Raw genomic sequence first — 132,365 nt, forward strand, 5'->3', positions numbered from 1 at the left:
AAGTCAAATTGGAGGATTCGTCGGTGTGAACTAAGTGCTTGCAAAGACTTGTGACCAATTTAAATCGTGAGCAAAGGCGGCTGCGTGTCTACATGTGCACTCACAGGACACTTCAAAAGCTGTGTCAAATATGCTGCCTGCCTTTACAAGAGGATATTGCCCAGACGTAAGAAAACACCTTCATGTAACGTAATCGGTTTATCATTGTAGCTATCATTTGCAATTTTATACAACAACACTACTTTATAGTGCGTCTAATAAAATGATTATGATGTCAATAAGCAAGCAGGACTTTGATAGTGATGCATTCGTTGTGAGCCAAATCAAGTCAATGTGGCGGCTTCTGGGATTTTAATGCCGATTCCAAATAATTGGTAAAAAAAAGAAGGAACATGAGGTTCTGTTATCGTACCTTGTTTGGAGACGTCGCGTCACGATTTCCGAGTGAAGGTCTCGGTCACAGATCTTGGCGTCTGCTTCTTTGAAGGCTTCTCCAAAAACGTGATCAGCATCAGTGTGGGACCCCTCTGGCCTCTGCGTGTTGTCTTTATGAAGCAGATGGACTTCCAAGGCACGCATTCCTCCCTTACCTTGTATGGTCAGTGGAGGGCGGGTCCCGCTCCAGAGAATGGCCCCTCCGCACATGACTGATGGCGGCCATGTCAGAAGACCCAAGAGCCTTCAACCGCTGACCTGTGGAGGCAGTCTGGGAAAAGACCCGGGACGACTGGGAGAAAAGCAAAGACGAAGAGGTTAATGGGAAACGGTGAGGGGGGGCTTAGGAGGAGGACTGGGAAGAGTCTGGAGTTGAAAAACAGAGGATATGAGAAGAAATGTGAGCAGGGAAAATATAAGGAAAGAAGGAGGAGTGAGCGCAGACTGGATGTATTTCATTCAGTCAGTGGGAAAAAAGCGTTTGACATTTTTCATATTTCTTCTAAATTTGGGCTTTTTCTGCTCGGGCAGCTGAGTGGACAGCACACTCGAATAGCATGTGGAACTGATTACACCGAGAGAAGGAAGAGGGTCATTATTTAGAGTATCAAAGCGCACGCACGCACACACATACTGCGTGCGCACTTTGCACATTCAACAAGCATTTTAGTCTTTAAAAGTTCCCATCAGGATGCCATTAAAGTCATTGAACTTCAGATTTGTTGAGACTTGTGTGCGTTTGAAGTTCACAAGCATGTCAAATGAAATCGTAGGAAGAATATTCCTTTGAAACTTTTCTGACAGACCTGATCCATTTACTTCATTTGCATGAATACATATGTGATTTGGAATGGGAAACCCCCACCCCCAAAGTCTATTTTTTTTTGCTGCGCAGCATTTGGCTCCTCATCGTCAGTTAGCATGTAGCCGCGGCTACATAACTACATTACAGCAGTTGTATCAAAAACGTGTGAATACAGGAATTTGTTGACACTGTCTGACTGACGATGGCATTGATGAAACAGTCCACCGTCCCCCCCATAATCCTAATGGTGTCTCGTGTCTGTTTGTCAATTCCACGAACTAGCAAACCGTAGCGACTAGTCGGCTAACGGACAAACAGTTGATCAAATAAGCACAAATACAACACCCAATTTTCTTTTCCACTTTTGTTAACACATTGCCTTTGCTGGAGGTTTACACTCTACTATGTTATATTATAGTTATATTATAAAAACCTGATAGTGGTTTTAATTATCAATTGTAATAGTTACTGTACATTAATTTATTTGGTGGATGTCCCTGATCATTTACTTGTTAAGTCTTAACATCATCTCATCTTAAACGCATTGACTGTAAACCACGCAAAACGTTCGACTAGACTAGGATCGATTTTTATGGCCAGAGTAAATCTGGAGCAGTGCATGGTGTTTCTCAGACTCATGTTGGGAATTTCGCAAACGAGTGAAGGCCGGCGGATCTGACCGTGGGAAGACTGCGTTACTGTGGGAGTGGTTACAGCCAACTTCAATCATGGCCAATCAAAGCAGCTCCAACAGACCATTTGAGTGTGGACCCCATAGCTGTATCGCCCAATGGGGTGGTAAAAAAATAATACAATGATTCAGAGGGTTTGGTGCCCGCTGTTCACATATTTTATGAATTAAATACATCTGACATCCAGCACACATGGCCACGAGCTCCAAATGTGTTTTGTCTGCACTTTGACCAAATTTGCCAAAACGATGTTAAACCATCTGTGCCAGTACATAGATGTGGTCTGAGCATGCAGGCATAAGTTTAGACGACACGCTAGCAGCAAATTGTCACTCCGTCGGGTGCATCTCCAACGACGCATCCTCCTTGCGCCAGATCGCCCAGCTTGGGGGAGGCCGGTCCGCCCGGCATTTGAGCCACGGCACAGGTGCGCTATCTGTGGAAAGATAGCCCTCTGTCTTCTTTAAAGTCCCTGTAAAGTGGAAATAATTGTCTTGTAAATGTAGCCCGCTGCATAGAAGAGTGCTGTTAAAAACCCAGAAAAATTTGAATGATTAAATAAAATTGTAAAGTTTGTACAAACCCCAATTCCAATAAAGTTTGCAAATACTGTTTGACCTGCATTCAACTGAATACTACAGAGACAATATATCTAATGTTCACACTGATGAAAATTTGTTTTGTTTTGATTTTATTTTTTGCTAATATTCTCTCAATTTGAATTTTATGCTGGGCATATGTCCCCAAAAAGCTGACATATGGGCTACAAAAGACTGCCAAATTGAGGAATGGTCAAAAAACACCTGTTTGGAACACTCCACAAGTGAACAGATAAAGTGAAAGGAGGTGAGTATCATGATTGGTTATAAAAGGAGTTTCCCCGAAAGGCTGTTAACTTGTTCACAAGCAAGGCTGGGCCGAGTTTCACCACTTTGTGAACAACTGCATGATCAAATAGCGTTTAGTTCGTTTAATTTTGCATGTAGCAGCAAGGCCGAAAATCAACATTGAATGCCCGTGACCTTCGATTCCTTCAGTGCACTGCATTAAAACATAGCGTGATTGTCATTGTGGCCCGAGGACCTCTCCAGAAAACCGAGGTCGGTTAACACAATTCGTCGCGACATCTCCAAGGTTAAAACTCTACCATGCAAGGTTTAGGCCCAAGCTCATCTGAGATGGACTGATAGAAAGTGTAAACAAGTGCTGTGGTCTGACGAGTCAACATTTCCAAAAGGACCACCCGAATTGTTATGGCGCAAAGTTCAAAAGTCAGCATGTGTGATGATGTAAGGGGCTGTGTTAGTGCCGGTGACATGGGTAATTTACACATCTGTGAAATCACCATCGATGCTGAAAGTTACTGAAATACATACAGGTTTTGAGGAAACATATCGTCGCTGTCCTGTGAAAACCACAAATGTCCGATTTTGGAATTTCTAAAAATGGTCACGTTAATGCAATGGCTGTAACCCGGAAAAAACATTCACCTAAAAATAAGACAAATGAAAAAAAATGGACAGAAGCGCTTTTCACGAGACAGCGACGATATGCTGGCAGCCAAGCAACGTCTTTTTCATTGACGCCGCCGCTTATTTCAGCAAGAAAATGCCAAAGCAAATTCTGCACGCGTTACAGCAGCGTGGCTTTGTAGTAAAAGAGTGCGGGTACGAGAAGGGCCTGACTGCAATCCAGACCTGTCTCCCATTGAAAATGTGTGGCACATTATCAAGCGTAAATATGACAACGGAGACCCCGGGCTACTGAATAGCTGAAGCTGTACATCAAGCAAGAATGGGAAAGAATTCCACCTACAAAGCTTCAACATTTAGTGTCCTCAGTCAGTTCTCAAGCACTTATTGAGTGCTGTTGAAAGGAAAGGTGTCGCAGGCATCAAATCCAAAATGAGAAAGATGAAAATCTTGTCTTATAGTGTGTTCAATTAAAGAAAGGTTAAAAAGGATTTGTCAATCAGTGTATTTTGCTTTTAGTCACATTTTACACATTTTCTCCCAACTTCCTTGGAATTGCTGCTTGTAAAATGAGGCTTCAAAATCATGAAAAATATAGATATTCTTTTGATATAGATATTATTTTGTCTAGCATCTTTCTTATGCCTACACATTACTCCAACCGTGAATATCCATCCATCCATTATCTACACCGCTTATCCTCACAAGGGTCGCGGGGGGTGCTGGAGCCTATCCCAGCTGTCTTCGGGCAGTAGGCGAGGGACACCCCGAATTGGTTGCCAGCCAATCACAGGGCACACTGAGACAATCAAACGCCCGCACTCACACCTAGGGGCAATTTAGAGTGTCCAATTAACCTACCAAGCATGTTTTTGGAACATATTTTTTTCAAGAATATGTTCTCTGCAAGCCCACTAGTAGAAACAGGGCATTCTGATAAATATTGCGTTTATGGAATAGGCCAAAGTGTTAATCCACTCGTTTTTTTGTCTTCTGTCGACTGAAAATGACATCCCAACTGCTCACGGCGACCAATCACGGCTCAGATTCAGAAAACAGGTCAGCCGTGATTGCTCGTTGTGCGCGGTTGTGATGTCATTTTCAGTCGACAGAAGACAAAATGGCCGCCCCCAGAGATGGCTAAAAACGAGTGCATTTTGCTGATTAACGCGTATCCCACAAACGAAAAAATGATCAAATTTCAACTAGTGGGCCTGCTGGGACCATATTCTTGAAAAAAATATGTTTGGGTTGACTTCCACTTTAAACCTGTAGTGGCTAGAACAGGGGTTACCAAGTCCGGTCCTCAAGAGCACCTATCCTGCATGTTTTCCATCTCTCACTGCTGCAACACACCTGTTTCAAATGATCTGTATCGTTATTTTTTTGCCCCTGCTCTTTCGTCTTTTATGCGCTGCTCGCTCACACAACTGACAACAAGGCGCTCGAACGCAGCCACGCCAGCACGCGATCTGAAGGGAAGATTAATTTTGCAGGTGTCGGTATAGATAATTAACTGAGCGCATGTCGCAGTTGCGCCGGCTAACCGCTGATACGGATGAAGGCCTTCAAGTAGAGGCCCACCGACGACCCCATTTTAACTACGTCCCCTCAAAAAACTGAAATGGTGAAACAACGTCATGCTATAGCTCCATAAGTGTGTACAGTAGTGCCTTGAGATACAAATGACCTGACTTTTTTTTTTAATTCCTCGAACAAGCTGTCACATGACTCATTTTTTTTTGTAGCTCAATAAGAGTTGATGATCTGAGATACGAACGTGGTCATGGACGAGTCACTGATGTTGTTGTGGTACACACGCCTGTGTTGTGTGCGGGCGACGTGGGATCGATTCCCGCTCAGTGTGTGTGTCCCCTGCGACTGGCTGGCGACCAGTTCGGGGTGTAATCTGCCTTTCGCCCATTGTCAGCTAGGATAGGCTCCAGCACCTACCCTGTACTGGATAAGCGGTGTGGAAGATGACACAGATGACACGTGGTCATGGAACAAATTAAATTTGTATCTCAGGGCACCACAAGGGTCTTTGCAAAAATGTTCAGCAGTTATCTTGAAAAATGTACCGTGTATTTTGAAGTAATTTTCTGAATTCGCTTCTCAGGATATTTGCTAAAGGAACAGTGGTTGGCCTCAAAGGTCTGTTAATATTATCGTGTTTGTTTCCTTCGCTGTTCCCAGCTGTTTGTGTAAACAAGCAATCATTCACACTCAGATTCCAACCTATGGAAAATTCGTGAATTCATCTACCATCCATGTTTTTGGAGGAAGCCGAGCTGAGATTTAAACTCAGAACCTCTTGACTTGAGGCCAACCACACGGGCAAACCGACGATGATGTCATCTTGGCCAACGCAAAATGTGTTAGCGCTGGAATCTTTGACCATTCATTTCAAATGCATCTTGCGTTTCACAGTTAGTTATTCGAAACACTTCCGATGTCCATGGACTGAGTTGAGCCCGGAGGTGAGAACAATATAGTCCACGCAGAAACATTGCCTTGTAATTTACCTGCTCCTTAAACATAAAGACTACAAGGAGTTTGTTTTGTGGAAGTGGAAGCAAGAGTGAGAGATGATCATGATGAAGGTGAAAGGAGAACAATGTTTGATGAGGACCCGGGAGACAAGTGGAGATGAAGTGCGAAAGGAAGTGTGGTGGGGATGGAGGTCGGGGTGGGGGGGGGGGGGCGTTTGCGGGGGCAGGGGACCAAGAAGGAGGATGTGAAAACATACAGAGAGGAAGGTAAGAGATGTCAAATGTAGCAAGAAAGTGGGTAAAGCTGTTCATGAAATCCACATTTTACAATTCGGATAATGTGTGACAACTCTAAAATCCGCTGTCTCGGGTCACGGTTGATTTTCATTCATCCCATCTCAGGGCGACGCGTGGAAATCAAAGCGGGCCGACATGGATGCATGGATGAGTGAGAGCTGAACAAGCTCTTCTCTCCGTCTGCTGTCTTTTGTGTCTTAATAAGGTAATGTTTGGACATGGTTCACTGTTTACAGCTGCTTACCAGACTGGGCCATTACACATGGCAACCGACCACGGACACACACACACACACACACGAACACACAAGTCGGTCTTATCCCTCATATGGACAGGAGTCGCACAGGCAGAAATTTAAGAACAAGGTAAACAACACGTTCTTTCTATTCATCTGTCACAGGATGAGTAAAAAGCTTCTGCAACGGACTACTCCAAATGCTTTTAGTAAAACAAGATTAGGTTTTGTGATTCTCTCAACCGACCTCCATAAATGACATGGGCGACTTTTCGTAAGGAGAGCCAAGGTTCAAGGATCCGACTGACACTTCCATCCATCCATTATCCATACCGCTTATCCTCACAAGGGTCGCGGGGCGTGCTGGAGCCTATCCCAGCAGTCTTCGGGCAGTAGGCGGGGGACACCCTGAATTGGTTGCCAGCCAATCGCAGGGCACACAGAGACAAACATCTGCACTCACAATCACACCTAGGCGCAATTTAGAGAGTCCAATCAACTTACCATGCATGTTTTTTGGAATGTGGGAAGGTTTCTGCGGGTACTGCGGTTTCGCACTACCCGGAGAAAACCCACACAGGCACAGGGAGAACATGCAAACTCCATGGATAGTTTGGCAACATTCTCACTTTTATTTCAGAATTCTGACTTTAAAGTGTGACTTTAATATTTGCAGAATTCTCACTTTAAATGGAGAATTCTGAGAATAAAGTCAGAATTCTGACTTTATTCTCAGAATATCCCGCACCGCCCCACCCCCGCCCCTGCTGGCGCTAATCTTCGTCCGAAAAAAAGTGAGAATTCCTGAGAACTCTGAGAACAAAGTCCGGATTCTGACAGTCAGAATTGTCACTTTAAAGTCAGAATTATGAGAATATAGTCTTTAAACTTTAAAGTCAGAATTCCGACTTTAATTGAGAATTCTGAGAATAAAGTCAGGATTCTGAGATAAAAGTGAAACTCTTGCCAAACTTTTTTCCCCACTGGCCCTAATCTTCATTTTCTGTATTTTTATCTCAGAATACTAAACTATACTAAGAATTCTCACTTTGAAGTAAAAAATTGTGAGAATAAAGTCAGAATTCTGACTTTAAAGTGAGAATCGCGAATTATTCTATTTTTCTTCTTCACTGGACCTAATCCTCTTCCGTCCAAAAGCAATACAACACGACGGGCTGTTTTTTTTTACTGTGGTTTTCAAGGCGCGTTGCATCGTGATTTGTAAAAATTGATTGTGAAACTCTTTGATGGGCTCCCAAAAGTCATTCAACCATTTTTGATAGCTTTGTGCACTGGTGATGCTTGAATCGCAAACAATACTCCTATTTAGCCCCTATTTTTATCGTGTTGTGTCTTTTGAGAATTTTCGAGGTGGCGTCGACTTGTGGTTGGAAAAATGATTCTGCGGGAGATTTTGCAGATCAGATTAGGTGACGTTCCAACTGTGCAGAAACAAGGTAGCTGTTTTGTGTCAAAGGAAGTTCAATGACAAGTGAGCGCTGTGTGCAGCTTCACTCTGTTTACACTGAGTGACAGCAGCAGAGCAGTCTGCTACTCTCGACTATGCGTATGTCTTGTCTGTCCTCCCAAATTGTCAAAGCAGGAAGCACGGCGATTAGTGGCGTGGAAATTAGAACAAGGTGTACAGGTGTCCCATCTCCGGCTGCCAGAGGCCTCACTGCTCTGCTCTGTAACTCGTCTGTCATTTTTGCTATTATTGGAGCAGAGTAGCCAAAATTCCTTGGTCATGTGCATGTTGTCTCCCACTCAGGTTTTTTAAACTACTGTAATAGAATGACAGTAACCACTTTTTTTTTTTTGCGCTAATGTATGTTGTTTTGCTAAAAGTAACTCCAAATTTATAAAAGCAAAAGAACACCTAAGGCGAATTCAGTGTCCTAACCTAAAATTTGTCTTGAGCGCCGATTTTCCAAATGATGCAACAGCATTGAGAGTAGGATGTGACAAAAACAGTAAAATCATTTCCTGCTGAGTTTTATTTTTACATAATGTGAAATAGCCTTTTCTTATAAACATATAAACAGCATGGAGGAACATGACTATCTACAATGTCTGTACAATTGTTTGATCAACAAAAACACAACCCCTCTGTCGTTTGTTGTTTCATTTGTTTAGGTTTATCAACCCACCAAAAAAGCTAACCATATTCGACAAATCCCACAAGGGTAGAAGCGATGGGGAACTCAAGGCCTTCAAAAAAAAAAAAAAAAAAAATCAAATTAAAATGTGATCAATGCTTTTTTCCCAAACACCTCCTTCAGCCATGTGCAGATTTGTTTCTGAGCAACACTGAGGCAGCAGTCCTGAAGTGACTACATTCCAACTTTTAGTTGACTGTATGGATGCAATAAGCTTACATGCAGGAGTCCAAAACGTTTTCCTTTCTAGTGCACCTTTTAAACGATCATTGTCAAGCCATTTTAAAAAATGGCAATTTGGGTAGTGATATTTCCAGAGTGGAAATGTGTCACTAGAGAGACCAGTGGGAATCATCTACGCAAAAGAAACTTCCATTTTTTTTCTGATGAATGTTGACCCTCTAAATTAAAAAAACAACACTACAGTGCGTAACATATCCACACACATGAGGCCATGACTATAACACTTTAATGTATTTGTAAACGTCATTTCTAGGTGTAAAGGAATACTGCGGCTTGAATGAGAAAGGGGGATCAGATGCAGCTGGAATATGATCTACAATACTCCAAATTGCGTCATGAATGCAAAAGGAAAGAAATTGGTAAGACAAAAGCTCTCATGATTTGGAGTCACCTTTACAAAGTGCCTGTTTCGCAGTGTATTTATCTTTGGCCCCGCCCCACAGTTGCTTTCAATCGACGACACGCCGTCATTTCCCGAATGAAAAACGAGTCGAATGTCCTAAATGTAGTCGTCGTCCACAGGTTCGCCCGGCGTATCGCAGTGATGAAGGAAGAGGACCACGACTCTCTGAAACACTCCTCTTTTGCTCTGCCGCCGCTCCGAGATCTCCTCCCCGATGGTCTCCATGCAGATGTCGGCCGACAGCTGACCCTTCCGCCTCGGGGCGTAGATGGTGGCTAATGGTGGCACGACACAAGAGAGTAAAAGGCAGGAATTGGGCATCCCGCTTTAAACAGGAGCGATGGCACTCACTGCTCTCGTCGTCCTCGAAGTCATAGCGGGCGTAGTTGTTGGGGTCGGCCGCTCTCAGAGTCCTGAGCCAGGGGAAGTCTGTTATCATGCTGTAGGGGGCGCCGTCCAACAGACCTGAGCATGGCATGGAGCTTAGTTAATGTACATTGACATACATGTCAATGTAGCAGGCGCAATTATCGCAGTTTCGTGACAATCCTATGCACCCAGACGACCGGCACGCTACATTGTGTCGGCATCGTCATCCTCCCATCCATTGTCTACGCTGCTCGTCGTCATTATAGTTGCGGGTCAGGCCCGAGCCAAAATAATTGACGTTGGATAATTTCCCGCAGCACAGCTGATGAGCTCTCACTGGTGGTCTTTTACAGAACAAAATCTTTCACTTTGTTTTCAACATCTATTGCTTGAAAATCAGCTTGTGGAACAAAAAAAAAAACAACAACGTGTACATTCCTATTGTTATCCTATTAAAAGGCACGCGCACAGGTGTTGTGTGTGTTAATTGAAAAGCACTCATTTGCATTGGCATGTTTGAAGACAAAGTCAAACAATATATTGAGACTATTAGACACTCCACAGATGCGAAAGATCCAGGTGCTCTGTCTTATGTATGTTTGCAATACGATATTCTGTCGTTTTGCCACCGATTGTACGTTTCCTCCCAATGGTGATTATTGTCTGTTTGCTGAATAAATATTCATGAAAAAAGCCTCTAGATTGCTTTTTCTGTCTTTTTGCTCTCGCTAGAAATGATATCCTTTGCACATGCTCCTGTATTTCAGATTTTGTGTTGAGGCCCATTTTTATGCATGTTACCATTCACTAAGACTGTATAACTCAATTGTATTTGTTTATATATACTGTTCTGTGACTTCCATAAAATCCTAATATTTGTTATTTCTTTTCTTTAGCTCAGCACAAGAAATGAACGCTTTCTGACACATCAGTTAAGGAGTCCGACCATCATTCAGCCGGGGACGTTCCAGGCAGTGCTGTCCTAGACTTTCTTTCAAACTTTATCGGGTTTGGTGGCTCGCCCCCAAAACACTTCTCAGTATTTAAGTTTGCCGACCCCCCGCACTAGACCAAAGTGTACTGAAGTTGTGTCCGCGTGCGTTTTACCCTCCAGCGTATAAATGTCTCGGCCCCAGGGGTAATTCGGATACTTCTTCACATCCTCTTCTGTCCTGGTGGCCTCTGGGAAGAACTCGTACTTGATTAACTCCCTGCAAAACAGATGCGCAAACGCAGTGAATATTCCGGCTAGTAGGAAGCAATGAATGAAATTCAGGAGACGCATTTGTGAGTGGACGTACAGTACAGTTGTGGGCAGACCTTTACAAACATTCACCAGTTCTTTTTTACTATGGAATGTGTTGCGTACATTTGAAGCTACTTTGTAACATGAACACAGCTTCAAAAATACATTCCTCAAAATTCCGTTTCTCATGGAAGGACTTGTCCAACCTGGAGGCCGCAACTTGGAGCTCTGCTCACGCGATCACAAAGACTTGACAATTGGGGGTTTCCATTATGACAATATTGCGTGACAAGAGGCAGTTCACATTTTTATAGGTGGCTATAGTTAATGTCAGACAACTGCAGCCGCGGCAACATCAAAGCCCGTGACACTTTCGAAACTTTTGGCTGGATTTAGACTGCAGGTCCAAGTTCACAATTCATATTCACATGTGATCATGTTGATTGTTTTTTTTCTACATTTGTTAGAGGTTCCATGTGACCTGTTAACCGTGCGTTTTTTAAATGTCATGCCATGATACATATCTGAAATTGTGCCACTTGAGAGGCAAAAAAAAGAGCACCGTTTGACCTGATGCAGTTGAAATCCAGAATTGCTTTCAGAATAAATCAGGGAAACTACTCACTGGCTGATGTTGGCTATGGTGTCCATCCAACTGCGAATGCGGACCTTGTTGCGTATGTTTGGAGGATTGCTGAACTCGTGAACTATAGCAATGTGGTAGGGATAGGGGCCCTGGAACAGCTGACGTTCCAATGCCACAGAGTCAATCTGAAGACAAGTTAGCAAAACAAACTTCAGTTAAGTAACTGACCATAACTGCATAAAAATGGAAGTCAAGTCAAAAATGGGATGTGCCGCACAAGTCAAAGCATGGTATTCTCAGGAATACTGCATTGTTTAGAATAATCTACTCTAGTCATCCATGTTAGGGTGCAGCCATTTTGGCTTTCTACCGCCATCTGCCGTTGACAGAAACTGACGTCAAAGTGCCCCACCGCGGCACCCATTGCAAACGTTACGTGACTAAAGCCACGAAACAGATGAGCCGTGACGTTCGCAAATCAAGTCTTATACTTGTATCTTCTCGTACTTGTCCCTGAAGGAGAAATTGAGGTCCTGAGTGGGGAAATACCTGATGACATTGGCAAGGCACTTTGACGTCAACTTCACTCAACAGCAGATGGCAGTAGAATGTCAAAATGGATGCACTTTTCCATGGATATAAACGGTGGATTCAGTCTTAATCAGAATTCCATGTTTAGACTAGCGGGCCACATAATATGGCAAATACATTTTTGACTGGACTCATACTTTAACAGGTTGAATACACACAGATGTATAAAGTACACAAACGAAGGTAGATAGATGCCCTGACACAAATTTGCGAGTAGCTAAGTAACAATCCCTCCTACCTCCCAAAAAGCTTTCTAATTGCCTATAGTAGGGCTCTTTCCTCCTTATGTTGTGGCTCAGCGTGGCTTGGGAAAATAAATGATGTGATTGAAGTGTATGTTATTTGCCTCTAAAACGTATGTCATGTCTTCTTATTAAATCAAAATTTTTGGCCACTTTCATATGTGGTCTTATATTGGATACCTATGGGATTTTTTTTTGCAATGCGACCGCGGTCTGAACCTCCAGGTCGCATACATCCGACGTCAGGAGCCGAAAATGCGTTCCGCGCGGGCGTAGCGATCAGTGCTGACAGCGACTCTGCGGTTGTTTTGAGTAACAGTATTGACTTTGTATTTGACTTTAATTGAATCCCTCTTGAAACATGAAGCATAAAGTGGACATTTATGGCGATAGTAGTTATTCAGCCACGGCTCAGATCAGCTCATGTTTTACGCGCGGTTATGACGTGACGTCGTCTTCAATGAATACCGTATTTCGTCGACCTCCTACCGAATCACTGCACTGTCCAAATACTCTGACACGCTGTACCACATTTACTTCCTTAAACACCAAGTCAAGAGTGACGTCGTCTCTTCTTCTGCGTATGCGGGTCACTTTCGGGATGCATTATGTTCACACATGGAAGATGTCATAGTAGATTTATGTAAATTTAGGATGTAATATGAACGCTTACATAAAAGAAAATCTGATTTTTTTCCCAAAAGTTTACAATCCTGCGTATAGATAAAAGTGTCTTCCTACAGCCCTGATTTGCAGACGCTGTGCGCAGAGGTTTAGGAGCAGAAGTCCCATTTACATCTTCATTTCAGATGTCAAAAAGTGTTTGCGGCTCCCAGTGTTTTCTTTTCCGTGAAATACAAGTCATATTTCGTTTTGGAAAGATTGCAAATGTTCATGCTAACATTCAATGTAAAATCACATTGAGGGGCTAATAGAAAATTAGCATTGAGTTCCGGGAGTGGTATTCCTTCAGATATTGAATATTCACACACAAACGCTGTATTAACAGCAATACTCAAAGCTATATACTCTTCCCAATATGTGAAAAAAACCCTCCTTCCTCTGGAAGAAGATGTTGCCAAAGCAAAACTTTTTTCACACTAGACAGAGCTTTGGCCCGATCGCCAAAAACATCAAATACAGTAGATGATTTTTTTTCAGTGGCTAATAAAACCAAAACCCCAAAACAACAACAAATAAATCAGCTCATTAGTGACTCCAAAGAATCTATTCTGTGGTAAGACTGTGCACCCAAGGCACAGTGCATAACGACTTTGGCCTTTGAGAGAGCGCAGCATACCGACCTGGTGCATGGGCCGCATGTAGATGATGCGGTTGCGCTCGGGAGGCATTCTCAGAATCTGATCCAGGACCTGTTCCATGTTCAGCTTCTTACATTGTGCATAGTCGAACCTGTTCACGATGGGAGCGCTCTCCACTTGCAGCTGCTTCAACACTCGACATCGGGTAGCTTTACTCATGGGAAAGGGCGGTGGGGACAAGAGGCCAAAGGAAACTTGGGTTAGTGAACGCCAAAAGCAGACAAATATAACAGATGCAGTCAGAGGGGCACAATAATGGAGAGAAGTATTCATGACATGCAAAATGAAGCGCGTTGTTTCGCAGTATTGGAGCAAGTCAAACCCTCGCAAGAGTTGTTGTTGTTGTCGAATAAACATCACATCCGTGCGTGTGCAGTACCATGAATGAACATCATCTTGGGGCAATCTTTAAGGGCCAGGTCGGTGATGCCGCAGTTGGTCAGAGTAATGCCCACCAGGTTCTTACTCTTAAGGGTCAACACCTGAAAGAGTTGAGAGAACACTTTGTTTTGGTCATTTGCTTGCCAACATTATGCTGACAGAGCAATTACCACCTGACTTGTCGGGAAACCTTTTGGCGGAAGAGGAAACTAATGATTAAGGCCATACATATATGGACATGGAAAGCCTTTAAGTTGGATAAAGATAACTGAATAGATTTGTATTTGGAATTTCACTTATGTTGAACTTTTCAGAACCGCAAAAGATGTTGTGCGCATGGCCGGGGCCATTTGCAAATAATCTTTTAAGTCAGCTGAAAAGAACCTAAACATACTGCTTTGAGCACACTTCAACCAAAGTCAAGGAGGTTTGACTAAAACTTCAAGTCAAGACCAGATTCTGTGTCAAATGTGACACCTAGTGGTGCAATATGGGATCATTTTGGCCAGTACCTTCACTGTTCAAACAAGAGTGTTTTCTTTCTTTTTTTTTTTTTACATTTCATTAATATATCATTACTCTGTATCTGGCCCTTTTTGTTTACATGGCAACGCACGGTGAACTGATGAAAAATGTCTGTTGCTACTACAGATTGATTTATATAAATGACAATATTGTGGAACACAAACAGAGAACATTTATTTCAGCAGTGAAATAGTATTTGCCCTCTTCATAAATTCTTATCTTTTTCTGCAGTTTCCCCACTTTCAAGGTTAAGATCATTAAACTAAATACTTATTAGACACACATGACTCAAGTAAACATAAAATGCATTTTTTTAAATGGTGATTTTATTCATTAAGAGAAAAATATTCAAAGCTACCTGGCCCTGTGTGAAATAGTCCTGACACCCCTAAAACCGATTAGCTGGTCGAGTCACCCTCAGTGACAACAACCGAAATGAAGCGTTTTGAGTCGTTCACATCTCTGCGGAGATATTCTGGCCCACTTTTCCTTGCAAAATTTCTTTTAATTTAGCAACACTGGAGGGTTTTTGAGCATGGACAACCTTTTTACGGTCACAACAAAACATTTCAATCGGATTCGAGCCCATTGACTAAGGCCAATCCAAAACCTTCTTTGTTTGGGGGGCATTCAGAAATGGGTTGTCTTCCATCGTTGCCGTGATGCAGAACCCAAATTAGCTTCAGCTTGTGGGCACACACTAATGGCCTGCCTATTCCCTGAGGATTTGCTGGTAAAGTGCAGAATTCGTGGTTCCAGCAATCACAGCAAGACGTCCAGGTCCTGAATTGGGGAAGTAGTCCCACATTATCACATGACCGCCACTGTTTGACGTTTGTTGGTAGGATTTTTTTTCTGAAATACTCTTACACTTCCGCAAGATGCAAGAAGACACACACTTTTCAAGAAAGTCAACTTGTCTCATCAATCCGTAGGATAATCTCTGAAAAATCTTGCAAATCAATCAGATGTTTTTTGGTTAGTTTTTTTTGTAAAAGACGAGCCTTTATGTTCTTTTTGGTCAGCAGTGGTTTTTGCCTTGGAACTCTGCCACAAAGGTCACATCCAGTCTCTTCGTCAGTGTTGAGTCATGAACACTGTGACCTTCACTGAGGTGAGGGAGGCCTGCAGTTCTTTGGATGGTTTCCTGGGTTCCTCTGTGACCTCCTGGATGAGTGGTCGCTGTGTTCTTGAATGGGTAATTTATGCAGGCCAGCCGTTCACCGCTGTTGCATGTTTTCCTCATTTGAGGCTAATGCTTCTCAGCGTGATTCGTTAAAGACGTCAATTATTTCATTTCTCATCTATTTTTGAATTTCTGTGGATCATGGCATTTGTGGATCAGCCGTGATTGGTCGTCGTGAGCAGTTGTGATGTCATTTTCAGTCGACAGAAGTGACAAAATGGCCGCCCCCAGAGATGGCTATAATTTATATTCTTAAAAAAATATAACTTTTGTTTATAACGTTCGCTGTCACACTGCTTTTCCAACACAGTGTATGGCTCTTCTTCGCTTTTAGAATATGAGCCTCTTACTCGGAGCCTCTGTTGCGGATGCTGCGCTCTGCTGGACACTATTACTCTATGACAGTGTTCCCTAAACACAAGTTAGGGCAGATAGATTTAAATAACTAAATAAATAAACATTTTGAAGCATATCCTGCCCGATTGGGAATATATGTCAGAAAGTGCAGCAACCACCAAGGAGGTTGATATTTTATGCAGCGCTGCCACCTGCTGTTGACTGAAATTGAAGTCCAAGTGCCCACAGGCTTGTCTTGCAAATGTCATGTGACCAAAACGGGAAAAACAGCTGAGCCATAACATCGCAAGGCGAGCCCGCGGGCACTTTGGTGTCAATTTCAATCACCAGCAGGTGGCAGTGCTGCATAAAATGTCAGCTCCCTGGATGGCTGAAAATGGGTGGCTTAGTCCATATTCTTCTTTCACCAATGCAATATTAATCAGAATACCGTGTTTAGACTAGTGGGGTCACATAGAACATATTATTGCAAGGAAAATGTTTGACTTGATGTCCACTCTAATATCTTTCTGTGCTGATTTTAGTCACTTCTTTTATTTAGTTCTTCAAATTTTCATAAAATGTTGACATACTCTCTCGGTCACAGGTGTCAAATTCAAGGCCTGGGGCCAGAGCTGGCCTGCCATATCATTTTATGTGGCCCGCACAGGCAAATTATGTGCGGCCCCTTCATGTTTTCTTGCTAAAATACTGCAATTGCAAATTGTCTTTGCTCTTGGTAATATTGAGATACTGCAAGAATTTCGCTATCAATCCCCATTTTAAAACAAATTGAAAAATAGTTGAACAATATCTTTTACTTAATAAAGGCGATCATACAATTACAGTGTACATGCGTTCACAGTCTGTATGGCCCTCGTAGAGAAACCGTAACTACAATGTGGCCTGCGACAAAAATGTAACCTCCGCTCTAGGTTCTTTGACAATACTTTACTAAAACCTTCTCCACATACAGTGGCTTGCAAAAGTACACTTGTACCAGTAGCACCCCTTGAACTTTCAAATTACAACCACAATGTAATGTAATACAATGTATTTCATTGGCATTTCATTTGATAGACTAAACCAAGGTTGCGCATAATTGTGAAGTGTAAAGAAAAAGATAAAAAATAAAATAAAATAAAAACTAATTACTGTATGACTGTTTGTGGAAGGCTTCAAGAGGGAACATACTTTTCCACTGGACGGTATACATTCTTTTCTTCTTATCACTGAGAAAGCTGTGAAAAATCCGCTTTCCTTGTTGTCCTCACAAATTGCAAGTATGATGATGGCAATGTCTCATCCGAGCAGACACTAGGGACAGCTCACCTCTGGTGCCAATCAAGCCATGGGGCATTGGAACAGAAACTAACAAAGGTTGTGATAGTATGCCTTTATGACAGAGTTCCTTTCCTAAGGCAACGACTTAATCTGGATTTGTGAGCAAGCATGAATATGCTGTCATCCATCACTAACCTACACTAGGTCATAAAAAGATTCATGTGAAAATCGCCCCATAAATGTACAAACTGCGGACCATTCGTAACTCCGAATATCGGTACTGCCATAAACTGAGGAATCTCCCGCACTGTCATTGTGAACACACGCAAGCAAAAGTGGAGTGTGTACTGTCTGTGTGTTTACCTGTACGTGGTCGTCCTCAGTCACCGGGTCTGAAGTACTTGTTGATTTGTCAGCCATTCTTCTTCTTCTCGGTGCTACCCGAGGCCTGCTTCTTGGAAGATCTACTCGTGCATAAAAACAGGGTGTTAAGAAAAGGAACATTCACCTAAGCAACATGACCCCAAATCCTATCAGCCATCTTAAGTCACTTAAGACTGTTGGCTTTTGACATAGTGTTTGAAAAATCTCGGTGGAAAATGTATTCCCTTCAGAAGTGACCTCAGATTATCTTGATCGAGCTTTTTCAATTATTCGTATCATTACCTGTCTCGGGCATCAGGGATACAGAGGACATACGAGTGCAGGACCGGGTCAAAGGTCGTCTGGGGACGGAGGAGTTCTCATCATTGGCCAGAGTTCGCTTACAACTTGAACGCTGAGCGACAGCCGTCCGTCTGTGTCTCTGACCAGCTGGTTGTTCCGAAGTCATGTTTTCAGCAGAACCTCTGGATTCCAGATGTGCTACACTAGCAGTCCCAGAGGTTTGCCGTAATCCAACTTCCCTGGTGCTACTGTCAACAGTATGTGTTCGAGAGTGGTTTTCTGTGCTCCCATTAGTCCTGCCGCTCCCAGTATCTACCCTCTGGCGTCTCGGGGCCGCCCCGGGATCGATCATGCCCACGCATTCGGTCGCCGGCCTTTCTGCTGCCCCGCTCCCGCCGACCCCGGTGCCTTGCACTGTGCCCTGCTGCCCCGATTCCGTGTTAACTCCTTTACTGCTAGTCCTCCGGCTGTTCTCGGATGCAGCCTTCATGTCAGCTTTGATCTGTTCACTGGTCACCTGACAGCTCTTTTCACAGCGGCCCTCTGACGCAGGAGGCTTCGCCTGATCCCCAGAGGTCGACACTGATGCAGGCACGTTATTGGTCCGCCGCAGAGGAGTCTTTCCTTTACCTGGAAACGCACAGATACATTAAGATTTTGGTAGACTAACTGACACAATTTCATGATCAAAGCAATTACCTGATTCTGCAAACTCTAAGTTGCTCCAGAGAATCACAAGCCACATTATTTTCATTTTACAAAACTGAGCCCAAGAACAGAAGAGCTCGGTCCCGTTCCCTAACCTAGTTGATGGTAGTGAACAAGTTACGGTTGAATTGAAAGCTCCGCTTCTAACTATGGAAAAATTGTTCTTTTTAGTTTAAAATGTCTTTTCTAAACTAGAATCCCACATCGCATTTAGGCCAAAGGTAGAATCCTGGTCAGTTAGTGCGTCTTTTGCTGCTGTTAATAGTAAATCCTTGTTGTGGCAACCGCCGCACGCTAAAGAAGATGGTGGTAATGCATCATTTGCCAACCAGCGAAAGAAAGTAGAAAAAAATGGAAAAAGTAACAAATAGGAAGAAATAGTAGAAGAAAAAATAGTAAAAGAAAAAAGTAGTCATGGCAACTAATGGGTGACTTATGGCGTGAGTTTGCTGTTGCTGCCACCGATAGTTTAGCATGCTACATTAGCCACACCAAGGATCACATATTTACAGGATTATGTACTGTAATATACAGGATGGGGACAGCGCTTACTAAAGTACTAAATGATATAAGATTGAACACTGACATATCTAGTCTTTGATACAGTATCATAATATACAGTTGGACAGGTTGGAAACTTGGGTAGGACTAAACGGAGCATTCCTAAAATGGTTCAGGTTCTACTTGGACGAAAGATGTTATTTTGTGACCGGTGACAGTATTAAATCTGATTAAATGGCCATGAAACGTGAGGTCGCTCAAGGGTCAGTCCTTGGATCCTCTTTGTTCAGCCGGTCGATGATACTCTTGGGTCAAATTCTTCAGAACGCCAATGTTGGCTATCATGACTATGCGACATGACTAAGTGACAAGAGTTCAATTAAGGTGCTGTGTTACTGTCTAAAACAAATTAAGATCTGGATGAACCAAAACTAAATCAAAAAAAAAAACCGAGTATTTGTTTTTGGCAATAAAGAAAGGAGAATTGCTGTTAGTAAACAGTTAAAGGCCTAGATCAGGGGTGTCCAGCTCCGGTCCTCATGGGCCGCTTTCCTGCCCATTTTCCAATTCTCCTTGCCGCAACACACCTGATTTAAATGATCAACTCATCAAGCAAGCTCTGAAGAAGCTTGATAACGAAGCTTGATCATGATCTCTTGAAACAGGAGCGTTGCAGCTGGGATAGATGGAAAACAGGCAGGACATCGGCCCTTGAGGACCAAGTTTGGACACCCCTGGCCTAGACACACCAATCCGACGTCGGACATCGGTACGCGTCGGGGCATCTGATTGATGTAGCGAACACCGTCGTAACATTGGATCTCGTCAGGTGGGCGTTTCAGCATGTTGAATCGGCGTCGTGAGTCGTGACATTTGGTCACTCTGATTGTTAGCTAGCGAGTCAGCGCACGGGGCAAGAACGGGAAGTGACAGATGCGGATAAACAGTGAGCACGCCTTTGCTGCCTTAATCGTCTTACAAGTACAAGAGCGAGGGTTGACACTGTATTTCACAATACTGTGTCAAGAACATGAGGATTTACTTGGCGTGGGAGTTGATCGTGAGCGAAAAATATACCTGAATGCGTTGCGTTGTTTTCCCGTTGGCTTTTTTTTTAACCATGAGGAATAGTGACTACCGCCGTTGATGATATGGAGGGGTATTACATCTCATGCATGTGAAGAAGATACTTTAATGGTCACCGTCGCTGTCTGTCGTTGCGGTGTATTTTTCCAATGCGACGTGCCGTCAGTCTGCACGACGCCGCAGGGGGCGCGCGTCGCTCACAGTTAGCCAACGTTGGATTGGTCCATCTAGGCCTTAAGAGTCACTGTCTTTAAAGACTGAAGACCAAGTCAGAAACCTTGGTGTGCTGATTGATTTGATGTGACTTTCAGCAATCACCAAACAGCCTTTTACCAGCTGGGAAACATATCCAGAATGAAGGGTTGCATGCTCCAAGGAGACCAGGAGAAACCTATCCATGTAGACTTGATTATTGTGATGGTCTTCTGACTGGACTCCCTCAGAAGAACATCATACAGCTGAGGCTCAGTCAGAACACTGCAGCTCAGGTTCTGATCAGAACATCAGAGATCAGAACGTATTACTTCAGTCCTAAAGTCCTTGTCTAGTTATGATCCAGTGAGTATACGCTAATCTTATTTTATTTGATTGTGTTACTATTCCCATCCTAGTGCTCTCTTTCATTCGAATAAAACGATTTAATTGGTGGACGGTGAAATAAAAAGAATACCCAAAAATTCAAATGAAAATAAAAACATGGGCAAGAAAATAATCATCTGACCAGAAAATGATACTCATCTGTCCTCTGCAAAAATGAATTATACAATCTACTGTAGGATAAAATATTCCGTATTATGTATGTACTGCTCTTATTATTCAATGTGGCAAAAGTAACCAAAACCATTAATTTGCATTGGTGAGCCGCACAGAACACAACATTATTCTTTGGTTGACAAACTTGACACCAATCTTACTTTGTTTGACTTTGCTATTTTTGTCATCCTGCTCTTGTTAGTTCCAGCGCGGCAATCCAAATATTTGAATTGGCACCAGGCATTGGCCAGGCGTGTTTCTTTGCTTTTTTTCCATTTCGCTATTACGTATTTCATTTTGCATCTATATATTTTAGCCTTGAGGTTGTTTGCCTTGGGCCCTTGAACGAAATTTCAACTGCCTGAGGAACAAAATTTCAACTGCTAGGTGTCTTTATAGGTGCTAGTAAAAGTTCAGTCGGACTCGCTGACTGACGTCTGTTTAACTCATTCACTGCCATTGACGAATTTACTTGTCTTTTCACAGTCCAGCCATTCAATCAATTGTTCACATTTTTTCACATTTTTCCAAACGTTAGCGTAAAAGAGGGTTTGAATTAGAGGCGGGCCAGCCTATAGACGGATACTATGTTTTTCCTCCTGGAAAAAAGGGGAATGTCGGACGACGGAAGGGTACGCACGCTGCAGACAGATGACGAAGAGCGGACGCTCAATTTTTAGTAAAATGCCCAGCTCTGCTTCTGACTGTGAAGAAAGTAATACAAATGTATCTCTCATTATCCCGGCATTTAGAAATCATGTTGGTAATCTTAATTGACCTAAAAATAGTAGTATAGTCTGATTTCATGTCAGATTATGGGGAAAAAAAAAGTGCATGTCTTTTTTATATATTGTATGTGAACTTGTGGTTTTTACTGCATAATCTAGGCCATTAATGCCACAAACAATGTGAGTTGCACAAACACTGCAACGATTTATAAGTAATCTGTATTGTGCAAACACCTTCTGTGCAAGATATAGGTTGCTGCGAACAGGAAGCTGCTGGACTTAGCCTTGAAACTAAGCCTTCCTCCTCCTCCTCCTCACTATCTGAGTCAGAAAGGACCAGTGTGGGCTTGGGAATGGCAACACCAGGTGGTCGACACTGCTGCACCAATCCACTGGGACCTAGGAAGGACATAAGTTACATTTGGCAATACAAATGAATGCTTAATGAATAAACACAATTATTCATTCAATGAACAATACAGTACTTCAATGTAATGAGAATAATTTAATTCACTGCAATTCAAATTTAGTTTATGCCAAATGGCTAAACACACAGTGCATTCAAACCTGCTTGCTCTTCATCACCCTGAGGAGGTTGTGGTGAATCAGCAGGGTGACTGGGCCCAGCAACCTCATCACAGTCTGCTGCGACTGCTATGTCAGCTCCTTTCACCTCAATTTCTGGCTCCGCCCGCATGTTCTCCTCCTCATCCTCTAGCCCATTGACTTCCACAGGTGCTGGGAGAACAAATTACAAGTCATGTTTTCCATTCAGTTTCACTCTCATTGGTGCCTTTGTAAGTTACTCAGGCCTATATTCTAACTAGGGGTGTCAAATTAGTGCATTAATTGGGAAAAATTAATTACAGTAAGAGTTAAAGCATTTTTTTAAATCGCATTAATCTAATTTTTAAGATCAAACTTGACTGTTTCTGTATGATAATGAGATCCATTTTGATATGTGGGGCCAAAATGCAAATGCGCATGACTACTCTTGTCCACTTCAAACTGTGAAAGTATAAAAGTGTTCTGCACAGTAGTTTGGATTCATTGAAATAAAACGTGATCTCATCATGATCACCTCCACAAAATCAAAAATACCGTGGCGATCGCTTCTCCACTTACACAGGCTGAAGCCGACAAGAGCATGAATGCGCACATGAACCCCGACTGCTTATATTCCGGACATTTAGCTATGCTAAACTCGTGTCAACTCCCAGGAGGGAGACGGCGGTTTGTAGTGAGCATCATGGCAGGCAGATTGGATCTTTATACCCTCACCCCCTTCCCTCCCCGGCTAAAGGTAGGATAACGGGACGGCTAATAGCAACAACTAGCTTCAGGCCGTTAAAACAAAAGGCGTTAGCACAACAACATTAGCTCCTTACTGTCCGCGCATCGTGTGGGGGTGATCATGAGCCTGCGTCTTCATGTCGCTGGGTTGCCTCCCAAGCAGTCGCGTGCAGTGTCTGACACCGCTTGCAGCTACGAGAATGGAGCGGCGTCAGAGTGAGGTAAGACCTCATCGAACACCGGGGGTGTCTTGAACGTGCGCACCCGACTCCTCAGCCGAGTGTGGCCGCATTGGGATGTACCATTTTGGCTGTTACGTTCCAAATTGGAGGGCGTGTTGTAGGTTGAAAAACTGTGGCCATTCCTCATCCAAATAAATGTGCACGTCTCATTTCCACTTCAGTCTCTGTAAATATCCTGACTGGTGTTTAATGCCTCGCTTGTCCTAACTGTGATCAGCAAAGAAGCAGTGGGTTTTTTTGTTGTTTTTTAGCAAAGAAGCAGTGTGCGCTTGTCCCAGCATGTCCCAGCACACTTCCACATTTCCTCATTCTCATATAAATCAGTCATGGAGAGGTTAATGCTTTTGATATGTTGAGGTGGTCATTAGTAGGGATGTCCATGTAATTTTGGTGCCAATTGATGACTGTTTTTGGACGTTATAAGCAATGAAAGTACAATGATTTCCAATGGAGAGTTTGTAATCAGTTCCTCCAGTGACTCCGACCGAACAAGGTTGGAACGGTAGGGGGCACGGCCATTCTCCTCATTAACAAGAGGCGTTATTCATGGACTCACTTACTTCCTAATTTCTCCCAAATTTATTGATAAAATAGAAAATGACAACTCTTTTCATTTTCCTGATCAAAAAATATATAAAATGAACTTATTTGTGAAAACATGGCCATCCCGACCCAACCATCCCTTTAAGTTTCTCCTAATTCGTCCTAAAGCTTCAAGAAAAATGTGGTGCAAAACTTGAAAAGCAATGCTGAACTGTATACTGCAATACATAGAAGTCTATGACATTGTTAAATTGGTATATTATAACTGGTGCTCAACTTACTGGGAATGCTGATGGAACTCACCATTGTGCTGCTGCTGTTGTCTTTGGATGTTGTAAACAGGTGGAGGCAGTGGCGGTGGTGGGGGAGGGGGAGGAGGAGGAGGAGGAGGAGGGGGCGGGTGTGGAGGGGGAGGAGGAGGCAGATTGGCCTCGTTGTTGTTGTGGTGGTTGTTGTTATTGTTGTTGTCATTGTTCGAGTTCTGGTTGCTGACCAGAGCCGAGGACACACCAATACCAGTTCCTGCACTCAGGCCCACTCTGGCACAGCCCTGACAAACACCACAATGAACATATGCAACGCAATTGTATTTCATCAAGCAGCCCAAAATGATCATACACATGAAATGTTTTTATTTACATACCAATTAAAGTTATCGGTAGTGTTTTTAACACCAAAGTATTGCTGCATTTCTAATTACTTGCCAAAATCTACAGTACAATCAGAAAAGACACATTTTTGCTCATTATGCAAAGTCATTATGTCAAGTCCCAAGTCTTTGACTCCCAACTCCAAGTCGAGTCCTTAAGTTTTTGTCAAGACTTGTCACAAGTCATGAAAACAGTAACTAAAGTATTCGACTACTACGGTAAGGTGCATTGACTGTAGTCCTCATCTCTGCTCTACTGTACAGTTATATAATTTTTTATATTAGCTCATGAAACCACAAGTTCTATCCTTGTACTTCTATGTTCTCTTAAAATACTTATACATTTGCTTACTATGTAATGCCATATATTCTGTTGTACAGTATACACAGAGATGGGCATTCCGCCCCAGGGACGGAACAATCCGTCCGTCTGGGGACACAGGACGAGAAGTTTTTTAAAAACGACGGACTAAGCAGGGACGGAAGTGGGTTTTCGTCCATCTCCGCAATCGTCCCTAACCGGGTCAAGTACCAACTGGACTGACGGAATGTAAGGACAGAAGCGCTTTAAAAAGACAAGGACGGATAGGGTTGGAGGAGGATTATTTTATGAACAAGGACGGGGGGATAAGGTTGGAAAAGTGCCCAGGTCACGGACGAAGGACGCACCGGCAAAATAGGGTCAAGTGCCCATCTCTGAGTATACGTATGCTGACTATTGAAAGCCCAAATTTGCACCATGAAAAGTTAAAACTCTAAGATTAGGTGAGTGTACATCTGTATTTCTGAACAAACTGTACCTTTGGTGGTTCTCGAAACATCTGGTCCAGACATATGAACTCTAAACTGGGCAGTGCTTCTATGAACTGGGAGAAGGACTCCAGTTTGATAGCATGACAGCGTACCAGTGTGAGGTCAACAAGTCGGATCCATCTGGACTGATCTGAGGATACAAAACGTAGCAAAGAGTGTTTTACAGGACTAATGAATTCATAGGCCATGTGTATCCAAGTTTCTCAGAAAACTGTATATTTACCTGTAATCCAATGGTGAGGGTTATGAAGGTGAGGACAATTGTAGATGAGCAGGTATTTTATATTACTGAACACCTCATTCACCACTTTAATGCCAATATCAGTGATGATGCCTGGGTTCTCTACCACATCAGCCAGACCATACTTCACCAGCTCTGAATGACTCATCTTACCTAGGTTTGAAGACAGAAATTCATTTCAATTACCCCCAAAAAAATGAACAAAAAATAAACACGCAACAAAATTGTTGGGAACCCTCTGGTAATGAAGCAAAAAACCCACAGTGGTCACAGAAATAACTTGAATATGATAAAAGTCATGAATAATAAATACATGTTTTATGAAAATTAACCAATGAAAATCAGACATCTTTTGAATTATGGATCAACAGAATTATATATATATATAAAAAAAAACAAGCTCTTAAAACAGACCTGGACAAAATGATGGTAGCCCTAGAAAAGATATATTGACCATACAGGGTCAACCAAGGTGAGTCCTGTAATTAATCACGTGTCATTCAAATTGTAATCAGTCAGTCGGACAATTTAAAGGGTTTACAAGTAAAAAAAAAAAGTTAAAGGTAAAGGCTACAAGACCATCTCCAAGCACCTTAATGTTACCGTGACGACAGTTGCACACATTCTTCAGAAATTTTAAATCTACAGGACTGTAGTCAACCTCCCTGGATGTGACTGCAGGAGAAAAACGTATTACAAATTGAAGAAACGGATGATATGAATGGGAACAATAGGGGGTACAAAAACCTTCAAAGAAACTAAAGGTGAACTTCAAGGTCAAGGTACATCAATTTCAGACTGCACCATCCGTCGTTGTTTGAGTTGTTGGCAAACAACCAAGGAGGACATCACTGTTTAAAATGCATAATAAAAAATCAAGACTAGAATTTGCCAAACTGCATGTTGACAAACCACAAACCTCTGGGAGAATATCCTATGAATAGACGAGACAAAACAAACCTTTTGGCAAGGCACATCAGCTCTATGTTTCTCTGTTGCATAAATGAAGCATAGGAAATGGGGCTACCCTAACCCTAAAGTAACCCTGGCACACGGATCTTTAACCTGTACTGGGTACCATGAAATCTCAAGACTATCAAGGTATTCGAGAGAGAAATGTGCTGCCCAGTGTCAGAAAGTTTGGTCTCAGTCACAGGTTGTCTTGCAACAAGACAATGACCCAAAACACATCCAAGAATGGTGAAGAGTGGCTTTCTATGAGCCCTGATCGAAATCCTATTCAACATCTGTGGAAGGAGCTGAAACATGCTTGGAGAAAGAACCCTTCAAACCTGATAGAGATGGAACAGTTTGCTCATGAAGAATGGAACAAAATACAAGCTAAAGAGGCGCAGAAGACTCACTGAAAGTTACAACTTTGAAAAAAAAGTAATTTGATTGAAATGATTGGCTCAAAAGGCTGTGCAACAAAATAGTAAGTTAAGGTTAAGATCATTTACGTCCAGGCCTGTTTCATGAGTTTGTTTTTTAAAATAATTCTGTTAAACCATAATTCAAACGCTATGTCTGATTTGGACATTTTCATTCATTATTTTTCATAGTTCCGACGTTTGAGCCTCCTGCTCAACCCGTTTTCGAGTTATGCCCCTTCGATGTTTGAGTGCCACGCCCACTTTGGTAACCCGGGAATTGCAAACAAAATTTTGGACCATGTTTGGAGGCCTTCATCTTTTGTTTTAGGCTAGGTACAGAGTAGACGTGTAAATGGCTATAATATGTGTATTTTGACTCACACTCACAGTTGCAACCATGGAAACAATTTCGAGTCTTCAATGAACCTAACATACTATTATTGGTGTGTGGGAGGAAACCAGGCAGAGAAAACCCACGCAAGTAACATGCAAGATCCACAGAGGAACACATGCTAAGCACTACACCACCATGTTGCCTTTGGCATACAAGGAAATAAAATCAATAATCACATCTAATATCTCAGAATGGAGGGTTCCAGAGGTGGGCATTCCGTCTGACCGACAGACTGTCCGACACTAACGGAAAGTCAGAAGAAGAACAAGAAGAAGAACAACAACAACAACAAGAAGAAGAACAACAACAACAAGACGAACAAGAAGAAGGTAAGCAATACTTGACCATTTTAATTAAATCGGTTCAGATAATGGATGGATGGACGGATGCATGGATTTTTCCTCTGTTGGGCCTTTTTTTTCCCAGCTTGACAATAGACGGACTGGCGGACCTTTACTGACGGAAGCACTGTTAAAATAACATGATGGACTGACCGACAAATGATTAATTTGGTTCGGCTTGAAAAAATTACAGCTTGACGGATGACAGATGGGTACCCAAGCTGCTGACAGATGACGAATGACTGACCGGCAAACTTTCGTAAAATGCCCACCTCTGGAGATTACATTAGAAAGCATGAACTAACATTGGAGCAGGAATTCATCCACATATCCAAGATGAAGGGTATCAAACTGTGGAAATTCTAGTTCAGCCATCTTGAGAGCTGAGAACACTCCATCTTTAGTCAGTGATGGCTGGATACGAAGCTCATGAAGTCTGTTAAAACACAGTGTGGGAAATGCTGTATTTAGGGTTAAATTGCAGATTTTTCAGACTAGAAATGTCCTTAGATGTTTCACAGACGGCTGTATTTGCAAACCAGACAAATAAATCTCTGACTGTTCTCGAGTTGGAGCTGAAAATGTGTACAGTATTGACAAGTATGTATTCTGTTAGGTGTGTGACTAAGGACCTGCGAGCAGCAGTGATGACAAGGTAACCCAAGTCCACTTCCAGGGCATTTTTACAGGCTCCAAACACAATGGTGTGGAGGTTCCGAAATCCTCCTGCAATGACACATCAGAATCAGCTTTGCTGTCCAAGTACTGCATGACAAAACACAAAGAGAATCAGTTTTCCTTCTGTTGGTGTTACTGCTTTACCCGAAAAACAGTGTATAATGGGGTGAAAAGGGGTAGCGTAACACAAGCGTTAAGGGAGACTATAACCCTGTCAGAAATCTGTGTAGTTGCTATTAGCAGAGAGGTTGAACCCCCAAATAGGCCTTTGAGTTCAAGTCATGATGCAAAGGTCCCCTTTTTGACTTACTTGAACCTCATGACTTGACAAGTCATCCTCTTTATAGTTTTAAATCTACATTTGAACACAATTTTCCTTATTTGAAAGGAAAGAAAGAAAAGGAGGGATTTTGTTTCATTTTCGCCAATCTGGCAACCCAGTTGCATCACTTGTTTGTGTGAAGTGGCAACGTAAACACCAACAGGATCTCCGAGGATCATTTAAATTAATGGATTATTTTGTCCATGACATTAACAAAATGGATGGGAAAAACGCATGGTTTGCACCTACTGTCTACGGAATGAAGACACAACCACGACAAGGTCTAACTTCATTTGTCATTCAAAAACCCACAGATATGTAAGACAACCTTTCAGTTTAGCTAGCGACACAAACAATGGTTTGGGACCAGTAACATTGCGTAACGTAATTAGGTGTGGGATGGTTTGTGAAAACTGTCCGACCCGCTCGTTTCGACTGTGGTGTTTCTATTCGCAGTCACGCAGAAGTAACGGTTTGAAAAAAATATATGATCTCCAATACAACATAATAATGAGAGCTGCTCTCAATACTTTTGACTGTCTCATATAACTAACTGAGGTAATAAAAAAATTCGACATACAACTCCCATTGCGATGCAGTACAGTTCTAACACCACTGCAAGCTACAACCACAATAATGGCTGTTAATTGTTAAATGAATAACTCCTCTAAAAGAGTGAACTAAATTGTGACCTGGACATTATTATACTGCAGTTTGTAGAAAGATAAGTAGTTTCCCTACCTGATCTCCAGCTGTCCTCCACCACATGTTGGATGAGCCCTCCAAGAAAGGGAACTCTGACCAACTCCAGCTGCTCGAGATTTCGTGCTGAAGCTAAACCAGTTACCAGGGGAACATATTTGAGGGAGTTGGTTGGACCTGCACAGTTCCGCATGACAAAGGATCTCAGGCTCACACAGAGGAACTCTTTAAATGGCTGAGGTTTGGTGAGACGGACCCACTTTAGGTAAAGGTGGCGCAGCATGGACACACAAGGGATCTCTGGGACATTTACACCTATAACAACCACAGAAAATATTCAAATAAATACACCAATGCAGCAACGGGATTTTTTTTTTTTTTTTAACATTACAGATGTAGAAATTTCTTTATGGTTGCTGCATCCGGAACATGCAGACTTAAAAGAAGCAATAACACTACCATTCGCCAAGCAGGTTACTTATTTAGGTCTGTCTCTGTCTGCAATGTGCATGCATGCAGCGTGCTTAACGGTACCCATCCCTACTAAAGATGTTCCCAAAAAATCCACACTATTCATGTCATTAACTCAACCAAATTGCACGATGAGCACTACAAATGCCTTGGTCTAAGCCCTTCTGCCAAAGCCTGGATGATAAACAGAAACAGCTGTGTGTTTTTATTGTTGCTGTTTTCCTTGTTTACCGGTACTTTTGATTGCATTTCTCTTCTCTGACGCACTAAAGTTAATGGGACCATTAATGTATAGACCCATACCTCTTGTGATGTCACATTTGTATGCTGTTTGCAAAGGCTTCCATGCCTGCGGGCAGGCGGTCAAGTGAAATCAAGGTCGAGAGGCAAAATAGTCGCTAAGTCCGTTGTGTGTTCATAACAATGGTGAATACTTGTGCTGTTTACGGTTGCTCTCATCACTCAAATAGACATAAGAAATCATTCTTTCTGATATTGGCAGTGATTGTAAACCAGGGGGGAAAAAACGAAGCAGTTGTGTGTAAGACGACGAGCACGATGGGCATCAAATCTTCGACGTGGCTACTTTACACCATCACAACATATTAAAATATGCTCTGATCACTTTATATCAGGTATATTTTTCTTTTTGGTGGAATACACATTTAGTTAAGCATACCGGTACTTTATGTTTTGGTGGAAACCAATGTAAAATGACATTCGATGTCCTCGTTTGATGACAAGTCATCAACAAGCTAGTCTCTTTGTTAGCAGCTAGCAAGCTAAGCTATCTTGAAATGTCCTCCCACATGTAGGCACTATTGTTAGCAATCGATAGGGCTCTAATAGGGATCTTTTTCAGCAAACTAGACATAAGTAGACCAATGACTTATAACACTAATAATGCTTCTCTTTGTGTTTTCTTTTTGCGTGCATGCCCTCGAATATGGCACCTGGGTAACGAGGTAAAATGGTCAGTGGTAAGGATCTATACATGGAAAGAGTACAACTTGGTTTGGTGCTCATCAAAATTTGGATCGTTACAAGTTTGGTTTCAGAAGACTCGGGAGAAAATGCAGCAGATAGGCACGTGTTTTTTTAGTGATGTGAGAGATACCATCTACTATTGTCCTATCGCGCATGTTGTTGTTATCCTTTCGGCTTGTTCTTACGGCATTTTCAGTTATTTTGGCAAACTGTTTTATTAGAATATTGTCGAGGAACAAAATACTCACCCACAAGGTGAAGTGTCTGGATTTTTGCAGTAATGGGGATGATCAATTTATTCTCAGCAGGAATTGGGAATGCCCCGTTACGATTGCGGAACTTCCCAAGTATGTGAACCTGTGGCATGTAGTTCCAAATAGCTTCCACCAGCTCAAGGTGGGATGTCTCAACACCCTGAAACACAGTTAAACATGACACTAGTAGATCGTTATATTTAGAATTTACAGAACAGCTTTTCTACCCATATGCTGCAAATGCCTCATGCAGTCTACCCTGGGCTAAGTACCACTGTTACTCATCACGCTGGGAAAACCTGCATATAGTCGCAGTCCTGTGAAAAACACCTATCTCCAACTTTGGAAACTTTTTTAATTTTCACTTTAATGCGATGTCTGTAACGCGGAAACATGATTCATGTAAAAATAAGGAAATGGAAAAAAAAATGGAGATAAGTGTTTTTCACATGACAGCGACGACATATCTGTACAATGTAAAACTGTTTACCATCCGAGGCTTTTAAAATCCTCATCTTGATCAAACCTTTAGTTTTCTTTCCCCCTTATTAACAAAACACTTATGCACACACACTATCCTATGCCGTTAAAAGTACAAATGAAGCAACTTATGGTTAGTCAATAAACCGTGATGAAATTAGGAACAGGTTCTGTTATTGCTTGACATTTCGTTTGTGTTGTAATTGGCTTATATGAGCATAGCAGTTGTCTTTCAGCTTCTTCCATTCAATGCGTGCCACAAAGGAAAACTACTGACGAAAAGAGAAGATGCACACCATTGAGGAGGAGGAAGGCAACTCAAGCGACATTATGGTTAGGATTAGACTAATTTGTCAGGATGACATCTTTCATTTATTGACATGAATATGTCACACCCTTAAAGCGGAAGTCAACCCAAACATATTTTTTTCAAGAATATGCACCCAGCAGGGGCGGCACAGTGTTCGACTGGTTAGCACGTCCGCCTCACAGTTTAGAGGTCGTGGGTTCGATCCCGGCTCCGGCCTCCCTGTGTGGAGTTTGCATGTTCTCCCCGTGCCTGCGTGGGTTTCTCTCCGAGTACTCCAGTTTCCTCCCACATTCCAAAAACATGCATGGTCAATTGATTGGACTCTCTAAATTGCCCCTAGGTGTGATTGTGAGTGCGGATGTTTGTCTCTCTGTGGCCTGCGATTGGCTGGCAACCAATTCAGGGTGTTCCCCGCCTACTGCCCGAAGACAGCTGGGATAGGCTCCAGCACGCCCCGCGACCCTTGTGAGGATAAGCGGCATCGATAACGGATGGATGGATGGATGTACCCAGCAGGCCCACTAGTTGAAACAAGGCATACTGATTAATTTTGCGTTTGTGGAATACAAGTTGAGCGGCAAAATAGACTCTCTAGGGGCGGCCATTTTGTCTTCTGTCGACTGAAAATGACATCACAACTCCTCACAATGACCAATCGCGGCTGACCTGTTTTATGAATCTGAGCCGTGATTGGTCGTTGTGACCAGATGCGATGTAATTTTCAGTAGACAGAAGACAAAATGGCCGTCCCTAGAGATGGCTAAAAACGGGTGGATTAACACTTATTCCACAAATGCAATATTTATTGGAATGCCCTGTTTCAACTGGTGGGCTTGCATAGAACATATTCTTGAAAAAAATACGTTTGGGTTGACTTCCACTTTAAGGTTGTGTAAGAACTTCAGTTATTATATTTTAAAATTCCACAAGGAATTTGCGGTTGATGCATATTAGAGCTTGGCAGTGGCACCAATAGTAAGGGTCAGTCACAGTCACACATACTGACCAGCAGACTGGGACAGGCTTGTAGTGCCTCCACCACACCAGGTATACTGAACGCCTCATAGCCTCGGACTCGTCTCCTCTCGAGGTATCTGGGGTGGAGGCCATATAGCTGCTCTAGGTCAGGCATCTTCTTCAAAAGGAGCAAGAAGCTGCTATCTGTAAAACCTGAAGCAAAAAAACAAATAAATAAATAAAAATAAAAACAAAAAAAATATTTTGTCAAGATGCTTGCCCATTTTGTAATAAATACCTAGTGAACTTTACAAGTGGACAACTGATGAAGGTTTTGGGTTTTGAAATTTCAGGCTCACTAAAGTTTCACCCTTTGTACAATTTTTGTGTGTTTCTGTCCATTTCACGGGTGTATTACTGTTAAGGTGCCCTTTCCCAGGACAATATTTTTGCAGATACATTTACAAAGGTTTCCCTGCAAGTTGGAAAATTCCACAGTCACACCAAGATACACACTAAAGATTTTTACCCTACTACAATCTACATTTACTTTTACGAAGACTTATCCTCCAGCATTATTTTAATTGTGGGATAGAAAGTGGTGTTTTCCCAGCCAATCCTGGCTGCATCCCTAATTTGCATAAATATCAGGGCAGCACTGTGCGCACACCTGAGTACCCCGTGCTTGACCTGCGGAAAAACACAAATTAGACTCGCTGGACCGCATGTCATCGCAAGTAAAGATGTAGTCGGCTGTGTGTGTGACGTTGGCAATTGGAGACCGCCTCGCCGCTCTCGATCAGCCCACCCCCATAGGGCCCCCGATGTTAATTTTACTTAATCACCTGTGATTTGTTGATTTTATTCTATCGTTACGTAAATATTACTCTGCTGCCAGGTTGGCACTGTAAATCAGAATCTGTTCTCAATTGCCTTACGTCGAAAAATGGGCTTTCACTTGTATAGCACATTTCTTCTCCCTTCAAGGAAATCAAAGCACTTTAACACTAGCTCCTCAATCACCTGCTGATGACCAGGAGCAACTAGGGGTTCAATAACTTGCTCAAAGATGCTTGGACGTTGTCACAGGAGCTCATGATCGAATCCATAACCTTCGGGTTGGGAGATGACCACTTTCACGAGCAGAGCCATGCCACCCTCACCCAAAAAATAAATAAACCCCACCCTTAACTCCACCAACCATCACCAGCGTCCCTTTGAGAAAGTGTGTACTTCCTACTATTGAAAATGAACATCCCTTTTATGACTTGGCATGCAGCGGCTTACCTGAGGGCATATACTCCCACCAGTGACCAGCACAAAGATCCACTACTTTGATCACTCGCAAGTAGAGGGTGACAGCTTCTCTGAGCTTTCTGGACAGACACTCCATACATATGATGTCCTTCATAGGAAGGTACCTAGAAAATATTGTATGTCTTTCAAATGTATGGCAATTTTCAATGATTTAACAAGATCAACAATGACTGGCAAGGGTTTCATTCACAAACACTGCATATCAAATAACCAAACCTGAACTCTGACCATTAACTCATTCTATACCAATGACATATTTATATGTAATTTCACAGTCCGGTAATGAATGAGTTAAGCAATCATGAATGATTTTCACTAAGTATAACATATGACATTTCAAGCTTGTGCACATGCTTTGGCTAAATCTAACAAAGGAGCATCTTGATTTTTCAAAGCGCACTGTCAACAAAAAAATTAAGTGAAAATGTATGTACTCTTCCATCTTATGACCTAACCTACAGGTTATAATCCATCAGTCAGGAATATATTCAATATTCGACACAATAACGGTTATGTGTTGTCACTGAAAAGGAAGCCTACCTGAATATATGACAGAGAACTTCATGGGACAGTTCATTGATGTAGTCTTTGGGCTCATTGGGCGTCAGAGGCACTTCCCATCCACAGCTGGCCCCTAAAGGTTGAAGTTTAGAGGCCTTCCTCCTTGGACCCATTGCTTCAATGTTACTGGTAAATCTCAAAGGCATTTAATTTCCTCCCTTCCACAGCCTGAAGATTATTTCTCAGGCAGCACTCCAAGTTCTAACTAGCAAATTACAGAAGAATAAAAAGTTCATAGGTAAAGGTGACAGACACAGAGACAAAAGTATACTTATTTTTCACTTTTAAATAATAAACCATTTCAGAAAGTGATAACAGGATTGGACCAGTCACCTTCATGTAATTATGCTGATGGAAGTTAAAAATGCAAAAGAGAGATTGACAGCACCGTTTCTATCAGTCTAATGGCCTACGGTCGTCATACAGTTTACATTGTTTCAGTTGGCATAAGGATTAACATGGATGCCTTTACAATCAAATTGGCAACATGCTCTTTGCAAAGGCCCTTTCAACAAATAAATATTTATTGTAGTGAGCCTTCATGAGAATTAAAAGCAGAAAAGGATCCTCTAAAACATACACAGTACATTGACAAATCACACAAGATTTCCCTCTGAGGTACGTTTTTTTTTTCTTTTTTTTTGTGGTCATATTTCAACTAGTAATCTGTAACTATTTTATTTTGTTTTATCTGCTGAGTACATTTAGTGTGAATAGAGTTATTTGGGCCTCAAGTTCGACAGTCTATCTGCCGTTTTGTTTTTCCCCCTCTTTCGCTATCAATAATCCAATGTTTCTTTAATGGTTATGATGATAAAAAAAACAAATGCCAAATCAATATTTAGTTACCTCGAAAATAGCACCGAGTTGAAGATTCTCCAACTGTTTTCGTTTCAACAGTACATTTGATTCTGCCAATTCTTCCGTCTTTACGTTATCCACACATTATGTTAGGGTGTATCTCAAGGTATTAAGGGCTTAGGTGGCTTTATTAAGTTCAAATATCATCAAGTCACAGCAACCACAATTTTAATTTGGAAGTGGTCTAGGTTTCTTGTACGTTGCTACATTGTTGTATCTGTTGTACCGTAATAAACACTCGTCGCCCGAGATTGAATATGTCAAGTGTGCCCTTTCTCAAATCGACATCAAACATGCCACAAGACCATGTCTGCGAGTACATGTAAACAAAAGACAGCAGCGCCAGGGCAGAGAGCATCAACAAATTAAGCAAAGTCACTTGACGGGGGGTTTGGGGCCGTTTCGCCAAAGTTGAAGGAAGGATGAAACCGATGGTGGGAAATCCGCGACCAAACGTAAACACATGTTCAGCATAGCTGAGGTGTGCCTCAAAAACCTAAGTCTTGATGTAATCGCTAGATGAACAGAGGACAGTATACCATAGGAACACAGCATATAAAGGTCGATTCATACCCCGAGGAACAAAAGTAAACGGAGAATGTTGCTACTTTCAGCAACTGTCAGGGTAATTCATGTTATCGATAAAAACCAACCTGGGTCTTTGTCAAAGCTAGCTACGAGTTAGCATACCCACAGCTAAAATTGTACACAGTCAGAACCTGAGTTCAACGGTGTCATGTTGGCATTATTTTTACGACATACCGATTTTATTGCTATCCATCCCACGATTATATTGCTGTTTCGTCATCGCGTGAGCATATGAGAGATGCTCGTACGTATCACCAGCCGAATGCGAGCACAACTTAACTTCCCATGCGACTGTGTGGACGGTTGTCATTTCCTGGATCTGGATCACTTGGGACCCATCACGCCCCGCCCCTTCGTACGTACGTATGCTAAATATGTGCAATAATACATAAATAAAACAAACAACATTGCTTCAAAAGATACAACTCATTCAAAACATAATCAACATGGAATCCACACGTCTTACGGCAAGTTCTTTAATGTTTTAATTAACTATCACTTGTTATTGACGTGTGTTTGAAAATGCAAATCTATGCGATCGTCAGTCGCAGTAACTCAAACTAATTATATCTTACTCTTTATGTATTTTTTTTATTTTTGTTCATACGACACTTCTGGGTCATGAGAGTCACTCCCCACTCACTAGGTGTCACTGTGGCGGAAAACAAGAACGCTGAAAGTGAGAGAAAGGTCCAGCTGCAGCTGGAGAGTTCCTAAAAATAAATAAATAAATAAAATAAATGCAAAAAGCTGGGCGTTCCTGTCAGTGTTTTGTCGACCAATCGCAAATAATTTCGCAAGGCATATTGGGTAAATATGTTTTTCCTCCCTTGGCGACTTTACCCGGATTTAAAGTAGACGAGATTATGTCAGCAATTATGCTATTTTTTCATTCCGACATGATTGACTGTATTGTCATTTATACCTCCGACAAAGGCGAAACATAATAATGATCGATCCGTGTGCATTTTTTATTGTGATCAGACCTTTGCCAAAACACAAGTGCATGCACGTGCTAACGAGAATAGTCCCTGCAACAGGTGCACAGGTGGGGACAGCCGAATTCGCCCTCTGAAGCTGCGGTGGCTGGAAAGCCCGGAGAAGTGGGACGATAGGGTCAAAGCCGCTTCAGTGAAGGAGCGAGCCGGCAAGCTACCGCTCGACTCCGATGGGACGCAAGCTTTTGCCTGATGGACGCCTATTTTGCTGACATGTTTTTGGTGGGTAGGGTGGGGTGTGGGAACGGACTGACAGACTTCTGACGGACTGACCTACTGACGATTACAATTTGGTTCGGCTTGAAAAATAATTCAAAATCTAAATTCATCCTCCGCCTTCCTGGTCAATACGTCGCCCGATCCACAATGCCAAACAATTACAGAGTTTTGGGTGTTGTAAAATGTATATAAAATGTCAATGACTAAAAACTGCAAAACGGCTACTTGAGAGCACTCAAGTATTCTTTTCTAAAGCACAGTGTGACTCCCTAACTCGCCATCTAACTTTAAGATCACTATAAACGCCGACAACACTTGCAAAGAGGGGCAAGGTTCGATATGTTATAATGGCGTCATCCGCACAAACCCAGTCTTCTTTTGTGTTAGCAGTCAATGATACGTTGAATGAACCAATGAAATCCTCTACACAAACCGAGGCCTCATTTGTCATCGATCACGTGATTTTTTTGGGACCCGACACACTCCCAATCCGGGCTTCATTTGGCACGCCCACTTTAGCTTTTTTTTCCCATCACTAGTTCACACGCGAAACCAGTAGACCACTTCCTGAATCAGTCACATGGCACGGTGCTTCGGAAAGATTCTAACGTCATCGATTAGATCATCAAACCACGCTCCGAACCACACTCCACCTGGATGTTTGCTGATTACTTGGCACACACGCCGAAGCCTCGATACAGACCCTAACATCTCTACCTATTAGAGTTTGCGATAGACCCGAGACAGGGATGGAGGTTTACCTTCCGCCTAGACAATGATCCTAAACACAAACCAGAATCTACAATGGGATGGTTAAAAACTAAACATATCCAGGTGTTAGAATTGCCAAGTCAAAGTCCAGACCTGAATCCAATTGAGAATCTGTGGAAAGATCTAAAAACTGCTATTCACAAATGGTCTGCATCTCATCTACGTGAGCTGGTGCCGATTTGCAATGAAGAATGGGCAAACATTTCAGCCTTTAGATGTGCAAAACCGATAGAGACATACCCCAAACAACTTGCAGCTGTAATCACAGCAAAAGGTGGTTCTACAAAGTATGAACTCAGGGGGGCCAAACATTTTTGCATGGTCCATTTTCAGTTTTTTATTTTTATTTAAAAAAATATTTTTAAAAAAGTTGAAAATATCGTATGAATTACGTTCTACTTCACGATTGTGTCCCACTTGGTGTTATTCATAAAATTTAAAAAATATTTTTTTTTTTATCTTTGTTTGGAGCCTCAAATGTGGCAAAAGTCAAAAAGTTCAAGGCGGACGAATACTTGTGCAACCCACCCACTGTAAATAAAGCCACCTTGCCTTGGCGTAGTTCCAGTGAAAAGAACTCTGAATGCTTTGGCATTCCTAGATATTTTGGACAATTCCATGCTTCCAACTTTGTGGAAACAGTTTGGCGCTGGCCCCTTCTTCTCCGATCATGACTGCGCATTAATGCACAAAGCAAGGTGCATAAAGACATGGATGACAGAGTGTGGATGAACTTCACTTGCACAGTCCTGAATTCAACCCAACAAAACACCTTTGGGATGAATGAATGCTCATTTGAGCTCACTCTCTTCAACAGGGGTGGGCAATTCCGGCCCTCGAGGGCCGGTATCCTGCCTGTTTTCCATCTCTCCCTGCTGGAACACACCCGATTCATATGATTATATTATCAGAAAGGTCTGCAAAAGCTGGATAACGACTTGATCATTTGAATCAGGTGGGTTGCACCAAGGTGACATGGAAAACATGCAAGATACCGGACCTCGAGGGCCGAAATTGCCCACACCTGCTATACAGTAACTGCTTAGCCACACTTCCACTATACAGCGGTAGTGTTGAGCTGCGTGCCTACGGCCAAGAGCTCAAGTCGTTGCCGCACTCAGTGTGCGTGTACGTGTGCGCACACGGCAAGAAAACCAGCATATCGAAGATGCTGTTACATTGTGCTGCATTCCGTTGCATACAACGCCATACAATTCTGTTCAGGAACTGGAAATAATCTTCCACGAGTAAAATGACATGTTTCTAATGTATTTTCAAATGTTATTAATTGGAAACAAAGGTTTTGGCGTTGACAAAAAGTAAATTTCATGAAAATCGGTTGTGAAATGAGCAAGTTACGTCTTAGTGTCAATGGCCATGCATTGTCTTGCATAGGAAAGTTGCCCCTGCCATCATGGCCCCCACAAAGGCACAGCGGTAAACGGACTGCTATAGCGTGCTGGCGTACGCGTTCATCTGTGCCTGTCAATACACATTAAACACCGTAGAAGAAGAGCAGACCAGAAGAAGAAGAACCAATAGAAAGTTGACAGGAGGCTGTTGGTTGCAGTGCAGCAGAATGTGTGGAAAACTTTTATTTTCGTTGATTATCCTTGTCGTATTCTACGATGACTTTATTGACGCACAAAAGAAAAAAGAGGTATTGTGGTTTATTTATTATCAGTGCGGAGTGGGAAATACTCATCCAGTATACGGGACGGTTTCATGTTAATTCTAACTTCTCTGACAATCCTCCTGCATTTAGCAGTTAGGCTAACACTCATCAGAGAGAAGCTAACGTGCGGATTATTTATGTTGACGCGTTGCTGTAACAAAGCATAACTAACCAAAGGAATTTATCATGTTTCCGACCTTTTGCTCATATACGAAACTGTCCTGCTCGTATATTTTAAATTGAATGTGCTCTACTGTTTGCTCTGGAATAATACAATACAATACAATACCATACAATTTTATTTACATGGCGCATTTCATAACAGCTAGAGCTGTAACAAAGCACTTTACAAATAATAAATAATAAACGATCAAAAGGCCATAATACACAAGTGTTAATCAATAAATTAAAATAAAACACTATATACAATTTACACCGGAAAAGAGGCGAAAATTTCAGGTCTGATCAAAAGCCAGAGAATAGAAATGTGTCTTCAACCGGGTTTTAAAAATGGACAGACAATGGGAGGTCATTCCAAAGGGAAGGACCAGCAGTCGAAAAGGCTCGATCCCCTCTGAGGTTCCGCTTGGTCCTCGGCACCTCGAGCAGCGCCTGCTCCGCAGACCTGCCAGTCAAGTGCTTACCGCTGTTTAGAATTGTTAAGCCGAATATCAGCATCTGTCTGTTTTGTGTAGACACTCCTTTCTGAGAAAGTGACCCAGATGATGGAGTGGACCTCCAAGCGCTCTGTCATTCGAATGAACGGCGATAAATTTCGCCGTTTTGTAAAGGCTCCTCCCAGAAACTACTCAGTTGTCATCATGTTTACAGCGTTGCAACCTCACAGGCAGTGCGGAGTCTGCAGGTATGAGCAGGCAACTTAAAGCCTACATTTTCTTTCCAATAATATGTTCTATGCGCACCCACACGTCTAAACACGACATTCTGATCAATATTGTGTTATTAGAATAAAAATTAAGCAGCAAAATCCACCCGTTTTTTTGCCATCTAAGGGGGCAGCCATTTTGCCACTTGCATTTGACAGAAAATGACATCATAGGGTCTAAGGGCTCAGTTAGTACCAAATCTGGTCGACCTTCGGTGGCCTGCGCACCTGCTGATTGCGTCATGCATTATCACATATTTCTGTATTTATTTGCTTTGTATGTTACCCCCTACCTCTTGTATTTATATATTCTGAGTTACAAAATACAAAAAATGAAAAAGTGCATTTCTGCTACATCAGCGAGACAGCTCCCATGTCACTTCCACTTATGCCCTGAGACACAGAACTTATAAACACAACAGCCTGGGTGTGACAAACAGAAGCAAATAATTATATTGCGGAAATATGTTATAAAATGTGATATCATCAACAGGTGCGCAGGCCACCAAAGGAACCCGATAAAATCTTGCAGCCGGATCACATCTTGTACCCACAATCACCGTGTTTAGGCTAGTCGGGCTACATACGTAGAACATGTGATTGTAAAGAACATTATTGACTTGACTTCCCCTTTAACATGCACCTCTTGTATATGTCATTGTTTAGGGCACCTATGAAGAACACAATTCCATATTAATCCATGTGAAACAGTGAACAGACACAAATTAGGAGAAGTGCTATAGAAGATGGGTGGAATTCAAATGTGTGTTGTCATTTCAGACAAGCAGATGAAGAATTTCAAGTGCTGGCTAACTCCTGGCGTTATTCCTCTGCCTTCACAAACAAGGTCTTCTTTGCATCTGTCGATTTTGATGAAGGATCGGATGTCTTTCAGATGGTGAGATGACAGTTTCATAACCTGTGAACTATGCTCCTTATCAGCCTTTACTCATGCTAGCTGTAACTACTGAGTAATTTGACTCTGTAGCTTTATGTATTTCCTGATTTACTTGAGTGAGTGTCAGCAAAACCTGGAGTCACCAATTGCTGCTTAACTTATTCACTGCCATTGAATTTACTTGTCCTCTCACTGTCCAGCCATTCAATCCCAGGAATTTATTTTGAATTTTTTCAAACGTTAGGGTAAAAGAGTGTCTCAAAATGTCTGTCAGTGAATGAGTAAAGTGTCTTCCTAGCGTACGAGTGCGATTCATTAAGTTAATCGAAATCAGTACTGCTATGAATGGTTGAAATGTGCTTTGAGTATCTAGAAATTAGTGGCCATTGTAGATTTGTTTATCAGATAAGATCAATTTCAGTGGGGCCTTTCTTTTACAATAAGTTTGTGTTTTTTGTTGCAGCTTAATATGAACTCTGCGCCAACATTTATCAATTTCCCTGCGAAAGGGAAGCCCCGTAAGTCTGATAATTATGAGCTCCAGGTCAAAGGGTTTGCAGCTGAGCAGCTGGCGAGATGGGTGGCAGACCGGACTAATGTGCAGGTATGTGTAATTGAAACTAATAGGCTTAATTTTTATTCATGTTAACTATATAAATGTATTGACCACAAGGAAAAAAAAAATAAGCGGACATAATACATGAAATTCAATATTGAATTATTCAACATTTTAGCTGTGAACCTTCACTGATGGCGTTGTGAAGGGAAACTCAAATACGCATCTTAAAGGGCCACAAAGATGTATTTTTATTTTTTTTAATGAGCCAAAAATCCATTTATTGAGGGCAGTCAGGCCACATACTATAATAGTGGAAACAAAATGCCTCTCATTGTAAACAGCAAAAATACAAACAAAAATAAGATGTCATGCCCATTTGATATGCTAAACAAATTCCCTTTTGGACTCATTGTAATTCATCAGAAACATCATCAGATGTGCATTATCAATGGTGTCAATGGACCATCCACAGCTTTGGGAACCCACTACATTTTTTAAAATTGCATCATGCAGCTGCCTTAACCCATTAAGGACGGGAGCGCATGACCGCGTTTCTACTACTAAAGCGGTAGCGCTGTTGCGTGTTTCTCCCTTAAAAGCCAGAGAGCATATACGTCATTTTCTTTTTTTTAACCCAATTCTCGGTCTCTTATCCAATTGAATGCTTCAGAATATACGTGTGACGGTGTCGTGAGTTGTCGGAGGATATCCAGAATTTTTTTGAGGTGTAATGGCAGCACAGTCGATTGCGGGAGCTCAGCTACAAGGCACGGCAGTGATATAGATCACACGCTCGCGAACTTTAAAGCCGTGAAACCATCCAAATGTGATGTATGGTTAAAATATATGTTTGTAGACAATGACAATTTCAACGTCTTTGTAAGAGAATACAGCATGGTAATTGCCACTCTATTTCTTTTTTTTAAATTAAAAATAGTGCTTCACTTACATCTTCAATTGAAACAGTAAAGATGAATAAACTCTTGCCTGTGTGAAAGCCACATGTCTAATCTCCAATTATTTTGGAATTATGTTTCTATCTGCTACAGGGGATGAGATATTAATTATTTTGTAGGTATGTCAGGTTTTCAAGGGTGACTCCAAAGACGACCGAAGGCTTTAGAGAGATGTCTCACGAGGGGCTTCAGGCTTTAATGGGTTAACAGATCAACAGCCAGTACTTCATTGCTTCAAATTGCTGTGGAGCCTGAGAGTTTTTTTTTGTTAATTGTAATTTAATGAAATGACTGCTGGGATAGACTCCAGTACTCCCATGACCCTCGTGAGGGAGGATAAGCGGTTCGGAAAGTGGATAGATGGATGGATTTAATTTACCTCTTTTTGTTTGCCTTCAAACATTGTGTCCAGCACTTCGATCATGCATTTTATTTCTGCTTCTGAGAATGCCTTCTTGTCCTTACCCCAAATACACACCACTTTAGCTGAGCACTCTGTTGGTTTTTGTGTCCTGGAATCATGCTTGCAACTTGATATGATGATTTCAGTGCATTACTTGTTGTTGCGACTGAATTTTGAAAAAAAATGTCATTTCAAAATGAATTTGCTTCATCTCATAATGCTCTTTTGCTGGTCGGAGAGAGATTGCATGTACGTTTTCCGGTTCATTCTTCTTACAATTGCCGATTTTAACTGTCCACTATTCTTTTAGCATTGAAATTGGAATGCGCCATTTTTGCCTAATTCACGCATAGGCAAATTTGTTGCTACCATTCTGTTCATAGCGCATGGGCCGCGGGGTAAATTTAGCATCACTTTTTCAGCTCTATGGCCACCATGTGGGGAGGGTTGAAAATTTGATAAAAGGGGGCCCCAAGAAACTTAACTCAAGAACATATTTTTTTCAGTCGCAAATGTTGCACATTAGTGAGTACAGCTCTGCTAAAGTATCAGTTGACACAAATGTGTATGATCTTATTTCAAAATACTGAGACCATTAATTGTAACAGAAACTGTGATATTTTAGTTGAGTTATTCGTGTCTTCATTGGAAATGCTTGTACTCTCCCTGCACTGCTAGAATCTGACTTTTCTGACATGCGATTGAATTCTGGGGGCTCCTTGGGTAAACGTCTTATTAAGTTATATAGAATTCTCTCAATGGAGTAGTTGGAGATATTAGCGACTTTTTGTGTTTTCGAATTTTCAGTAACACGAGAGTGTAACCAAAAACAAGAAAATCGTCTGACCAAGGACAGTAGCATGCCTGAAATGATCTGAATTTTTTAGGTATGCAAATTTTCATCAGATCAGATCAGGTGATCCCCTGTTTTTTTACTTAACACGTGCCACTATAAACTATCGAACATTTCAATCAATCAATCACATTTTATTTATATAGCACTTTTCATACATAAAAATGCAACTCAAAGTGCTTTAAAACATTCAAAGCAAAACATAGAATTATCTTCAATCAAAAGAAAAGATAAATTATTTAAAAGTTGTTGAAAGCCAAACTAAAAAGGTGTGTCTTGAGCTTCCTCTTAAAAATATCAACAGTCTCTGCAGACCTGACATCCTCTGGCAGGCTATTCCAAAGGTGAGGACCAAAATGGCTGAATGCAGCCTCGCCATGCATTTTGGTCCTCACCCTTGGAATAAATAAAAGGCCGGCGCCAGAGGACCTCAGGATCCGCGAGGGCTGGTATGATAAAAGCAAATCAGATAAATAAGATGGCCCAAGACCATTAACACATTTATAAACTAATAAAAGTACTTTAAAATCGATCCTGAAACACACAGGGAGCCAATGCAGCAATTTCAAAACTGGCGTAATGTGCTCCCGCCCTCTGGTTCTCGTCAGCACCCGAGCGGCTGAATTCTGCAGTAGTTGCAGTGGTGAAATGCTCTTTTTCGGGAGGCCAGAGAGCAGGGCATTACAGTAATCTAAACGACAGGAAATAAAGGCATGCATCAGCACTTCCGTGTTAGCCTGAGAGAGAAACGGGCGGACTCTGGCGATATTCTTAAGGTGATAAAAACCAATCTTGGTTACATTTTTAATATGAGGAATAAAACTGAGCTCAGAGTCAAAAATGACGCCAAGGTTCTTCACACAGTGTGAGGGATTAAAAATGTGTAGTTTTGGTAAAAGCTTCTCTCTCTGACCTTCGGGACCGATAACTAAAACCTCAGTCTTGTCCTCATTGAGCTGTAGGAAATTATCTGCCATCCATGACTTGATATCTAAAATGCAATTTAAAAGGGTATCAATGGGTCCTGTGTCATCAGGAGACACGGCAATATACAGCTGCGTGTCATCAGCATAGCTGTGAAAGCTGATGCCGTGTCCCCTGATGACATCCCCGAGGGGAAGCATATAAAGATTAAAAAGTAAGGGGCCTAAAATCGAACCTTGAGGAACCCCACATTTAATTTCATGAGTTTTAGAGGAACAAGTATCCATACTTACAAAGAAATATCGGTCTGTGAGATAGGAATAAAACCAGTCAAAAACAGTACCAGAGATGCCCACTAGATTTTTAAGTCTATTTAATAAAATTTGGTGATTTATTTGTCTTTACCATGATCAGCTTTATTAATCACATCCTCTTGTGTGTAATCAGTATGGATTCAAACAGTAATTATAATAGTGTTGTCACAACATGATATAAAGTTAAATTGTATAGCTTTTGCCATCCATCTGTCTTGGTCTTGAAGCGGAAGTCAACCCAAACATTTTTTTTTCAAGAATATGTTCCCAGCAGGCCCACTAGATGCAACACGGCATTCTGATTAATTTTGCGTTTGTGGAATACAAGTTGAGCGGCAAAATGCACTTGTTTTTAGCCATCTCTGGGGGCGGCCATTTTGTCTTCTGTCGACTGAAAATGACATCACAACTGCTCACAACGACCAATCAAGGCTCAGATTCAGAAAACAGGTCATCCGTGATTGGTCGTTGTGAGCAGCCGTGTTTCATCTAGTGGGCCTGCTGGGAACATATTTTGGACAAAATTATGTTTGGGTTGACTCCTGCTTTAAGTCGCAAGTCATCTTGCAACAAGATAATGACCCAAAACATGCAGCTAAAAACACCCAAGAATGGATAAGGGCAAAACATTGGAGTTATTCTATACGCTGAGATGTCAGTGGAAATTAAAAATTGGATTTGCAGCAGTGAACTCAGTGACTCAGTAACAGGCTCGATGTGTATCGTTGGTATTGAGACATGTTGCAGTTTACACGTGCTGCTGCGGCAATCAAACATAAACGATGTGTGAACGGTTCTTGTGTCTCCTTATGTGCCCTGTGATTGACTGGCAACCCGCCTAGCGTGTAGGCTGCCTTTTGCCAGAGGTCAACTGAGATGGGCTCCACCGTGCCGTGACTCTGAACAGAAAAAATGTTAGAGAAAACGGATGGCTTGACAGGCCTTTACATGGTTTCCATTAAGAAAATTGTCATACTTTTATACTTTATTATTATTGTTTTCTTTTTATTTGGGCTTTTGTTTCAATGTTGAATGTTTGTTTTTAGATTCGAGTCATTCGTCCTCCAAACTATGCCGGGCCTCTCCTTCTTGGTTTTCTCCTTGCTGTTATTGGTGGACTGGCGTATTTACGAAGGAACAATTTGGAGTTTCTCTTTAACAACAATGTTTGGGCCTTCTCTGCACTGGTAACTATGAATGGAACTCACTCGGGCACAGACTTTTGCCAACGTCAACCTTTACTACTTCATACTGTAGATGTGTTACACATTTTGGGATATTTTGGTAGTAATCTGCTGATTCCTGTTAACACTAAAAAAAAACATTTATTATTTCAGTGCTTTGTCCTGATCATGACCTCTGGCCAGATGTGGAACCACATCAGAGGACCCCCATATGCTCACAAGAACCCCAACACTGGCCAAATTGTGAGAGGACTACAAATAGCCTCGGAGTAATAATCATTTGTAAGCTTAACCAATTCCGTATCAAATAATGTTGTTTTTTTCCCCAGAGTTACATCCACGGCAGCAGTCAGGCCCAGTTTGTGGCTGAGACGCATATCGTCCTACTCTTCAGTATCCTTCAGCTGTGTGCATTCTCTGTTGTGATCCTCTAGTAAGATTAAGACAGGGTTTGACGTCGGACATGGGCAGCCTGTGCAGCCTGTAGACCACATCTGGCCATAACAGTCTTAAAGTGGAGGTCAACCCTCCAAAATTCTTTGCAATAATATGTTCTATGCGCCTCTACTAGTATAAACATGACCTTCTGATTAATATTGTGTTTGTGGAATATGGAGTAAGCAGCAAATTCCAACCCTATTTTAGCCGTCTCGGGGCGGCCATTTTGTTAATTCTGTCGGCTGAAAATAACTTCACAGTTGCTCAGGGCTCAGATAACAACCATTCACGGCTCACAAGTTGTCTGAATCTAAGCCATGATTGGTTGTTATCTGAGCCCTGAGCAACTGTGATGTCATTTACAGTTGACAGAAGCAACAAAATGGCCGCCCCGTAAGATGGATAAAATCAGGTAAATTTGACTGCTTAACTAATCAGAATGCCATGTTTCGACTACTGGACCTGCATGGAACATATTCTTGTAAGGGATATTTTGGGGTTGACTCCCTCTCTAATGAAGTCAAAATAAAACAGAAGCTATGCAGTGCTTTTATTATGAGGTGCATGTGTGCGGGCGGTACCAGTGAGCAAGAACAACAACTTCTCTTAAGTGATGTCAACTTTGTGACTATTTAGCGACTTTTCTGAGCCCTCTAGTGACTTTTTTTTTTTTTTTTTTTTTTAAATACTGTTAAATGCCAGAAGTGGTCCTCATGTTGGCAATATTCATAAACAGTAGAGGGAAGAGAGCCCGTGGGATTTATTACTAAGGAATGGCGGATATGAGTTAGTGATTGGTGCTCTTAATGTCAGCAAACTCCAACCAATATAGAAAAATAGATGCATGCATGCTCTGGAAATATTTTTGCGAATGTTGGTTAAAAAGTGATATTAATGTAATTTTAGTGATTACTGGTACTTAAAATTGTTCACTATTTTTATTTCCTAAATATCTCAACATACAGAATACATTAAGGTACAAAAGTGTCATCTTATTAAAACAAAACAATGCCGTTTAAAGCATTACCTAAACACTTGACTTAATATGTGTGACACAATTGAGGTATTCATGTTGGCGTGGCCCTTCAACAACCATTCCAGTTTCTCACAGGGCTACTTGGGAAGTTAATTGCCCACCCATATATTAGAGTGACTAAACCTTGACCTCAATCCTCTGTCAGATGCTGCAGTTACCATGGGAATAGTGCTGTTGTGTGAGGCAGCTACCGCTGATGTAGACATTGGAAAAAGGAAGAGTATGTACACATCTTCTTTTTGTTGACAGCAGCGGGTCGTCAACCCGCGGCTCTTTCGTTCTTATGATATGGCTGTGCGTGGCTTGGGAAAATAACACCTTCTTCAGAGACATTTGACAGCACTTGATGTGTCAGGAGGCAGCCAGCATGCGCAGCTGCCTGCTGACATGTCAAGTGCTGCCAGTGACACCAAAACTGCACAGTATCTGAAAAAAGTATTTTATTCATTTTTTTCAATTTTTTTATTTGCATGTGTTCGTTTGTTTAATTGTAGTTGTAAATTGTAAGATTATTGTGATCTCGAAATATTAAAACAAAATTATATATCGTCGCTGTTGGCCGAAAACCTCGGAAATCCAAATATGGTCAAATGCATTTTTTTCACAAATTGATTCTCGTCTGAAATTTTTATACAATTTAAAGCAGTGAAAATAGCAAATGCTGAAATAAAGCACAATTTTACGGCCGCTCTTGACGGCAACTTGTGTGTGTTGCGGAGATGCGTGCGACACAATGACTTGTCCTCCGTCTGTGGAACGTGGAAGCCGTGTTTTTACCAATTTACTGTCGAGTAGTGTTTTGTTAGACAATTAGACAATAATGAGTGAAAATAATAAGGATCGCTTTGGCTTGTTTTGGAACATGGATCGATGAGATGCTTCGTTGCAAAAAGATTCAATCGTGTCACGTGTCGTGAGGTAAATCAGTTTCATTTTATTATGCACTTTATACACGCGGTTAGCGACGAATAGGCTAACATCTTCATTTTAGTTGTCTAAAAGCGTGTGTGGCTCCCAGTGTTTTCTTTTCCGTGGAAACCGGTTGAAATGGCTCTTTGAGTGTTAAAGATTGCCGACTCCTGCTCAAGCCAGTTCAGTCTGACCTCAATTGAGTAAAAGCGTAGCAGTTCTCTCGAGGCTCTTTTCAGACAAAAGAGGTTGGGTGTGTCCCGATGTAGTTATTTAGAACAACCTAACAATTGCGGTTGGTTGCAATGATGAAGAACCTGTTGAACAGGAGCAGCAAGAAACCTTGAACAGAACCAGTGTGAGCCTTGAAATAAACCTCCCACACACTTGTAATGTATTTATTTAAAAGGGACAGTGCCTATTAATGAACATATAAATATGCCAGAATTAGCCAATGGCTACTTTCCATCTGCAGTCCCTGGCAGGTCAGAAGAAGTAAAAGTGCTTCAAATGGTGCAGTCTCTTATTTGAATTGGAATCTCATTCCAGACCATAGCACCTTTGACTGCTAAAACCTGATTAGTGAAAGTGGTTTGTCTTTGTCACCTCTAGTGAAGGCTCTGGTTATTTTCCCACTCATGCTGGATCTTAACATAATAAACTCACTCAAAGGTGGGGGAGCAAGTCCATGCAAAATCTTATATAAAGAGCAGGCTAGTTTAAACTTCTTCAAATGATCAAAAGTTAAAATATTGTATTTCTGGAGAATAGGGCAGTGATAGGTGGAAAAGGATTTCCTATCTTGAAGAGAGATTCTATTGGTTTTAGTGTACTTAAACTTGTTAATGACCAATTGGTGATACAATATTAAATGTTAGAAAAAAATCATACAATGAAGAAACACTTTAGCAACCCTGTCTTCAAAAACACTTTTTGAGAGCATGCTTTTTAAACATGTGTTCAGGCCACCCAAAATGTCTTCCAAATTGTACTTGCTTTTTTTTTTCTTTTCACTTTAAGGCTAGGCCCTAAGGCTAGGGTCACATCGCAGCTCTTAATTCTCAATTTGGATTTAAAAAAAAAAAATCTGATTTTTTGGTGTAAGCGTTTATATTACATTATAAATGAGACCTCGATCTTGTCTGCTGTATGAACACATGCGTCGCCAATAGAAGTGGGAATCTTTGGGCACTTCACACGATTCGATTACGATTACGATTCAGGGACTACGATTCAATTATAAAACGATTATTGAGGCATCTTTAATTTTGCTGTTTTGACTTGTTTTAACTTTTTCACAACACACATTTTTTTATCTCACTGAGTAAAGGTTCACTTGCATTTTTTAAAAGCATTCTTTGTAAGAAGAAACAAGAGATTAATTCATTTCCATTATATTTTATTAAACTGATGGAAATGCGTGTAAACTGGAAAGTTACAAAGTTTGTGCGATGCTATAATCAATAAATATTGACAAAATAAATTGCTATATCAAAATGAATAGCGTTTTGAAAAAAAAAAAAAAACTTCTGTTGAGGCTCTTAAGATTAGATAAATGAACACAAAAACTGCTAATTAGTTACAAATGTGCATGTACTTCAGTACCAGCAGCTCGAAAAAGTGCTTTGCTGATTTTAAATCTTTGTAAACATGAAATGGTTTCCCTGAGTTACAAATAAAATACCCCTTGTGTATCCGCAGCTCAGCAGTACATTCAATACTTAACCAAATAAAAAGGGTGTCCTGAGTTGCATAAATGTATAATTCTGTTTTCCTCTGTGCGTGTTTGCGTGGCGTATCCCAAAGTTTCCCGGAAATGACAATTGGCGCGCTTCTTAGTTCCGAATTATTTTGAACATTCTGTATTACTTTAATTAACATATTTAAATAATCGAAATATGGACCATAATAGTGAATCGATTCAGGCTCGTCCATATCTGAATAGTGATGCATCTAAAAATCGGAATTTTGCCCCACCTCTAGTCACCAATGTGACCCGCATGCAAGTAAATGTGGTCCAGCGTGTCGGGGCATTTGTACAGTGAAGCAATTAGATAGGAGGTATAAAAATAAATACAGTATTTGGGGAAAATCACGAGGCGGCGCTTTAATATATAATTTCATGGAGACATCTCTAACGATGACGCCACGTCATAGCCGTGTGTAAAAAATGAATCGATCTGAGCCGTGGCTGAATTACTACAATCGCCATAAATGACCACTTTGTGCTTCATGATTCAAGTGGAACTAAATAAAAGTAAGATCTAAAGTCAATAGTGTTACTCAAAACAACTTTGCAGATTCTATCCCCTGCTGCCAGCACTCTCCCTCTACCTGCGCAGAGCGCATTTTGGGCTCCGGATGATGTCAATGTCGTATATATGCGACCTGGCCGTTCAGACCGCCGTCGCATTGGAAAAGATCGGATACGTATCCGATCTAGGACCAAATATGAAAGCGACCCACGTCGGATTTGAAAAAATGGGAATTGAGCCGTTCAGACCTTTTTTCAGACAAAAAAAAAAATCAGATACAGGTCGCGTATGGGCAAAAAAAATCCGATCTGGGTTGCATTTGCCTGCGGTGTGAACCGAGCCATAGTTGCATGTCATCTCTTACTGCATAGCGATGCTCTCTCACACTCCAGTTTGTGTGCTCACTGCACAGCGCATCTGTAATCTCTCCATCCTCCCTTCTGCTTAGTGTGGACACGCAGACACTGCCACCCATCTTAAAAGGGGGGAGCCATGGGTGGACATGGGTGTCCCACCCAGATTGACGGACTGCCCACCCAGTGAGATTCATGAAAAAATATATACAAGTTATTATTAAATTATTTTTAAATTTACGTTTCTTTGTTTATTGAATATTAAGAATAGCATAATTGTGGTTGACTAAGGAAGATCCGAACTTCATATTATTCAGTTTGTCGTTTTATTTGAATATACGATGTGTCAGGACAGGAGGATTGTGCTCAGTAAGAGAAATATTCAGGCCCAACCTGATTTTTCCATGCCCACACATTAGCCACATTCTGGCTCCGCCACTGCATCTTAACCTGAAAAAAGACGAGTGGAAAAAAACCCACCAATTGTCTCCCAATCAGGAGCTGCAAAGAACACAAATGTAATTGTTTCATTCATTTGTGTTTGTGTGTCAGTTATGTGTGTTGTAGGTATTGCTCTGGTGGTGCTGTTCTTCAGTTGGCTGCTGTCTATTTTCAGAGCAAAGTATCACGGCTATCCATATAGGTAGGCATTTGTAATGAGAGTTAAAAAAAATATACGTTGTACTACACTGTATACTAAAAATCTCTTTGCTTCCTTATCAGCTTCCTGATGAGTTAGGACTGAACGACATCCTCTTCCTGACCTTAAGTAGCCAAAGTGCCTCCATTATACCTTTTATTTTCCATGGGAGAAATGTCACAGTGTTGTTAGTGTTACACCTTATTCCTCCTATGATCTGTTGAGCCAAAGATGTTTGTGTGTTCACTGTCCACGCACACATTTTCACACAGTGCTTTAAAAATACTTTGTTTTTGTCTGACTGAGATGATTATACCTTACAAGTGAGAAGGGAGCAGTCATCACACTTAATGATTTTAATGCCTCATTTTCCAACTTCTGTAAAATGTAGTAGGACAGTTTGATTTGAAAATTGAGTTTGTCGAGAAAACTGAGCAATTTTATATATGGAATCTAACTACAGTATAAAACGCATACTGTGGTGGTAACAGAAATAATTAGGTGAGGTTTACAAAACCTGTTTTTTTAATGCTTAATTGTTCACAATCACATTTGCTTCTCTGTTCAAAACATACATTAAGAGCTAATGATAATTATATAATATGAATTAAATAATTAAATGTGGATGCCAATGTGTGAATAGTTTTTTTTGAGTTTTTCTATTACTTTGTACTAAAATGTGCTATACTGTTGTTTTTTTTTTTTTTTTTTTAAATGCAGTGACAGAAAAAAATAGTTTTTTGGGGGGGGGGACATTTTTTCCCCATAGTTACACACAAAAACACATGGACAACATTTTTGTACCCTCCTGTAAATGAAAGACCCACACTAAAATAACTTCAACTTAAAAAATAATGCATTTTTAAAAATTACTGATTAACCAATGAAAGTCCGGCATTGTTTTATATTTGTTGTCCAACAGAATTATGTTGGTTAAAGAATTATCTTATTCAATTAATAGACATAGCCTGGACAAAAATAATGATATACTTTGCTTTTCAATCGCACAACTTTTTTCCAGACAGGATTCCAGACAAACAAATGATTCCTGCGAATCTCATGAGACTGGGAGAATGCCTCGACGGGTATTTTGGCCCACGAGTCATGAGCACAGTGCTCATGACTGCTTTACAACCAGAGGTCACACATCCTGACAGCTGAATTTTTCAACTGAATTTTGGGTCAGCCGTCAAAAATCATGACCGCTTGGAGGTTAATCACCCTTGAAACCGCGCCTTTGAGCTCCTTTAAAAGCCAGACTGATTAGGTACTGCTGCTGTCTTATGTGGCTGAGTGGGTTGTACCCCTGACTTTGGACATGGTGGTTTGGGGTTCAGTTCCTCTGCTGGAACAATGTCAAAAATGAAGCTTTTGACCCAATTTTGTAGCCACTGTTAAAAATGGGCACCGGAAGGACTCCCAGACTATGAGAAATAAGATTCTGGGGTCTGATGAGACCAAGATCGAACTTTTTGGTGTTAATTGTAAGCGGTATGTGTGGAGAAAACCAGGCACTGCTCATCACCTGCCCAATGCAATCCGGACAGTGAAACATGATGGCGGGAGCATCATGTTGTGGGGGTGATTTTCAGCTGCAGGGACAGGATGACTGGTTACAATTGAAGGAAAGATGAATGCGGCCAAGTAAAGAGATATCATGGAGGAAAACCTCTTCCAGAGTGCTCAGGACCTCAGATTGGGCCCAAAGTTTACCTTTCAACAGGACAATTATCCGAAGCACACAACTAAAGTAACAAAGGAGTTGCTCCAGAATAACTCTGTGACCGTTTTTGACTGGCCCGGCCAGAGCCCTGACCTAAACACGATTAAGCATCTTTGGAGTGACCTGAAAATGTCCACCAACGTTCACCATCCAACCTGACAGAACTGGAGAGGATCTGCAAGGAAGAATGGCACAGGATCCCCAAATCAGGTGTGAAAAACTTGCATCATTCCCAAGAAGACTCAAAAGGATGCTTCTACTCAATAACGTGTCAAGAGTGTGGATACTTATGATGTTTCAGTTTTTCCTTTTTAATAAATTTGCAAACATTTCTGAATTTCAGACTTCTTCTGTCAAGATGGGTGGCTGAGTTGACAATGAGAAATACAATGAACGTTTTTGATTTTGGCAAATGGCTGCAATGACACAAAGTGATTTCAAGGGGTCTGAATACTTTCCTTACCCACTGTGTGTGTGTGTGTGTGTGTGTATATATAATATATATATATATATATATATATATATATATATATGTGGGCCATTCTACTGAATTGGTTTGGAAAATGTGTGAAATTTGTATTTTATTTCAGAAAAACTTTTATTGTATTCATGTTGCACCATATTTAAGGGGCACAAATATAGTAAAAGTACAGCCAATTTTCAAATAGTATTTTCTAGCTTTTCCCAAATATCTTGCCTGTCCCTAAAATGCGTCACTACCGAAACACACAATTACAGAAGAATAGAAAATAATTCTACTAGCCGATTCATATTTTTTTCCATTCCCCCCTCGACAGAGTATTTGTATAAATTAATATACATGGTTTGACATCAAAATCAATGTAAATGAATTTTTAACAGAATTTGATAATAGTTTTTCCGAAATCAAAATTTATATGCTATTTTTCATTGTAAAATGGAGAAAGTTGATCATATTGACTTAAAAAGTCATCATTAATTAAAACAATTGTTGCTGCTGTTGCAGTAATACTTTGGGTGAGGGTAACATTGTAATCACTTAACTAGTTTTGCTATATTTTAACTTTTAACGTGTATCATAACTAATGAAACATTATTTTTTCCATTTTCTAGTGCTTTGTGCTGTGCTCATGGTCGCAGGGGGTTGGAGTTGATCGCAGCTGACTTAGGGCAAAAGCTGGGTACACGCTGGACCGGTCACCTGTCCATCACAGGGCTCTTCATCATTGAAAAACTGTGGTTTCACCTTCCAAATGAAAATTTAATTGGAATGACAAACATTTTTGTAACATACATTTCCCCCCTACCCAATTGCTTTCATGTATGTTCCCTCTCTCTCTGTTTTTTGAGAGACATCCGGTGGTCTGGTCTTTTCCTCCATGCCCTCTGACTTTCCTTTGCTCTCTGTTGGATAATTCATTGGTAGGCTTCAGCTTTCCTTCTTCCTTCCATCTCATTTCTTTCTCTTTCCTTTATTAAATATTCTTTGGATTTCACTGGGTCATTGTAACCCTTCACCTGTACTCTGTTAGGCTTTTTGGCATTTTGGTGTTTTTCCCTTCCAATTAAGATAAAATATTAAATAGAATATTGTTAAAATCAGAGAGATATGAATGACATATGTATCTTTTTTTTTAAATTATTATTTAAAACTTACTGTATTCAAAAATAAACATCATAATGTCACTACCGATACCATTATGTCACTACCGAAACGTATCTGTATGTTTCGGTAGTGACTGTTTCGGTTTGATTTTTCCCTTCAAATTAAGATAAAATATGAAATAGAATATTGTTAAAATCAGAAAGATCCATGCATGACATCGGCCTATGTATCTATGTATTATATTATGTAAAACTTTATTCAAAAATAAACATCATATTGTCATTAAAGAAACCATTATGTCACAATCGAAACCTTTCTGTATGTTTCGGTAGTGACTGTTTCGGTTTTATTTTTCCCTTCAAATTAAGATAAAATATGGAATAGAATATTGTTAAAGTCAGAAAGATCTATGTATGACATATGTATCTATGTATTATATTATTTAAAACTTCCAAAAAGAAACATCATATTGTCACAACCACATTCTGATTTTCAGACTTTGGAGGGCACATAACTTAATAATACTGTCAACTAATTACTCGCCATGTGGCCAGTGATGAACATGAAGGTAATGTCTCTTACTGGTGAAATTTCTGAGGATGTGGCCAAAACCAAGCCCTGCCTACAGACAAATACTCTTTGTGTTTCGGTAGTGACATGAAAAGTTGGGACAGGTTTTTTTACATAAAAAATTCTAATTTGAAAAAAATCTACAAAATCAATGTAAATTTTTCACAATACATTTGAAAGCAACCAAAATGTTCTATTAAAGTAAAGTATTTTGTAAATTGGCAAAAATCTTCTACATTTTTTTTCATGAATTGGAATTCAGGAGTTAGAGATAGGAAGTGACATAGAAAAAATGACTTTTTATACATTCAGTTTAATAGTATCTCAATTAATGCCTTGTGGTAAAATAGATCATAACAAGATATGACTAAATATGCAAGGTCTGAACACTTCATTGTTTTGTGGGACAAATTGTGGGACTGCAATTTCAACCAATTCGGTAGAATGGTTTTTTTATATATATATATATATATATATATATATATATATATATATATATATATATATATATATATATATATATATATATATATATATATATATATATATATATATATATATATATATATACACACACACACACACACACACACACACACACACACACACACACACACACACACACACACACACAAATGGCTCGTTGGGTATAAAAGGTTGCCGACCACTGGTCTAGGCCATTTGGTTCAAAAATTGTGGTCAAAAGACGTCAACCACTTAGAAATGAGAGGGATGTGTAGTGCCATATATCCCCAGCAGAGGACGCGCTCAATTTATGGACGTGGTGTGGTTAGTATTTGGGTTTCGGTCAGTTAATAGTTTTTAATTATCACTGTGAAACGTGTGTTGTGCAGCCAGTGTTTACTCCTATAAAGGGTTAACCCCCCCATTTCGAAACTGGGTGTTTTAAAACCCGATGTGACATGTTCTTATGTTTGAATTTTTATACAATTTTATAACCACACTTAGAAATCAGGACCCTACGTGGAAGCCAAACCCTCTTTTGGATCCCATTGAATATGGCGGTAACGAGTTACTTGCTTAACACAGTACAAAAGAGTGAGTGGAAGGCGAGGGCGAGGGGGGCAGCACGTTTTCCACTCGTACGTGTGTTCTACATTATTTGCGCAAAGAAGAAGAACCTTCTCAGGAAACAGAAGAGCGGTAGCGGAAATCCTGTCACTGTTGATGGGAACTTTACAACTGACCAAAATATGGAAAGCCCGGAGTTGACGTTCACTTTAGCCTACGCAGTTTTCTCTCTGTGCTTCGTCTTTACGCCCAATGAGTTTCGTTCGGCCGGTTTGACTATCCAAAACCTATTTTCGTCTTGGTTGGGAAGCGAAGACATACATTTCGTACAGTACCATGTCAAGAGGAGTAGCACTACCCTACTGGTCCACTCCGCACTTCCACTCGGTACTCGTGTTCAGAACTGGCTTTGACTAAAACTCTGTAAAGATATTTATGTTGGCCTTCTGTAAGACTACATGCCGGCCTATACTTCATATTGGAGTTCTTTAAGTAACTACACATACTTAGTAGTAAACAGTGTGGAGTGACAGCTAGGTCTTAACAATAACAGTTTCTGACAAAAGTAATGGCAGCTGCCTGACAGACACACAAATTGGGCAAACTATTTAATCATTCGACACAGAACTGTTGGTTTTTGGTCAAACATTAAATGTGTCATCTTAAATGTTTAATGAAAAATTGTATACTTTAATATCAATCTACATCATATTGGTACTTGTGTTATGTATTGTGACAGACTGACACAACACGGTTGGGGGAGCACATGAAAAGGAACGTTTTCAGTGTGTGTGTGTGTGTGTTCTTCTTAAGACCAGACTGCTGTTATCCATCTGTGCAGGTTACTACATGGGGATGTGTATCGCTGCTCCAGAGAAACATCTGAAATACGTTCACCAGGTAGACTGTCTTCAGAATTTTTCGTGGAATTCGCTCGTGCTGCTGTTTTGACAAAGACAAAAAGCTGTGGCAACTACAGGCTGATCGCCTTTTCTTTGAAGCTTTGATGAGATGAATAGCTTTGTGGACATACCTAGTGGTACACTGCTTACCTTTTGTTACAAGCTTAGAGAAAACATACCCATCACTTTTCTATACCACTCATGATGTGAAATTGGATGGTTTCCCATTGCACCATGGTTGGGAACACTAGGTCAGCGTGCGGCCCAAACCTCCATTCATCTATTTGCATTACCGCTTCTCCTCACTCAAGTCACAATGAGCTGGAATTTGGGGAAGAGGTGAAGTACAACCTCAGACTAGGTGACAGCCAATCGCAGAGCTCATTTAGACATGTATACACAGAGCTGGGTATTTTACTAAAAATTTGCGGCCCGTTTATCGCCTTCCGCCTACAAAGCGGGGTACCCTTCCGCCATCTGTTTATCCACTATTTTGTCCGGTTTGGACCAAATAGTAATCGCCTATCGGCCACTCCAACTGACGGGCTTCCGTTAGCATTTCCAACTACCAACTTCGACAAACAAAAACAAACAAAACAAAAACATAAAATGTATCCTTTTAGCCCCATCCACAGATGGCACACGTTTTTCAAATCACCGTAACTTAGGAACCGTTTGTGTAATTCAAACGGATTCTGAAAGTAAAGGAGTGGAGCTTTGCATCGATACTGTGTACGGGGGGAGGGGGATAGACAACTACATAAAAGGGAAAAAATGGGCTTCCGACTATGCTTAGTCCTACTATTTTTTTACGTTTATCGTTTATTGCCTCCAAAATGGGCGTCCGTCATAGGCGGGTAGGCGGACTGATCTGTCACATAGGCGGAATGCCCAGCTCTGCGTAGTATACACTTCTTCACCGCACATCTTTTAATTAGTACAACATGTTTGTGAAGAGCTACATGCATCTACTGTGTTGTGATGTTCTGTCCCACTAGATGAGTGACAACTGGAGGGTGTTTGTTGTCTTCTCTGTGAGCATCCTGTTGGGCAGCTGTCTACTCGTCTTCTGCTGGTCCCGTCAACGCTGGCGCAACCACCCCATCAGCAGAGCTCTGCAGGCCCATGTGCATCCTCCTTATTCAAACTGGTGCTCAGTGGCCAGCAGCATCAATACGGAGTTCAGACGCATAGACAAGTTTGCTACAGGGGCACCTGGAGCCAGAGTTATTGTCACTGACAGCTGGGTGTTAAAGGTCTGTTTGCATATCTTTACTTGTGTACTGTAACATGAAACAAAAAGGACTTTAGATTTAAGATTTGATATCAGTCTTTTTAAAATTTTGCTGAAATTTGACTGAAAATATTTGGGTTTGGTATCAAAACACAAATATGAGATGGGTGAGCTTTTACTTCCCTTTTTTGGGGGGATTGCATCTGATGTACAACTAAGGCGTTACTAAGATCATGATACCACTGATGAGGTGAATAATGCTGGAGAGTGATCATTTTGCAGATCCTGTATATCGTCGCTGTCCTGTGAAAAACACTTATCTCCAATTTTGCAAACTTTTTAAATTTTCACTTTAATGTGATGTCTGTAACGCGGAAACATGATTCATGTAAAAGTAAGAAAATTAAAAAACAAGTCTTTTTCACATGACAGCAACGATGTCTGATGTTCTAACTGAGAGAGGCAGACAACACAGGAAAGGGTTTTATTTTCAACAATGATTTGCACCAATGTATGTCAGTGGTTCTATAAAGAAAAGTTAACTCGTGGCTTGATGACATATAGACATTTAGTTTTCCAATCATATTACAATGTCCAATTAAACATATTGGATGCAATCATAGTCTCTCCAGCGTGTCATACCTGGAGCATACCCAGAACACCTCACCAGGGAGGCATCGTAACCAAATGCCCGAGCCACTTCATATGGCTCTTCTCGATGCGGAGGAGCAGCGGCTCGACTCTGAGCCCCTGTCGGATGGCCCAGCTTCTCACCTAATCGCCAAGGGAGAGCCCAGACACCCTGCGAAGGAAATTTATTTCAGGCGCTTGAATCTGGGATCTTATTCTTGTTCTTCATAGGTGAGGGTCAAAACCAGAGCTGGGCATTGCCTAACCGTCACTAAGTTCCCGTCTGCATATTTAACGGACCCATGTGGTCCCAGTCCGAGTCAGCCAAATGGTGTGGAGAACAGACTTAACCGGTACCACGTCACATGCAGGTGCCGCACTCCTGGCACACAGCCAAATAAAGGAAAATTAAATCAGCGTTGTATACCTTTTGGTCGCACATACACAACGACATGTGCCCCATATTGTTTTTATTTCACCGATCATCACGCTGTGCGTGTGTGTGTCTGTTCTTTTTATTTGATAGTTTATCTTTATTTGGCATCGTTTCTGCTTGTGCGGCGCCTGCACGTGACGTGTCCATTAAGTTCTCGACGCTGATTTGGCTGTCCGTGACGAGAGACAGACTGGGACCACGTGGGTCGGCTGAATATGCAGACGGGAACTTCGTGACGGTTAGGCAATGCCCAGATCTGGTAGGAACGTAGACAGACCGGTAAATAGAGAACTTCGCCTTTGAGCTCAGGTGGAGGAGTTCGAGTTAGCCGGAAGCAGGCCAAAACCTCATGTGTCACAATTTGATAAATGTAATATTTTTTCACAAATATATACCCAGAAGCCGTGTTCTTTTCTTTGAAGGCTTCAAAAACAGTAGAGTGATATGCTTTACCACAAACTTTGGTGTCGCAGGACCTACTCCCAGAAAGATTTTGGCTTCTGTAGTCTTCTTGTCAAACTCAAGCTTGACTTTGGCGATGGATAGTGCGAGCTGACAACTGTCGTGTCTGCAGCTGAGCTTGAAGTTGTTTGGAAGTGGATTGAGGTTCTTTATCCACCATTCGAACAATCCTTAGTTGCAATCTTTGAGTTTTTCTCTCTTCGAGCAGGTGTCCACCTACAACATCTACATGGCAGCACAGAGCGACTGTCATGTGACTGTGACAGAGTCCAGGCAGCACCAGCTGAGTCCCGGCTCAACCTCTCCCATCCAGCTGCTCACCCTGAGAGTGCACAGTATCAACCCTGCTGTTCAACCATTTGATATCAGGTACAACTAGTCGATAAGACATGTACTGAACCATGCTGAAAAGCCACCGCTCTGATGTTATAATTTTGTGGGGTGGGGGGTTTCTCCCCAGGTTGAACTCTACAGAATATGCCGAGCTCAGGGAGAAGCTCCATGCGCCCATCAGGAACTCTGCTAATGTTGTTATACACCAAACAATTAGTGAACTTTTCCTGGAAACATTCCGAGCTCACGTAGTCCTCAACCAGCCGTACTCGCTTCCCACTGGGCAGGTACTGTATGTCACCAGGTTTTGCTAAATGCATAATACAGAAACAAGGCATGTATTGTGCATCCTTTGCTCTGCCTGCACAGGAGGTGGAGCCGTGTATTGGCTGTATGCAGGTGCCAGCAAATACCAAGCTGGTCAGACTCTGTCACGTAGATGGTAAGAAACTTTCCTAATACATCTGTTTATTTTACTCATTTGCTAGCTTGTGCGTTTAATATTAGCGTTATGCGACAGAGACAACTTGACATGCGTTAAGAGTCAGTCATCGATGGATGTAACGGAGAGAATCCGGTCACTTTTCAAAATAAAATGTTTTTCAGCCTCGGATAATAAATCAACCGGAAGTACTGTACTTTTTTTTGTTTTTTTACTTTCTTTTTTTTCTGTGCGGCTCACCGCCGGTCCGGTCCAAAGTGGCATGCGGCCCGGTACTGGTCCGCGGCCCAGTGGTTGGGGACCCCTGTTATAGACTACAATATATGTGGAGCATGGACAGATCCCCACACAAATTCCCCCCTGCACCACGTTGGCATCTCCTTGGAGTGATCAAGTACAGGGAGTCCTCATTTTACGAACGAGTTCCGTTCCTACACTGGCGATATAACACGAATTTCCACGTATGTCGGATTTCACTGATAAATTTACCGGTATGTCAAAATACTTTGTATAAAAAACGAAAATACATTAAAATAAAAAGCATAAGATACTGTACTTAGCATTACTGCTGAGAAGTGGATGGAGAAAGAGGAGAGGAGGGCGAAAAAGGCAAAGATACTGCCGGCGCGCAGACCTGATCGAGACACTGCTCATTGCTCAACCGCAATAAATGCTGGTCTTTGTAGTACAGGAAGTGCTTGTATGCGGAAGTGTGTTGTTTGGCGCGAAACCCATCGCAAATACATAAGCAGAGGTAAACAAGCTCAGAGACGCAGCACAAAAGCACACTTTTGGAGCGAGGAGGAAACCAGCTGCTACATTTCATGTGGTGAGTGACATGAATATCAAGTGTTTTATTGATCGATGAAAGTAACAGGCAGAAATGACGTCCATTGGAGTCATGACGCCGTGTGTCGCCGTACACAGTGGGTTATTCAAATGCCGGAGCAACTCTGTCCGCTCAATCATCTAAACGGGGTACTCAGAATGTTTCAGAAATCGGAATTTTGACTTTAACCCGAATATTGACTGCATGTAAACGTAGTCACTATGGTGCTGGGGACAAATTGGAGGAGGAGGCACGAGCGTCGTAAAGTCGAAACGTCGTAGGTCATGTGTGTCGTAATACGAGGACTGCCTGTATGTGCCACTTAGAAGCTAATGCTGTCAACAAAATGCTACTCTGTGCATCAAATAAATCTCAATGCAATTCTGCTTAACTGTTTGCTTTGATGTGATACAGGGGTGTCACTAGGTTTGATGGACAGAGGGGGCTTAGCCACCAGGAATGTACAGGATGTGAACATATCCAGTGCAGCTAATGAAGACTGATAATACCAGAGCTGGGCATACCGCCTATGTGAAGGACCTGTCCGCCAATGCGCCTATAACGGACGCTTATTTTGTAGGCGATAAACTATAAATAACTTGAAAAAATAGTCGGACTAAGCATAGTCGGAAGCCCATTTTTTCCCGTTATGTAATTGTCTATTTTCACGGCCGTAATTTTCAATTATCAAAAAAATACAGAGAAATATTTACCTTCACAGTTAATACTGTATCATAATAAAAAACCAGTTAACATCTGCACTCACCAGCTATTTGTTGGGTGGAAGCATCAAAGAATGCCATCCATTTTTAAGGGCAGCAAATCAGTTGATTACCATATTTTCCGGACTATAAGCCGCACCTTTATATAAGCCGCACCTATCTATGTTGAAAAATTACATGTTTACTACATTTACAGAACAATTTTGAACTGTAAATGTACATCTATGTACTTGAAAGATTATTTCCTAACAGTGCCTTTTAACACAGCAGCAACTTTGCTGATTAAAATGGAACAGAAGCAAGATAAAATAAAGTACTTATCTTCATTTCATTGCCCGCTGCCACTCCAGTTTGTCAACTCTACTCCCGCATACCACGGAATTCATAACAAAGTGCATGGCACCCTCGCCTGTTGAGCTTCTCCACATGCAGTCAAATCATTGTATTGTATTGTATTTTATTGTAATTCCGGTCAAATAGCCGCTCCTTTATATAAGACGTGTGGTTCAAAACCAAGGAAAAAAGTAGATTTAGATTTAGATTTATTGGTCCCCGTGGGGAAATTCGTTTCCACAGACTGTACACAAAAAACACAAACATTGCCGGTGTTCATCACGGAAAAGTACACATACCCACACAAACATACATACACGACAGTTATTAACATGACAGTGTCACTACATTGTAGCCTGGTCAGGTGAGTCAGCGGGGTCTGTTATTTAGACACTGCAACAACGTTGCTGATTAAAACAGAAGAGAACCAAGAGAAAATAAACAGTACTTATCTTCATTTCACTGCCGACTGCCGCTCCAGTTTGTCAGCTAATGTCCACCAGACTCCACCATCTGTTGGTCTGCTACATTCTACATATTGTCGCTGTCATGTGAAAAACACTTATCTCCATTTTTTTTCATTTTCTTATTTTGACATGAATCATGTTTCCGCATTACAGACATCGTATTTAAGTGAAAATTATAAGTTTCCAAAATTGGAGATAAGTGTTTTTCACAGGACAGCAACGATATGCACCTTTCTTGTTTTATGTTAATAAAGCCAGCCAATCTAACACACGACGTGCTAAATCAACAATAGCATTTCACATCGAAACAACAGAACAGTCGTCACATCAGCCAATCGCATTCATGTGCACTTCACGGATCTCTAGGAAAACATCAAATCAAAGCATTACAGCACCTAATGCAATAACCTAGTGCATGGCGCCCTCTCCTTTTGAACTCCTCCATCTGCAGTCACATCCAGTCCGTGGAAAATGTATTGTATTGAATTGTACTGTCATTCCGGTTAGAGCGCCCCGGGCGGTGGAAGAAAAATCCACGGAATAGCCGCACCGGACTATAAGCCGCAGGGCTCAAAATCTAGGGAAAAAGTCTTATAGTCCGGAAAATACGGTAAAATGAACTTGTTAGTGAAAACATGGCCATCCCTTTAATGCTCGAAGAAAAATATTACTCTGTAATATTTTAATTCAATCCCAAAAGTAATATTAAAGTGCCTAAGTATCTGGGTTATGGTGATCCAACCCTACCCCGTAGCATTTCAAAATGTCTTGCGCAGTTTGGTAACGTCTTGTGCTGTTTGCCAGGATCAATACGTGCATTTGTGTTTGCTTTACATCAAATCATTGGAGAAGATTTGCAGGGTGCCATGAAAAAATTCTGAGAACTTGTCAAAAAAACATCAGGTCTGATTTAATGTGTTTGGACTCCATACACATTCTCTTTTACGATGCGTCACTTCCCACGTGGTTCAAGTCTGTAACTGTCATAGAAACGCCGGTTCCTCTGACGTCACACCATCTGATCCAAGTCCGCAAATTATGATTCAGTTTTTAACTTGGCAGTCCACTCGTACGGATGTCCAAATTACCACCGATTCGTGCACAGCACTAACTGGCAGTAATGAAGACTTACCGTACTTGAAAAGTGTCCATCCTTAACGTGCTCGCTATTTGCTAATAAAGGCAGCAATAGTGTAGTGAGGGCAAAGACTTATCATATATGACTGGACTAACAATGCCGCTTACTCGCTGTCGGCAGAAGTGAAGTGGAACGGTTTGGATAACCACAAAGGCTCTTTACCTAGACCTAGCATGTCCAGCTTCAGTCCAGCTGTCTTGTGATCGGTCAAAATGTGCTGAGGCTTCAAAGCGTGTGTCAAGCACTCCAGGATGGAATTTCTGAAGTGCGTATGGAAGCATGATTCATTATAGGGAAATAATGTCATTGATGGCGTACGTATGAATCCTTGCTGTCTTGAGAATAGAGATGGGTTTAAAAAATTTATTAATCCTTTTCATAACCCAATCTCAATTCATAAAATCATAAATCCATCATTTTAATGTCTTTTTTCCATAAATTTGTGACTTCTCGTATCATGCGAGAGCTTGTCACTTCGTGAGAGTAGCGCATCAAACCACTTTGCAGACCACTTCAGAAGTAAAATTGATGACATAAGATCCAGTCTTTTAGCCCGTCAAAACGTACGTTTTAATAAACCTGGACAAATTATATTTACATGAATAAACACTGGAAAGTTTTGCAAGGACACTTGGTCGAGTTTTCTCCCAGGTAACTCCAACAAGTTGCCTTTTGCATCCAATTGGCACATTTCGTTTAAAGACATTTTATGGATTCTTCGAGGAACAGATTTTAAATAGTCAATTGCTGGTGTCTTCCCCACCACCTTTAAAACGGCGGTGGTGAAGCCCCTTCTGAAGAAGAGCGATTCAGACTCCAGTGTTTTTCATAATTACAGACCTGTATCCAACTTACTGTTTTTAAATAAGATTTTAGAAAAAATGTTTTTTTTCTCCAGTTAAATCATTGTTTAAATACAAATAATATTTTTGAGGAATATAAATCTGGTTTTAGGATGAACCACAGTACAGAGATAGCTTTTTTAAGGATTTAAAATATCAGGTGCATTGCAGACATGAAAAAACGTAGTCTTGGTGCTACTGGATCTAAGCGCTGCTTTTGCTACAGTAGATGTGTTAGTAGTAGTGTTTTTCAAACCATGTGCCGCCCAGATATTGTCATGTGTGCCGTGGGAAATGATCTAATTTGTGTGCCTGTGCGGTGGAGCGCCTGGCAGCATTATCCTGTCTTTACTACCTTGTAGTAGTCTTCCATACCAGCAGGGAGCAGCAGCAGCAGCAGCAGGTAGCTAATTGTCTTTGTTTAGAGACAAGCGAATTAGTGATGCATGTTTATCCAAACTGGCCCATGTTTCACACTGAGTATCAATATGAAACATTATAAAATACTTTTTTCTTTGTGTTTATTTAATTCCTATTCAAGCTTATATAAACAATATAACACTTATATATTTAAAAAAAGCTTTTATTTTCACAATGTCAGCTGCTGGTGTGCCGCGGAATTTTTTTTCAATGAAATAAATGTGCTTTGACTCAAAAAAGTTTGAAAAACACTGCAGTAAATCACCATTTTTTCATCCATTATCGATACCGCTTATCCTCACAAGGGTCGCGGGGAGTGCTGGAGCCTATCCCAGCAGTCTTCGGACAGTAGGCAGGGGACACCCTGAATAGGTTGCCAGCCAATCGCAGACCACAGAGAGACAACCATCCGCACTCACGATCACACCTAGGGTAAATTTAGAATGATCAGTTAACCTTACATGCATGTTTTTGGAATGTGGGAGGAAACCGGAGTACCCGGAGAAAACCCACGCAGACACGGGGAGTACATGCAAACTCCACACAGGGAGGCCGGAACCAGGATCGAACTCCCGACCTCTAAACTGTGAGGCGGACGTGCTAACCAGTCGACCACCGTGCCGCCAGTAGATCACCAAATTTGATCAAATAGACTTAAACACCTAGTGGGCATATTTGGTACTGGTTTTATTCCTCACAGACCGATGTTTCTGTAAGTATGGATACTTGTTCCTCCAAACCCCATGAAATTAAATGTTGGGTTCCCCAAGGTTGAATTTTAGGCCCAATACTATTTAATCTTTACGTCATCAGGAGGCATGGCGTCAGCTTCTACAGCAATGCTGATGACACACAGCTGTATTGCCGTGTCTTCTGATGACACAGGACGTATTGATACCTTTTTAAATTGCATTTTAGATATTAAGTCATGGATGGCAGAGAATTTACTACAGCTCAATCAGGACAAAACTGAGGTTTTAGCAATCAGTCAGAGAGAGAAACCTTTACCAAACTACAGGATTTTAAACCCTCACAATGTGTGAAGAACCTGCGCATCAATTTTGTCTCTGAGCTCAGTTTTATTCCTCCTGTTAAAAATGTAACTACGATCGTTCTTTATCATCTATATAAATAAAATTGTATTGTATTGTATCTTAAGAATATTGCCAGAGTCCGCCCGTTTCTCTCTCAGGCTAACACAGAGGTGCTGATGCATGCTTTTATTTCCTGTGTTTATTTCCTATTGTAATGCCTTGCTCTCAGCCTTCACCATAAAGAGTATTTCCACCTTACAGTTACTCCAGAACTCGGCCGCACGGGTGCTAACAAGGACCAGAGGGTGGGAGCACATTACACCAGTTTTAAAATGGCTGCATTGGCTCTCCGTGTGTTTCAGGATTGATTTTAAGGGGCTTTATTCGTTTTTAAATGTCTTAACGGTCTTGGGCCATCTTTTTTATCTGACCAGCTTTTATCATATCAGTCCTCACGGATCCTGAGGTCCTCTGGCACTGGCCTTTTAATTATTCCTAAAGTGAGAACCAAAACACATGGTGAGGCCGCATGCATTCAGCCATGTTGTTCCACGGCTATGAAATAGCCTGCCAGGTGACATAAGGTCAGCTGAGACTGTTGATATTTTTAACTCATTCACTGCTAGAAATTTTCAGACCCTCTTTTACCCAAACGTTGGAAAAAAGATATAAATTCCTGGGATTGAATGGCTGAACTATGAAAAGACAAGTCAATTCGTCAGTGGCAGTGAATGAGTTATGAGGAGGCTCAAAACATATCTTTTTAGTTAGCTTTTAAATAATTTCTCTTTTTCTTTTGATTTATGGACAATTTTTCACCATATCTTACTGGTTTTAGTTCTTATCTTCTATAATTGTTTTTCTTTTAGTTTCGTTGTTTTCTCTTTTTAGCTTTTAACTCCAATGTTTCCTCATGGGGGGCCTCCGCGGTGAGAGGGGTGGCTGCCCTTCCTGCGGGGTGTGGGGGTCGCGGGGGGGGGTGGCTTTTGCGTCCTCGTGGGTCCTCCTTAGGTCCGGGTGATCGGGGGCCTCTGCACTATGTGTAGGGTCTACCCCTGTTAATGTGGGTCTCTGTGATGGTGGTGCTCTCTGTGGCTTTGGTCTCTCATTCCACTCAGTGTGGATGAGATCCCCTTGGATACCCTTTTCTCATATGGTTTCTCAGTGCCTTGCCATGTCTTTTTAGCACAATATATCAAGTCATCTGTGTGTGCGTGCGTGTGCATGTGTGTGTGTGTTTGCGTGAGTGCAGATGTGCTTGTGGATATATGTGTTTGTGTATGTTGAAAGGGAGGGAACGGGTCCTCTTTTTGTTGTATTTTGGATGTTTTTATTGCACAGCATTTTGAGCTGCAATATGAAAAGTGCTATATAAATAAAATGTGATTGATTGATTGATTGATTGAAACCAACATGGCTGAAGCACTGAAATCAGAGCCAACAAGCTTGAAGGCAGATGTTTGGAAGTTTGGGGGTTAAAAAAACCCACCAAGACAGCAATGAACTGAAAAATAAACTTGAGGCAGTCACAAGAATGTGAATGTCATGAGCTTCCATTGTGCTTTTGCCACTTTGTTTACACAGCCTGCCCTGTGGTTGGAATTGATTTAAATTATTATTTATTGTTTTGATCGGGTTATGTTCAATAAAACATGCGTACGTGATTAATGGAACTGCATTGGGTTCAATTCTTAATGTAAATATTGAGTTCCTTTCATAGTTACATTCAGCAGATACTGACAACCCAGCTGAACATAAAGATGACACCGACTTAAAAATAAAGGTTGCGTGATTAAAAATAAAAGAAAGACCACCTTTTTGACTGACCATAATTATTTTCATTTAAAAAATATAGAGTCTTTTATAGATTTCACTTTTAAAATTTAAAGAAGAATTTAAAGAAATGTAAAGAGTAATAGGAGTCTTTTTTAGGCTTCAAGGCTTTTTTCTTGCCATATTTAACTAATACTGTAAAGGCAAAACTCAACATGTACATTGTTTATCAATATAACAATTAAATTTGGGGACCTCCTGCACTCAAATAATCAGGGGTGATACTGCGCTACGATCCATGTTTTATTTTCTCACTGAAGCTACAAAACCTCTATAGAAAACAGAGTTTTCAATAACGCTTAACGTTTAGTTTTTAGCTGGAAATAGTAACTGTATTCCTTTGGTCATTGCATTCTATTAGTCCACCACTACATGTCTAATTTCTGCACTTTTAATTCTTGTCAACTATTTTTCTCTGCTGCCACTCGCAGGCGATGAAATGTGTTATGCTTTGTAGAAAATTCAACTTGAGTGCACGTAGGAGTGAATACATTCAACAAATTACTTTTTCGCCTTATTTGGTAAGTGACTGAAGGCTGACTAGTTGACAAATGAAAGTAACGCGTGCCTGCTTTCACTGACTAAGGAAAATAAAATGTTGGTATCAGAGCTGGGCACTTGACCCTTTTTTGCCGGTCCGGCCGCGGCTCTCCACCCTTGACCTGGGTACCCTTCCAGCCGCGACCCTCCGGCCATATTCATGAACATTGTCGGGCCCCGCCCCGTTACTCTCCCCCGCACCCCCCCAAAAAAAAGCGTCCGTGATTGACGTCGCCTCGGGAGAGATGCTAACAGCAGAGGCTTTTTAAAGATCATTAGCTGGCTAATTTACTATTCAAACCCACTGTGGACACGCTTCAAATGCGCCAGTAGTACTTACCCAACTGCATGTGCTTACTTGCAGACAGAAGAAACAGACGACCGGAAGTCGCAGTCAACAAGTTACTTATTTTCCACACTTCCCCTCCTTCACACTTCCCGGCCTTCAAAATAAAAGCATACCAGCAAACCACTACACAGCAGGTTTGCTGCGGCGTATTTCGGGAAGTAGGGAAGACGAGACAGAAGAAGTGCATGAACTCCACCTTGATGTGCCGGCGTCATCCTTGAGTGCTGCGCGCAGCTTGACTATATGTTTGCTTTGCAGCAACAACGAGCTGCGTGGTGCATTCTCTCCTCCGTGTGGGCAATTGTATGTCATTGCAACATGTGACAATGGACCAATCAGAGCAACATCAATTCCTGCTGTGTGCGTGGCATGTGTTGCAGACCTGTCGCCAACAGCACAATGCGTCGCTCATGTGAATCAATGCGGCAGTTGTCGCTTGCGCCGATGCGGGAGTAGAAAGAAGCCTAAAAAGAAGCCTTTCACCGAGTAGGCTGAGATGAAATTTGGCCGCCTCGCAACCACGTCACATGCATGAGGGCCAGACTAAAATCCACTTCCGGCCATGCTTAGTCCAGCCATTTCTTTTAATTTGTCACCCCCCGCCCCTCCGCCCCAAAATGGGCATCTGACTAGGCCGGAGGGTCCAACCGGTCCGGCCCAGGGACGGACTGCCCAGCTCTGCTGTTCCACCTTTGTCAGAAATAAACGAAAAATGTTTCCTTAAAATGATTAGTTATTCATTTGATTAAAACTTGCATTTAAAGCATGAGTGGTATCGGTTACCTGGTATCGGTGAGAACTCAATTGAATACTCATACTGGTATCGTTCTGAAAAAAGTGGTATCAAATGTCTCTAAATAAAATAATACTTCTGGGTGCCACATTAAGCCTGTCGTGCCACCATGAGCCATGTTGTGGTGGCCCTGGCAGAATCGGCACTGGCCCTGTATATGCAGGATATAATGTTTCAATTATTATTTTATATTTTGTGTCTTTGTAGTGCCTTATGTGATCCTTTTTCAAAATATGTTATGGGATTTATGGCTGATTATTATTTTTTCCCCAAAATAAAATCCAACTGGATAATTAATATTTGACGCATGAAAAGATTGATGATGAATGATGAATTTACCTCATTCACTGCCATTGACAAATTTATTTGTCTTTTCACAGTCCAGCTATTCTATCCCAGGAAGTTATTTATATATTTTTTCAAATGTTAGGGTAAAAGAGGGTCTAAAAATACCTGGCAGTGAATGAGTTAAGTGAAGAAAAAATTTCTCGAAATATTGACTCTACCGGGGAACAATTTAAGGAAATCTGTTCAGTTAGATTTTTATGCTGATTATAACTAAAATTGGCATGCTGATTCCAAAATTTTCTAGTTTATTTTCTAGCAGGTCAACTTTTTTCTCCACAGGTTACCCTCCAAATATGTAAAATTACACTGATTTGCTGTAGTAATAAGAGCTAATTACGTTACAGTTTGGTGAGAGGTGTGTGCAGCTCCCAATAGGTCAGTACTACCAATATCTGCAAACAGAAAGCGAGCATAGGAGCCATTAAGAGGATTGGTACCGGCTATTCTCTTGTAATCATGTGCTAAGTTCTATTTCATTTTATGCAGTTTTTTTTAGCTTGTAACTATTCTATCTTAGTGTTTTATTTATTTGAGAGCTCAGCAATGTGATATGATAGAGAAAAACTGAGATCAGTTTTGGACTCCGCACCCCAAAACTTAAAAACAGCTGTAAGACATAACTCAACAAAAATTGCGTCCTCCAGTGCTATTTAATATATCTATAAAAAAAATTTAAAAAAATTTAAATGAATGCATTGATTTCATCAGCGGCAACGAACTTCAGGTGGCCCAACACAGTCACGTAGTGGTCTCAGGCCACTGTTAATGTAAACTTTTTTAACAGTAAATTATGGGGCGGATTTGAACCAATATGAATCTGGGGGGGGGGGGACATGTCCCCCACGTCCTCAATACCATCTGCGGCCACGATTGTAGCCCTAACCACCTCACAATTCATCACTTGATCAATAAACAACACCCACGAAGTCGTTTCACGAGCAACAATACAAGCTGAGACCATCAAACTGGATCCCTGAAATGCATGTTTGACACATGATGACTATTCTTTGGACCATGAGTTGTTCTTTTTCCTTTGTGTGTTTTTCGCTTCCCGAATTAATGTTTGACATTGTTTAATGGTCTCGCTTTCATCAAAACACCATGTTTATTTGTGTTTATGTCTGTAACTCTGGAACTGCTGTTTAATGTAGGAGCTGACACTGAGCCCGAGTGTGAGCAGTGTTTCTGCAGACCCATGTGGTGTTTGTCCTGTCTGGGTCGATGGTTCGCCAGCCGACAAGACCAGCAAAGAACCGAGACCTGGCTGTCCAGTCGAGTACCCTGCCCCACCTGTCGAGCCAAATTCTGTATTCTGGATGTTTGTTTGGTATGCTGACACACACACACACACACACGCTCAAGGCCCAGTTACGGCATCATCTCTAGATGATGAACGCTGCATACTTCCTGATTCTGTTCACTCAGTGATTAAGGAATAATAAGTTAGTCAACGAACATTGGTTTTGTGATAAATGGAGTAATGCAGACAAAGGCTTAAGATAGATGACAATACAGTCCGTGTCAGTCATGTTATGTTACCACAACTGGCTTGGAAGCAGGCAGAAAGTAGAAGTGGTGACCTTTCCAAAAGAAAAGTAATCCTCGTACCGTGGAGCCTCTAAAGTCAGCCACTGATTAGGTTGTACGGTCCAGCCGTAGTTTTCGTGGAAATGCTGTATGCCTCTGAAGTCAAACGTCCTGTGAGATTTCAGAAATCCATGTTTCAGCTTAACTCCAAACATTCTCTAATTCTCCGTGTTTTTTCCTTGACTATTGGGATTTTTTTTTGCCCCATTACTCCATTACAAGGTGTAGCCTCAACAAGGATTGTTAAGAGAAGAACGCCTTTACATTATGAAAGCAGACTCACATTCAAAATAAACAGACTCAGGCCTCACTTTGTCAACATTTACGATTGTTTTATTATTAGTTTTGGTTCACAAATGAGATGCTTGAGGCATCACCTTTGAATTACACCTTCTTTTTTTTTTTCTTTTATTCAAGTTAAGATGGAGATTTGCAATGTAACGTTTTTACATTGTACTGCCTGAATCAGTAAAGGTGGCCTTTTATAAAGGTGGTCTGACCATTATTTACAATGGAAAAAAAAATGTATTCTAAATACAAACAAATCCCAGGTTGACCTGCATCCTAGAAAGGACTGTGTTTGATTTTAGAGGTTCCACTATATATACTACACAGTATGTACACACCGAATACATTTTGTGCACTTTAGTACTGCAGTGGCAGCATCCACACTCATTACTTTGGGGGACGCTATTTGCAACATCATCTCTTTAATGCTTTCAAACCAATAAAACTGCTGCTTCTGTCTCCTCAAACTCAAAAATCAATCGACTCCACATGCACTCCTCGGTGCCTTTGTAGCTGACCTCTATCTGTGCATTTATTCTTTTACAAAAGCCTTAAAGGAGAAATCTACCCAAACATATTTTTTTCAAGAATATTTTCCCAACAGGCCCACTAGTTGAAACAGCATTGTGATTAATATTGCGTTTGTGGAATATGAGTTAATCGAACCTTTTTTAGCCATCTCAGGGGGCGGCCATTTTGTCACTTCTGCCGACTGAAAATGACATCACAACCGCTCAGGGCTCAGATAACGACCAATCACGGCTCACCTTCAGAAAACAGGTGAGCTGCGATTGGTCGTTACCTGAGCCCTGAGGGTCTGTGATGTCATTTTCAGTCGACAGAAGTGACAAAATGGCCGCCCCCTGAGACGGCTAAAAACAGGTGGATTAACTCTCATTCCACAAACTAATGCCTGGTTTCAACTGGTGGGTTTGCATAGAATACATTCTTGAAAAAAATATGTTTGGGTTGACTTCCACTTTAAGCATACTATTGTTTTTTTTCTGTTTATAATTTTACTGAACTCTTGCATCTGAGACAAAGACAACAATGTAGTTTGGTTACAACCAACATCCATCCAACTGCTCAGGATGATCAGTATATATATTTGATAGCAGAACTGAGGTTTAATTTAGCTAGTAACATTTGCAAGAGAAGTTATGTGAACAATGTGGAATTACCTGGATTTTGAATTGATATTAAAATGTGACAACGCAATAGACAGGGGAAGTCAACACAAACATGTTTTTTCCAGAATATTTTCTATGCAGGCCCACCAGTTGAAATACGGCATTCTGATTAATATTGCGTTTGTGGAATATAAATTAAGCAGCAAAATGCACCCACTTTTAGCCTTCTCAGGGGGCGGCCATTTTGTCACTTCTGTCGACTGAAGATAACATCTATGTTGCTCGGGGCACAGATAACGACCAATCACAGCTCACCCGCTTTGTGAAGCTGAGCCAGGATCTGAGCCCTGAGCATCTTCAATGTCATCTTCAGTTGACTGAACTGACAAAATGGCCGCCCCCTAAGATAGCTAAAAAAGGGTTCATTTCTCATATTCCACAAACGCAATATTAATCAGAATGCCGTGTTTAGAGTAGACTAGTGGGCCTGCATAGAACATAGTCTGGAAAAAAAATATGTTTGAGTTGACTTCCTCTTTAAATACCACACAAGCAATTGTGTTTTTATTTTTGATTTGACATGCATACCAGGTTAACATTTATATCGCAGTGTGGGAAAAACTTGTAAACCTCCAGGCTAGTGACTTCTCCGAGTTCTAATCGGAGTTGGCCGACCAAGAGTCCAATTAATGTGATGAGATTAAAAGTTGTTAAATTTGCCTTGCCCTATAAATAACACAAGTTTTCTCTCAGTTTAGCGATGTGGCGACAGCAGACATTTCCCTTTTCTTTCGCATGCAGTCAGTTATGCTAAGCTAAGTTTAGCTTTCTTGCGTTGAACACAAATTACCTTCCATTGCAACTTTTCACATCTTAACATCATATCTACTTACAAACACCTAATTCTACTTTCCAACTAGCGATGTGAGGGTAATGGTACATTTTAACTAGCAATGGTAGTAGGGTTGCCAACTGTCCTACAAAATACGGAAACGTTCCGTATTTGGTAAATAGATGTCATGTCCCGTATTGAAGTAATATGGGACGCGATTTGTTCAATATTTTCATTTATGTACAATGCAAATTGTCCGTCATACATTAAATCTGACGGTGGGGAGCAAAATACAACACGGGAAATATTCAGGCCAGCAAAATTGTTATGTCAGTCGTGAGTGGGAAGAGGCTCATCTTTGGTTAGACAGTGTGAGTGATGATTAGTGTCTAAAGCTAATTGTAAAGTCGGACGGTGAGTGTTTTCAGTCATTCACTGCAGACACTTAAGAATGTATACCTGTATATATCTTGTGAAGAGAAACCGTATAGTTTTTTCTGTTTCTTTGTATAGCTAATGTATAGCCTATAAAACTGTACATTCCCGAGATTAAAAAACGTCCAATTATGTATTTTCAGCGCTCAAAACTTTATATTCAGGATGAGCACAGTAGTGTCAGTGATCATTCCATACATTCTTGACTTTGATGTCATTAGAAAGGCTGGTCAGGGATCCTCTTCTGCCCTGCTGCAACTGAAGTGGTACCACGCGGTCAAACTCAAATCTCAGATACAACGGTGCTGACTGTGCAGATCAACCGTAAGAAGAAACAGCACAACACAGTGAGGCAGGCTCTTGATCATCCCACTCTAGCATCTGCCAAAAGGAGAACAAGATGCAAAGAGTTTTGTGACGATGAGAAAAACACTGACACAATTAAAATTCATACTGTTATGGTCGCTCCATCCCACAGGGGCCACGCCTGTGGGGGCCACGGCCCCAAGATGCCATGGAGGCCGTCCCTTATTTTCCTTTTGGAAAGGTGGCAATCCTAGATGGTAGATGCACTAATACATTCGCTTGCGACTGAACCATGCGATGGATTGCTGAAGGGGTAATAACACCGCTTTGTACACAGGGGGCAAGCGTTCAAATCCCGGTCACGAACGGCAACATCCTAGTTGGTCACTCGGCAAGACCCTTTAAGCTCGACACATCAGGAAGGGCATCCGGTGTAAAAACGGTTCCAAACGTATCATTGCAGTGGCGACTTCTGGCGAGATGTCATTGACTGCACTTCCACCAATAGATTAGGAAAATCCTCAGGGCAAAAAGTCTGTCGACCTGTTTTTGTAAGCGACAAATTGGATTCGGCCGACTAAGGCAACTGGGTTGCCGTCTTTTCACAGCCCGATGACAGACGGGCTCTGATTTCCAACTACAACATCAAGCTATTAACAAACCCAAAGGTTCACATGCTTTTCCCCACCTTGCCCTATCATGTTGTGCTCAGTAAAAAAAAAAAAACTGAAATGCTGAGTTGTTTGTGGTATATGAAAACTATTATTCTCTTGTTGTGTCTTAGATGAAGAGCATATCACATTTTAAGACCATTTTTGCAGAAATTCAGTGTTCACATAATTGTTTGTGCATTATATATACTGTATACCCGTATATATTTTTTGGGGGGGGTGGCGGTATTGTATTATCGACAAGTGGCACAGAATAGGCATTGTAAGATACTGTATTTGACTGCACCAATAATTGGATGAAATACAGTGGTTTGCAAAAGTATTCAGCCCCCTTGAACCTTTTCACCTTTTGCCACATTTCATGCTTCAAACATATATATAAAATTGGATTTTTTTGGGGGGGGGTGAAGAATGAATACCAAGAGTTGATGGAAGAGTGGCAAAAAGAAAGCCATTCCTCACAATCATCCAAAAAAAAAAGTCCTGTTTTGAAGTTTGCCAAGCCACCTGGGAGACACAAAGTGGAAGAAGGTGTTCTCGTCAAATGAGACCAAAATGGACATCACACATCACTCTGAACACACCATCCCCACTGTCAAACATGGCGGTGGCAGCCTCACGGACTGGGGCTGATTTTCTTCAGCAAGGAGAGGGAAGATGGTTAAAATTGATCCGAAGATGGATGGAGCCATATGGGGCCATTTTGGAAGAAAACCTGTTGGAGTACGCAAAAGCCTCCCAAGACAATGACCCTAAACGTAAAGCAAAATCTACTATGGAATGGTTCAAAAGTAAACATATCCAGGTATTAGAATGACCAAGTCAAAGTCCAGACCGGAATCCAATTGAGAGTCTGTGGAACGATCTCAAAACTCCTGTTCACAAATCTCATCTACCCGAGCTGGAGCTGTTTTGCCATGAACAATCGGCAAAAACGTTAGTCTCTAGATGTGCAAAACCGATGGAGACATACCCGACAGACTTGCAGCTAGTGATGGGATGATGATGCCTCAAAGTGTCTATTGACACATTTAACAAACTGTGTTGACACTGCATTGACACTGTGTTGGTCACCCAGTAGTGACATCTGCTGTAGATCTAAAATCAGTGCAGGTAAACAAAATGAAAATATGATGGAACAACTTGCATTCTGACCCAACATTAGCCTGTCAAATAATATTAAATCTGCCCGTTTGTGTAAATGCTCAAATGAGTTTGCGTTTAATATACAGCAAATTTGTGCAATAAAATTCAGAGATAACGTGTAAACTTGTGTATGGGATTTTGTTAACCAAAATGTTCAATCATATGAAATAAAACACTTAATATGCATTCCTTCAAACATTTTTAATGAGGAACAAAGGTGTCATTGCTCTAAGACAATTTCTCCTCTTGGACTCGAGTTCCTGACTTAGAAAACACTCTTTCACAGGGAACAAAAGTCCAACACTGGCACATCTCCATCCGACAAACCCACAACATGTCGATACAGTTACAGTACAGTTTCCTTATAGACACACTTTGACACAGCACATCCGAACGACACACTCCCTGTATTGGTGACATGATTTCTTGTTAAAGCGATACATGCACCAATACGGGGTTTCACACTTGAGCGCAGATACCCCAGTGTTGTCCATCCCATCACTACTTGCAGCTGTAATCGCAGCAAAAAGGAGCCCCTACAAAAAGCTCCGAATATTGTATGAATGTCATTCCACTTCAGGAGTGTGTCCCACTTGGTGTTGATTCGTCACCCAAAAAAATCCTACTTGAAATCTTTGAAGCTTGAAATGGCAAAAGGTTAAAATGTTCAACAGCCACATTGTGAAATGTATACAGATTATATGCTCTGGGAGATGTATTTATTTCTTGAATTGTTTGAATAAAATAGGCAAAAAAGCACGATGTCTCTCTCTCAAATCCTTGAAGCTGAAATGCTCATCCAAGTTACGGAAGTTCAAAAACTTGCCAATACAGTGCATGTAATATGTCATGAGAAAAATCGGCCATCTGTTGCAGCGATGCATCGGTTCCACTCAGGTATGAAAACCAAAATAATGGTGGATAATAATTTCCATGGAAACAAACATTTGTACAGTATTGTACATTTTTATTACTTGCTTTGCACTTCTTATATTGCAAAATACTGCCTTTTGTTATGAGGATAGATTCCGATTTAAAAATTCACATTTTGGAACTTGCATCAGGAACCGGCATGTTTTCTTCTGGTAGTGCATAACAAAATGATCAATAATGTATAAAGTGTATTCCGATGTAAACATAGTCAATCTTGTTTATCCAGAAAACATTTGACATTAACACTGTGAGCTTAAGTACAGTAATCCAAAGTATGTTGGAACTAAATTTTCCACAGAAAAAAAGAAACAAGTATTTGTTATCAGCATGTTCATCGCCAGCTGCCAGAACATACAAGCAAGTTATACAAACATAATGACGGCAAAAATATTACACAAACTAAAAACAATATAGTCATTTTATCTGTTACATTTAGAGCATTTGTTACTTAAATAAAAATGCTTGAAAAATATTCATCTGAAACCTTTGCTAACACTAGTACATGATTAAAACTGCCCGTGGCTGTCGATGGCGACGGTCACCTAGCAATGAAATTGTGCTTCTGTCAGTCTGCATCGAGGATAGAAGCTTCTTGTAAAACTCTTCAAATATCCTCTGGCATCCTTCCAACCTGTCGAGATAAAATCACTGACATGAATCGAAATAAATGAGCGCGCCAAGCCAGAAGACCACACTGAACTCCCTCGGTAGACGGGGAAAGCTGTGCACATGAGCACCGGCGCTTCATTAGCCTCCCAGCGGTATTTCGATACTTCTACGTACGGGAAATGTAAAGCAATGTTTGAACATAGTTTGTGGTATCTTTGCTTGACGCTGTTCAAATAGGCATTTATAACCACTTTTGATGAGTGTCAATTATTCGCAGTAATTCATTATTTGCACATCTCCACTGTAGTTGTGTCAGTTGTAAGGTGACCAATGTCCTAGCTTTTAAAGAGGAAGTAAACCCCCAAAAAAGGAGACCCAGTAGTCTCAATATGGCATACTGAATATCATTGTGTTTGTGGAATATGAGCTAAGCAGTCAAATCTGCCCGTTTTTGTACATCGGCCATCTTGCCACTTGCTGTCAACTGAAATTGATATCGCAGTTGCTCGGGGCTCAGATAATGACACCGTGATGTCATTTTCAGTCGGACAAAAGTGACAAAAATGGCCGCCCCCTTGAGATGGCCAAAATTGGGCGGATTTTGCCACTTAATTCAACGCAATATTGATCAAAATGCTCTGTTTTGACTAGTGAAGGCTCCCGGAAACACATTTTTGTCAAGACATTTTTGGGATCGACTTCCCTTTTAAGACACATAAACAGTTGAGCCTAAAATAACATGAGAGTCGTCTTGACACAGAACAATTGTGCTTTCGGGTTTAAAGAAGCTTGAGGCAACTTGAGGGAGCTCTGAAAAGGAACTGATTTAGCTTTTGACACCACTCAAAGTGAAAATTGATCAGTATTAGCCGAAGACTAACATTTATTTAATTGGTGAAGAGAATGTCATCCTCTTGTTTTTCTGACAAACTTCTCTGGGCCAGTACTGTTTTCCAAAGCACTCAACCTCATTAACGGCAAAAAACCTTGGACTGCTCACCACAAGGTGATGATTACAGTGCGCGTAGTCAATCATCATCAAGAGTAACATCGAGTTTCACCTGCTAAATGTTCCTGTTGCTAACAAGCTGCTTGTCATCTATTACGTACTGCGTGTTGCTTGCTTGATGCTGAGCAGCACAAGTTGTACACTGTTAATTGCAGGATGAAGATGGACAAAAAAAACAGTCGAGTGGCCATAAAAAAAAAAAAAGCACACAAGCACATAATTGACCTGAGGGGACCTGTGGAGTTAGTGCTGCTTTTTATTAGATAAAAAGAAACACACGCACACAGACGATACACAATCATCAGTGTATACTGTAAGCTGTTGAAATTCCTCAAGCCAATGATGGCATGGAACCAAAAAGAAACAAAAGTGTGTTTTTCCTGCTAGCTGTGTACGCAGACTTAGTGTCTCTGAGAGAAAAAAAAAAACATTTAATTCTTGCCAGACACTCACTCAACTCCTCATCACACACACACACACCCGCACGCGCACGCGCACTTCTCTTCCTCTGGCCCCCTCTGGTCTCTTGCTGTCTTTCCACCAGCTGCTGCTGTCTGACAAACTGATGATGACTGTGTTTTTCCTCTCCTTGTTTCAAAGTATGCTGGAGCAGATGGCTTGGAGAGGCAGAGTGGGGGAATGTGTTGGAAAGGCTGCTGGGGAATGTGCCAAGTGTGTGTGCGTGTGTGTGTGTGTGTGTTTGTGTGGTTTCAGTTCGCGTGCCTTTTCACTGCCCTCTGCCCTTCATGGCGCCAGCTCCACTTCCCTTCCACTCTAAACATCTGGTGTCTGGGACTTTGAGAACACACACACACACACACACACACACACACACACGTGCTCGCTCTCGCGCACACACTGGCATGCACGCAGAGACACAGCTTGCTAGCAGGGGGAAAGCCCTTCGAGAGTTTTCATTTGTGAAACTTGATGCTACAGTTGATCAACTATGGTGATTTCATCGTTGGATATTGAATTGGAATCAAAGTCTAATTAAAGTCCAATTATTTAATGAATAGAGGCAAACAATACTAACATTAACTTAATTGAAAGAAACTCGAGTTCAATGTTTCTTAAACCTGTCGAAGAAAGCGAAGTTATCAATATTGACGACAGCAGCAAAGATTTTCTGATTGGTACAAAATTGATATGAAAATAGTAAAAAAGGTCATCCTGGGAATATCTAAACCACTAACGTGTATTGCAAATTTATCATTTGAAATTGGGCAATTTCCAAATAAAATGAAAATTGCAAAAATCATTCCGATTTACAAAACCGGTGACAAACCAAACTTCACAAACTACAGGCCTTTCTCCCTTCTGCCACAATTCTCCCAAATTCTTGAAAAGCTTTTCAGTAATGGATTAGATGCATCCATAGAAAAACATAGACTACTCTCTGACAGTCAATACGGATTTAGAGGAAATCGGTCAACTGCATTAGCTTTAAAAGAACTTATTGAAGAAATGACTGATTCCATAGATAAAAGGAAAGTCACAATCGGACTATTTTAGGATTTACAAAAAGCATTTAATACCATACATCACAATATATTAATCAGCAAGTTGGAGCGTTATGGTATTTGGGCGACATCCTTCAACTGGTTTAAAAGCAATTTAAAAGAAAGGCAGCAGTTTGTGGAGTTGGGTGAATTCAAATCAGAATGTTTGGACATTGTATGCGGCGTTCCCCAGGGGTCAGTGTTGGGACCAAAATTGTTTATATTATATATTAATGACTTATGCAATGTGTCTCACCTATTGAAATTTGTATTATTTGCAGATATTCTGGTTTCTGGTGAGGCATCATATTCTGGACACAGTTACCTCTGAATTTAAGAAAGTAAATATATGGCTTGATAACAAACAAGTTATCAATACATCTAAACAAAAGAAAATTCATTGTATTTGAAAATGTCAAAACAGCAAAACAGGTAAGATTACAAATAGAGGGTGTAGATCTAGAAAGGGTAGAAGAGATTAAATTCCTTGGGGTAATTGTCGACAATAAAATCTGATGGAAAACGCACATTAAACATGTCGGATCCAAACTTTCAAAAATCATTTCCGCCTAATCAAAAGTAAAACATTTTCTCAACCAGAAATCATGACACATCTTGTACTGCTCTCTACTATTACCATATTCAAATGACTGTTCAGAAATTTGGGGAAACACTTCAAAAGTTCACTGCAACCTCTGTTTATATGGCAAAAAATGCTGTAAGAGCAATCCATAATGTTGGACACCTTCACCACACAAATGCACTGTTTCTACAATCCAAAATTCTTAAATTGTTTGATCTAGAGGAATTGAAAACTGTACTATTATTATATAAGGGAGAAATTATTTCCGGGCAGGATCCAAGATATGTTTTGAGAGAGAATATATAACTTAAAGATAAAGTACTCAAGGACAACAATGAAAAGCTTTTGCATATCTCTATTGGGAGTTACAAATCTGGAACAGACTTAATAATGACCTGCAACAATGTCCAAACATACACCAGTTCAAAAAGAAATATAAAAGCAACGTTTTTGGGAAGTATATGAAAGAGGAAGAGCTTAATGAGTTGTAACAATGACTATGTTATATTATTATTATTATCATCGTTACTATAACATTATAAGGTTGTATTATATGATACAGAACTATTGTTGTGTATTGACAAATGATTGATCTATTGATCATGTAAGGGCGATTAAAGGAGTAGGACTAGATAAGTTCATACTTCTTCCTACTCCTTTTCGAACATGTAATGGAGCTTTCATTTATCACTATAAATACTGCTGACTACTGTGTAACTTTCTCTTGCGTTGCTTTCATTGATACTTTGTTTCTGTAGTATGTTTGTTTGTAATTTTTGTGTCTTCACTAGTGAATTACATTTATTTTGTCTCTTTTTTTTTTTAAACCAATCTTTACATGTTCGAAATAAATTCAAATTCAATTCAAATTTGAAGCACAGACAGTGGAACTAAAGTAGTTAAAGTGTTCGTCAACCCAAACATTTTTTTTTTTTTCAAGAATGTGTTCTATGTAGGCCCACTAGTTGAAACAAGGCATTCTGATTAATATTCTGTTGTGGAATTAAGCAGCAATAGCTACCCGTCCATCTCGGGGCGGCCATTTTGCCACTTGCTGTCGACTGAAAATGACATCACAGTTGCTCAAGGCTCAGATAACGACCAGTCATGGCTCAGCTTGAGAAAACAGGTGAGTCGGGATTGGTCGTTACCTGAGCCCTGAGCAGTTGAGGCGTCTTTCTTCCCGTTTACTGACACCAATCAGTGTAAGAAGACTGAACGTTCGTCAAGGAAAAGACAGCGATTGTGGCTGTCCAAAAAAAAGCAGAGCCGTGGTAAAAAGGTACAAACGTGTCGGAAATGGACGATTCTTTGATCACTGGAATGGCGTCTGACTCCCATCATGCTGTGCATGACTTTCAGGCCTTCAGGCTAATGCGAAGAAAAATCAAAGTAAGCTAAATTGTCAACTGTTCATTACCGCTAAGTGAAAGAGCCTCGGCTTTATGTTTGCATCTTCGCACAGTTTTTCTGTGAGAGATGTTTGAATGGTGTCGTTATCGTAGTTAGTTGAATGAGGCCAGACTGTGAGCCCGTGAGTCTGTGTGTGTGAGAAAAATGAGGTGACATTAAGATGGAAGTTTAACTTTGAGTTGTGTTACTCGGAAATATGCCAGAAGCTGTGTGACTTGTCTTGGCCAATCAGGAAAGAAAGTTATATTCATTAACAACGTAATTATGAAAAGAGAATATTAGTAGTAGTAGTAGTCACTGACAGACGGCCGTTTTTGCTAACGATCGACGAAAGACAGGACACCTTTGAAAAATGACGAACTGACGAATGACAGAAGTGGGTTTTCATCCGTCATTGACGACGTTTACATGCAGACAAGAAACCTTTTAAAACATGAATATTGGCAGCATTCTGGTTTTTCAAAGCCATGTAAACGCACGCAATAACCTGAATATGCCCTTAGTCATGTTTTTAAAAATTCTGAATAGCATGCCTGGGTTACTCCTTTTCCAACCCAAATATGCGCGTATGTATAAGGCAATCGGAATATCCCGAATGCGCGGAACACTCTGCGCATGCTCAACCGCAAGGAATCTTGGTCTTTGTAGTACAGGAAGTGCTTGCATGCGTGGTGTTTGGCGCGCAAACCACCGGAAATACACATTTAGTGTATTTAAACAAAACAAGTACGACACCACACCATTAACATTAGGAGTAGGAGAGCAGTCATTTGGACTGTTTTCAAAGTGTGACGTGTTATTACTCTGTATATATAGATATAAGATGCTCCTGGCCTCTTGGCTTTATCTAATTCTGTATAAATTTCGTTACCATGGTGCAATGTTATGGTATTAAACAATATATAAATAGTTACGAGTCGTTATTCCCTTAACTGTGGCGTTCCAGTCCATTTGACGGTTCAACTTTCTCTTACGCACGTTGCGCGGGGACGGCGCCGCTAGGTTTCTATAGCAACCAGTGGTTGCATTGAGCAATGCTGCTGGTCGCCATGATCGATTAAAAAAAAGTAAAAATCTTATGGAGTAGAGGAGGCGTTTTTATCTTTTTATCTCCATTTCTATTATTCCATGAGAGGTTCAACTGCAAATGAAAACAACAACACTCCTCTTTTTTCATAACAACAACGTAGAGTTGATGTCAACAGCGGGTGACAAAAAAGCCAACATCAGGATCAGGTCAATCAGAAGTTGAAGTTTTACGGGCCGAGGTTTGGCCAGTGAGTAAATGGTTTTGTCCGTTCTCATAAAGTATGAATGTAATGATTTAACCTGATAATATTCTTCCAAAATAATCCTCCAATGTTCACAAAACAACAAAGTTGCTAGTAGTTTGTGTACGGACGGCACTGCAGATTGTTTCACGGTGAGCCCTTGCCTACTAAAATGGACCACGTGAGCAGGGCTAACATTTCGTTTTGGGGACGCGAGACTCGAGAGAACGGTGAGAATGAAGCCTCACCTTCCTCTTCTTGCTCCGACCCTCGGCCTGCAGGGTCCTAGTGCACTGTTCCACACACTGAGAGAAGCTTTGACTGCCATGGTCAGGACTGTAGTCCAGCTCGGCCAACTGCGCCAGGGACAGGATGTAGTTGCATGCGATCCGTAATATAGCCAACTTGGATAGCTTCTGCCCGTAGGAATAGCAAGGCACCTGCAATTAAATAATGCCAGAGGAGTCGATTAAGTGATGAACGGGTTTAGGATGCTACTGGGTAGTGCTTACCTTGTTCTTAAAGGGGAAGTCTACCCAAAAATGTTCTTTGCAATAATATGGAACATCATAGAAGTCTTTTGTCAATGTGGCACACACTTTCACATGGTAATCACAACACTTTAACCCATTAAAAGCCTGAAGCCCCTCGTGAGACATCTCTCGAAAACCTGACATTTACGCCACCTACAAAATAATTTATATCCCGGCCCCAGTAGCAGATAGAAACATAATTCCAAAAGAATTTGAGAGCTTAGACATGTATGTAGACATGTATGGCTTTCACACAGGCCCGAGTTTATTCATCTTTACTGTTTCAATCGATTCGATCGCTTAAACGCAGACTTAATGTCTGCTGAGTGATGTGTTGCAAACAAGTGTGTCTCTTTGTTAGCAGCTAACTAGCTAAGCGCTAACACGAGTTTATCCAGGCACAAGACAATTTAATGAACAACATTTTATACCATTAAAGTAGTGTTCGACGTACTGTCGTACATTTGCTAGTAGTAATTACAATTTTTCACAAAACTGCACATAAGTAGGCCAATGACCGATAACACGAACAATGGATAAGGCTTCTCTTCGTGTTTTTCTTTTTACGTGCCTGCCCTCGAATATGGTGCTAAAAATTAAACACGGGTAAAGTGATGCAGCGAGAAGGGTCCGTTATCTAAAACACTGCCGCATTACTTCGATCGTACTTGGATGTAGTTAATCCTACTGTCGCTTTAAAACGGCGTCTCTTTGCCCAGCCTAGCTGGCAAGTCATGGACATTCAAGTTGGCAAAATGTCCCCCTTAACCCAGGTCAAATATTGTAGTAGTGTTACAGTAAAAGTTTGTAAGTTTCAGACCCCGACGCTCTTGCATATACTTTGAGTCTAATGCCTTACCACCGCAGAAAATTCAATTCACTCATACATAGCTTCATGTGTGGGAGTAAATATGATATGTAGGCTAATGCTGAGGAAAACACTGAGATCGTCCCAGTTACAATCATGAACATACTGTGCAGTGGAACAGAGAGTTTTCTGATGTCCAAAATCATCCCTTGATAAATCACCCCACAAGGAATCACTTTAAAAGAATATACAGTAGCTGTGTTAATGGTGGTTGCGTGCTTCCAATGCGCGCTTGTCCATCTCACCTGTTTCCTCAAGGCCTCAAACGCAGCACTGATGGTGTGGACGCGGGTTCTCTCTCGGGCGTTAGCCAGGAGCCTCCTTGTCTGCTGGATGGCTTTGACCTCCGGAAGACGTCCGCTTCCATCGGCGCTCGTTCCCATTCGCTTCCTTGACGACTCCTAGCAGCGGGGGGATGAAAGAATATGGCGTCAGATCTGCTAATTCTCAAGTCTGGTCAAGACTGGCGTCATTTGGTCAAGCGCGCCGCCTCTAGGCGTTCCGATATTTTCACTTTACCTTCGGGGAGTGGCCCTGATGCTCTCCATGCTCGTGGCCTTGAGAGTTCAGAGAGGTTCGAGAGACGGGCCGAGCTGTTGTTTGGCCTGACATGGATGGGTCCATGGAGAAGGTGTGGTGGGTGGGGGAAAGGCTGCGAAGGTTGCTGGACGACGTCATCACGGGGAAGCCGGAGCGGGGGCCTGTTTTGAATCTGTTGGAGAGGGGCTGAGAAATGGCCGCGGGCCAGTGGATGATCTCCGCATTGGCGAACGGAGACGTGGGTAACTGAGACAGTTTGGAAGACATGACGCTCCCGATCCTCATGTCGAGAGCACCGCTCTGCGGCGGCGCGACCATGACGCCCGCTACTCCTGATAAGACCCCGGTGGCACTGGTCTCCAGTGACACCGTTGGGTGTCTCTGGAGCGGAGCCAACCTGTTGACATTACAAGGCTTCATGTGAGTGTCCTCCAGCAAGTCCCCTTCCGCTGTATCCACCGTGTATGCGTTCATCCTGTCAGGGTCAAAGCCACTGAAAAGTTTTTTAGGTTCACGAGATTTTCTTTTGAATTTCTTGGGAGTGCCTTGCATTGGCAGAATCACTGGGTCTTTGCAGGGGGATTTAATCCAGTTGTTGGTAAGCGGATGAGGGTCCTTCATTTTTTTCAGCCAATTACTGTAATCACCCACTAAAAATAAAAATAAAAAGTAATAAAAAAAAAACGATCAAATAAAAGCGTGATTTGTTTAAACCTGCCAAAGCAACACCAACCGCTGCGCTGCGCAGACAGCGGCTGCGCTGTCATGTGTTACTTGAACTTGAGCAGCAGGTTTCGTGTGGCTCCACTCTGTCTGCATAGCAGCATCCTGAACAAGCCACACTCGGACACAAAGCTGTGGAACATCTGCGATTCCGCACGAGTCGTCTCCTGCGATCACAGCGTGAAGAGAGAGAGAGAGCTTTCTCCTCGGTGCGTGGCGCCCGTTCTTTTTGTTTCTCTCTGGGAAAGCAGTCCGGGCGAGCGCACACACACGCACACACACACCCACACTCAAGCTACAGTGAAGCCGTGACGGTCTGAGTGTGGCTCCAGCCAGTCTGCATAGCAGCACTGTGAATAACCCACACTGTTGCGCGCGTGCGCGCGCACGCACGCACACAGGAGCAGTAGTCAAGCTGCAGCTGCTGGTCCGAAAGCAAAGCAGTGCAGAAAGACTTCAAAAGCAAGTGAATTAGCTCAATGAAACAACTCTGCTGTGACAAATAAATAACCAAGCTGCATCCGGAGAAGATGTCACGATTGAGAAGTGTTTGAAGCCATGCAAACCTCTTGTGACAGTGTCATCAGTGGCAGGTCGGAGTTGGGTGACATCAATGAAATGGACTTTGCTCCTCTATCCAGTACTCGGGGGTTCCTAAGTGAGGCTGGGGGTCCCGCTGTAACCATTTGTCACCTGCACGCTGACAGACGAACAATCCGTTCATAGCTCCTTACGTTGAATCAAAGTGTGCGACGGGTCCACGGAGGTAGAAGCCCACCGGGGAGACGAGCAGCGTGTGGCGCGGTCACGCAAACATTGAACCTGAGGCTGCCTGGCGTCTGTCTGACTGGCTGGCTGGCGAAAGCAACTGCGCTGGCGCTCTCTCTCTCTCTCTCTCCCTCGCTCTCTCTTCCTCGCTCGCTCTCTCTCTCTCTCTCTCTCTCTCTCCCCCTCTCTCTCTCTCTCTCTCTCTCTCTCTCTCTCTCTCTCTCTCTCTCTCTCTCTCTCTCTCATTTAAAGAATAAACTACTCTAAAATATTTTTTTTATTCTCTCGCAAGGCCGGGTAGACAGGCATGTATGAGGGGGAAGTCACAAATCTTGAAGGGCCATTGTGCCTTTTACCATGTTTAACTGACAAATCCACTCACTTGGATGCGGGTACACCAAACAAGTGCCTTGTAAAGCAGTGTTTTTCAAACTTTTTGGAGTCAATGCACATTTATTTCATTGAAAAAAATCCTGCGGAACACCACCAGCTGAAATTGTGGGAAAAAAAATATCTTATTTTAACAATATAAGTGTTATATTGTTTATATAAGCATTTCTAACATTGACGAATGACGTTATATTATAACGTCTTGAATAGTAATTAAATAAACAGAAAGAAAAAAGTATTTTATAATGTTTCATATTGATACTTACTCAGTGTGAAACATGAGCCTGTTTGGATAAACATCTGTCACTAATTCGCTTGTCTCTAAACAAAGACAATTAGCTACCTGATGCTGCTGCTACCTGCTGGTAAGAAAGAGTACTACAATGTAGTAACTACATGATTACGTGCCAGGCGCTAGACCGCACATGCACACAAATTAGATCATTTCCCACGGCACACCTGACAACATTGTGCCGCGGCACACAGTTTGAAAAACACTGTTGTAAAGCACTGTGCTATCAAATCAGACAAATATTTCTCACAGCAATCCCGCAGCAGGCCAATACTCTGAACAGAAAGAAAAGGGGAGATGGAGCGGAGTCAAGAAACATGACACGAGACAAGTCGGATTTCACCGTTCAACCGCCTGACGTGCTGAGCCACGGGTGGCACAGGCCCACCCAGATTGACAGACTGCCCACCCAGTGAGATTCATGAAAAAAATTGATATTTTTCCATCTTTAATAAATTACATTATTTTTTTTTTCATTTACGTTTCATTGTTTTGTGTTTTATTGAATATTAAGCATGGCATAATTGTGGTTGTCTAAGGAAGATCTGAACTTCATATGACTCAGTTTGTCATTTTATTTGAATATACGATGTCGGGGCCGGAGGATTGTTCTCAGCGAGATAAATATTCAGGCCCACTCTGAAATTTCCAGGCCCACCCATTAGCCACGTTCTGGCTCCGCCACTGTGTTAAAGTCGAAATTTACATCAAAATGCTTGGTATAAAAAAAAACGAAAATACATAAAAAACAAACCATAAGATGCTGTACTTAGCATTACTGCTGAGAGGTGAATGGAAAAGAAGGAGAGGAGGGCGAAAAAGGGAAAGACACTGCCGGCGCGCATAGACACGATCGAGACACTCTGCGCATGGTCCTTGCCTGCCTGACTTGTGGCGAACGCGACACAGTCCCCCGTCCGTGTCTAACCGGTAAGAAGCTGATCTTGTCCTGCCGACCTTGTCTGTTTAGCGGCTGAACACTAATTGCTGCCCCAACAGCTGCAGTGCTATTAGCCACAGGAGCTAGCTGTCAGCCTGCCTGCCTATGGAGTCAAACAAACTCTTTCACATCGCGAAATGTCTGAAAACTATAACCAATCGCCACCAAAAATCATATAAACATTCCTACTCTCGTTCATTTCAAACTGTAAAGATACAAAAACGATCATCACAATATTTAGGATTTGTTGAGGTGATAATGTTTTTTTTCTCAAAGGAGCTCACATTTAATGTCAATAAAATGTAAAAAAAATATTGTGCCGATCGTATTCATATTTTCACAGATCAAAGTGGGAATGTGCATATGAATTTTGGTGGTGACTAGTCACCATTTTCAGACACTAGGTGACAACAGACCGTAACAAGCCAAAAAAGGAAATATTACAATGCTTGCCTCCTTACTTTCCTGACGTCTGTCTGATGCGTCGATCAAGTAGTCGCCTCTCAATTTGGGGTTGTTACAACTTGTGCTAGAATTTATCACATAAAAAACCCTTAAAACACTACAGTTTTTCAGGGAGGGTGAAATTTAGTTCTGACATAATTTTTACATACAGAACTATTAAATAAGTGCTAATATTCAGACCAGTCAAGTGTCTCTTGAAAGTAGTGAGGCATGGGGTATTTTCCCCCACACGGTATAGTGTTGGCATGAACACTCAGTGTTAATCCAAACACACAATGGTGTTATTATTACTGCACTGTCAACGCTACTTTATTGCTGTAACACACAATTGGGTGTTGAATATGTAACAGTTTTGAAAATGTTACTTTAACACCAGGTAGTGTGAATGCATAGACATTAGACAGTGTTAAAAGTTAAATTATGACCAGCAGATTTGTAGTGCAGCCAGTTCTATTAAAAAAGTCATACGAACCTCAGTCACCTCAGATAACAACACCTGCAAACGGCGCTCTCGGCCCCGAGTTCGGATGGGATGTGTTTTTGTGGGAACTGATTTGCAAAGGCTAGTCCTTGGTGGTCGAAATTCCTTGAATGACTAATGCACAAAAGTAACAGCACTGCTTAATTAAATACTTTTTTTCAAGGAAAAGATAGTAAAGTCACTCTGATGACACAATTCTGTGTGTGAAATGTGAATGGTTACAACCCAATTGTCATGCCAATAGGAACACTGCAAAATTGTTGGTTTATAAAACTTGAAGGCTATTTCATAGGATTCCTTGACCCCCAAAATGTATACTTTACCAAACTTGTATTTTTGGTGAACTGGCAGCCATAAAAAAAACTGTTTATTTCCAATGCAAAGTTGTGACCTCAATTGTGTCTTAGTTTAAATTCATTTGTATTTGACTCTAAGGTACTCCCATACGAGGGGACCTTTGCATCATGACTTGAAGTTAAAGGCTTATTTTGGGGCTTACCCTCTCTACTAGTATAGAAAATGGATGGGTTAATAATAAAGGGAATCATGAATTACAATACTGTATTTGTGTCGTCTGCATTTCCAATTGGTTTTATTGTGCGTCTAAGTGTATTGTGTGCTTCCGTTTTGAACTGACGTTGTGCGTTACTGCCATCTCATGGTGTTATTGCAGTGCTGCAACAAAAACACCCGTCCCGTTTGAAGAAACCTAAAATTAAACTTGCACATGAAACAATTGAACACTTCCCTGAAGACAACTGGGGTCCGTTTCACAAAGCAGGTTCATCAAACTCTCAGTCTAATCCTGAAGTCTGAGTTGATCTACTTTGAGATAGGAAACTCCTGAGTTTCCGGTTTCAGAACAGCTGATTTGAATCAGTTTACTCAACTCGGAGTACCTTCACCTGGAGTTAAGCGCGTGCACCACAACTTTGAAAAGACACAAATAGAGACCTGATTCGCAGAGTCACCATGGCAACGAGGGAGGGAAGAACATTGCTGCTCGTCAATATATGCGTAATTTTCAAGTCCTTTCCAATCACAATAATATAACAGAAATGAAATGAAAAGTGGTGTGTGACTCAGAAAGAGGGCGGAGACAGAGCGAAACTCGAGGTTGACTGAGATAAACCTGGTGGCGACCAGGTTAGGTTCAGACAGTCTGTTACTGCGGTAACCGACCGAGAGCTTAAGTTACCTAAAACTGGCTAGAGTTACGCTCTTTCTCTGGTGTATACTTACTTCCCTTTTTGAAACAGTTAAGAGTTTCCCTCATTTCAGGGTTAGCACTCTGACTTTTCACTAAACCTGCTTTGTGAAACGGACCCCTTGTCATGTTGTTTTTGGTTATCAACAATGATTCATGTTTCCCTGCATTATGCTTTTAAATTAAATGTAAACTGAAATTTGCAGGGTTTTTTTTTTAAACAGTTAAATGTAGGTTACATGCAAAACTAACCCAGTAAGTGTTTTTGAATTTGATTGATCAAACTGTCAGTACCAATAGCATTCAGTATCAGACCTACGAGTTTTCATCTACACACTCCCAACATTAAAGGAATTAAATATTGTGTCCGCATAAATAAATATTTGATGAACAGTCAGACTTAGAGGTATTGTGTTTTGTTCTAGTTTACAAACCCAATTCTAATGAAGTTAGGACGAAGATAAAAAGAGAAAAGAATGATTTGCAAATCATGTTCAACCTATATTCAATTGACTATTGACGATGGCTGCAACACGATCCCAAAAAGCTTGTACTGGGTCATGTTTACCACTGTTACATCACCTTTACTTTTAACAACATTCAATAAACGTTTGTGAACTGAGGGCACCAATTGTTGAAACTTTGTTGATGGAATTCTTTCCCATTGTCGCTTGATGTACAGCTTGAGCGGTTTAACAGTCCAAGGTCTCCATTGTCGGGTTTTACGCTTCATAACGCGTTTTCAATGGAAGACAGGTCTGGACTGCAGGCAGGCCAGTCTAGTACCCGCACATCCTTTGCAAAACAATGTTGGTTTTTGTTGCAGTGAGGGATTCACGGACATTCAATGTTGCTTTTCAGCCTTGCAGTGATTTCTCCAGATTCTCTGAACCTCTATCATGGACCGTAGATGATGAAACCCCTAAATTCCTTGCAATTGTACATTGAGGAACCTTCTCACGCAGATGTTCACCAAGAGGTGAACCTCACCCCGTCTTTTGCTTGCAATTCAGGGAAGCTCCTTCAGTACCCAATCATGGCACCCACCAGCTCCCAATCAGCCTGTTCTCCTATGGAATGTTCCAAACAAGTGTTTGATAAGCATTCCTCAACTTTCTCAGTCTTTTTTGCCACCTGTGAAATAGCTCTTGGACAGTTAATCCAAACAGAGTAGGTATTATTTATTAGACTGATTTTTGACACGTGTACTGGCTCTCATCTAAATAGCGACTTAAAGTATGCATGGTACGCTTGTAATCATGACAGGATTTATCTGCATTGAGGTACTTCATTTGGTGCAACAATCGGATGTCCCCATAACATGTCTTTATTCAAATAAAGGACATTGAACATCATTTCTGCTATTTGATGACATGCTTAGTCCAACTAGCTGCCGTGATTGCGCGCTGTATTGACACATGAGCATAATCCATGAGAACGCCGCATTGTCGAAGCTATTCCATGAACACCCCAAATTTTCAACAGAGACACATAGTGACTGGCCATTACACATTTATTAGCAGATGGGAGCATGAAGACACGATGTTCAGCACAGAAATGGAAACAAGCAGGTTGACGGTCATGACAGCAGCTTGGACCACACACACTCATAATCACACACACACGCACAATGTTAGCTTTGGCATCCCTCCCATGTCTCACCCTAACCCCAAGCAAGTTGTGCTATACTCTTCCTTCTTGCGCTAATGAACCCAAAAATCGTGATAAGAGAAGAGATCAGGAAGGCTCCTTTTCATTAAGCGTCCCAACTAAGACTACCGTGCACATGCGTCGGCGGCTGCTGCTTCTTCTTCTTGTAGCTGGGCCAGCGACACACGGGACAGCAGTGTCGGCCCGCGTCCAGCCACACCACAATGCACTGCTGGTGGAAGGCGTGGCCGCAGGGCAGAGCCATCAATAGTTCTTCACTCACAAAATTCTCCAGGCACACGACGCACTCGGAGCACCGCAGGACGTCACGGGGCCATCCCGACCGCTCGTGCCGAGAAACGCCGTCAGCTGACGGGGCGTCCGTGTGGCCTTGGCAACGGCGGCGCGTCCACGCCCCCGCCGTACACGTGCGCTCCACGTTGCTGTCGACAGAGCGCTTGTCGCCAGCCCGTGCGCTCTCCTGCCGATGGCTGCTCGGCGGTGGCGGCGCGTAGTCGCTCGCCTCACTGCCGTCCGTATCCGAGCGACAACTATCCGTTTGCTCTTCCGGCTCGTCTGCGCCGCCACATCGGAACTTCCATGCGGGTAAAGCCTTAATGTAGTCCGTGCTCACTAACGGGCGGAGCCAGAGGTCGGGGAAAGCCAAACGCTCAAAGAGGAAGTTGGGGTCATCGTCCCAGTCTGACGGCACCTGTTGTAATGATGCAATTGGGTGGAGTAGATAGGATGTGTACCACTCCCACAAACTGGCCAGCCACTCCAAGTTGCTGCTGCTGTCCTCCTGGCTTCTGTTGCCACAGCGACGTTTTTTCTCAAAATAATCCACCAGCAGGCCGTGGGCCAGGTAAGTGGATAGGAAGAGAGCCGGGTGGGATGAATAGAAGGTCCAGTCGGCTCTCACCACGCTGGCCAGCGTGGTGGTGTCAGCGTAGCGAAGCAACTTCAGACTGTAACCATATAGAGCGTCCAGGTAGGATAGCTGGAGGAGGGCCTTGGCAAAAAGAGGGAGGGATCAGTGACCAACTCAAACTCCGCCAACAGTTCAGTAGCAGCACATCGAGCAGGGCTGGGCAATTTCGGTCGTCGGTGTCCTAGATGATTTAGATGTCTCCCTGCTCCAAAACACCTGATTCAAATGATCGGCTCAGAAGCAAGCTCTGCAGAAGTTGGATGACTTAGGGCCTTGATCATTTCAATCAGGTGTGTTGGAGAGGGAGACTTATAACCCATCCAGAATACCGGTCGGCCGAGGACCTGAGTTGCCCACATCTGACATTTCAATGGAAACATCATTAGGCATTGTGTACAACTAAACTACAACAATAATCAGAGCTAGGAATCGTCTCTCCGTCTGTACTATCCGGGCGGTATTTCCGGCCCGCCCGCGTGGTCCCAATCCGTCCCTCGTCGGCGACGGTGCCGAGAACATCATTTTCATGTGCGTCTCCAAATAAAGAAAGAATATCAAATAAAAACAACAGACGCACACAGCGTGGTGATTGGTGAAATGTAAACAACGTCGTTGCGTCTGTGGGACCGAAAGGTACGCAACCGTTTTCAAACAGATTTGTCTTTATTTGGCTGCATGTCAGGAGTGCAGCACCTGCGTGTGACGTACGTACTTGGCGCCGTTTGGTTGACTCGGACCCAACCGGGCGCGTCTGAAATCGACGAGAACTCATAGACGCAATAAAGCATAGACGAATGCCTAGCTCTGACAACAATCGTATCGAAATGATGTTTATAAGGGCAATCGGACTCGGGGGAGGGGCGATGCACAATTGAAGTACATCCGTTTTAAGAGCTGTTATCTTTCAATTCTCAAGAACATTTGCATCGAAATCTTGGCTGAAAAATGGCAATAAAAAGGACTCAGGCTCTGTTGGAATGCGTTTCAACAAATATGAACACAACACATTGTAGTGGCACAGTAAATTGAGATGGCTTTTATCTCCTTCACAACGTCCTGTTTCACTTGGTCAAGTCTGGAAAGGCTATTTGGGAAAGCCACATTCTTCTGATGCAATTTGCACTGTCAGAAGTCTGCCGTAAGCTTAAAAGTAAAAGAATGATCACAGGAAGTAGTAGTAGAGGAAGAGGTTCAGTTCACAGCATTATTATTGTTGAGTGTCTATTTTTCTAAAATTATTAATCTGATATGCGACTGACACTTGTGACTAAATTGAGATAAGGTCATTATTTCAGTATTGATACTTTCTCTTATTTTCGTTTGGTGGTTACCCGTGAGATTTTTCAACCATGGAAGAGGATGGTATGGTTGCGTCGGCTAGCATTAGTGCTACTGTGCACAGCTACGCCTCATGAATAAATGAGAAAACGAGTTGAGTGCGCCTATGGACCAAGGAACACATAGGCGAGCCCAAGTGAAAACTGTCTTTCAAAAGCCGTTGTTGAGTCCGGACAAGAACTCTCATGTCCATTTTATTAAATCGATAGAGTAATTATCGTGACAGGCTGTCATTGATTAATTAGAAGTGTGTTGAGAAGCTATGAATCTACAATGAGTGATTTTGCGGAACAATATCCATTTTCCTACCAGAAATGGAAGCCAGGACACCAACAGGATGGAATTGTAGGTCCCAAGTGTTCGGATTAGAACAACAAACCGTTTCACTGTTGCTCCCTGCCCACAGAAATCATCACCATTAGTATACCGGTACACGTCCAACAATGAGCTGAATCAAACTGCATTGAGTATTATGATAATGTATTACCCCACCTCCACATTTCTTTTGTTTTTCAGAATTTATATTTTATTAAAGTTTTTCTTCACAACAATAGAACATCCGTACAGTTGTACACATCCCAAGAAGTAATAAAATAAAGGTCACTAAGGTGATAAAGTCATTTATAAATACAGCATTCCTATGCGGCGATAATCCAAAGTATGCTTACAATAATCCAAAAGTGGCACAGCCAAAAACAAACCATTATGCAACCAGAGCACAAAAAAACATTTGACCTAATTATACATTAGTATTCAATCCCCTGCAGGGCCCCGCAGCATTTTACAAATGTGTAGTTGGAGTCTCAATGAGCAAGTTTTTTTTTCCATTTGATAGAGTTTTCTCAACTTTAAAATCCAAGATTCAAAGGAGGGTGGTCCTATTTGCAACCAAGAAATTGTGATACACTTCACAGCTGCTTCCAAAAAAAGAATTCCTGCACCCCAGGTGGTGTAAACCAAGTGTGGCCACCATTAACTCCGTAGGAATTGACATTTGGAAGCCCCCCCCCACAATTTTAATGACTATTTATTAGGGTTGTGCAATTGATCGAAATTCAATTACGATTATTACACTCCATGCTGACAAAATTGCCATAGTGTGGAAAAAAAAAGATTATTAACTCATTCACTGCCAGACATTTTCAGACTTTCTTTTACCCTAACGTTTGATGAAATTTAAAACAAATATAAATAAATTCCTAGGATTTAATGGCTGGACTATGAAAAGACAACTAAATTCGTCAATGGCACTGAATGAGTTAAGAAACATTCATATCCAACGTACTGTTTGGTTTCATATCTGGATTTATACAGTCGCACCTTTTTACCCCAAAATAAAATGTCAATTATTACCAAAATGATTGTTGATTAATATTTTTTTTTCATAAATCAAGCATTTATAATAACCAAATAAAGCAGTGGCTTCTGTGCTTCCTGCTAACTTTTCTGTATGATGCAATTGTGTGTCTAGCCTATTTGTAATTAATGAATCACTTGATATGCAGTAAATGATGCACAGGTCTACATGCCATGCATATCAAATCAAACTCCAAGTGGAGCCGCTGGAGTTTACCTGTGTAATGAAGAGATCCATCCACGCCAACAGGTTGATCAGGACAAGACTGAGGACAAAAAGGTCATTGACCTCTGGTTGGACTGATCGCAGGAAGGTGTCCATGGCTGCCACAGACAAGAACTCGCCAGTACTGCAGAGTAGCAACAAATAAAAGAAAGAGAAACAACATTAAAGCCTGAAAGTCCCGCCCGGGATCTGTTTCACACTGAATGGTCACCTGTTGCCATAGTGATATGTGCCCTCTGGCATCTTCAGGATGTAGGCGGGGCTCTGTGTCACGCCGATCTCTAATAGGCTACTGCGGTTGTCCCAATGACTTACGTCCACAAATATGAACTCGATCCTGCCGGTGAACTTAACAGAGAGCGAGGAGAAGAAAACAGGCGGCTGAGGCAGGGGGGCGAACAGAAACATCTTTAACGGGTGGAGCGGGTCGGGGCGCCACTCCTCCAGCAATTTCTCCGAACGACTCAGCGTCTTGATGCGGTGCGACATCTGGGAGGTCATCCAACGGAAGATGTGTTCGGGTTCGATGCGGCGGCCGTTGTATTCTTTCAGCATGACTTTGCCTTTAGACGCTGACGTCTGGGGGACTGACATGACCAGAGTGGAACGTTGCCAGCCGCGTCTGATGCACGACCTTGTGGAGACGACACACAATGTGGTCACATGCGGCCATTGCAACTTTCACACGTCAATATGAGACGGCGAGGAGAGTTTAAAGAAATTTGATGCGGCCAACAATTAACAAGCAGGTGCTTCTATTTTTTGGGGATAGGACTGCCCAAGGAAGGAAAATGACATCGTTCAAATAAGAGTGTCTGCAATTTTCTTTGAAATGCCAATCTGTTGCATGAAGCCGTCCAGCTTGTGGCACCTGCCAGCTGCTATTTTCCTGCCCAGGCCAAGCGCGGGTCTTTTGAATTTCTTGGATTTGTCACAGAAACAAAAATGCGCAACACAGATTCAGACCCAGGAACCACAACTTACTGTTTACATCTAAATATGAATTTAGTGATTCACAAAAAAGTTCAATCTTCAGTTTTAGATTTTGTATACCGGTAGTTAACTTGCATTGAGTTAATGAAAACAAATAATGGGAGATACTTATTGATTTGAAAAGCCCAATACTGTCTGCATTCCGTTTTCTTTTTCCTTGTGTGTCGATTTGGGATAGAATGTACAATGTAGAGTTGTGTGATATAGCGATTCATCGTAGATGCGATATTAAACGTCTATTGTACGGTATGTCATTCATATCGTTTAAGTTTTGTCTCCCTCTGCAGGCGCTCTAGCGCTAAAGCGCCTGCAGAGGGAGGCAAAACATAAGTCACAAGTCAGCACTAACAATCCATGACAGTAATGTGTTAATAATTTCACACATAAGTCGCTCCAGAGTATAAGTCGCACCCCCGGCCAAATAATGAAAAAAAAAAAAAAGTGTGACTTATAGTCCGGAAAATACGGTACTTAAAACCAAAGATTCGGACTCGGGTGGCAAAAAAAGCAATTTCACGACATCCCTAAATTATAGTTTTCTAATAGTGCTAGAAATGTTCAATTTTAATATCTGTTGTCCCTTCTCAAGGTTTCTCATTTTTCCCCAGATGGTGTTTTTTGAGTTTTCCCTTGCCCTACTGGGGATTAAGATCAGAGGATGTCATGTCTATGCTGTCATCGATGGGCATGTGAAGCCCTTTGAGACTTTCCTGTGATTAAGGGCTATAGAAATAAATTTGACTTTGACTTGACCAAATAAGCCTAAACCTAAACTTTGAATCGTTCAGTTTGAATAACTATCATTCGTTCAGGACAAAGAAAGCAAGAATAAAGACACCGATTTTGCTCTTGAATTTTTCCTTTTGTAATAGTGTGGTTCTAACCTATAGTCATGAGAGCAGTTAAAAGTTCCAGTTCGGATTCCAAACTGTGACACTTTCTGGACCATCTTCCCCCAGTTGGACTTACTGAGCAGAGCTTCTCGGTCCTGAGCGATGACCTGCATGACAGCAAGATTAACAGTTAACCAAAATGAACGAAATAAACATTAAGATTGAAAAAACATTTTCGTTGATGAGTCTTTAAAAACAAAAAAAATAACTGAAGCGACATTTTACATTAACAAAACTAATGAAATGTAACCATTATTATAGCGAAAATATCCTTCGTTTTCATCTTTGAGAATTCATGTAATACATTTTAACACTTGTGGTTGAGTGATTGCGTTATTTTGCAATAATAATTTTTATTGCAAAATAACAGAAAAACTGAAAACTTATTGAATTAGCAAAAGTTTTGTAATACAGCGCAACAGTATTGCATATAAAGCAATCTTGAATATTCTTGTGATGTCCGCTAGCGGGCTCTGGTCTAGTGACAGAGGTGGCTGTGTTGGAAGCTAAATACTAATTGGTCAAACAGTTCACAGTACACAATTCAATCCACTCACGATAACTCCCAGCCGCTGCGGCGGATGTGAATAGGTAATTAGCAGAGATGGGGGACTTGAGACCGGGGAGGTAACAAGTGAAAATCGATTCGCCCAGATTAATCGATTTGATAAATTGCAAAATCGGGTTGATTAAATTCATCGAGAAAATTAGGTCTTGAAACGTTTTTTCATTCCAGATGCATAGCACATTTTGAATGCGTATATCAAATGATGCGCTTGCGCCAAACATCATTGCGTATTGCATTTGTGGATGGCTGCAGAACCACACTAGAGCACAGAGACCAGCACGGTAGCGATTTTTAAAAAAGCTAATAGAAAATCGGGAACTGAAAATCGACTCGAATCGGGGCTTGAGTGAATCGTTACATCCCTACTCGAGTCAAACTTGAGTTGCTATTTTAAGGACTTGCAACTTGCTTGCCAAAAACACTGGAATGACTTGACTAGGGATTTGGTATCTAAGTGACTTGACTTAAGACTTCTGACTTGACAAGTCATGCTGTTTATATTTTTAAATTTGCATTTGAACACAGTTTGCCCTTTTAGGAAGGAGAAAAAAGAGGAGAAAGAAAAAGAAAGAAAGCAAAGAAAAAAGGGGGCTTTTTTTCAATTCACGCCAACGGTCAGCGTCACTTGTTGGTTTGATGCGGCAACATAAACACCAACAGCGTCAGAACAACTCCAAGGATAACTAATTTGAATTAATGGATTATTTTGCCCATGACGTTAACAAAATAGGTTGGAAAAATGCATGGTTTGCAGCTCACGGGATGAAGACACAACAACAACGTCAAACTTTATTTGTCCTTATTACGAAACCCACAGAGAGGTAGGCCAACCTTAGTTTAGCCAGCGATATGAACACTGCTTTGGGACCAGGATAATAGTTTCATACTGACGCAACATCAGTTATCAGGACTGAAGTGCTTTAAAAGGACGAGGACCGATGGGGTCAGAGGATGATTATTTGTATGAATAAGGACGGAGGGATGATGACGATAGAGTGCCCAAGTCGCGGATGGAGGATGGAGCGTCAAAATAGCGTGCCCAAGTGACCATCTCTGATTTTAGCGCTGTCATTTTAATATGATACCACGACACTGTGATAGTTTTGCTCATGGCTATCATACCATCAGAATCTAATATTGGCCCATGCCTACTGGCACACATGAATAACAACAAATTAAAAAAAAAATAAAGTACACAAGTACAAAAAAGGGAAAGTTGCATCAATGTTGAACAGCTGCAATACATTGGACATCCATGCCACTTGGTGGAGTTCAGCAGCTCTACCTTGCTGTGTTTGTTGTCATCACTCAAGAAAAAGGCAGTGCCAGCATTCATATGTGTGGTGAAATGATTTCACAAAGCCAAGAAAAGAGATTACCTGAACCAACCAGATGCCATCTTTGGTGTCCTCCACCAATTCATAGAAGTGCATCTCTCCACTAAAATGCGTGCTGCTGGCGTCACCCGCCTCGGTCTGCTCGTTCTCCTTCTTGATGGCTGAATATAACTCCCCGTGTGTCAGCTCTCCTGTGGTTTGGAGAACATCAAATGCTGTAAACATCCGTGTGACTGCAGTCATGAAACAATGGGAGAAATTGGAATGGAATCAAATAAACTCTCGTAATCTTGTCGCCAAACCACATCAACAAGTCAACCAGCTTGTTGGTGGCATTGTTAACAAACAACAATTGGGAAAGAAAAAAATAAAGACCTCTTTTCCGACAGAGACAAATCAACAAAAACAAATACTCATAACTTGTGGCAATAAAATTCAGCATATATGGCATCATAAATATGAAGTGAAGGAAAATTAACTATTCATATCATTTGAACACCTGAAAATTAAACCTAGCTTACCTAACCTGAGCCTTTTCTGTTATCGCCAGATAAAATCCTTCCTGAAGGCTAACTTCCATGAATAACAAAACAAAAATTAATTAATTCCCAGAAAGTACCACCTGTTGATTGAAGAGCATCTAAAATCAGGTTTGTGTAAATTTAGACTGAAATAGGCATTATAGCTAATGAGCAGTTATGGGCTGATTTACGTAATGACGGCTTGTCAACTACCATCGATGCCCAATATTGACTGATTAGAGAGCCTTTCCAAAAAATTGGAATATCATGGAAAAGTTTTGAGTTATTTCCATAATTCCATTCAAAAAGTGAAACTTTCATAGATTATAGATTCGGGGCCCACACTTTAAACACTTTCAAGTGTCAATTTGTTTATTTTTACACAATTTGGGATTCCAATTCATGAAACCCACCAAAACAGGAATTCAAAAAATACAGTGAAAAAGTCACCATGTAAGTCTCAGCTTTTTGCAGGAGAACAAGAAAGAAATTAGGATCACATCAAATCAATCAAAATGTGTCAATTTCAGAATTGATATGTCAATTAATATTGCCAGTTGGCAAGTCTGCAGTCTTGCATTCATAAGGCCTAGATCAGGGGTCACCAACTCCGGTCCTGGAGGGCACCTGTCCTGCAGGTTTTCCATCTCTCTCTGCTGTAACACACCTGTTAAAATGATCAGGATCGTTATCAGGCTTCTCAAGAGCTTGCTGATGGGATTGATCGTTTTTAGAGGTGTCTTACAGCAGGCAGAGATCGAAAACCTGCAGGACAGGTGCCCTCGAGGACCGGAGTTGGTGACCCCTGGCCTAGATGGACCAATCTGACACCGGACATCAATAAGCGTCAGATTGCGCCGTCTGATTGATGTAGCGAACATCTTTGTTACATCGGACCCCGTCAGGTGGGCATTTCAGCATGTTGAATCGGTGTCGTAAGCTGTGGCATTTTGTCACGATGACTGGCTGTTGGCTAGCGAATCAGCGCACGGGGCAAGAACAGGAAGTGACGAATGCGGATAAACAATGATGGAAAGCCTTGAGAATTTCGGCTTTGCTGCCTTAGTCTTCTTACAAGTACAAGAGCGAGGGTTGACAATGTAAGTATTTCATGATACTGTGTCAAGTGCGTGAGGGTTTGCTTCGCGTGGGAGTTCATGGTGACAGAAAAATAGAGTGGAATTCACTGTTACGATTTTATATTCCGCCCCCGCCAATAACTTTCCGGTTGGCTTTTTCAAACCATGAGGAATAGTGACTACCGTCGCCGATGGTATGGAGGGGTATTAAATCTCACGCATGGGCAGGTGTGTCTGTCGTCGTGATGTATTTTTCCAGCGCCACGCGCCGACAGTCAGCCCTCACAGTTGGCTGACGTCGGATCGGTCTATGTAGGCTAGGCGATATGACTGAAATATAAGTGTTTCATATTGGTCGATATCGATATGAATTGAATTTTTTTTCTATATTTTAACTAGGGCAGCACGGTGGTCGACTGGCTAGCACGTCCGCCTCACAGTTCAGAGGTCGTGGGTTCGATCCCGGCCCCGGCCTCACTGTGTGGAGTTTGCATGTTCTCCCCGTGCCTGCGTGGGTTTTCTCCGGGTACTCCGGTTTCCTCCCACATTCCAAAAACATGCATGGATATTTTAACTATTGAAAATAATGACCCAGAGAAAAATGAATTTAGGTCATTTTATTGAAATTGTAAATATTGCTACGTCTGGTTAAATTGTGCATTGTAGTAACATAGAAGTCTGAATCTCAATTTTTTTTTTCAGGTGTTCTTTTGAGATGAACACTTGTAGTTCCCTTAAGTTCCATTTCTTGTTCTATGGTCATCATTGCCATTTTTTTTCCTTTTTGATGAGGTTTAATAGAACGGCTTCTTGTTTTGCCTTCTTCAAGCTTCAAACCTGGAAAATCATTTGTCTGGCTTCATGGTAACACAGACAAGGATGCGGATTTCTCATGCATAAAGTGAACATGTTAAAACATATCTTGTAGGTTCCACTCTATTTCGTTGACCGAAGCAGACACGGGAAGTCCTCGGTAGACAACCAATGGTACATTTTTGTAGTATGTTCACTAGAGGAGGAAACAATTTCTGATAAGGACGTCTACCTGATTTCTCCACCAGCTGGCTGACATCCGTCTTCTCAGCGAGCCCAGCGTAACCCAGCCCTCGACACTCCAGGATGGTCTTCAGCTTCTTATAGCTGAGCGAAACCGGGTCGACCAGCTGTGTCGCGAACACACCAGTCTCATACCAAACCACCGCCTCGAATATCCGAGCTAACATAAACAAAACGATGAAGTACAGGAGCAAAAAGAACAACTTGAGCCACATCGTACAGCTGGACGACAGCGCCAAGTGCGAGTGAGAATTCCTCTGTCAGCCAGCGCCGACTTCCCGACATGGGCCTTCCAAGTCTTCTTTGAAGGACCGATATGATGCTTTCAAAAGAAAATTGACACTTTCGCGTCATAAAGGTTCATGTTTTGGATGAAGGGAGGCTGACAAGCACGAATTCCTGCCCAGTGCTCACTGTCAACAACTAGCCCATTAGCTTAGCATCCCAGGTGATTTTCAGGCCCTGATGATGTAACGACCAAAACAAACGACGATTAAATCTCGCGTCAGCTGCACGGTGCCCAACTGCAGAGGTGGACGCTCGACGGCACCGCGCCGAGGTCCAGCTCGCATTTGTTCTATTCACACGACCCCGAAAAATACAATTACACAGACGAAATTGCTACGATCAGCTGACATTGGAAAATGACGTCATTTCCGTCCACACCATCGCTATCATCATTTTTCGATTTGTATACAAAGATACAGAAATGTGCAATATTGTTAGTCTTTTTATTCTGTTAGGGAAATTTCATATTCACAAAGCCAAATTCTTTAAATCAACTCCATGTTTTAATGTTTTTTTTTATTGATATTGATTTGTTACATTGAGTCTCTTAAATTTGTAGATAAGAAGGTAAAACAAATTCTTGACATTCTCTTAAGTTGTTTGTTTGTTTGTTCATATTCATTGTTATATTGACAATGGAAATGTTATTTAATTGTGAAATTGAATATTCTGTCGATAAAATAAAGTACATTTTTCAAAAGACGGGTGATATCACATATTAAGATTGAATTAGGTCAACATCACTTGTTTTGTATACAAAGATACAGAAATGTATTATATATATTATTCCTGGTTTGTAGACAAAAGGTACAAATATTTTTACCATATATTCAGTTATTTGAAGTCTGCAATGCGCATTTATTTAAATTTTATGATGACGTAATGTTATGTCTGCAAAGTTATGTCAATGTGTTGTCATCTTAACTGACGTGTCAATGTGCAGTATTTTTCCCCTTAGGTAGCATGTTAAGTTTATTGTTGACTCACTGTTGATGAAAATTCAATTTACTGTACTGCGTGAGGTGGTCTCAAAAGTTCAGGGAGAAGGTTTTATGGACGTATGAGAAACAGATCAAACTTTTGCCAAAGTGATGGAAAGTCAAGAAAGAAAGAATCTGCTCATGATCCAGTCCATAACATACCAGCTCATCTGTAAAACACAATGTCATGTCTTGAGCTTGCATCACTTCTTCATTGATGTACCATAGGGATGGCAGCAGCAAAACTGCGAAGTTTGCAGGAACATTTTATCTGCCAATTGAAAAGAAATGAGCAACCAAACTGATGAACAGATCCTCCATCATGCAGAAAGATGTGGAACCAAACCACAGTCTAAACAACAAGGTGGTTCTTCAATTGAATGGAAGGTTGGACTGGTGAAGCAAATGTCCAGGCCTAAACCCTAAACAGTACTGGGAAATAAATGCTGCACCAATGCCCTTGTCTTATAGTCATTTTCTCATTTCAAACTCAATTGCAGTCAGTCAATCAGTCTACAGCAAAAATAAAGGAGATTTGTGTCACTCTCCTACTACTCTTAAAGGAGTGTGTCACCTGTTTTTGTCAGCCCAGCCCAGCCTTAACCACTTTACCAGGTTAAAGTGAAAGGTTCCTCCAAAGGTTCCTGCGGTGGAAAGGGGGCTTTTGTCAAGCAATGGGCTCTTTATCTGCCTTTGTTTCAACACAGCTGTGTTTGTCACTACAGTTCCTGTTGGCTTTAATCAAGTGCAGCATGTATCTCCATGACTTCTGCCTCGCAGACGAAAACTGAAAATGCATCCATTTGTTTTCTAAAATGCATTCCCTCATTGGGGTAGAGGCAGTGAGCTAGACCCTATATAGGTGACTCTGAAAACCTGTTCCACAATTAAATTAAGTTTCTTCGGATATGCTGTTTCCACATAGGGAACTTTTAACGTAATCTAAATGAATGTAATGATATTTTAAACTTTTTTTGTGTCATGATATTTTCTGATCTGAGTCATTAGTGTTAATAATGCTATTCACATAGCATAACAGGCTATCAACCAATCCAGGCTAAAGGGGCCAGAATGAAGAATTTGTGTGAATAAGGCAATCTTTAGCAAGTTACCCAGAAACCAGTAGTGGTGAGACACACCTACAATGCAATATAAAGATGAATACTTATGTTGGAGTTGTTAAGTTTGGGTCACCAGGCCAGGGCGCAAGCCCAATTATTAATTCACAAAAACTCACTGCGTGTTCGTTTTATCTTTCAAGAAGGCATTCAAATATAAATAAAGACTCATACAAGTTGATTGGATTTTCCGTCTTTCTTTCAGTCTCTGAAGTTCAGGAATTTGACCCAAGTCAAGCTGGACTGCTATCCTTAACCTCGCGGGAACTCATACCCGTGACGGGCACAGTCAGAAAAATTCAGAAAATCTAAAATGCAGCCCTCACATTTATACCATATTGCCCTAACAGAGGAATCTAATCAAAAAATGTCGGTAGACTCGAATATTGTCCCTCCGTGGATTATCACTCCAAGTCTCAGGTCATCTTAGCGACTCGAGTCCTCCCCTTGGCTGGCGGCTCCAGAGTCCCAAGGACTCAGCCCTGTGAAACAACTCGAGGCCACATTCCCTCCACAAGCTTGTGTGTATATGCGTGTACGGATAAAAGTGTGCATAACAATCGTGTATGAATGCCTGTTGGTGTGTGTGTGTCGGAGCTACACAAGACACCGTTTTCTTTCTGAGCTATTATATTATATGACTGCTTATGTGTAAAGATATTTAACTAATTGTGTATGATGATAATAAATGTGTAATGCCATTACCAAAAATGTGTAACATAATTTCTATCTGATCCATGTATCACTAATATACTAATTCACATAAAACCATGATTATCCATATGCAATACAATAATCACTTGACTATCATCTAGCTAACAAGTTGGCTAATATAAATTCCTCCATATCCTTCACTTACAACAGGGATAATAATAAAAGGATACTTTTATGTGGTACATTTTTAATCAAGATACGAAAATTTAACTTTGTACCACCTTGCAATACTGGCCGAACAGATTTAATGTACTGTCTCATAAAAATCCAGAAGTGATTAATTTGCAGCACTCTACATGTATATAATGGAAAAACATCTGCACATCTGAAATGAGGACATGGTCAAACTTCTAGACATGTTAAGGTCAATTTATTGTCAAGATTTCAAGAAACTGTGTTCTCCAGTTGCTTTCTTTGCTCCGTAAAAGACCAACAACAACAGAAGGCTATCCTCAAATACTATATACGAGTAGAAAGCAGTTAAAGCACAAAAGTAATCCTTGTCAATGACAAATCTGAAGGAGGAAAAGTAATACAATTCCACTAATACTAGTAAGTTCAATTTAATTAAGTTTAAAATTGGCATTCTGAAAATGAGCGGCCATTTAGTGCAACAATTTAGCTGATTAAATACAAATGGTTTGTTCCCGTGATTTGCTGTCATTTATCAGATCAACTACACACTTACACAATGAACAACTTAATTCCACCAGGAGCCCAATTGATGACTAGAGCATAACAAATGTGACATTTTTGTAGCTTACTGTGGTCCACTGTAGCACCAAAGGCATCATCGTTTCCTGAACAAATATTAACACATTCCAGTAGATTCAATTCAAATGTAATTTACAAATTAATCAGTAGCATTAAGGCAAGCTGAGGATTGACATGTTGTAATTACATCTATTTGCAATTATACTGAGTATTGCCATATAAGAACACATTTTTAGTCAAGTGGGTTTACAAATATGTTTAAATAAGTCTTTAAACAGAGGGTAGCAACAACTGTAGTATTCAGTTTTATACCGTGATGACTTGATTAGTCTTTAACAGCCTACAGACGTAGCATTGTATTTTATTTAGGATAGCACTAAAAAAACAAATGCCCTCAATTGCAGTAACGTAGGTTGTGATTTATTAAATGTAATTTTTTTCAAAATTAGCAGTGGTCAAAGTTCAAATGTACTTCTCATGTAGATTTTAATCAGGAATTCTTTTTTTTTACGTCATCAAATTTTGTAGACTAAAAATGTGCACTGCCATTCAGATAAAATATATATTTTTTATATTATGTATTTATTGTATTCGTTGATGGTTTATTAACCTCAATCGTAGAAATGTCTTAAAATATTTTAGAAAAATCTAAATGAAAAAGAAAGGAATTTGATGGAATCTACAAAACCAAATGCAAACAGACTTTCAGAAGAAAAGAAAATACAAACTGTACATTGGGGTGAATTCTATTATGAATTCTAAATTCTAAGGACCAACATTTTTCAGTTTTGTCCATAAAGTGTATTTTGATGTGCAGGTTGCTTTTCAGAACAACACCCTGCAGGATAACATATTGGGACTGGTGTGCAAATATGGACCATTTGGTAACAGGATACTAATTGTCAATGGGGCTGATTACAAATGGGGTAGAAAACAAGAAACTTGAACAAAAAAACAACATCCTCAACATATGCTGTACAGGTAACTTCTATTCTTATAAAATGTTTTAAAACAGCCACATAGGCGAATTGTTTCAGTTGGTAAATGTGTGGTTTAGGGAAGCCACAAATACTTATTACAATCACTTGACATAAATCAAAGAACACAACATATTTTTAAAGCTGCACAATTGCATTGCCCTTTACAGGCCGAGAGAGAAGTTGCAAGTGGACGGTCTGGAAGAACTCTAATGGGTACTGTACAAAAACACACACAGTACAAGTGCAACGCATAAGGGCCTTTAGGGTTGTCATGGCTACACAAGGTGGGGATACTTCAGGCAGAATCTGTTGAATGCATCATAGATGGCCTGTCTAAAAACAAAAACATGAATCCATTAGAAAATAATACAAACAAGTCGTGACTGTTAGTAGTAAGAGAAGCATAAAAACTTGGGAATGCTATCACTAATCTATGCTAACACAAAGGTCAAGTCACAATTACAGTAGATTCTATGTAAACACTTCTAGGCCATAAATATGAATCAATCAAATGAAAAACAATGTACAGCAACTGATCAACCTATGATTGTGATTTTGTCAAAGTCGTCAGTGGTACCTGAAGACGTTCTGTTTAAACAGATAAGCACTGATATGTCCTCCATTCATATAACGGACTTCACATCCAGGCCAGATCTCCTGCAGACTGAGGACCCCTGTTCGAGGGATATAGGCGTCCTCTTTTGCCTGCACCACGATGATAAGACTGGTGTCAACGGGGACTGGGAGGGACAGAAATAGAAGTAGCGCTTCACTTGAGGCAATAGAATGAAATATTGTCGAAATCTGAATTTGTTGTGTGCATTTCTGGCAGGTATTTCAGGCACTTTCTAGCAGAGCCGGGCATCGGCACTCCGTCCCCGGGTTTCCGTCCTATATTCAGTCGACCCACGTGGTCCCAGTCGGTCGGAGTCAGCCAACCGGCGTCGAGAACGGACTTTACCGATACCGCGTCATCTGCAGATGCCGCGCTCCTGACATGCGGTCAAGTAAGGAAGCAATAAAAGGGTGTGGTGTGCCTTGCGGTCCCTACAAACGCAATGATGTGTCCCATAATCTTTTTATTTCACCGATGACAACGCTGTGTATGTGTCAGTTGTTTTTGTTTGCTATTTTTTCTTTGTTTGACGCCGTGTCTGCTCGTGCGGCGCATGCGTGTGACGTGAAGATTACGTTCTCGACGCCGATTGGTCATCGCCGGCGAGGGACGGACCTTAGACCGGTCGATTGAATATGCAGGACGGAAACCGGGGACAGAGGTTAGGTGGAACTAAAGCATGTTCCTTCTCAGGTTTCTGTATATATGTACGATTTCTTCAGCACTAACCAGAAAAGTTTGCCATGTGCGTACACTCGTCCATCACTCCCTTCATGAAGCTTATCGACTCGCTGTGTAACGATGGTCGGCTCATTTTGGCTGAATCTGCCTTCTTCCCAGTCAGTGGTTTGTTTGCTCGGAAGCCACTGAAAAAAAAAAGATTTTTAGAGAAAACCTAATAAATGACAGCATTGAGAACTAGTAGGAATACACAATATGGGACTGTATTAGCAAAAGTACAACTTGCAATGTATCATAAGTGTACCAAGTGTACAAAATGACAACATTTACATTAGCTACAAATGATCACCTTGGTAAAGGCTCGAAACTTGTCTTGGTATTGTCCACTGATAATAATGTGTCGAAATTGTCCCTAGCCATGTCGTCGCCGATCCACAGGTCAGGCCCAATTTCTGCCTTTCCTCCTGCCCTGGAGTAGTAGCCCTTTGACACGCTGTCCTGTCTAGGCTGGTCCAGTAGATGCTCGAAAGAATTCACTCTTCCTGCAGAGTGTTTTACAAACTCTTGAGCCATCTTGAAGGAGTCAGCCTAACAGATGGAGGCACACCCAATTAGCTTACATGTCACTCTCTCAACAACACTAGTCAACAAATTTTAATCAGAGACATTTTTTTCTGCCCTCGTTGTTTTCTCTAGCACAACAGATTTTCAGAGTAATAACGGTAATAATATAATAACTATAATACATAATATACTGTAACACAGTCGTATTATATATTATAGGTTCAGCAACAGGTGCAATTTTTTCTGAAAGGTCACAGCTATAAATTACAACACATGGAAAAACTCGTATTGCGCAAGCTTTTAGTGTCAAACTTAAAAACAAAAAATGAAAATTTTTTTTTTTTTTAAAAAAAGAAAAAAATAAGGGCAATTTTTAAATCAGCATAAAAAATACAGTACATGTATGCAATCTGTGATTAAAATTTGCTGCTGACCATTGTAAGTGTTGAATGATATGCAAGTAAAAATAAAGACTGTCAACCAACCCCACAATACTCTAACAGCTTAAAGATCTCTTCTTCATATACTGAATTGACGGCATATTGCTTCTCCAGCTCCGACCAATTCACTGCTTTACTTAGCACACCCTATGAGAGCATCAAACACACAAAAACGGAAGAAAGACAAATTCAAGGTGCAACGGTTCTTCAAATGTTTTGCATCGTGACGAGACGTCTTCTCAGAAAAAGATAATCACATCAATATCTAAAAACTGTATGCATGTAAACCAACCTTGTAAGAGTTATTTTATCATATTCCTAAATAAATACTCTCCAGCAGGGGACTGAGTGCATCTTGTCCATATGCAGGGAAGAATGTAATGCATACAATTAAACAGACAGGTTGTTGGACATAGAAACAGATGACGGCATTATGATTCATAATCTTCACAACAGAATTTTGTGTCAGTCAGGAATTTGGCAATGCAATTCAATTAATTAAAAGTGAACATTTAATTACTAGTGTTAATGTCTCCTCCTTAGCTAGTAAGAGTGTGTCGGTTACCGTGGTGAAGACACTCGAGGCAGTGGACCAAGACAGGCAGGGAATCAGTGGGATGGGCTTCGGCCAATTAGTCACCGCTAAGGACGACATCTTGAGACAAACAAACATTTCAAAAGATCATTAAATTCTCAGTGTGTGTGTGTGTGTGTGCACACTGCACAGTAAAAGGTAATGTTGCACGTGCCATTAGGCTAGGGGAGAAAATTCATGGAAAAATCTTGTCATTCTGACTTCACCTTGTCAGCTGACCTTATTTGGTGGACAAATTACATGACTCGGTTTAAAGTTTGCATCATTTCAATTGCCCTCATGTGCCAGTCACTCTGGAACACAGTAAATCCGGATTTATTAATATTATCGTTTTGTTCCCAAGCAAACTGAAGGTTTGCTTTTCACTCATTAGCCTTAGTGGTTTTACTTAAATTGCTCCACAATTGCTCAGTCACAATCCTAGTGAGTTCTTTGCATTGGGCACGTGGAAATGCTTGAACTATCAATGATTCTAGTGGCAGAATGTGGGATGCTCTTGTCACTTACATATCCTCCCATGGAGATACCGGTCATTCCAACAGGTGAGTACCCTTCACTCTCCAGCCAATGGAGAAGCACAGACGACTCCAAGATCAGCGCTCCACCCATCACAAACAGGTCTGACACATTCTTTAGACAGGACCGCCTAAAAAAAGAAGAACAGATATCACATGGTTCTCTAATTGCAGAAATATCGATCGGATACCGTATTTTCTGGACTATAAGCCGAACCTTTACATAAGCCACATCCACTCTATTAAAAAAGAAAAGGGGAAAAAACGATACGTAAGATGCACTTATCCATGTTGAAAAATTTGATATTTACTGCATTTACAGTATGATTTTGAACTGTAAATGTACATACATGTACCTGAACTGATTCTTTCCTAACAGTGCCTGTTAACACTGCAAATAAAGAGTACTTATCTTTATTTCAATGCCCGCTGCCACTCCAGTTTGTCAGCGAATAACATCCACCTTTTGTTGCTCTATTTCCGCATACCACCTAATGCAATGACCAAGTGCATAGCGCCCTCGCCTGTTGAACTCCTTCACCTGCAGTCACATCCTGGTAATGGCAATTGTACATATTGTATTGTAATTCCGGTTAGAGCGCCCCCAGTGGTGGAAGACAAATCCACAGAATAGCCGTACCTTAATATAAGACGCATGGTTCAAAAGCTAGGAAAAAAGTAGTTGCTTACAGTCCAGAAAATACGGTACTAAGTCTTAATCAAATCTAATCTTAATATTGTGTTTGCAGAATATGAATTAAGCAGCAAAATCCACCTCTTCTTTGCCATCTCAGGGGGGGACGAGGTGGATTTTGCTGCTAAATTTATATTCCACAAATGCAATAGTAATCAGAATGCCCTGTTTAGACTAGTGAAGGCGCAGAGAACATACTGTATTATTGTAAAGACTTTTTTTTTACTTGACTTCCCCTTTAGAAAGTCTACAATACAGCCACAAGCCAAATAAAAATATGTGGTCATGTAAACATTGTTTTCATTTTCAGCTAAAAGTAATTAGAATTATCCCTATACTGCAGTGCTAATAGATTCAATGGTATTTCATGGTCATTCTTAATTAATTGATTCTCATGCATTTCGGCTTCCTCTCACAGCCTAAAAAAATGTCCGTTAGGTCCGTTGAATACTAAACTGTCCCTACAGTAAGTATGAATGTGTACAGATGGTCGTATGTTTCAGTGAGTAAAGGGGCTTAAACTTACAACTGGTCTTTTGGTTTACGATAGCCATGTGAAATAGAGAGTCAAGGAGAACATTTTGGGAGGCGGAAAGACAACGGGACAAACACGACCAGCAGACGGAATTTAGAGGCAAGGCAGGGTAACCCATTCAAATGAAAAAATAACACTGCATAAAAAAGAGGGTAGCGCTTGTGAAAATTCTTGTATTTCAGTAGAGGGGTCAGGCAGATTTAATGGGAAAACGACGTCTCGATGGTAACAAAAACTTGGGAGCTGCAGTCACTGTTATGTAAAACATTGACAGGGTGCAAAAACAACAGAAGGATATAATAAGGGTTCTCCAAAAGCAGAGAAGCCATTCCTGCTTCTTTGACCATAGGCCTGGCCATCAGGGTCCTTCGGCGCCAGAAAAACTACAATGAGAACAAGTGTATGGGCATTTGTACAGTTGGATTAAAAAAAAACTGAAAAAAAAAAAAACAAAAACAAAAAAAAACGGCGACAACAAAACTTACATGATCTCCAGTGCCAGCCAAGTGAATACAAACTGGTCTGTTGCTCTGCCATCTTTTCGGAACTATAAACTGGAACCTGAAAATATGTGTCAGTGTAAATGACAGTGAATTTGAGAACATTGTGTGTTCATTTTAGCCTTTTGACCAACTTGGTGCTCAAAATAGATTACATCGATAACAAAGACTGTGGTCAATACATTCACACTTCCATTACTTGCTATCACACAGTCATTATAGAAAAATTGGGGGTTCGATGTGAAAATGTGGAAAACGCTTGTTGGCCATATAATCCGCATTTATCGAAGTTTTTTTTTTGGGAGGGGTGCTAAAAAAGAAAATGATTCCCCTTCAATGCAATATCAATGGCCATCAATTATTCACAGATTTTTGCTCTTCGGTCTGGTCTCCACGCCCACCCCCACGGTCCAGTATAGTAAAACATCTACTGTGAATCTACACATATTCACACTTCGACATTAACAACGCAGATGATTAGAGGAACATCCACGAATAAACTCACCTATTTGCACTATCAAGCAAATAGGTGAGTTTGAACTGAGGGGAGGAGCTTTGTTGAGACGTGCAGTAGCCATATTTATTAGAAAAAGGTGCTTTGCTGCAATCTTGACAGCTTACGTGTAGTAACCATAAAAACACTTTCCAGAGCAGTACTGCAGCCATTGTTGTTTGGAAGCCTGCAATGCAGCAAGCGTGTCAAGTATCTGTGACATACAAATGCAATATTCATTTAGCTGGTTGCTCTGGAGCTTGCTTGCATTTTGGATAACCAAGCAAACCATCAAATGATCAGCAACGTCAGTATGAAAAAAGTGACCAAGCATGAGGTTTTTCTTCCTCAACACTAAATACGTTTAAAATTTGCCCACAACTTTTCGCTTGAATCATTTAGAATGACTGTAGATTAAATTGTCAATTGTGCACATGTGAATGCAAACCCGGAAAAAAAGCATGTTAATGAGGTGGTATCAGGTTTCCTACCTTGCTTTCACAGCCTCCGTTGGCAGGATTCCTGGCACTAAGTGCTCCAGTGGAGAAACGAAGAAACCGTCATGGATGTAACAATCAGCGTGTGCTTCTGTCTGTGCAAAAATACAGAACACACTTAGATATTAAAAAACTAAACAGAAACACTACACAAATAAAGATCATTTGAAGCCGAAGTACCTTGTTTATATAAACCGGATAGTCCTTGGGCACCAGAGACTTGCACCTCTCCCTGTCTGCAATGAGCTTACGGAACTCAAAAATTCTGCAGAGCACAGGTTCACGGAGTTCAACATCAGTACAAATCCATCTGCTCTAGCATCATCTCAGAGAACTCATACACAGGCCTCCAGACAGCCCCGAAATGCTGGCATTTAGCCCCAAAAATATGAGACGTGTGCAAGTACAGCACATTTTTCATCTAGTCGCGCACATGTCGTGTGACCAGTTTTTGGGGGGAATGTTTAATATTATTATTGAATATTTTTTTTATTGCTGACAAACTTCTCTTCCACACTTGTATTACTTATTATATCATCAGTAATAAAATGAAAAGGAGTGGAAATGTGAATATTTCATTTGCAAGTCGATTTACAGGGTGCGCCCCAATATTTTCTACATGCGCTCAAATTTCAGGCTGGGGGCCACTGTGCTCCTAATAGTTTTTAAAACTAGACTCAAGAACCACCTTTACAATCTAGCTTTTAACTTTTTAAGATGTTAATTAATATTTACCTACTTTGAAATTTTGTTCAGTATTTTTAGTCTTTTATATCTATGTATTTTATATGGCTACTTTATTCTGCAATTTATTTTATTTAGTTGTTGTTTTTTATTGTTTATTGTATAAAGTACTTTAGCAATAGTCATTTATTTTCCTGTGTTTACTCAGAGGAGCCCTCTGCTCTCGGAGCTTTGGTGGGCCATAGCCGTGGTCTCGCCTCTTGGGTCCTCGGTTGCTGTACGTGCTGACACCTACGGCACCACTGTACTGGGGACTCAATGCGAATTGGTCCTTGTGCAGAGGGCTCCAAGAGACGGTCTTTTATCTATATTATAATATCATTACATCCATGGTCAACACAGAAAGCAATCGACTACATAAACGGAGGAGCAACTGGTGGTGTTGAATGTTTGATTAATGTCTGCCAAGTCCTTCACCATAAAAAAAAAAAAGGCACGAAGAAGAGTTTGCAACTTCACAGTATATAAGTTAAAGGTAAACAAATCTTCCTCCCTTTCATTCTTCAACGCTTTCTCCTTTGTTGTATTTGTTTTGCCAGTCTGTGCGCCCTGGGGCACCATGCTGCCGAAAACAGGTCAGTCTTGGTACTACGACCGAAATCTAATTTGGAAGAAGAGACTCAAAACTGTCAGTGGAAATTTCATTACTGTTTGCCCAATAGCACACTTGAATGCTTCGAACAAGAAAAAACAATTACCATGACCAGGATGACTGACAATCTACAGACATAAAGAAAAAACAAGGGCCAGCATATTATTTATTTATTTTTAAATGATATTGAACTGTTAGGCTAATGATATGGTTATTGCGAATACACAACAGAGATAAGAAGTACCATAGCAGATGCAAATTATTCCCTGTGATGTATGGTCTCTCTCACATTTAAAAATTGGTTACGATAGTAAAAATAGGTATGTGTACACATTCCTTCACTACCTTTTGAGGTCTTCAGGCTTTCCCCAACCCCCAATGAAGAGTTTGCTGAGGAGCAGCCTTCTGTAAAATACATCCAGTCGACTCACACCCATGGACCAGCACCAGGCATCTGAACAGGGAAACACGTATCGTTTAAAATCAAGTGATCAAGGTCAGTGGTAAAGTGTTTCAATTATGCGCCACTGACTCACATCAACTTGTAGGCCAATCCAGTGGAAAGGAGGTCATCATTAAATCCAGAATAAATGGTCAATAATCACAAAAAATAGTTTCAGTCAAGTTATTTCGTAAGCAAGTAGCCAAATTTAAGATTGTCACACAAGGTCACTTGAAATAACTTCAGTGTGTGGTGACCTTTAATCTGAATTCGCATTTAGCGCAACTACCGTAACTATGTAAACATTTGCGCAACAGGAATCTACACAATCTACATGTCAGAGTTCAACAGGAAAACATAACATGGACGAAAACACATAGGAACATCCTTAAATGCTTCAAGAAAATGTTCAGCAAACGCGTATGGTTACTGGACACAATATTTGGACAGATTATGACAGATACAGTTATGTATGTGCATCTACTAGCAGTCGCAGCGCTTCAAAACACAAGTTCTTGCTTCGATGCAAGCATGTCCATTGACCATTCAACTTACATGCGTGAGTCGCTATGCTTCCTCGTTGAACGAAGACCGTTCACACATTATTTTCTCGTCGAGTGAAAATATGCTCCTTGTCCAAAGTTTCATTTGGAGCTACCAGTAGCTTAGCATTGCTCATTCATCTGAAAGCTTTTCAGTCGCCCTGGTACTTTGGTAAACATGCAGACCTATTTCTGATAGGAGGCGGTTATTGACATTACCCAATTCTGTGTACAAACGTTGCTGTCTTTGCTGTAAATTTATTGGTAGAAAGGCAGATTGGCAGTCGGTGACCCTCCAGAAGGGTATCATACCCATGCGCATCATTTAGTAGATACGATCTTTGTCTCTGAATCAAACGTCAAAGTGTCTGCCATATTGGAGGTGGCATAGTGCTGACTGAAAATATCATACGAATGCTACTTTTTAAGGAAAGTGGGAAGTTGAATTCATTTATCCCACTCGGATTGTCCCAGTTCCGTCATGTCAAAGCATTCCAGGTGAATGTAAACAACAAAGATGGCTGATTCTGATAACTAACCTCCAGCAATCTTCCTTCAAAATTTCTTTATAAAAATAAAGGAATATCTTATGTTCAAAGCATTTCATACATTTCACCAAATAACTTCATGCAGCGATATTATGGCATATCTTCATGCAGTCAGTACAAATACAACATTGTGTTAGGTGAAGTCATTTTGAATAACTAAATGAATGTCATAATAAATAAAAATAGATAAATATGTGTTTGTAATCTTGTTAATTCTGTTTTGGGTCTTTGTCTCCATGTGGGTTGCCATTGTCGAGTGACGTCAGATTGGAGCCGGTCGGTGAAGTCTGGGGAAGTTCTAGTGCTTTTATCTTGGTCTGTACCTTCCTAGGATACAGCATAATACCTTAAGTGCATCACACACACACGTGTATGTGCATGTATGTCGACCATTGCGTGCTGCTAGTACTATTAGTGACATAAAATTCTAATAGTTAATAACATCTAGCTTTTCACTAATAGCACTGCACTAGAAGAGAACAGACTGAACATTATAGTTACATTAAAACATCAGATTCAAAATGACATTCTTATCGTACCTACCTGTTTCCCAAATATATTAATGTGCATGTGGATGGGTGAACTAGAAGCATTAACATTTTGCAATTTGTAGATGAAGTCTTTATGAAGTTCAGTCCATTTACTTTTCCGGCTGCTGACACCTCCAATATGGCGGACGTGTTGACGTTTCGGAGTAACGGGCCACACACGTTGGATGATCTTTTTCTGTGCATTGCCAAACGTGGGACGCGCCGTAGTCCAGTAGTTGAACCCACAATAATGTAGTACTGTAGTAGTTAATGTTTTCAGGGGTGCCCACGCTTTTTCAGCCTGAGAGCTACTTATGACATGACCGAGTCAAAATGATCTACCACCTACCAAAAATGCAAAACACATTTATAAATATATTGAGAATTATTTTTATATATACCGTATATGCTGGTGTACCTTGAATGACTGCATCCACCTATATAGCACAATACAACAACAAAAATGTTTTGTAATTACCTTATTCTGATGACTTGTACTGAATGGAATCAGCCAGGGACGCGTAGACCGGACAGTAGCTGCTGATAGCCAGCCTCAAGCAGATTTACAGCAACAACAATCCGCCCATTCGGCGCGTATAAAACAAGTCAACTTTTTTTCACACTATGCTAATGCTATTAATATTGCTGTCTTGGTAAAGTTCAAGAACTGTTAAAAAAAAAAAAAAAAAGCCGCCGAGTGAACAGGACGCTGTGTGGCTGTGTGTGACGTAGTATGCCCGATGCCGACTGGCTGCCTCGAGGGGGAATGGCAAAAAAGTTGACTTGTTTATACGCGCTTAGTGGAGCGAATGGGCGGATTTCCGGTGCTTCGCTCCGCGTCCCACCGCTTCAAATGCATCATTCGTGCCACCCCGGACGCAAAGGCGCCCGCCCACGCGAACTACATTGACTCCAATTGAAACGCACCGCCAGAAACGCTCCCAACGCAGTTGGTGTGAACGTACCAATACAGTAGTGAGGACGGATGATAGGGTGGTGGTGATCTACCCACGATGCCTTTACGATCGACCGGTCATCGCGATCGACATAATGGGCACCCCTGTGCTACATTAGCAGCTTGAAGTTGAAATCAACCCAAACATATTTTTTTCAAGAATATGCTCCCAGCACGGCACGGTAGTCGACTGGTTAGCATGTCCGCCTCACAGTTGAGAGGTCGTGGGTTCGATCCTGGCTCTGGCCTCCCTGTGTGGAGTTTGCATGTTCTCCCCGTGCCTGCGTGGATTTTCTCCGGGTTCTCCAATTTCCTCCCACATTCCAAAAACATACATGGTAAGTTGATTGGACACTCTAAATTGCCCCTAGCTGTGATTGTGAGTGCGGATGTTTGTTTGTCTCTGTGTTGCCCTGTGATTGGCTGGCAACCAGCTCGCCTACTGCCTGAAGACACCCTTGTGAGGATAAGCGGTATGGATAATGAATGAATGTTCCCAGCAGGCCCACTAGTTGAATCACAGCATTCTGATTGATTTTGCGTTTTGTTTGGGTTGACTTCCGCTTTAATGTAGTAGTAAATTTTACTACTACATTAGCAAATTTTACTACTACATTAGCATGGGTTCAACAACTTGGACCATGTTTATATATCTAAGGGTTTGTAAAATTATGAGCACGGATGCCCTAAGACAGCTGTCATTGGCTTCAGCACGCTTGCGACCCTTGTGAGGATAAGGGGTTTGGATGATGGATGGATGATAGATTACCATTCGCCACTAGTTGGTAGACAAACAGTTGTGGTCATAAGGTAAGTTTACATACCCCTAGCGTATGTAAACTTACGAGCACAACTAAACTAGAATGAAGCAATAAGCATTCATTAGCACAAGGGTTAGGAAGGCCACGCTGGAAGTTGCTGAAAGTCCCGATATAAGCCTAAAAAATTCTGGAGCAATGTTTCGTGGACTGATGAGACAAAGATTAACATTGACAAGGGCTATGGAAATGCTACAGCTTCAAGTCAGAAAGGATGCTGTATGCTTATGATCCCAAACATACAACCTCGTCCGTGAAACTCAGGTAAGGTAATGCATAACTTCGTCTCTGACAGGATCTCTAATCTTCATTGATGTAACTGTCATATCCCCCTGGGACGTTACCAGGGCGGGTCAGGTGTGGATAGTGCCCAACCCAAAGAAAACTGGATGTAGTTCTGATGGCAGAACCCAAAACAAAAAAACATTGTCACCTGCATGTCCATACTGTTCAGTTATGGATGTCTTCCAAGTCAAATAAAATCAAATCAACTTTTATTTGTTTAGCCCAAATACAACTGCTTCAAAACAATGGCGCTCAGCATGACCGGAAAGTGCGTTGCCCTAAGAGATTTTACCGAAAATACATCACACCCACTCCGTGCATATAGTCCATATTATTGCAGGGAAGAATACTATCAGACGCACTTTGTGCTGTCCAGTGTCCACCTGTAAAAGCACTTTAAGTACATGAATGCGTTCTGACTTCTCCTTTTTAGGAGTAGAACGCCCCGACATCAACCAGACAGCATGCCCTTGGTCCACTGTTGCTGCGACTGACATACGCTCATTCACTCATATTTATAGCAGAAGAATCATCGGACTTGACGCTGGCCTCACACCACAGCTGCTGCCCCCCAAAAAGAATAAGTGAAAGAAAGCCATGTGTTCCCGCTGGCTGCCTGCCTTCAGTCCGGCCTGGTGGGTAATGAGGGCGTTTATTTACACCCCCACCTCCCCTTTTTCTTTTTGCAGGCACCCAGCTACACACGTAGTAGGACATATTCACACTGATAACGTGACATCTGCATAACAAGAAGCGCAACTGTCAGCATCCAATAGTGAAAGGTCACGGGTGGCCATAAAGCTCAGGCATCAAGCTCCGGTCCTGGAGGGCCGCTTTCCTGCAATCTGATCATTTGAATCAGGCATGTTGCAAGTAAGGAGAGATGGAAAACATGCAGGGAAGCGGCCCTTGAGGACACGTGTTTGACACCTATGCCATAATGTGTCCCACGAGGAAGTCAAATTGTTGCCAGCCTACAACCTTAACTGGACAAGCAAAGTCTGAAGGTGGGCTGGGTGATATGGCTTTAGCACAAAAACCGAAAGGAAAGGAGAAAAAAAATAATTTAAAAAATTTCGATTTTCATTGATTTGCCCCCACTTCAACAGAAAGAAAAAGTACATCAGTGATATTCAAAATAAAAATGAAGATAAAATAATGTGGCTTTTTCAACACGACTGTTAACGCATTTTATGTTTGACAATTTAACGTAAACAAGTTGACAAAAATATGAGCATGTCACAAAAAACTGACTGAACGCAACAAAATTAACCTTTGCGCATGAAAATGTAAACAAAATTCTGCATGCACTATGTAGCACTCCAGGTAGGTTGCCTTGTTTTAATGAACATTTGTTGGCAAGGTGTGCACGAGGCTGTGAAACCATCTCATAATTACAGTAAAAACTTGTATTAAAATCATTACTAGACCATTAACACAAAACATGCATCCATTATCTATACCGCTTATCCTCACAAGTCCGTAACCCGAGCCTATCCCAGCTGTCAATGAGCAGTAGGCAGGGGACACCCCGAATTGGTTGCCAGCCAATCGCAGTAAACACAAAACAATCAAATGAAAAGAGCAAGTACACCAGTAACTGTACTTGTACTGTTCAAACAACAGAACAGTTCAAAGGTCGCAACCGCCGAGAACTCGCTGTGCTGTGCTCTCGTCAGCTTCATAGCACATTCATCGTGTCTGATGGCGTCCATGAGCATGATTACGATTATATTTGCTAAGTTGAATGTGGGCCCCCCTTTCAAACGCTTGAGGCACCTTTTCATAATCAATTACCAACAGTGATCACTGAAACACACGACGACATGTTGACATTTGTGTGACACCAAGCCAGCCATTCAAAAGATGGTGCAGTTGTCCTCACTTCGGATAGTTTGCGTAACTCACATAGCATTAACAAGTATTTCTCAAACATTTATTGTATTATACATTTGTGATTGGATTGGAAATTTTGATTGTTATTAGCATGCCATTGTTAATCTTTGACGTGTTAATCTTTCATATGACTTTACTGTGAATTAAATCGCATTTTTTTGCACCCGTCACATAAAAATAATCAGTGTTGTGCAATTCAGATACAAGATACATTGACTCGACTGTATTTCTGTTCATTTAATTGCTTTTTACAAAGTATGACATAATTTCTCTGAAGCCAGAGACAGAGTGAATGAGATAAAACAAAACATAAGTGTTTCTAAATGATTTGGACAGATAGTCTTGTCACATAATTGAAAGCCACTCACTTGGAGGTATTCTGGAGTTTGCACCCACACAATCCAACAGCCGACTGTTTCTGCTGTTTTATGGAAGGGGTTGATCTTTGCGGCAGGACTATTGCAAACTATTTAACAAAGCTGGATTCCACTCAGTCAAGCCAAAAAGGAAAAAGCTTAAGACAGACCAATAATTTAACATAAATCCTCTTAAGAGGACTAAAAATGGAAATTGTAGCATGATAAAATCAGCGGCACATCTACCATAAAGTTCAAGGAAGAAGGTGCACATGTCTTGGTGAGCTATAAAAAGCCAGCGGTGGGCACGTCTGTCTGTCAGTCATCCTTCTGTCATTTTTTCAGGCCGTCCGTCGTCGGCGGCGGCGGCAGCCAATTGGCATCGAGGACGTATTTACTACTTGACACAGAGGCGCAGCACGAGTAGACTCGAGTTAAAAAAAGAAAACAAAGCAAAAAAAAAAAAATAAAATACTGTTTAACATATTTGGGAACCACATGCCGCAATGACAATATCCCATTTTGTTTTTATTTCACCAAACACCACACGTGTGTGTGTTATTTTTAGGTGTTGTTTTTTTGCGTGCATGTGATGTAGTAAGTGCATTCTCGATGCTGACTGGCTGTCGCCGCCGGACCAGGCCGGCCTGAAATAGTGACGGAAGGGTGAGTGACGTGCTCCCCTCTTGAAATACAACAGTCTTCAAAGAACAAGGCATATTTGGGCAGAGCAGCTACCCCATGTTTTGGCGGTTGCCGTAACCTCTGCGATGATCGTCTTTCCAGTCATCCCACTTCCTGGCCTTCGTCAAAGAGTCTTCATCATCGTTTTCAACTTGTTTCTCCCTTTCTTCTTCTTCACGCTCCTTTGCATCAGTGTCCTCCTCCACTTCAACCCTCCTGGGAACTCCCTGATCAGGCAGGACTCCATGCTTCTTGTGCTGATCATACCAGTCATCCACTGTCATGGTGGGAAGGCTAGGATAGCCGGCCCCAAACACCTGAGCCTGGAGAGCCAACAATTATTATGACATGAAATCGAAATCGGCTGCAACTTATCACATCCGCATCACAACCTATACGCTCACTTTGTCAGTGGACAATTCTGTGGCATCAGCTAATGAATGGTGGAAGACACGCAGAGGCACAACTTCTGCCTCCCAGCGCAACGGCGTTCCTCTCACATGCATGACAACTTACCGGTAGGCTAAAAATAGATTCGCTTCCGGGCTCACATGCACATTATGTTAGCGCAGAACAACCCTGGAGTGAAGGAAGTTGTGTTTGCTGTGACGTACGATCAATGACGTCATTGATAGATGGCGTAGAATTATAACAAACTCCATCAGCAATTTTGCATGAAATGCAAAATATCGACGGATTTAGATCCACTCCATCAAATCCTGTAAAGTCTATTTAGTATACATAAAAGTTTGGATCTTCTAGTTTAGGCTTACGCTAAAATAAAGGCAAATGAACCATGAATTAATATTCAAGACAGTTGATTTATCTACTTCAATTAAGAGTAATTAACTTACTCAACACACTGCAGCCTTTTAACTAGTGTTCACTACAACAACTTCACAAAATTCTACCAAGTAAGTGTGACATAAACATAAAATCGCTAAGTCATAAGTCAATGATAACAATGATATAACAATGATGCAAACAAATGTGTGGCTTCATCACTTCAACTTTCCACGTTTCATGAAGCAGTGATATGTAAAAATGTGGTCTTGCACTTTTTAAGCACTGAACTTTAGACACTAAATACAGTAGATACAGTGGGTCCGGAAAGTACAGGCAGTCCTCAATTTGCGAACGAGTTCCGTTCCTACATTGGCGATGTAACAGGAATTTCGGCGGATGTCGGATTTCACCGTTGTTAAAGTCGATATTTACATCAAAATGCTTGGTATTAAAAAACGAAAATACAGGCAGTCCTCGAATTACAACGTACGCGACCTACGACGTTTCGACTACGACGCCCGTGCCTCCTCCTTCTCCATTTTGTCCCCAGCACCATAGTGACTACGTTTACATGAAGTCAATATTCGGGTTAAAGTCAAAATTCCGAATTCTGAAACATTCTGAATATTCCGTTTACATGATTGAGCGGACAGAGTTGTTACGGCATCTGAATAACCCACTTTGTACGGCGACACACGGCGTCATGACTCAAATGGACGTCATTTCCGCTTGTTACTTTCAACTGTCAAATATAACACTTGATATTCACGTGACTCACCACATGAATGAAGCGGCCGGTTTCCTCCTCTCTCCAAAAAGTATGCTTTTGTGCTGCGTCTCTGAGCTTGTTTACCTCTGCTTATGTATTTGCGATGGGTTTTGCGCCAAACAACGCACTTCCTGCACTACAAAGACCAGCATTCCTTGCGGTTGAGCATGCCCAGAGTGTCTCGATCGCGTCTCTTTGCGCGCCGGCAGTGTCTTTACCTTTTTCGCCCTCCTCCTTCTCCAGCCACTTCTCAGCAGTAATGCGAAGTACAGCATATTATGCTTTTTATTTGAATATTATTTCCGTTTTTTTTATACAAAGTATTTTGATGTATATTTCGAATTTAACGGTTAAATCCGACATACGCAGAAATTCGTGTTACATCGCCAGTGTAGGAACAGAACTCGTTCGTAAAATGAGAACTCCCTGTACATTAATATATAAAGCATAAAGACGCTGTACTTGGCTCTACTGTGCGCTTAGCACAACTCTGCGCATGCTCAACCGCAAGAAATGCTGGTCTTTGTAGTACAGGAAGTGCTTGTATGCGGAAGTGCAGTGATTGGCGCACAACCACCGCAAATACCCAAGCAGAAGTAAAGAAGTTCAGAGACAGAGATATTCAGAATGTTTCAGAAATCAGAGTTTTGACCTTAAACCGAATATTGACTGCATGTAAACATAGTCACTATGGTGCTGGGGACAAAAGAAAAGTGGAAGAGGCACGGGCGTCGTAAAGTCGAAACGTCGTAGGTGCGTGGGTCGTAATTCGAGGACTGCCTGTATTCAGAAATTTTTCACTCTGTGTCATTGCAGCCATTTGCCAAAATCAAAAAAAAGTTCATTATATTTCTCACTAATATACACTCAGAACCCCATCTTGACAGAAAAAAACTGAAATGTAGAAATTTTTGCAAATTTATGAAAAAAGAAAAAATGAAATATCATATGGTCATAAGTCTTCAGACCCTTTGCAGCGACCTTGATATTTAACTCACATGCTGGCCATTTCTTCAGATCCTCCTTGAGATGGTTCTGCTCCATTATTGGAGTCCAGCTGTGTTTAATTAAACTGATTGGGCTTGATTTGGAAAGATCTATATAGGACCTTACAGCTCACAGTGTATGTCAGAGAAAATGAGAATCATAAAGCCGAAGGAACTGTCCAGAGACAATTGTGGCAAGGCACAGATCTGGCCGTGGTTACAAAAGAATTTCTGCAGCACTCAAGTTTCCTAAAAGCACAGTGGCCTCCATAATCCTCAAATGGAGGAAGTTTGGGAGGACCGCAACTCTTCCTCGACCTGACCGCCCAGCCAAACTGAGCAATCGTGGGAGAAGAGCCTAGGTGAGAGAAGTAAAGAAGAACCCAATGAACACTGTGGCTTAGCTCCAGAGATGCAGTAGGGAGATGGAAGAAAATTCCACAAAGTCAACTATCACTGCAGCCCTCCACCGGCTGGGGCCGATTGGCCCAATAGAGCCCTTGGCCGCATAGAGTTTGCCAAAAAACACATGAGAAATAAGATTCTGTGGTCTGATAAGACCAAGATTAAACCTTTTGGTGATAATTCTATGTTTGGAGAAAACCAGTCACTGCTCATCACCTGCCCAACACAATCCCTACAGTGAAACGTGGTGGGAGCATCATTTTGTTGGGGGTGTTTTTCAGCTGCAGGGAAAGGTCGACTGGTTGCAATTGAAGGAAAGATGAATGCGGCCAAGTACAGAGATATCCTGGAGGAAAACCTCTTCCAGTGCTCAGGACCTCAGACTGGGCCCAAAGTTTACCTTTCAACAGGACAATTATCCGAAGCACACAGCTAAAGTAACAAAGGAGTGGCTTCAGAAACACTCTGAGACCGTTCTTGACTGGCCCAGCCAGAGCCCGTACCTAAACCCGATTAAGCATCTCTGGTGGGACCTGAAAATGGCTGTCCACCAACATTCACCATCCAACCTGACAGAAATGGAGAGGATCTGGAAGGAAGAATGGCAGAGGATCCCCAAATCCAGGTGCGAAAAACGTGTTACATCATTACCAAAAAGACTAATGACTGTACCAACTCAAAAGGGTGCTTTGACTCAATACTGAGGACAGGGTCCGAATACTTATGACCACATTATATTTCAGTTTTTCTTTTATGATAAATTTGCATACATTTCTGTTTTTTGTTGGGGTGCTGTTGTTTTGCTGGGGTGCTGATTGCACATTAAAGAGAAATAAAATGAACTTTTTTATTTTGGCAAATGGATGCATTGACACAGAAAGTGAAAAATTTCAAGGGGTCTGAATACTTTCCATACCCAGTGTAAATTAAATACATACATATAAAACAATAAAGTCTACCCACCAACCTGAAGTGAAGCTGAGTATTTTTTATAGTTTTTCCCCCCAAACTGCAGCCATGGCAATTTGAAAATTGCATTCAACTACATTGCACTGTCAATTTGAATTTGATGAATTGCTCAGCCCTCCCCATAGCCAAACTCACCTGCATAGCATCCTTGGTGAGGATGAACGGTTTCATGGGTGGCCTGCTCGCTCTCGCAGGCTGTGCAGGCCCAAGCTGCATCTGATCCATACTCTTGAGTATTTCCATCTCCTGGTCTATGCTCTGTACTTCATCCAGGCACACAATCACCCATTTCCGCACATTGAGCAAGTAGAAATCTCTGCTGGTTTCATCATCGGCCTGTCCACTCTCCACAGATCTCCGCACATCTGCCAGTCTGGCCTCCAGCTCCTTCTTCTGACTGTATCGCTCAATTTTAGCTTGTCTTTGTGCAGCCATGGCAACCAAGTTTGATGTACTGGGCATAGCCTGAGGAAAATAAAATGTATAGTTCCTAATTACAAATCAAACCAAGTCGAACTTGTCTTGACAGAACACATTGGTATACAAAAAAAAATGCAACTCAAAGTGCTGTCCAATAAAAATGTCCAAAACACAACATAAAAAGGAAGACCCGCTACCGCCCTCCCTCCCAACAAACCCAAAGACATATATCCGCCAGTACATCAGCACTCGCAATACACACACACCCACACACACACACAACCTGATGAACTGTGTTAAAAAAGACATGACAAGGCACAGAGAAACCATATGAGGAAAGGGTACCCAAGCGGGGCTCATTCACGCTGAGGGGAATGACAGCCCACGGGCCACAGGGAGTGCCGCCATCACAGAGACCCCCGGCCCAGATTAGCCGTAGAGACCCCAGACCTAGTGTAGAGGCCCCCGGTCACCTGGACCTAAGGAGCCCCTGCGATGACGCCCCCCCACGGGAAGGGCAGCCACCCCCCCAACGCGGAGGCCCCCCATGAGGAAACACTGGAGCTAAAAGCTGAGAACAACAGAAAACAACAAAACTAAAAGACAAGACAGTAATATAATCACACCACTGACAGATCTATAAAAAACAGCATCATTTAAAAGGGATCAAGCAGTGCTTCTTTGACATCATTTGTTGTTTGGTTTTATGGACTATTTTGTGCGCTCTGGCTACTGCATTTTGATTGCGTACTTTGGTTATCTGTTGACACTATCGGTTTTTCAACAATGCCGCTTTAGGACGCTGGACTTTAAAGAATGGACTGAAAGACTGCAGTGAGTGGGCTTGTTTTAAGGCTTGCTAGCCGGTGACTAGGCTAACAACGCTATACAAGCGTTGGCTGGTACCAACATGGACCCCAAGAAGGCGAGATTAGTTATGCTCAGATACAAACATGATGCACAACAGCAGAACGACATTTAGGGACAGCACACTAAAAAATCGGAATTTAAAGGAATATGAAGATGGAATCTGACTGAACATGGAACAGGAAGGACCCACTGGACATGAACTTCTTCTCCAATGTTAAAATAAAAGTGTGTCAAGATTTCTTGCTTTTTCAATGTTCAGTATTTAAAAACACACACCATTATTTTCAGTTATATGCAAAAAAAAAATGTTATATCACGTTAATGATTTTTTAAAATGTAATTGTAGGTGAAGTAATCGCTTATTATATTACATAAGCCGCACCTCCCCTACAGGAGGCTGCCATGTTTCGCTGCCATCTTTCTGCTACGGATACCAGAAGGAGACAAACTCTGCGAACGTAGTTCCTCAGCATCATGACTACAGCATGTGTAAGAAATGCTCTGTACTTACTTCATCACTGCAGGGAATACTAGAAGTCGTTTGTTATGATCAGTGTTGGGGGTAACGCGTTACTTTTGTTACATTTAGGCAGTAACGACGTAATGTAACTTGCTACTCCGATTTTTTTTGTAATATTATTACAGTTACTGATTCTGGTAACAAATTTCAAGGTCATAATACATATATTGACAACTGTGTTTTACATTTAACAAGTAGGTCTGACGGTTCTGACAACGTGATTGCGCTAGTCAACCCTCTTTCTAGCAATTCGATTGTCTTTACACCATTGACATCAGCTAAGAGCGCAGAGAAGTTATTGTTTGTGACAATAATCACTGTCACGGTTTCATAAAATAAAATGCAAATCATAGACACAAAATACAAGCAGGAACAAACCTAAGTAAAACGAAGCGAATAAACTGCAAAAAAATAAGTCACTGTGCTTTTTAGATATGATTTAATGAACTTAGTGCCATCAATTGCCATATGTAAAACGTAGTGATTCTGATTGACTGTTCACAATCAAAATGCAAATCATCTGCCGGTGACAAATGACGTCACGCTACGGCGCCATCAATCGGACAAACTACAATAGACGCCATCATTAGAGTCTGATGCGCTCGTTTCTTATTTACCTTTTTTTTCAAATCACCTCAAAACTTTGTCTCCATGTAGTAAAAGAAAATTAGAAATAACTGAACTTTCAATTATTATAAATAGAAAAAATAATAATGAAAAAGGAAAAAACATTTGGTCAGGTCAGTTTTGACTTCAATACATATTTTTGCTTTTAATACACATGCCCTGTCTGTGTGTATCAATCTATCTATCCATCCATCCATCCATCCATCTATCTATCTTGTTAGACCAATTATATATTATATGTTATGTATCACTATTATTTGTGTGTAAATGGCAAATTGACTGTCACTTGTATAGCGCTTTTCTACCTTTGGTACTCAAAGCGCTTCACACTGTACCTCATCACCCTCCTGATGACGCAGCATCGGGAGCAACTGGGGGTTCAGTATCTTGCTCAAGGATACTTCAACATGGTCACAATGGCCGGGGATTGAACCCACAACCTGCCGGTTGGGAAAGGACCACTGTACCACTGAGCCATCCCTGCCCCAGTGTGTAAATTAATTTGAGAGTAATGATAATTTCATTTGTGGTTTACATTCTGTGATTATTTATTTACTGGACAAAATATCAGTTCCAATATTTATATTTAAAAAAGAAATCTTATTGATACAAATATTGATCAAACGCAGTGATGTCCCACCACACCATAGAGTCAAAACATTTAATATTATAGACCACACTATATAGTTAAATATGCTCATAAGTTAACTTTACCAGCTAGAGTATGGCAGCAAATTTTGCATTTTCCTTTTAAGGTCTTGAAATCATTATTGAATAAATGAATCCCCGATTTTTGAAAAAGTACCTTAAAAGTAACTTAAACTTCAGTAAAGCATTACTCTACAAATAGAGTAATATTGTAAAGGTGTACTTATTACTTTCACATGCAAGTAACTAGTAATATGTAATATATTACATTTTGGAAGTAACTTGCCCAACACTACTTATGACATTGTGCTTTGCACCTCTGCTGAAGAAATTGGTGGTAGGCTTGCAACGGATGGTCTCTCTGAGGCACCGTAGTATGTATGCTTCAGACTGCACGCAAACCTAGGTCGTTACCTTCTATTATTTCACCACTAGATGGCACTATACTACACAATGTGTCTTTAAGGTGTTGGATGTTGCGACACAGGTGGTTGGGAAAATTGACTGCATCATAGTAGAGATCTGCATGGGAAATCTACTTAATATTTAAAACAAATATATAAATAAAATCATTCTTAGGTGCATATATAGAGCACATCATTCTGGTGTCAAATGTCGTTGGCCAGACCCTTGAAGTGCGCCACATGGATAAAAGCCCCTTTAGTTTCATGGCCCCAATGGTCAATTTGACGCTTACCATGCAGGTGGAGGGGGCATTGTCCGCTGCTTCGTCGGGAACTGTGCTGTCATTCGCCGATTCCGGCAGATGAAACTGGGATATGTTGTAGTCTTGACATCTCTTCAAGAAATCCATGAAGTAAGCCCGGGCTGTTTGGATAATCTCCAATCGTTTGTCTCGACCTGTCAGTTTCATGGTCAGGGCGCCTAAGAGTGCAGGGCTCAGCAGATATTTCAGGTCCGCTGTGGCGATCTCCTCCAATTCTTCATTGGGACTGAACAAGTCCAGCTGAGCAGCCATTCTGGATGTTTCTTCGAGCATCCCGACCGCACGTTTAACTCGGACCTGAACGCTGTTTGAAGCAAGAGGATCATTGGTATTGTCTACCTCGTCAAATATCTTCCATCCGCGGTCAAATAAATCCGATAATTTGGGAGCTTCGGCACCTGAATGCGAATTCTGTCTGTCACTGCCGCTTGTTTCACATTCCGCCATGTTGGTACAATTTCCGGAAACTGTCTTCTTCGTTTTTATCATTGCAGGGATTCAAGTGGATATTACTGCCACCTATCGGTGTAAAATATTAGGCCAAACGCATGATCCATCCATCCATTATCTATAGCGCTCATGAGTAACTGAAATTTTCGGAACACGGGAGACATGAACGGAGCAGTTGTTGCAATTAATGGCTATGCAGCTAAATATCAAGTCTTATTTACATTAACCTTTTAACCCCCCAATATTTTGGCATGCTTAAAAATGGGACGTTTCATTACCCAACATAATGATGATCATCTAATTCCATGTTGTGTATCACATCCAGATGTAAATAAATGGTCACAAATATGTCTTTTGATGTAAAATCCAAATGTGTTGTTTAGTCTACAACTTTGTTCCAGTCCTTGGTGGGTATATTTACCAGTTGGTTGACAACAGGGGTGGAGCCATGGGTGGGCATGGGTGTACACCCGCCGCCCAGATTGAGAGACTGCCCACCCAGCTCGATTCATAAAAAAAAAAAAAATTAAATCATTATTAAATTACTTCATATTATTCAGTTTACCATCTTATTTGAATATACAATGTGTCGGGACAGGAGGAATGTCATTGTG

At 41.3% G+C, this 132,365-nt stretch overlaps 7 protein-coding genes and 1 long non-coding RNA gene across 13 annotated transcripts in view; 2 read left to right on the forward strand and 6 right to left on the reverse strand.

Annotated features, from left to right (window-relative positions):
• LOC147152351 (uncharacterized) overlaps positions 1-547 on the reverse strand; it is a 6,745-nt gene extending 6,198 nt beyond the window's left edge. The window contains exon 1 of the long non-coding RNA XR_015085745.1: positions 413-547. This is a non-coding gene — a long non-coding RNA (uncharacterized LOC147152351). The remainder of the gene's footprint in view (positions 1-412) is intronic.
• Positions 548-8,407: 7,860 nt separating this feature from the next.
• fbxo38 (F-box protein 38) lies at positions 8,408-36,441 on the reverse strand. Of its 2 annotated transcripts, none has more exons than XM_086023962.1 (21): positions 36,295-36,441; positions 34,651-34,876; positions 34,081-34,214; positions 32,843-33,006; positions 31,041-31,206; positions 29,374-29,649; positions 28,265-28,358; positions 27,938-28,068; positions 25,507-25,677; positions 25,271-25,413; positions 24,125-24,371; positions 22,311-22,481; positions 21,978-22,142; positions 17,968-18,597; positions 17,665-17,765; positions 13,969-14,071; positions 13,572-13,738; positions 11,474-11,619; positions 10,710-10,813; positions 9,585-9,698; positions 8,408-9,508 (listed from the first exon to the last, which is right to left on the reverse strand). In XM_086023962.1, exons 2-21 carry the CDS (start codon positions 34,815-34,817, stop codon positions 9,330-9,332), a joined length of 3,573 nt encoding a protein of 1,190 aa, XP_085880088.1. In that variant the 5' UTR covers positions 34,818-34,876; positions 36,295-36,441; the 3' UTR covers positions 8,408-9,329. The 2 variants fall into 2 exon arrangements, with proteins under 2 accessions (XP_085880088.1, XP_085880089.1); XM_086023963.1 differs by having other exon boundaries at positions 34,651-34,872; positions 36,295-36,426.
• A 3,158-nt stretch (positions 36,442-39,599) lies between these two features.
• magt1 (magnesium transporter 1) lies at positions 39,600-53,015 on the forward strand. The gene is made up of 10 exons (XM_086023964.1): positions 39,600-39,768; positions 40,479-40,648; positions 41,450-41,567; positions 42,031-42,171; positions 46,623-46,763; positions 46,914-47,003; positions 47,090-47,153; positions 48,380-48,454; positions 52,304-52,394; positions 52,475-53,015. Exons 1-10 carry the CDS (start codon positions 39,688-39,690, stop codon positions 52,488-52,490), a joined length of 987 nt encoding a protein of 328 aa, XP_085880090.1. The 5' UTR covers positions 39,600-39,687; the 3' UTR covers positions 52,491-53,015.
• A 4,327-nt stretch (positions 53,016-57,342) lies between these two features.
• Positions 57,343-78,542, forward strand: tmem129 (transmembrane protein 129, E3 ubiquitin protein ligase). 2 transcript variants are annotated; one of them, XM_086023965.1, is made up of 8 exons: positions 57,344-57,688; positions 58,143-58,201; positions 59,202-59,459; positions 61,174-61,334; positions 61,426-61,585; positions 61,668-61,740; positions 72,540-72,715; positions 75,882-78,542. In XM_086023965.1, exons 1-8 carry the CDS (start codon positions 57,484-57,486, stop codon positions 76,218-76,220), a joined length of 1,431 nt encoding a protein of 476 aa, XP_085880091.1. In that variant the 5' UTR covers positions 57,344-57,483; the 3' UTR covers positions 76,221-78,542. The 2 variants fall into 2 exon arrangements, with proteins under 2 accessions (XP_085880092.1, XP_085880091.1); XM_086023966.1 differs by lacking the exons at positions 72,540-72,715; positions 75,882-78,542 and adding an exon at positions 70,263-72,533 and having other exon boundaries at positions 57,343-57,688.
• Positions 77,981-88,650, reverse strand: atoh8 (atonal bHLH transcription factor 8). Its single transcript, XM_086023968.1, has 5 exons — positions 87,778-88,650; positions 87,024-87,694; positions 86,750-86,905; positions 85,352-85,543; positions 77,981-79,347 (listed from the first exon to the last, which is right to left on the reverse strand). The coding sequence occupies exons 1-5, from the start codon at positions 87,809-87,811 to the stop codon at positions 79,321-79,323; spliced, it is 1,080 nt and encodes a 359-aa protein (XP_085880094.1). The 5' UTR covers positions 87,812-88,650; the 3' UTR covers positions 77,981-79,320.
• A 5,155-nt stretch (positions 88,651-93,805) lies between these two features.
• On the reverse strand, positions 93,806-104,910 carry rnf103 (ring finger protein 103). Its single transcript, XM_086023971.1, has 7 exons — positions 104,248-104,910; positions 101,645-101,793; positions 99,689-99,804; positions 98,023-98,445; positions 97,803-97,935; positions 96,539-96,625; positions 93,806-94,972 (listed from the first exon to the last, which is right to left on the reverse strand). Exons 1-7 carry the CDS (start codon positions 104,471-104,473, stop codon positions 94,067-94,069), a joined length of 2,040 nt encoding a protein of 679 aa, XP_085880097.1. The 5' UTR covers positions 104,474-104,910; the 3' UTR covers positions 93,806-94,066.
• A 2,796-nt stretch (positions 104,911-107,706) lies between these two features.
• abhd18 (abhydrolase domain containing 18) lies at positions 107,707-119,342 on the reverse strand. 4 transcript variants are annotated; one of them, XM_086023973.1, is made up of 14 exons: positions 119,059-119,342; positions 116,864-116,972; positions 115,363-115,447; positions 115,177-115,277; positions 114,178-114,253; positions 113,989-114,075; positions 113,684-113,709; positions 112,456-112,594; positions 111,919-112,008; positions 111,399-111,500; positions 110,699-110,937; positions 110,398-110,534; positions 109,630-109,792; positions 107,707-109,385 (listed from the first exon to the last, which is right to left on the reverse strand). In XM_086023973.1, the coding sequence occupies exons 2-14, from the start codon at positions 116,953-116,955 to the stop codon at positions 109,328-109,330; spliced, it is 1,395 nt and encodes a 464-aa protein (XP_085880099.1). In that variant the 5' UTR covers positions 116,956-116,972; positions 119,059-119,342; the 3' UTR covers positions 107,707-109,327. The 4 variants fall into 4 exon arrangements, with proteins under 4 accessions (XP_085880099.1, XP_085880100.1, XP_085880098.1 ...); XM_086023974.1 differs by lacking the exon at positions 119,059-119,342 and adding an exon at positions 117,717-117,908; XM_086023972.1 differs by lacking the exon at positions 119,059-119,342 and adding an exon at positions 117,055-117,908.
• A 3,409-nt stretch (positions 119,343-122,751) lies between these two features.
• igbp1 (immunoglobulin (CD79A) binding protein 1) lies at positions 122,752-131,783 on the reverse strand. Its single transcript, XM_086023977.1, has 3 exons — positions 131,272-131,783; positions 127,625-127,954; positions 122,752-123,897 (listed from the first exon to the last, which is right to left on the reverse strand). The coding sequence occupies exons 1-3, from the start codon at positions 131,746-131,748 to the stop codon at positions 123,625-123,627; spliced, it is 1,080 nt and encodes a 359-aa protein (XP_085880103.1). The 5' UTR covers positions 131,749-131,783; the 3' UTR covers positions 122,752-123,624.
• Between the last annotated feature and the right edge of the window lie 582 nt (positions 131,784-132,365).

The sequence above is a fragment of the Filicampus tigris genome, chromosome 2 (assembly GCF_054856515.1).
Source record: "Filicampus tigris isolate MCC_2025a chromosome 2, RoL_Ftig_1.0, whole genome shotgun sequence".
In the NCBI taxonomy this organism is placed as follows: Eukaryota; Metazoa; Chordata; class Actinopteri; order Syngnathiformes; family Syngnathidae; genus Filicampus; species Filicampus tigris.

What these genes read in the sequence shown, in the direction of transcription:
- igbp1 (XM_086023977.1), bottom strand. Translation starts at nt 131,748, where the DNA reads ATGGCGGAATGTGAAACAAGCGGCAGTGACAGACAGAATTCGCATTCA. An exon ending in ATGCCCCCTCCACCTGCATG is followed by an intron (nt 127,955 to 131,271) that starts GTAAGCGTCAAA and finishes TATTTTCCTCAG; the next exon opens with GCTATGCCCAGTACATCAAA. An exon ending in TCACCAAGGATGCTATGCAG is followed by an intron (nt 123,898 to 127,624) that starts GTGAGTTTGGCT and finishes TTGGCTCTCCAG; the next exon opens with GCTCAGGTGTTTGGGGCCGG.
- atoh8 (XM_086023968.1), bottom strand. Translation starts at nt 87,811, where the DNA reads ATGACAGCGCAGCCGCTGTCTGCGCAGCGCAGCG. An exon ending in GCTGTCTGCGCAGCGCAGCG is followed by an intron (nt 87,695 to 87,777) that starts GTTGGTGTTGCT and finishes TTTTATTTTTAG; the next exon opens with TGGGTGATTACAGTAATTGG. An exon ending in ATCAGGGCCACTCCCCGAAG is followed by an intron (nt 86,906 to 87,023) that starts GTAAAGTGAAAA and finishes CCCCGCTGCTAG; the next exon opens with GAGTCGTCAAGGAAGCGAAT.
- tmem129 (XM_086023965.1), top strand. Translation starts at nt 57,484, where the DNA reads ATGGAAAGCCCGGAGTTGACGTTCACTTTAGCCTACGCAGTTTTCTCT. An exon ending in GTTCAACCATTTGATATCAG is followed by an intron (nt 61,335 to 61,425) that starts GTACAACTAGTC and finishes GTTTCTCCCCAG; the next exon opens with GTTGAACTCTACAGAATATG. An exon ending in GTATTCTGGATGTTTGTTTG is followed by an intron (nt 72,716 to 75,881) that starts GTATGCTGACAC and finishes TGATGTCATTAG; the next exon opens with AAAGGCTGGTCAGGGATCCT.
- magt1 (XM_086023964.1), top strand. Translation starts at nt 39,688, where the DNA reads ATGTGTGGAAAACTTTTATTTTCGTTGATTATCCTTGTCGTATTCTAC. An exon ending in AGGCAGTGCGGAGTCTGCAG is followed by an intron (nt 40,649 to 41,449) that starts GTATGAGCAGGC and finishes TTGTCATTTCAG; the next exon opens with ACAAGCAGATGAAGAATTTC. An exon ending in TTTGGGCCTTCTCTGCACTG is followed by an intron (nt 46,764 to 46,913) that starts GTAACTATGAAT and finishes TTATTATTTCAG; the next exon opens with TGCTTTGTCCTGATCATGAC.
- rnf103 (XM_086023971.1), bottom strand. Translation starts at nt 104,473, where the DNA reads ATGTGGCTCAAGTTGTTCTTTTTGCTCCTGTACTTCATCGTTTTGTTT. An exon ending in ACATATCACTATGGCAACAG is followed by an intron (nt 97,936 to 98,022) that starts GTGACCATTCAG and finishes GCTACTCTGCAG; the next exon opens with TACTGGCGAGTTCTTGTCTG. An exon ending in TGTCCTGGCTTCCATTTCTG is followed by an intron (nt 94,973 to 96,538) that starts GTAGGAAAATGG and finishes CTTTTTGCCAAG; the next exon opens with GCCCTCCTCCAGCTATCCTA.
- fbxo38 (XM_086023962.1), bottom strand. Translation starts at nt 34,817, where the DNA reads ATGCCTTTGAGATTTACCAGTAACATTGAAGCAATGGGTCCAAGGAGG. An exon ending in GTGGGAGTATATGCCCTCAG is followed by an intron (nt 33,007 to 34,080) that starts GTAAGCCGCTGC and finishes TTTTTGCTTCAG; the next exon opens with GTTTTACAGATAGCAGCTTC. An exon ending in ACCATAGCCAACATCAGCCA is followed by an intron (nt 10,814 to 11,473) that starts GTGAGTAGTTTC and finishes TCTGTTTTGCAG; the next exon opens with GGAGTTAATCAAGTACGAGT.
- abhd18 (XM_086023973.1), bottom strand. Translation starts at nt 116,955, where the DNA reads ATGGGTGTGAGTCGACTGGATGTATTTTACAGAAGGCTGCTCCTCAGC. An exon ending in AAGCCTGAAGACCTCAAAAG is followed by an intron (nt 115,448 to 116,863) that starts GTAGTGAAGGAA and finishes TGTGCTCTGCAG; the next exon opens with AATTTTTGAGTTCCGTAAGC. An exon ending in TTTTGGAGAACCCTTATTAT is followed by an intron (nt 113,710 to 113,988) that starts ATCCTTCTGTTG and finishes TCTATTTCACAT; the next exon opens with GGCTATCGTAAACCAAAAGA.